A 105,713-nucleotide genomic window follows, 5' to 3' on the forward strand; every position below is an offset into this window, starting at 1 on the left:
GGCTGTTCTTATGTTCTTAGGGACGGGCCTTCACTGCTGCCCTGAGGCTCTGGAATGCATTCCTTGTTGAAATAAGAGCCTCCCCATCTCTGACAGCTTTTTAAAAGTCAGTCAAGATGCATTTTTTCACCCAGGCTCTTAATTAGATACTATTTTGATAGTTTTCAACATATTTTAAATTGTGATTTTATCCTTTTTATTTTGTTGTAATTTGTATTTGATTGTGAGCCACATAGACACATACGTTTTGGGCGGGATATAAATATGTTACATAAATAAATGATCATGTACGGCAGACCTTTGTTATCTGTGGTTTCGTGGATTGTGGTTTCATGTATCTGCGGATGGTCTTAGAGGCTCAGTTTTTTTAATCCACAGCAGGATTTATTTATCTATCATATTTCTATACCGCCCAATATGTCTAGCAGTGAAATATAGGCAATTTTCACCTATCCACAGTTCCTGAGTGACTCCTGATGTCATTTTTGGCTGCCATTTTGAAACAAAGAACCATTTTTGTGGTTCTTTTTTGTTTTAAAAAAATGAAAATGAAAATAAGAGGACTTTGGGAGCATTCCAGGAGAACAAGGTGCCATGGTTTTCTACCCTTATTTCTGCTCCCTTCCTGATTTTTTTTTTTTTTTTAGAACCCAACCCCTGGATTCCCTTAGGTTTCCTTATTCGCAGTTTCCATATTCGTGCTAATTGGCAGGAACAGAACCCACAAGAATGAAGAGCGCCTCCTGTATGTAAAAAGTTACTTTCATTACCAAAGAGACTATTACAATTGATACAAAATAATTTCCAGTTACTTCTTATCTTTTCAGAAAGTCACACCCAGAGCCCTATTTATACCTTTAAAAAGTATCACTTGTTCCAATTGCTCACAGAAATTAAAGATGTATTCACCATGTATAGAGCCTGATCCTGAAGCTAGCTAGCTATCAACCATGCCAGAACCCTTTACAGAAATGATTAAAATCCTATTTTTCATTGTCCATTCGGTGTGACAGATTTTCAAATCTCAAAATCCAAAACACTTCTCTGTGAAGTAACATTATTAAAGGAGTACTCCCTTTCTTAATCGAGATATGTGATTTCTCTACAGGAAAAACTTTAGGTCATCGGGTGAATGGTTCCAAAACGTGTTTTCTCAATGGTGCCTCCAAACTGCCAGTCCTGATTTTACTTTTGTATTCTGTTATCTGAATTTGTAATGGCCTACTTGTCTGACAGACATAATATAGAAAACACAGACAAACCATGGCATAGATCACATAAGATGACTGTTAGACCAATGACAGAATCAGAAAGAGTTATAACAATATCAGTTGTGCCTATCATAATAGTATATTAAATATGTTCGGAGTGTGTTGGGATCCCCTTAGGAATTCATCACTGTTTAAAATGTCAGAACCTCATCAGTGTCGTCCTGATGCGAGGTTTTCTTCATCTCCTCCAGTCAAAGCTACAAGGTATGGGTCATGAATGGCACATCACGAAAACATCAGGAGATTTATTTGTTATTTATACAACACCAGCTACATGTGTGATCCAGGGAACAAGATGACAGTTCCCTGCCCCAAGGGGCTTACAGGCTAGATATCAAAATAAGGGAGACTGCAGGGAAAGGGGTAAACATCGGACAAACATACATCTATTTTTGTTGCACATAACTTGCCTTCTTTATGGTGAGGAGATGGGGGTGAGGGAATTGTGCTTCACGGAAGAGAGGACATTTGAAGGAAGGAGACAAAGTGGAATTATTCTAGGAAAGCGCTCCAGGCATAAGAGGCAGAAAGCGACAAAGGGCAGATTCATCTAAGGGTGCAGGATCTGTGAGGCTCTGGTGGGGACTCCAGACACAAGGGGCAGCAGGGGACAGAGTCATTTAAGGTAGCTGATCTACGAAGCTCTGAGAACATGTTCCAGGCATAGGAAGCAGCAAGGGAACATAGGAAGCTGCCTTATTGATCAATCGAGCTCAGTATTGTCTACACCAGGGATTCTCAACGTTGGGTCCCCATATATTATTGGACTTCAACTCCCATAATCCCCAACTGAAGGCCACTGGGGCTGGAGATTATGGGAACTGAAGTCCAATAACATCTGGGGACCCAATGTTGAGATTCCCTCGTCTACACAGACTGGCAGCGGCTTCTCCAAGGTTGCAGGCAGGACTTTCTCTCAGCCCTATCTTGGAGATGCTGCCAGGGAAGGAACTTGGGACCTTCTGCATGCAAGCAAGCAGGTACTCTTCCCAGAGCAGCCCCATCCCCTAAAGCAGGGATTCTTAACATTGGGTCTCCAGAAGTTATTGGACTTCAACTCCCATAATCCCCAACCAAAGGCCACTGGGGCTGGGGATTATGGGTGTTGAAGCCCAATAACATCTAAGGACCCAACGTTGAGAATCCCTGCCCTAAAGGGAATATCTTCCAGTACTCACACACAAGTAGTCTCCCATTCAAATACAAACCGGGATGGACCTTGCTTAACAAAGGGAGCAATTCATGCTCGCTACAAGACCCGCACTCCTGAAGAAAGGGCAGAGTCACTGAAGGGAGCACAAGATCTATGAGGCTCGGGGGAGGGGGGGGCTCCGGAAATAAGGGGCAGCAGGGGCATATAATGGAGCAGATCCATGAAGCTCTGTTGCAGGCACAGGGAGCAACAAGGGAGAATGGGCAAAGTCACTGAAGGGAGAACAAGATCTATGGCGCTGTGGATGGGGCTCCGGTCATAAGGGGAAGCAAGGGAGAAAAGGGCAGTGAGGCTCTGTGATCTGTGAGGTTCATTTGCTTGTGGGATCAGTACACCTTCAGATGGCTGCAGGCGGTGGAGCTGGAGGAGTCAAGGCCAAAAGGAAGGATACAATAGCAAATGGGTCAGGCAAAGGGGCAAGGCCATGGGGCAGGGGACCCCGGAAGACAAGGACAGGTTTAACTAGACATTACATAGGGAAGCCTGTAATGGTCTCTGGGTTTCGGTGGTAGCCTGTTTGCTTTACAGCTCCAAAAGACGCCACCGGACCCCACCAAGGCATGGTCTCACCCCGCAGCAGAGAGAGGAAGGGGGATTCACAAATGGCTGTGTGGCCTGGACCATTGCAGGTGGCAAGCAGAGGGGTGCCATGCTTGGGGAGGGACCACAGCTCCATTACCCATCAGAGTAGACAATACAGAGCTGGATATACTGATCGTCTGGCTCCGTGGAAGGCAGCTTCCGAGGGTCATCAGGAGCATCCATAGCTCCGTGGCAGAGCACCTCCTTTACCTGCAGGAGGTCCCAGGTTCAATCCCTGGCAGCATCTCCAACTACGACCGGGGAAGTCCCCAAAGTGGAAACCGTGGGAAGCTGCTGCAAGTCCGTGCAGACAATACCAAGCGAGATGGACCAAGGGCCTGACTCAATCGAAAGCACCTGCCTATGCAACCCCATGTGAGAAACTCCCTGAAAGCAAAAGCACAGGAGCAAGCGAACTAGCACCCAGAAAGAAAGTTTCCAGCCTGGTCTGGTCCCTGTAGTGCAAGTAATCGTCATTATTTTTCCGGGGGGGGGGAGAGGGGAAAAGAATGCGAGAGCCGTTTCCCACTGTGCTGACCTCCACACAGTACTGCACGGGATGGCCCTTTAAGAGAGATGGGCGTGGGGACGGGGTCTCTTAAGAGCTCTTCCAGGAAAGTGCTGGGAAGGGCTACAGTGTGCAGAGAACTCTGCTTTGGCCCAAGCTTCACACAGCTCCAACAAACCGTTAATCAGGGGGTTGATGTGGGGGGGGGGCTACCCCTGGTCCCCGGGCCTTACACTGAAGAGCACTGTTGTAGCGCTCAGCATATTTATCCAAATCCAAGACATGTGTTTTCCAAGTTCTTTCATGTTAGAAATCGGGGGGGGGGGTTCATCTTAAATCCAGAGCCCTCTTCCTTTCACATAAGTGAGGGTATAACCTGTACTTAACCTCACTTCTAAGGAGCTCGTGTTAAAGTTAGAGGGCCCAACCTTGCAGCTGCCGGCACATCCCCGAGTCCCCAAGACTTGCGGCTCAGGCGGGGAGTGTAGGAGGTGAAGTGGGCGGTGAAATTTGGGTCACACTGTCAGTGTTGGGCCAGGACCCAGGCTCAGAACCACCACCCCAAACCAGAAACCGTCCCGGCCTGAAAAACTCATTCCTGGCTAGTATTTTTAAAGGGATCATCCTTTCTTCCAGAACATGACATCTCCAGAATTACATAATAGACATCTGGTACATCTGTTGGTGACCTCCAGACTTGACTTCTGTAATGTGCTCTACATGGGGCTCCCTTTGTACATAGTCCAGAAACTTCAGTTGGTTCAGAACGTGGCAGCCAGGTTGGTCTCTGGGTCATCTCGGAGAGACAATGTTATGCCTTTAGTGATGGCTGCCAATAGGTTTCCGGAGAAAATACAAAGTGCTAGTTATAACTTTCAAAGCCCTAAACGGCTTAGGCCTTGGGTATCTAAGAGAGCATCTTCTTCGTTATGAGCCCCACCGGCCGCTGAGGTCACTTGAGGAGGTCTGTCTCCAGTTGCCCCCAACTCTGCCCTGTTGGTTGTGGAATGCGCTCCCTGCTGAGATACGATCCTCCCCATCTCTGGCAATTTTCAAAAAACATCTGAAAACCCATCTTTTCACCCAAGCTTTCTCACCTTCCTAAATTTGGGGGTTTTAATATCTGGTTTATTTTAAAATTCAAAACCCGATTTCGGGATTTTAATCACTGTAATTGTTTAATTGTTGTTTTAAAATGTTTTTAAATTGTTAATTATTATATGGTTTTTTAATTTGTTTTAGCTCTTTACTGTTTTAGTGGTTTGTTTTAATTGTAAACCACCCTGAGCCATTTTGGAAGGGCGGTATATAAATCAAATAAATAAAATAATACTAATAATAATAGAGACCTTTCATCTCGGGATATAGGAGGGTGGGGTGAGTATGCGGACATCTCATCTAATTCAATTAACATAGCAGGAACAGCCTCAAGGGACCACTGCTCTCCAAACTCAACTGGTCAGGTTACATCATCTTGTATTTGAGGAAATGTGGTATTTTCTCCTTGCAGGGAGGGGTTTTTCCTTTGAATGCAGGGAAGCATCCAAAACCTCCACCTAGAGTCTGGAGGGAGACTGTCCACACAACCACCCCAGGATTCAGTCGCCTCATTGCGCTGAATATATAGGCCAAGGCTCAGCATGCTTCTTTCTCTCTCTCTCTCTCTCTCTCATTACCAAATTAGATTTACCTTAATTTGTCATGAAAGGTGGCGAAGTTGTCTGGAAAAACTCTTCTTCCCTGCTCCAGCTGTTTGGCAGGCCTGACTGCAGTTGCCAGAGAAATACGGGTGGGGGGTGGGATTTGCACTCTGTGCATGCCTGGCTGAGCTGACACCCAATCTGATCCTCACAAGGTGCTCTGTTGAAATAACAACTCCAGATGGTGATGCCCTCCGATTGCAAGGCTCTTTCGCTGGACCGGAGGGCTGGCGTCGTCTTACTGCACTCAGGCACTGGTGTAATTATAAAACTTGCGTATGACCCAGTCCCTCTGGTATGGAAACCAGTCTCGAATCTGGCACAGCCACCAAGTGCTCCAGGGGTAGAAGATCTCCATGGCCCGGGTGGCTCCCCCTTTCACAATGGCCAAGGCAGCTTCCGATGCCGGGGCTGCTGTCATGGTCGTCACGCCCCTGGAAGGGAACAAGTCTTCTCATTATCACCTGCTTGATGGAGTCAGATAGCTAAGCCCCTGCCCCAAGGAGGTTACAGTCCACAAACCAACCATGCAAGAAGGCAGAAAGTGTGCTTCGTGCCTACAACTTCTATCTCCTTATAAGACGAGGCTACACCATCTGGGGCTTTTTAGTTTAGAGAAGAGAAGGTTTATAAAATTATGCAAGGTATGGAAAGAGTGGAGAGAGAGAGAGAGAAATGTTTCTTCTTTTCCCAGAACACTACAACTAGGGGTCATCCCATGAAACTGAATTTTAATTTATTTATTTTATTTAACGTATTTTTATATGGCCCAAAACCTACGTCTCTGGGCGGTTTACAACAAAACAAAAACAAAAAAAGTAAGAGATTAGTTAAAACAAAGAAACAAAATGTTTAAAACATTACAACAATTTAAAAATTTTAAAGTAATATTTTAAAACAGCGTTAAAACCATATTAATTAAAAGCCTGGGTGAACAGATGTGTCTTTAAAGGCTTTTTAAAAGCTGTCACAGATGGAAAGGCTCTTATTTCAGTAGACTGCCAAGCAATTTAGGACCAACAAAAGGAAGTGGTTTTTTCCCCCACTCAGCGCATAATTAAATTGATGGAATTCTCTGCCATGGGATGTGATAGCATTAGCCACTAGTCTGCATGGGTTTAAAAGGGGCTTAGACAAAAACATGGAGGATGAGTCCATCCATGGCTGCTAGTGTGGTGGCTATATACCACCAGGTTCAGAGGCAAGATGCCTCTAAATACCAGTTGCAAGGGAGCAGAAACAAGGGATGGGGGGGAGTGCATAGGCCTTCATCTCTTGCCCAGAGAGTGGCTCCATCCCCTGAGGGGGATATCTTACAGTGCAGATACTTCTAGTCTCCCATCCCCATGCAACCAGGATGGACCCTGCTTAGCTAAGGGGAAAAGTCATGCTTGCTACCACAAGACCAGTGTTCCAGGGTTTTTCTCCACCCTTCTACAAGAGCTGGTCTTGTAACCCAAAAATTAAGAGGGGGGCACACCAGCAACAAAGGCTTATTATTAGCTTAAAAGAGAAAGGTGTGCAATAAGAACAACTGTCTCTTCATAAAGCAGATTGCAAGAGAGAGGTGTTTCTCACTAACCAGGCAACTCAGATTCAAGGCATAAAGTAAAGGAAAATAACTTCCCTCACGCGTCTAACTGAGTCCCTATCTCATTACTCACAGGCAGGGATTTTGGCCTCCCATTTCCCCCCCGGCAGCTTCTCGGCCAGCTGCTTCCTCAGGACACTCCTGGGACAGAACTAAAAAAAGAAGCTCTCTCTTCTCCTGCTGGTGGCTGTGCATGTAGTTCCTGCCCAGTCCTCTGGACTGGTCCTTCTGTCTTGATTTTCCCAGGCCTTCTCGCTTATTAGGAAAGGCCCACCCTCCCAGCTCATCACTACAGGGATGCTATCTATCTATCTATCTATCTATTACATTTATATACCGCCCAAAACGCAAGTTCTCTGGGCAGTTTACAGGACAATAAAAACAGCCAATAAAAGATTAAAACATTTCAACAATTAAAATTAAAAGTTAAAATGATTCAAACACAATTAAAACAGTATCTAATTAAAAGCCTGGATAAACCAATGCGTCTTGACTGCCCTTTTAAAAATTGTAAGAGATGAGGAGGCTCTTATTTCAGCAGGGAGTGTGTTCCAAAGCCTCGGGGCAGCAATGGAGAAGGCCCATTGCACTGAGCGGGGGGGAGGGGGGGAGTTAGACTAGATGGCCTCTGGGTACACCGATTGTAGGATTCTTTAAAATGAACGGAAACTAACTGGAATGGGTTCAGAAGATGGTGAGGGGTCTTTTAAAAATTGTAAGAGATGAGGAGGCTCTTATTTCAGCAGGGAGTGTGTTCCAAAGCCTCGGGGCAGCAATGGAGAAGGCCCATTGCACTGAGCGGGGGGGGGGAGTTAGACTAGATGGCCTCTGGGTACACCGATTGTAGGATTCTTTAAAATGAACGGAAACGAATTGGAATGGGTTCAGAAGATGGTGAGGGGTCTGAAAAATAAGCCCTATGATGAAAGGTTGGAAGGAAGTGGGTTTGGTTAACCTGAAGAAGAGAAGACCGAGGCAGACAGGATAGCATCTTCAGATCTCTGAAGAGCTGTCATATAGAGGGCAGGGACTAGGAAAGACATGCTCTCTGCTGCCCTGGACCTTAAGGCTTAAGTTCCAGGAGGAACTTATTCTGGTTGACCATTAAGTGAAACATCTTAGCAGTAAATGCAGTTCGATGATGGAACTGATGATCTAGATGGGTGGTGGGCTCTCCCTCACTGAAGGTCTTCAAGCCACAGCCATCCACTGGGCATGCTCTAGAGCAGGGATTCTGAACATTGGGACCCCAGACATTATTGGACTTCAACTCCCATAATCCTCAGCTAAAGGCCACTGGGGCTAGGGATTATGGGAGTTGAAGTCCAATAACATCTGGGGACCCAACGTTGAGAATCCCTGCTCTAGATCATCACAGAACGTTAGAGTTGGAAGGACCCTGGAGTTCATGTAGTGCAACCCCCCGCATTCAGCGCAGGAAACTGCTACAGCATCCTGGACAAAGTACAGCTCAGTCTCTGCTTGAAAACGTCCAGCGAAGAAGAGCCTGCCACTGCAAGAGGTCTGGATTTCCTCCAAGGAGCAGAGGGGTGGATTAGGTGGCCTTCAAGACCCCTCTATGATTTTTTGAATTAACGGCAGCCACACCAAAGCACAACTACCCACCACTGGGCACAAGTGGGCTTGAATCAGGGGTCTCATTTATGATGGAGATCCTGAAGTCATGCTAAGTTAGGGCTACCCATGCTGCTCCCTAAGATGAGGACAGAAGTTTGGATCTCCCAGACCTTTAAACGGGTTATGGGTCATCTCAGCCACACCCACCTTACTTTCGTCAAAGCCGACTCTGTGTCAATGAGGCCGAGGACACAGAGGGTAACGCTTACGTCTTTCTTCTGCATGTTGAGCTCTTGCCGCAAGGATCCGAAGAAGCCCTCCAGGGCAAACTTGGTTGCGGAGTAAGAGGTCGTGAAGGGGGTCGCTAGTCTCCCTGAAATGAGATTTCTTTACTTCTCTTAAAAAGCAAGCCATCCATTTAGTACAGGACTGCACAACCTCAACCCTCCAGCTGCTCTTGGACTACAATTCCCATCATCCCTGACTACTGGCCACTGTGGCTGAGGATAATGGGAGTTGTAGTCTGAGAACAGCTGGCGGGCCAAAGTTGTGTAGCTGGGGTGGTTGTGATCTTTGACAAGGTCTGCACCCCTGGGGATGGAAAAGTGTTGATAGCATTGGAAGGCTTTCAGCTTTCAGGGTGTTATCATACATCTTTAAGGGGGCAGTCGTTGTCAAAAATCACTATGAGCATTTGTCCACCAAGATTGCACCATCGATGGCCAAAATTTGCAGGGCTGGCTCATGGACCAGTTGAGGTTAGTCCTTTTCCTCCTGCGGGGCTTGAGAAGCAGCCACTCACATGGTCGCCTTTGGCGAGTTAAGAGTGGGCTCCAGGTGACCAAAATGGATCATTTTTACCACGTTGTTTAAATTCCAGCAGGAATTCCGCATTTTTGGATTGTCAGAACGGATTTGGCACATACACCCTAAACTGAGGAGGCGGCTGGGCAGAAATAAGGAAACATGAAAAATAAACCTACCATTGCAATGCTTTTAAAAACAGAAAAGAAAAGAAAAATATTTGTCTTGATTTTTAAAAAGTGATTGCACAGTCACAGAAAGTGGTGTTTTTTAAATTAGGTTGCCTTTGGGAATGAGGGGGAAATAGTTCATTTTTCAACATACTTGTTAAGGTTTGGGTTTTTTGATGTTGCTATTTTAACTGCAAAGACATAGAAAAGGGAGCAGGGAAACCTCCCTACCTGCTTTTCAAAATGTGGAAATATCCACACGAAACAATGTTTTTGCACGTTTGGGGTGAAACCTATCTCGGAGAGCGGAACCTCAACGTCCTGGTTGAAATTCACCAGAGGCAGATTCCGTCAGCATTCCCAGTTGAAAATATGTGGTGAAAGCTCAGCAGTTTACAAGCTACCTTCTCAGGACGAGGACCCATCTTTTACTTGCTAATGTGTGAAGTCCCATATATACTGATCTTGTCTACAGATACATAACCATCAGAATCAAGACATGTCAACTGCATCTTTTTCTTAATTGGGAAGAGTGTATCTCTTGCTCAGACAACGGCTTCTAAAAGGTCCAACCAAGATAAGCCAGGGGAACTGCATTTCTACTGCGTTCCTTTTGAGACAGAAACTCCCTTGCCCAGAGAGCCCGGGCCACAATCGGGGAAAGAGGGTGGGCAGTCACACTGCATGCTGGGAAATGTAGTCTTCACACACGCCCCAAAAGGAACATGCCACTCACCTGCAAGGGAAGAGACCACAATGATAGCCCCTTTCCTCTCAATCAGTGTAGGGAGAGCTGCTGAGGCAATGGCCACATAACTAAGGAAATTCACCTGGAAGCAGGGAATAACAAGAGATAGGGAAGTTTTTGGAGGAAGCAAGAAAAAGCATATTTACACTGTAATTACATATGTCATAAACTCTTGCAGCGGATTCCTGGAGCAAGCAGTGGGGCGGACTAGAAGACCCTCCATAGTCCCTTCCATTTTTAAATTCTATAATTTGTCAATATCAGTTCAGGTGCAAGAGGGGTGTGTGTGTGTGTGTGTGTGTGTGTGTGTGTGTGTGTGTGTGTGTGTGTGTTTCGAACCAGGGTCTCCAAATCATAGATACACAGGAAGCTGCTTTATCCTGGGTCCGAATCTCAATCCATCTAGCTCAGAACTGTCAACACTGACTGGCAGCAGCATTCCAGGGTTTCAGGCAAGGGTCTTTTCCCAGGCCTACCTAGAGGTGCTGCCAAGAACTGACCCTGGGACCTTCTGCGTGCAATACAGATGCTCCACCATGGAGCTACAGCGCCATCCCTTCTGCCACCCGAGCTCTGCTCTCCGCAAGCCAGGCAGATTCGGCTATGTGGATCAAGGGCGCCCTCTAGGCTGCAGTACCCAGCTAAATACTGTCAGCTGACACACCCCACCTGAGTAGGGTCAGCTGACCCGGCAAGCCAATGAGGACGCAGCAAGCCCTATAAAAACGTCTGCTTCCAAGCCAGACATCCAGTCCAAGCTTACTCCCCCTTTCTGCCTCCATCCTCAACCATGTGCTCCGTCTCTGGCCTGCTGCTGCTTGACTGGCACCAGACCCCAGCCACCTTACTGCTGTGTCTTCTCCTTCTGGCCCTCTGCCCCACACCTGCCTGCCAAGCCCCTAACCCAGCCCCACATACCTCCATCAGCCAGCGTGTGTGGTTCACGTCTCCACCCCACATTTCGAAAGGGGACCAGCCAATGTGGTTGAGAACCACATAATCCAGACCCCCTAGATACAGAAGAGACAGATGAAGGTTATTCATACGTGCAGTTCTCAAGCCACTCACCACCTACAGAGACCTTCAAGTTGGCCTACGTAAAAAGCCCACAGTATAAAACTCCCTGCCACCAAGTCACCAGTTCATAAGGGCCACGACGGCCTACTCTGACCGGCAGCAGCTCTACAGGGCTTCATATAGGCGTCTTTCCTAGCCCAGCCTGGACATGCTGCCAGGAACTGAACCTATGGCCTTCTGCATGCAAAGCAGATGCTCTTCCACTCAGCTATATAAAGGGTATATAGCTGCTGAGTCAAACCCTTTATCTATCTCGCTCAGTGTTGTCTACCCGGACTGGCAGCAGCTCTCCAGGGTCTCAGACAGGCATTTCTCCTACCCTTTACATGTAGAAGATCCCAAGCTCAATCGCTGGCATTCCTAGGTAGGGCTGGGAACGACCTCCACTTCAAAGCCCTGGAGAGATGCTGCCAGTCAGAGTAGGCCACAGTGGGCCAGAGGGTTCTGCCTCAGCATGCATTTGTCAGGATCATCCATAGCTCAATGGCAGAACATCTGCTCTGCATGTACAAGGCCCTGGCATCTCCAGGTAGGGATGGGAAAGACTGTCTGAAATTTTATTTATTTTTTCATTCATTCATTCATTTCAACTGTTTTGTTATATTTGTGAACCGCCCTGAGCTATTCTGTAAAGTCGGTCTAGAAATCGAACAAATAAATAAAATAACATAAAATAAAATAAAATATGTTTATAATGCCTGATATGTAAATCTCTAGGCGGTGTACAAAACTTAAAATATTTAAGAGTCCCAAAATTAAAATACATGACAATAAAAACAGTAGAATAAAATTATTATTTTTTTAAAAGTATCTAATATTATTAAAATTAATTCTAATTAAAAGCCTGAGAAAACACGAGAATCTTGAGGTTCTTCCTGAAAACAAACAGAAAAGAAGCAGGGAGCATATTCTAACTAAAGCCCTGGGGCAGTCACAGAGAAAGCCCGGTCTTGGGTCGCCACCAAACGGGCCAGTGGCCACCATAACCAGACCTCTTCAGAACATCGTAACAGGCAGCAGGGATTATGACAAAGGAGGCGCTCTCTTAAATAGCCTGGGCCCAAGCCGCTAAGGGCTTTATAGGTAATAACCAGAACTTTGTATTTCACCCAGAAACATATCAGCAGCCAGTGCAGTTCTTTTAAAACCGGTGTTATGTGGTCCCCTCACGCTGTCCCGGAGACCAATCTGGCTGGCGCATTCTGTACTAATTGTAGTTTCCGGATCATGTACAAAGGCAGCCCCACATAGAGAGCATTACAGTAGTCAAGCCTGGAGGTTACCAGCATATGTACCACTGTTTTTAGGTCATTCACCTCTAGAAATGGACATAGTAGCTGATGTATCAGCCAAAGCTCATTAAAAGCGCTCCTGGCCACCACCTCTCTCTGAATCCCAGAGTGTTGCTGGAAAGCACCATCTTACAACCTCTCCAGGTCTAGAACAGGCAACACTACCAAGTTGCACCTGGAACACAATGGTTCCTTGGCATATCCCCACCTCCATGACACCCAAGGGGGCAGGGCAACCGAACAGAGGACAGCCATCTTTATTTCAAAGCGATTGCCATGGGGCATATGCAAAACACTCGTTCTACTCACCAAGTTCCCCATTCTGTCCCCTTTCCACTGACAAAACTCAACTGTATGCTCCCCGGGGCAGGGAACCTCCTTTCTTTTTCTTTGCTTATTACTACTCTAAAATGACACGATCCGTTCCCATCAGCAGCGCTGGGACAGACAGGAAGGACGACAACTAACCCAGGCTCTGCAGTGCAAACTGGACCAGTTTTTCAGGCTCCTGGGGGGAAGCCATATCTGCGGGGAAATAAACGGCTTTCTTGGCACCCAGCTTCAGACATTTCTCCGTCACCTTGGGGAAAACAAAAAGACAAGTTATTTCTAGGATGATTTTGGCTTTGAAAAAAGCCTCCTAGTGGCTTCCTTCTTTCCACCCCCATCAGGCTTACTTTCTGCAGCACAGCCTCCCTCCGGGCCGTCAGGACAAGCTCGGCCCCGAATCGTGCATAATGATAAGCCATCTGCTCCCCGATCCCATCGCTGGCACCGGTCACAAGAACACGGGCACCGGAGAGACTCTCTGGGTGGAGGAGAAAGAGAGAAAAAGAAATGGCCAGCCAGTAGGAAACCTTGGGAGGGCATAACAGATTGAGGCGGCTGAATTTTAAACCATTGCATGGTAGTAAATGTCTTTGCAGGCTTCTTTTTGCTCTACTATCCCTTGAGGTCCCTGCCTGAGGTAGATTCTTTCTGCAACTACCACTCCAAAGCATCCTGCATCTCTTAAACATGCTCTCTCCCCTCGTTGCCCCTTAGGCCTAGCATTCCATATTTGTCTTGCCTCCTTAAAGAACTCCGCCCCTTCTCCCTTGCTCTCCATTATGCCTGGAACCCCTTCCCAGAGCCCCACCGATCTTCAGCTCCCTTAACTATCATTTCTCTCATGTGGCCAGAGCTACAATGACAACAGATCCACAGCAGTATGTTTGGGGTTCCGTCTAAAATAATTATCTCATCCTCCCTCCTTTGGTCTTGCTGAATGTTTTAGTTTTCACAAGTTGTATTCTCATCCCCGGAATCTGTGGAGAGTTTTTGTTTTGGTCTGTTCAGACTGGCTGGGATTTTTCTCTTCTCTTGGAGAAGGAAGTTTTATTGGAATTTTACTGAAGTGGTTTATTTATTTAGTTATTCATTCATTCGATTTCTATACCGCCCTTCCAAAAATGGCTCAGGGCAGTTTACACAGAGAAATAATAAATAAATAGATGGAACACTGTCCCCAAAGGGCTCACAATCTAAAAAAATCTGGTTTGCAGCCAATCTCCCTCTATCAGCATTATACCAGGCTGGAGTTTGGAATAATTAAAGCAGTCAGCGACAAGCTTCCAAAATGGGTAAGAAATGCCCAAGATCACCTCCCAGGTTACAGAAAATGCAACAATCAGAGAAACAGACTAGAATTGACAGTTTGCTATGCCTAAAGGAGAAGGTTTGCAATTTAATTACCCTTGCTTCACCAAACAAATTTGATGTATTGGAGATGGAGACCGCAAAGGTTTCCACTCAGCCAACTTTAACATCCCAGGCAGAGGAAGAGGGGGCGAGGTGTGAAGGGGTTTGAAATTTTAAGACTGGTACACCTCAGATGGAGAACCCCCAGCTGAAGATGGTGGAACAGGGTATACAGAACTGCTCTCCGGTTAGAGGAGCACACTCGTCTGACGGCAAGAACAGTTTGGTCAAATTGTGAACAATTATCATTAGTGTCATCTAAATTAGAGTATATTAAGATGGCCTTTGAACAGTTTATAAAGAAGCGTTTATAAAGGAGCTTATAAAGGAACCATTTATAAAGGAGAGCTGGTCTTATGGTAGCAAGCATGACTTGTCCCCTTTGCTAAGCAGAGCCCATCCTTGTTGCTTATGAATGGGAGACTACATGTGTGAGCATTGTAAGATATTTCCCCTTAAAGCGTGGAGCCACTCTGGGAAAAGCATCAAGGTTCCAAGTTCCTTCCCTGGCAGCATCTCCAAGATAGGGCTGAGAGAGATTCCTGCCTGCAACCTTGGAGAAGCCGCTGCCAGTCTGTGAAGACAATACTGAGCTAGATGGACCAAGGGTCTGACTTAGTAGATGGTAGCTTCTGATGTTCCTATCCAGAGTACTATTCTGTGCCTGCTGCAAGTAGCCTGTAATTTAGTAAATCAAAATTATTCACCCCCACTCAAGGCTCCTGTTGTATGACACCTACAAAGAAATCCGCTCCTCCTTTTCTGAGGTTAACAGAAGCAGATGGCATTGTAGAAAAGATATTTGTCACTCAAGTCAGTTCCTAAGGACAGACTTTGGGCACATTGATCTGAAAGACTGGGAAAGATTTTTATTTGTTTTACAAGACACGTGGGCTACAGATAAAGTGTAGCTGGATGGTTTCTGTGCTGTCTGCTCAAATGCATCCCCTAGCATTCAATAAGGTAGACCCAAAGTGGATGTGTGTACACTAATAGCTACTGGGATGCAAGTTAGCTGGTTGCTGCTTCACACGTCTGGAAGCTGGCTGGTTTACTCCTTGTTGCATTTTAGGGAGGTTAAAATTTTGTTAATTAATCTCTAATTCCCCCCCGCCCACCACCCCCACTATGCACTTATCAGTTAATTAGGCCACGGTCGATTAGGCTGAGAAGTTCTGTCAGGAACTGTTTGGAACACCATCCCAAAGTTTATATACTGATCAGAGGGGACCCTTTGGGAGTGTGAGCCCTCTGGGGACAGGGAGCCATCTTTATCTATCTATCTCTCATAAGAACATAAGAACAGCCCTGCTGGATCAGGCCCAAGGAGGCCCATCTAGTCCAGCATCCTGTTTCACATAGTGGCCCACCAGATGCCGCTGGAAGCCACAGGCAGGAGTTGAGGGCATGCCCTCTCTCCTACTGTTACTTCCCTGCAACTGGTACTCAGAGGCATCCTGCAACCTTGTCTTCACAGACTGGCAGCAGCTTCTCCAAGGTTGCAGGCAGGAATCTCTCTTAGCCCTATCTTGGAGAAGTCAGGGAGGGAACTTGAAACCTTCTGCTCTTCCCAGAGTGGCTTCATTCCCTGAGGGGAATATCTTGCAGTGCTCACACATCAAGCCTCCCATTAATATGCAACCAGGGAAGACCCTGCTTAGCTATGGGGACAAGTCATGCTTGCTACCACAAGACCAGCTCTCCTCTCCTTACCATGGGATGGCCTCTGATTCTGGTGTGATGTGAGAGGGAAAAGAATTTCTCTCTATCCACTTGCTCCACACCATGCATGATTTTATGGACCTCTATCATGTCTCCCCGCAGTCATCTTTTTTCTAAGCTAAATAGCCCCAGGTGTTGTAGCCTTGCCTCATAAGGAAGGTGCTCCAGCCCCCTGATCATCTGGGTTGCCCTCTTCTGCACCTTTCCCAGTTCTACAATGTCCTTTTTTAGATGTGGTGACCAGAATTGTACGCAGTACTCCAGGTGTGGACGCACCATCGATTTGTATAAGGGCATTATAATATTAGCAGTTTTATTTTCAATCCCCTTCCTAATGATCCCTAGCATGGAATTGGCCTTTTTCACAGCTGCCACACATTGAGTCAACACTTTCAACCAGCTGTCCACCACGACCCCAAGATCCCTCTCCTGGTCAGTCACTGACAGCATGTACTTGAAGTTGATGTTCTTCGTCCCAATGTGCATCACTTTACAAAGGTTTTGACCCTTTGACCAGCTGGCACAGGCTCCTGTCTGCTCTTCATGTGGTTCTGCTTTGTCCCCTTCTGTTTTATCTTAATCCTTTGCACCCTCACACTTTGAAGGATGGCATTTGCCAAACTGGATACTGTCCAGCTCCCGCCGGCTATTCCCCAGGCATCATTTTAAAAGCTGCTCTGCAACCTTTTTCATTTTAAGCGCCAGCAGTCTGGTTCCATCTTGGTTCAAGTACAGCCTGTCCCTTTTGTACAGGCCTTGCTTGCCCCGAAATGTATCCCAGTGCCTAACAAATCTAAACCCCTCCTCCCTTATCCCATGACTGATCAGTTTTCCCAAGAGTCTTGGACAAGGCACTTTGTCAACAGCTTTTCGCAAGTCAACGCAGCATTAAAACAGGCTCAGACTGGCCCACAGGGCGTATTCTCGGTGCGCCCCACCCGCCTAGCGCCCCATCTCCCACCTCAATTACGTGTTCTGCTCAAAACACGGCACCCTCCCCACATACATTCCACCGCCCTCTCAGTGTCCCCAGTCCGGCCCTCCATTAAAACATGAAGTAAAACACATGAAATCACAACACACCAATAAATAAATAAATAAATAACCAATTTGAAAAGTTTTTTAAAGTCAGTTTTAAAAATCAAAAGACCTTTTAAGTTCAATTTTTAAAACTGGATTTAAAAGAAACACCTTTGAATTGTTACCTAACATCTAAAATAACCAAGTGATGAAGCCAGGCGAACCTCACTGGGGAGGTTATTCCATAAATATTTAGGCAGTTCTAATGAACTGCTATACTAAGACAACAGTGCACGTTTGCTTGCCCCAAAGAAAACAACCTGTCAACACTCTGCAATAAATTAATTTTCTAAGCATCAGTTTGTCAGTTGCTTTAAGAGGGGTTTGGATGACTTCATAGAGAAGAGGTCTATCAATGGCTACTAGTCGGAGGGCTGTGGGCCACCTCCAGCCTCAAGGGCAGGGTGCCTCTGAGTACCAGTTGCAGGGGAGTCACAGCAGGAGAGTGGGCATGCCCCTTTCAACTCCTGCCTGTGGCTTCCAGCGGCATCTGGTTGGCCACTTTGTGAAACAGGATGCTGGACTAGATGGGCCTTGGGCCTGATCCAGCAAGGCTGTTCTTATGTTCTTAGTGTCTCTGTATCGTTTTTGTTTTCCCCCCCACCTCCTTCCCTCCTGGCACTGCTTCCCTCACCTACCTGGCTCAAAAGTGTCTCTCCAGAAGAATGCCACCAAAGCAGCTCCGAGAGCAAGGATGAAAAGAAACGGACCCACAATCTTCATCTTTGCCCCCTCAGAAAAGCGCAGCACCAAGCAGAAGGCTGCTGAAGGTGCAAGCCCGTAACTAGAAGAGCGAGGAGCTAGCTGGAGACCTCAGCGCACAGTGGTGGTGGTTTCACACCCTCTCCACGTCCTGCAGAGAAACAGAGCAAAGTTCCTCTTAGTTTAGATTTTTTTAATCAGCACTGCCTTGCAAAGCATTGTGGGGGAACTGATCTTGGCAGCCTGCCATGAGGACTAGCAACTTGGCCTTTTAAAAAAAAAGCTAGAAAGCAGAGATTTTCGGCAGGCTGACTTTCCTGGCCAAAGAAAAAAATATCAACATTAACCTGCACAGTTTCAGATCTGTCTCTCCAACACTTGCTTAGCTTTCTTCTCCCTTTCTCAGAGCTGTTATTTACATAACCACCCAATCCATCAGATGACCACACACACACACTGCCAGCCACCACACCCCAAAGCTCACGGAACCTGATCTGTCGATTTCCAAGTTTGCAAAATAAATACAAGCAAGAGATTAAAGCAAGCTTGCGCGCGGGGGGGGGGGGGGGTCAAAATGAGAGCTTACTACAATAAGGCAGGAAAGTTCAAAAGTCACTACGTGAGCTAGAAGAAGTTGGATATAGATATTCGTTTGTTTGTTTGTTTGTTTGTTTGTTTGTTTGTTTGTTTTATATCGCCTGATATGTACATCCCTAGATATAGAGATACAGGATTTTTTTTTAAAAAGAAAGAAAAATATATTTGCAATATCAAGATGTGATCGAACGGTTTCTAAAGTGTGGGCGAGATCCAGAGTAAAAATACTTTTTGCGTCGCATTGATTTTAACAGACGCGTGCTCGACCCTCTCGCATTGGGAACGACGGTGCCAATAGAAATAAAGCACACTTGTCAAATGAAAGCAAAGCAAATACCCCACTTCCAAAACAAAAAGCATGCACGCACACCTAGCAAGCTCCTTCGTGCACCCTCCCCGTCCCCGTACCAGGCACGAGAGCGCTGAGCGCTCTTGCGAATGAGAGCTTAAAGACCGTCGCCGAAACCAGGAGGTACAGCCATAGAGTTAGACGGGTAGAGCAGGTATTCGTGGGAAGGCATGTGATCAGACTGGCGCATGCTCAGAGCGCTTCAACAAGTCCTTACAGGACGCCATGACAGCTACCGTGGCAAAACGTTCCTCAGTTTATAGCTGGGAGAAGAAGAAGAAGTAACTCTGGGGACGGTGTGGAGCTTTTCTTGAATTATACGTACTCGCTTCCCTCGGGGGCCTGCCTCCCTTTTGGCTGCAATTTCGGTTTTCACGTCACGGCGGGGGGAGGAAAACAGGTGCCTCGGTAACTATGGCGGCCGCGTCAGCAGGTTGCTGTAGAGACAGTTACCGAAAGTTATCGCGAGAAGCGTCCGCCTGGTTGAAAGCCGTGCGGCCGGGCGCCGAGCTGCCCTTGGGCCGGTGCACAGAGATCGCTCAGTCATGGCTTCCGGGCTCTTTCCGTTAATTAGGTAAGTCGGGCGGGCGGCCTGTTAATGTGTTTTAATTTTGTAAATAAGGGGAAGGAATTTGGTGCACCCTCCCCAGCCAAGCTTTTAAGCTTTAAATAGTTTGCTGACATCTGCCCCCCCCACATTTCTCTCCCCACATTGTTGCTCCCATATCTCTCGCTCTCTGCCCCGCACCATGCTACAGAATTTGCATGTTTGCAGAGAAAGGAGCTCCTCCAAAATCTAGACCACTACCCATTCATTTGGCTGTGCAAATACAGGGTTTAGAAGAGGTGGGAAATACACTCCCTCCTCCTCAAGTTAGGATTAGCGCTGCTCCCTGCTAGAAAACTCATATTTAATATAACAAAAACTTACCACCACCCTCTATTGGTAAAATGGGGAGGATGGTTTTAAAACTTGCAAGCTGTGGAAATGATTGCCAAGAAAGTTAGGACCAACAAAAAGGAAGTACTTTTTCACACAATGTGTAATTAAACTATGGAATTCTCTGCCACAAGATGTGGAGACAGCCAACTGCCTGGATGGCTTTAAAAGGTACTTAGACAAATGCATGGAGAACAGGCCTATCAGTGGCTACTAGTCTGAAGCAGTGTTCCTTGTAGCAGGGATTCCCAGATGTTGTTGACTGAAACTCCCAGCATGCTCAGCTGCAGTGGCCTTTGGCTGGAGAATATGGGAGTTGTAGTCCACAACATCTGGGAATCCCTGTTAGAGGGAACACTGGTCTGAGGGCTATAGGCCACCTCCAGCCTCGGAGGCAAGATACCTCTAAATCCCAGTGTCAGGAGAGCAAGAGAGAGGGCATGCTGGATGCTGGACAGGATAGGCCTTGGGCGCAGTGTTCCCTCTAACAGGGATTCCCAGATGTTGTTGACTACAACTCCCAGAATCCCTAGCCAAAGGCCACTTTAGCTGGGGATTCTGGGAGTTGTAGTCAACATCTGGGAATCCCTGTTAGAGGGAACAGTACTTGGGCCTGATCCAGCAGGGATGTTCTTGTATTCCCTTTGCAAAACTCGCAGCCTTTTTCTGAACGTTGTGCTCTGCCTCCAAGTGTTTTCCTTCGTTAATATGATGCTATTCCAAATTAGTATTTTAATGCACTGTACAATGCCAGGAGTTGAAAAGATGCCTTGCTTTCTGGGCTTCACTCCGTGTGGTGGTGGTCTTACTGATAGGGCTTTCCTGCTGCATTAATGTACATCCCAGGTTAAAAACCCATCTCATGTCAGCTGCAAACTGGAGAAAAGATTTCTCTGTTGAATGTCTGCCTGCCTTGTTGCTGTAAAAAGCACAGGAGCCCTTCCAGGCAAATAAGAAGTTTGGCTGTTCAAGTGCTTAGTGATTTTGATGGCATTGCCTTGTTTTTTAGAAAAGCTTGACACGGTGACACTCTGAGCATATACAGAGTTCATGCCCTCCACCTGGAGGAAAGTTGTTGAAGCGATGAAGGAGGAATCCTTAATCCAGAAGATGCTTAGTTACAAAGCAAGAATTCTCTTTCTCCTTTTAAAACCAACACATTATGTAGAAGTCCTCAAACAACACCTTCCATCATTCCTGGCCACAATTACCTTTGGTGGGGGATTATGGGAGTTGTTGCCCAACAACTTCTGGGGACAAATGTTGAGAACCTCTGTTCTGGATTATACTCCTGCACTGAGCAGGAGCTTGGATTAAAAGACCCCCAATATCTCTCACAACTCTACTCTTCTTTGAAATTACAAAGAAGTGATTCTATTAATTTATAATTCATAGAATATATATATTCAGGCTAAGCATTTGGAGCAATTTCCCAACTTGGGGGGGGGCGGGACCCCGAACTCCCCCCCCCGCCCAAGTATGACTTTGTTTGCTTTTATTGCTCTCCTAATTTCTGTCTTTACTTTGCAACTGTAAAAACAGACCCTGCTGTTTCAAGAGAATGAACAAACAATTCAGGCAGCCGTTCATGCTTCTTAAAGCCAGGCCTCTTTTGGAAAAGTGGACTCTTATTTTTTTATTCTTTTTAATTTTTTCAATTTGTTTAAGGATCCACCCTGTTGATGAAAACGTCCTTTTGGTGCTCTAATAAAGGGAATGCTTTTAAAACAAACAAAAAACCTCTGAGCAACAATTCGGCCAGTCAGCTGCCCAGATGTAAAACCCTGCCCAATAAGAATCCCCAGAAATCCCTCAATAAGAACAATCCCAGGACACACACACACACACACACACACAAAAAGAAGATGAATCAAGCCAGACTCTTCACTTTGCTGTTCAGGTTCCTGGCCAAAGGCGGCTTAGCGGGGGGTGCCGTCTACGTCGCTTACAGCCAAGGGCTGCTGAGTGGTGGCGAGCGGGGGGCCGAAGCCCTTCAGAAAGCCCAGCAAGCCATCCCCCCAGCTGTGGAAGAATGGACAAAATATTTTGGCTGGCAGGTGAGCTCCCAAGAGTGGCTGGTTTGCCTTGGCGTTCTGGTACATCAGTTATTATTATTCCCATAATGCAGAGGGGCAGGGGCGTCATTAGGGGGTGGCCAGTGGGGCTCGGGCCCCCAGTGAATGGCTCAGAGCTGTGCTCCCTCTAATAAAGTTTCCCAGATGTTCTTGACTGCAACTCCCAGAATCCCCAGCTGCAGTGGCTTTTGTTTGGGCATCGTGGGAGTTGTAGTCAACAACATCTGGCAATCCCTGTTAGAAGGAACACTGATTCAGAGCCCTAAATCATATCAACCACCTCCCTCTCGAGTGGGGTGTGGGGGGAAAGACAGTCACTTTGCTGCAGCAAAGATGGCTTCTTAGAGACAAGAAGTCTCTTCCCTAAAAAGTGCTGTGGACAAAAACATGCTTTATCCCTCAGTACCTTTTTCTTTTACTCCCCCGCCCCACCCCCACTTTTCTCTTTGGAGAGAAGTCTGATGTAATTATTCGGGGGTGGGGGGGGAATGGCTGAGAGTTTGATTTATTATTTATTTTATTTATTTTTTATACTGCCTTTCATTAAAATCTCAGGATGGCTTACAATTTAAACCAAATGACTAAAACCTAAAAATCACATAAGCAGATTAAAATTACCATCCATAAAACTTTAAAACATCACAAATGAAAAGCCTGATAAAGCAGGTGTGTTTTCAAATGTTGCTTAGAAACAGCCAGAGATGGGGAGGTTCTGATTTCATTGGGGAGTGTGTTCCAGACCCCAGAGAAGGCCACATTATAGGTCGCCACCAAAGAAGCCACTGGTAACCACAAATGGACCTCCTCTGATGATTTTAATAGGTGATGGGGTTCATGAAGAAAGTGGCACTCTCTTAAATATTATCAAAAGATGTGGCTGTTGGTCTGGGCCCCAGATGTTTTGAGCACCTAGCAACAGCCCTGTAGATGGGGTTAGAGAAGTTGGAGCAGGAAAACGGTGTCCAGTATCAGAAGCAACATTTGATCCTGGGACTCTAGCTCCTGGTGAAGTCTTAGAATTTAGATTCCAGTTCCAGAATTTAAGTTCCAGTTCAGAGGTCTAAGAATTTAGGTGCTAGTTTGGTTTATTTTATAACGACACCACAAAATGGATTATCAGGTATTGAAAACTTGCACAAGGAATTAAAATGTCATTACAAAATGGTGTAAGATGTATAGAAAACTTTCTGTACATTGCAACATGGACTGAAATGTATAGAAAGCTTAAAATGAAACCACATGGATCGTTTTTCAAAATGGGTTAATTTATAGAGAACTTTCTGTAAATTGCAAAATGGATTGAAATGCATAGAAAACAAAATGACAAATGGATTGAAATTTTACAAGATGAGATAATCTATAGAAAACTTGAAATGGGACGTTACAGAATAGATTAAAATGTGTAGAAAACTGAAAATAGCATTTTAAAAAAACACACACATACAAACAGGATTAAGATCTATAATATCAGTTGTGTCTGCTTAGGAAAAACTGGTGGCATATTTAGGTAGAATAATTTAATTTAATAATTTAGGTAGAAGAATTTAGGTAGTCTCCTGCAGTCTTCATGAGCCAGTATACCCAGCACTCTTTTCTTGAAGAGGACTAGCATTTTATGATCTGCGTGTCTGTGTTTTTAATTTCTCCAGCTTCCAGCAGTTCCAAAAACTGAATTCTCTCTCTGCAATTCCTGGAATTCAGGTAAGCAGAGGTGTTTGGGTTTTCTTTCCTTCTCTGCTCCGTTTTTGGGTGGTTTTCAAACCGTGGGCTGCGTACTTCATCCAGGTGGTCCACAGAAAGGTTACAATATAGTTGATAATGAGGTCATTCACACAATCAAAAACTGTGTTCTACCCAGGTTTGGGAGCTGTGTGTGCTCCCAATTTTCAGTTGTGTGGAAGCAAGCTAAGAGGAAGACCTGGGTAGAAGTGATGGTATGGAAGCAAGGCAGGAGGGAAAGCTACCCAGGTTTTCCTCCTACCTTGCTTCCACACAATGACTTCTACCCAGGTTTTCCTTTTACCAGGTTTTCCACACAACCAAAAATTGGGAGCACACGCAGCTCCCAAACCCAGGAAGAACAGTTTTTGATTGTGTGAATGACCTCAAAATCTGTAACTTGCCAAGCACTTTATCCTGTAATTTTTTTTAATTTAATGAGCTGTGTGCTTTGTTTTCTAGAACAAAACCCAGTTTATTAAGTGGCCTGTTGGGACTCCGAGTAATTTTCAAGAGGTCCGTGGCAAAAGAGTTTGAGAGTCTCTGTTGTACGGAAACCGATGGGGGGCCTCAGAAGCTTCTTGGGGTTCTTTCAATGAGAAGAGGGGTGCACACAGCCTAGTTTGCTAACCAGTCTTCCCTTGGAAGACTGGTTAGGTGTAGGCGTGTGTGTGTGTATCTCGATCTCACACACACGTTCAGGTTGCATCCCAACAGGTTTGACCAGTGTCTTGCATATATGTCCACAAATAATCTCCAAACCTCATGACACAGATGCAAATATGAAATGATGGTGCTACCTACTGAGTTGAGTCTCTTGGTTTGTTTGGCCCAGTTCTGTCTCAACTGACTGGCAGCAGCCTTCCAAGATATTTGGAAGTTTGGGCCCTGGATATTTAAGAGAACGCCTTCTTCGCTATGAACCACAATGCCCATTGGGCTCATCTGGTGGCTACTAAGGGATGGGCCTTCTCCGTTGCTGCCCCGAGGCTTTGGAACACGCCTCCTGCTGAAATAAGAGCCTCCCCATCTCTTACAACTTTTTAAAAGGCAGTCAAAATGCATTTGTTCACCCACACTTTTAATTAGATATTGTTTTAATTATGTTCTTAATAGTTTTAAGGTTTTAAATTGTTGTAATGTTTTAATCTTTTTATCCATTGTTTTTATTGTTCATTGTAAACCGCCCAGAGATTTGCGTTTTGGGCAGTATACAAATGTGTAGAAAAAAGATGACTGCAGGGAGACATGATAGAGGTCTATAAAATCATGCCATGGGGTGGAGAAAGTGGCTAGAGAGAAATTCTTGTCCCTCTCACATCACACTAGAACCAGGGGTCATCCCATGAAATTGAGTGCCAGGAAATCTAGGACCAAGAAACAGAGGTCCTTTTTCACACAAAGCATAATCAACTTGTGGAATTCTCTGCCACAAGATGTGACAGCCAACAACCTGGATGGCTTTAAGAGGGGTTTGGATCACTTCATGGAGGAGAGGTCCATCAACAGATACTAGTCGGAGAGCTATAGGCCACCTCCAGTCTCAGAGGCAGGATGCCTCAGAGTACCAGTTGCAGGGGAGTAACAGCAGGAGAGAAGGAATGCCCTCAACTCCTGCCTGTGGCTTCCAGCGGCATCTGGTGGGCCGCTGTGTGAAACAGGATGCTGGACTAGATGGGCTTTCTTGGGCCTGATCCAGCAGGGCTGTTCTTATGTTCTTAAAAATATTTCTCAATATATTTTTAGCTAAAGATGCCAGATCTGAAGCCTGGGAAATTCTGCATGCAGGACATGTACTCAGCCCTGTATTATGCACTCTGAGCTGCTGAATACCGAGTTATACCACGGGTCCAGCTAGGCCAGAATTCTAGCACCTGCTCAAGGTCTTAAATAGAGGGAGGCTTTTCCCAGCCTCAGATCTTACTGAATCCAGGACCATCTGAATGTAAAGCATAACCAGGTGTTACTGGCGTGACGAAGGGTACCATGGATGGTCAGATGCTCTTCTGTTGAAAAGATTTCTGCACATAGGAGACTAGCCTGTCAGGAAGAAAGGTTAGCTGAGCCTCTTCCTTAAGATGCTTATTTTTTAGGTGGAGTGGAAGTGGTACTCCCAGGCATGGGTTTAGCAGAAGGAAGGAGAGCTGGCCTGGTGGTAGCAGGCATGTCTTGTCCCCTTTGCTAAGCAGGGTCTGCCCTGGTTTGCATTTGAGTGGGAGACTACATGTGTGAGCACTGGAAGATATTCCCCTCAGGGGATGAAGCCACTCTGGGAAGAGCAGAAGGTTCCAAGTTCCCTCTCTGGCATCTCCAAGATAGGGCTGGAGAGATTCCTGCCTGCAACCTTGGAAAAGCCACTGCCAGTCTGTGTAGACCAGGGATGTCAAACTGTGGTCCTTCTGCAGATGTTGGCCTACAACTCCCATCATCCCTGGCTATTGGCCACTGTGGCTGGGGATTATGGGTATTGTAGTCCAAAAACAGCTGGAGGGCCACAGTTTGACATCCCTGGTGTAGACAATCCTGAGCTAGGTGGACCAAGGGTCTGACTCGGTAGAAGGCAGCTTCCTGTGTTCCTTTTTTATGGAAATTGTTTTAATTTGCAAACCAACTTGCAGCGCCTTTGAGCTGAAGAGATCGCTATACATTCAGAACAAATAAACCAAAGCAAACAGCATCTGCTTTATTCTGGACTTTTTTCTTTTTCTTCCCAGGGGTTCGGACGGTCATCAGTGCCCTTTCCGTGGCCCCCACAAGAACCTGTGAGTACACCCAACATGGGTGGAAGTACATGAAGGATCTCCTCAAATGAAACCTTCTGAGAAGACCTCCCCCCCGCCACACACACACACACACTCTTTTCCTGTTGCTGAAGGGCTACAATAAAGACTTTGGAACATCCCTGGGAGGTGTTTGACTCTGCCCTCTCAGTTCAGATTAGTCAACAAACAGAAACTCTAAACATGGCAGATGCAAGCTGCAGGCTTTGAAACCTCCCTAGCAGTGGTCTGTAAAGTTAAAAGGGACTCTCCCTAGCCATTAACCCAGCTGTTGAAGCGTTACAGAATGCTTACTAATACTCCAATAGTTCAGAAGCTTGGGGAAAGTGTCGGTAGGTACAGCTTGGGAACAGATGGGGCTATGCCTAGCGGAGAAGGGAAGTAGGCTGCACTGTTAAATGGTTTGTATGTAAATGGGAGAGAGAGGGAGGGAGAGAAATAAAAAATGAAGAAGCAACACTCAGAGGTACACATCTGTAAATTTATTGTTGGGGGGGAGTCTCCATATAATAAAAGATTTGGGAAATAAAGTGCATAGCACACGTCCACCACCATTCTACATAAGAATTCAGCAGCTGAGTAGATTTTGTTGGCCACAATGGAGCAGATGTTTAACCCTTGACTGCAAAGCTCAGTTTTTGTCAGGAGGTGGCAAAACTCTTGATTCTAGAGGCCAACCCCTGTAACACTGTCTGCTAGTGGAAATGAGACTCTCTATTGCTGGGGTGGGCAAAATTGGCAGAGGGAATGTTTTGCCCTCCCTGTGATGTTGCCACAAGTATAGACCTTGCTTTTTCCCATAGGAATGAATACTGGCCATTCCCCTCTACAGGAGGAAGCCAAGGTGATAGGGTCCCTGGTGCTACTTCTGGTGTGAAAGCTAAATCAGTGGTGCAGCAGCTAAAAAGGCTAACATAATTGTAGGTTGTGTTAACCAAAGTATAGTGTCCTATCACGAGGAGTTATCATTCCCCTTGGGCGGGTCAGAACTCACTTGGGATCCTGTGTTCAGGGCCTGCATTTTAAGAAGGATGTTGATAAACTCAAAGGGGTTCAGAGGAGAGCCACCAAGATGGAGAGAGATCTGGTAACCAAGACCTATAAGGAATGGTTGACGGAGCAGAGTATGTTTAGCCTGGAGAAGGGAAGACTCAGGGTGGGATAGGAGAGCCATCTTCAAATATCTAAAGGGCTGTCCTGGAGGAGGAGCGGGCTTGTTCTCTGTCACACCTGTGGACTAGAATTGGTGGCTGAAACCCCAAGGAAGCAGATTCAGGCAAGGCATTAGGAAGAATTTCCTCACTGGAACAGTTTCCTCACATAGCAGATGACTCCTCTTGAGGTTTTCAAACAGAGGCTGGGCAGCCATCTGTTAAGGATAGGAACATAGGATGTTGCCATATACTGAGTCAGACTATTGGTCTATCTAGCTCAGTATTGTCTTCACAGACTGGCAGCAGCTTCTTCAAGGTTGCAGGCAGGAATCTCTCTCGGCCCTATCTTGGAGATGCTGCCAGGGAGGGAACTTGGAACCTAGATGCTCTTCCCAGAGCGGCTCCATCCCCTGAGGGGAATATCTTATGGTACTCACACGTAGTCTCCCATTCATATGCAACCAGGGCAGACCCTGCTTAGCTGGGGGACAAGTCATGTTTGCTACCACAAGACCAGCTCTCCTCTCGCTCTAGCTGAGCAGGGGGTTGGACTAGATGACCTCCAAGGTCCCTCTGGCACCAACATTCTAGGCTCTCCACCCTGGAGACACCAGACACTGAGACTCAAACCAGCCCCTTTATTTGCATAGCTCTGCACTGCGGTTGTGTTTTTCGGTCGTGCTAGAATCCCTGCAGTGTGTAAATGGAAAGGGAAGATTCGAACGCTAGATCTGCAGCCTGAGTGGCCTACTGGATGAACTGGATTCTAGATGATGGTCTCATACTCCAGGTGCATTGTCTCGATATAGGTCTCCTCATGTTCCCAGTAGAAGAACGTCTGTCTCTTCTCGGAGGACTGGGGGACAGCAACCTTCTTTTCGGAACCCCTTACAGCTCTGTCATCTGCAAGAAACACAGTTTCAGCCTCTCCACGAATTTGCCTCTCTCTCTCACGAACATAGGAAGCTGCCATATACTGAGTTAGACCATTGGCCTATCTAGCTCAGTATTGTCTTCACACAGACTGGCAGAGGCTTTTCCAGGGTTTCAGGCAGGAGTCTCTCTCAGCCCTATTTGGAGGTGCCAGGGAGCAAACTTGGAACCTAGATGCCCTCCCCAGAGCGGCTCCATCGCCTGAGGGGAATATCTTCCACTGCTCACACTTCTAGTCTCCCTTTCATATGCAACCAGGGCAGACCCTGCTTAGCTAAGGGGACAAGTCATGCTTGCGACCACAAGACCAAGAAGAGATCTGCACTTGTGTTTTGCCTGGATTCTTCAGAACTTCAAGGTTCTGATCCAAAGAGAGTTAACCCTATGTAAGCCTTTCTTGAATTAATGGTCACAAACAAGTTGTGATTTCAGCAGGACTTTAGCAAAACTCACTCTTATTTTGAATGGGAGTCTGAGTCCCTAATTATATACGAAATTGAAATCGTGAAGTTTCTAGTCCTCCAGACAAATTTGCAAAGGAAGCCACAGAAGTTGCAACCTCATAAAAAGTTACAGTGTTCTCCCACCTGTCCACACATACTTATTAGTCAGGTATGGTTTGTCAAATCTGAAAGTGGGAAGAACAGAGAATCAGCCTTCTTGCAATTATCAGTGGTTTCTTGTAGGGTCACTTGGAGTGATTCTCACTAAATGGAGACGAATGGGTGAATGGCTTTTTGCAAGGCTGCTTCCCAGTTATGCTGACATTTCAGATGAGAAATAGGTGTGAAGGATGCAATTTTAGAATTTCACCTAGTTTTCAATTGGACAAACTTTAAGAGAATGTCATCTCAACATCCTGGAAAAGGGCAGAACTACAGACACAAATCCAAAACATCTTTCCATCTGCTAAAGGAAGTAGGATCATTTGTTACAACTTTAAGCTGGTTTTCTCTGTCATGGTTATTTCCCTCCAAGAACTCTAATCTCTTAATCTTTTTTTTTTTTTTTTAGTTTACTATTGGGAATGGTAGTATCATTAGGGGCTGTGAGTTTGTTTATTTTCCCCCTGGGAATGGTAGTTCCATGAGAGGCCCTGATTATTATTTTTTTAAGATAAAATATTTTAAGAGATTAGCTCATTCCTGTCATTCTCAAAGAACCTGGATTGAGGCTGTACTCCCCAATACTTTGTGCAAAAAAATAAAACTTGCACCCAGCCATCCAAATTTTGGCCCAGGTCAAGCTGCGCTCCGTGACCTGTGGAAATTAACCAAACTGAGCAACTGGGTTGTGTTGCATATTTCTACAATTAAAAACAAAAAAACCTGGCAGGTCACTGGAAATTTTCCAGCAGGTCTCGCAGGCTTTCAAGCACTTCTTTGCAAGCTTGAGGACCAGAATGAAAAGTTGAGGTCCTGAAGTAGCTAAGTTCCACACCCATTCTTCAGAATCTTTACAGCCACAGACCTGTTCATCATAATCATAACCCCCCTACCAAACTATCGTTCCCAAAGGTTCTCAGTGGGGAGCCTTTGATAACTAGTTCCTCAGTGAGATATTTGAAATGCTTAAATTTGTAATGTAGATGTGCACTAGCAATTGGGAAGGGAAGTTGACGAGGTCTGTCCTTCTGAAAAGTACCTGTTTCTGTTTCTGTGTCCACTGTCCTTCCAAAAAGAAAGACGGTCCCAGCCATCATGGCAGCCAGAGTCAAGACCACGAGAAGGACTGCCCACCAGCGGGTCTGCAAAAGAGAAAGTGTCAGACTACGTCAAGCCATTGAGCAGGGTCTGTACTCTAATCCAGACCCCGAGGGTACATTCTGCGGCCCAGAGTCCTTACAAATCAGAATTTGAGGCCAGAAATGTTGCAGACCAGAAGTCTAGCTCAGTTCACCCGGTAAATGCAGAGGGATATTAATCTCCAGCATTTTTATTTATTTATATATGCATACCCTGCTGCTCATCTCCAATATCTGGTGTTCAGAGACTGACTGCTCCTGAATGTGGAGGCTCCATTCTGGGCATTATGGTTCATAGCTAGCCCTAGACCAGTCCACCAGTTATTGTCTAGAACCACCAAACTTCACTGGGAGGAAGAGCCTTCAAATAAATCCTTTTCCCCATGCCTCCACCTTTTATGATGATCGTGGTGTGCTCTTACCCCATGTGATGCCAGCTGCTCTTGTAATAATGCCTAACAAATAAAATAAGATCTATGTTTTTTAATTAAAATTGCCCATTTTAGACCAGCAGCCTCTGCCTGTGGGTAGACTGCTCCTGAACATGGAGGCTCCGTTGAGGCTGGGGTTCAACTCTTTATTCTGCCCGCTGAAGCTGAATCTCAATCTCTTTATTCTGCCCTCTGAAATGACCTTGGACACTGCCCAAACTATGCCATAACCCTAACCAGCCATGACTTGGTGCGTAGGGGCTGTCAATTTTCGGCACATTAAACATTACATTGAAATAAATTTATCATTCAAAATATTAATGAAAGCAGTTCTGCTTTATCCCTCCCCCAACTAGGGGACCCATAATTTTTAACCAAGGAAAATGGCCAGAAATAGGCCTCATTCCTGTAGAGTCGGTGGGCACCTGGAGTGTATTCCGGACTGAAATAAATGCTCTCTCCCCTCCCCAAATTGCTGTGACTTTCAGGATGCCATCCTAGGCATGCTCACAGGGTACACTCTATTTCCAAGTAAACATGCAGAGGATGGTGCTGCAAGGCACTTTCCAGCTCCTATTGATGGGAATTCGGTTCGTCCCTGGGTCCGCCTTTAGCCAATCAAACAGACTCAGTGGGAATCTCTCTTGAGGCGTTTATTGCTACTGCAGTTTAGCAAGGTATTCAATGGGCTACGGCTCAGCATTGAATACAAATAAGTTACAGGTGCATCTTACATTTATACAGACAATCTAAATGATGCTGACACCCTAGACATAGTATGCGTGGCAATAAAATGGTGGACTAAGTACCTAGTACGCATGCGAATGATTCATTGTTCATCTGGTGATTACTCCTTATTTGGTTACATCCTGTTTTCTAAACTGTCAGCAAAGAACAGTGAGAATCCTGTGAGAACCAAGTTTCTTAGATACAATTTAGTAGAAAGAGATAACGACGTTGATCATGAGAGGCAGTAATGTCCCTGAGCTGGGCTGGGGTCACTTTGAGTTAGAATGTGGTATTCTGGGTAAACATGGAGTTTCTTTGGTTTTCTAAACATGCTGCAGGATACCTGGGGGCCAGTAAAAAAACATCCCTGCAGGCCAAATCCGCCCCCTGGGCCTTACGCTGTGCAGACCTACGGCGTAAACATACACGGCCCTTGCAGCTCCTCACCTTCATCCAGGTGGCGATATCCTCCATCTCAATGAAATTCAAGATGAAGTTCTTCACCCTCGCTATCGGCCCGTCTTCATCGACGAAACGGCAGGTGTGAAACTGGTCACAGTAGCCCGTCTGGCCTCCACACGAGGAGCCTGGAATCAGGAGGATTTCTGAGCCGTTGAAGAAACGGTCCCAAGCAGGGGAACTGGTGCTGGCGCAGGATTCGGCCCACCCTAGGAACACAGGAAGTGACCCTCGATCAAGTCCAACCCTTGGTCCCTCCAGCTCAGCACTGTCTGCTCTGGCATGACTCTCCAGCAATGTTCCCTGTAACAGGGATTTCCAGATGTTGTTGACTACATCTCCCAGAATTCCCAGCTGCAGTGGCCTTTGGCTGAGGATTCTGGGAACGGTAGCCAACAACATCTGGGAATCCGGGCCGGTGCTACCATTACGACAACTAGGCAGCCGCCTAGGGCGCAGACCTCAGAGGGGCGTAGAGTGTCAATGTGTTAAGAGTGTGAGAAACCAGAATAATGAGTAGAAATATGAGGGGGGAAACCCGTTCATTGTTTTCAACACTAGCAATACTGTTAAACTTAATTTATAAATTGAAAAGAAAAAAATCTACTGAAGATGTACTTAAGGCCTGCAAGAATTTGGAAAAATCATTGATGTATAATGGAAACAAAAGATATTGATGCTGAAGATCCGTGTTGTGAACTTAGAGCAATAGCTCGAAGACTTCCAAAGTCTCTGTCGCCACAAGGGGTACTTCTCTTCATACTACAACGAAAACTCCTGGATAATGTGCCTGATGTTTCTGTTGCTCTAAGGATCCATCTCACACTCCCAGTATCGGAAATGTAAGATAAACTTTAAGAGAAAGATACCTGGCAGCTGGCAACAGAGACGACACCTCTCTCTCAGGGAGCTGGAGACGCAGTCGCATTGTTCCAGACCATGCTGAATGCAGAGGGATCCCACACAGAGCTGACAGTTGAGAGATGCAGAGAGGATTTAATGCTTGGAGAAAGAGAGAGGCTTTAAGAAGCAGGGATAGGGGGCCCTGGCGCTTTCCCTGTTTCCATTTGGGAAAAGAATCTGGCTCTTTTGTGGCATTGGCATTAAGATGCAGAGGGTCCCAGGTTCAAGCCCTGGTAGCAGCATCTCCAGTTAGGGTTGGGAAGGACCCCTGCCTGAAACCCTGGAGAGCTGCTGCCAGTCAGAGTTGACAACACTGAGCTAGATGGACCAAGGGTCAGACTCAGTATAAGCCAGCTTCCTATCTACCCATGGAATGCTCCCTCTGAACATGCAGGTTCCATCAGAACCCATCGCCTCTGAGATGCCTGTCCTCCCTTTCCACAGACGTCTCCTAGATTTTGCATGATTGTATTTGATGCCCAGTGTGTTTCCACTGAGGTTGGGCCAGCCCTCTCCCTCCCTCCCCCCTCTCCGACTCTCCCTTTCTTTTAACATCAGAATCTGGAATGCAGATGTAGACTGCCTCTGACCATGGAGGCTCCATTCTGGCCATAACTTGTGATAAACCTCCCCTCCACAGAACTCACCCCATTCAAACACACACGTGACTTCTTGCTGCAAAGAGTCAAGTTGGCTTTTGGGAGGGGCGCTGGGCATTTGGCCGTGGATCCGGAGCAGACGCTTTCGGAAGCACACTCCGTCTCCTTCTGGCACCGTTCCCCTTGGAGCTTGTGGACACATTCGCGGCTGCAGCAGAGTCCCTGGCTGGGACTAGAAAGGTGAAGAAAGACCCCAAAACACTCTCTATCAGGGCCGGGCAAACTTGGCCCTCCAGCTGTTGTTGAACTACAACTCCCATCATCCCCAGCGGCAGGGGATGATGGGAGTTGTAGTTCAACAACATAGGAACCTAGGATACTGACAGACTGGCAGCGGCTTCTCGAAGGTTGCAGGCGTCTCTCTCAGCCCTATCTTGGAGATGCTGCCAGGGAAGGAACTTGGAACGTAGATGAACTTGGAACCTCCAGCCCCTAAGGGGAATCTCTTCCAGTGCTCACACATCAAGTCTCCCTTTCATATGCAACCAGGGTGGACCCTGCTTAGCTAAGGGCACAAGTCATGCTGGCTACCACCAGAGCAGCTCTCTTCCTGTGGAGGGCCAACTAAGGTTGCCCAGCCCTGCTCTACATTAAGGCCGGCATTCAGAGATGGGCTTAAAACGCCTCCTAACTGGGCAAAGAGGTACCTTTCCCATTGGGGGGGCTCCCTTCAGTTTAGCAGTGGGAGAGCAACTGTCCCTGTCCAACCCCAGCACAGCATTCCTCCCAGTGGCTGTCGTTGCTGGTGCCTCCACTGTGAGTTTCTTTTTAGACTGTACGTCCTTCGGGGGCAGAGAATCATCTTCAAGCCCTCTTGAAGCACACAGTTTGGGAATCATCCTGCAAACTGGGCAAAGAGGCACCTTTCCCATTGGGGCTCTCTTCTATTTAGCAGGGGGAGAGTAACTGTCCCTATTCAGCCCAGCACAGCAGAGCTGTAAACTCTCTGGGGCAGGGAACTATCTTCAGGCCCTCTTGTATTCGGGAATCATCCCTCCTGACTGGGCCAAGAGGCACCTTTTCAACTGGAGGCTCTCTTCTATATAGCAGCATGGGGAGCAACTGTCCCTATTCAGCACAGCACAGCATCCATCTCAGTGGCTGTTTCTGGTTTCTCCCTTGTGTCTGTTTTTAAATTGCAAGCCCTTTGGGGCAAGGAACCACCAGCCACTCTTGGGTTTGGGAATGAGCCCTTCTAACTGGGTCAGAATCCCTTTTTCAAGTGGGGGCTTTCTCCTATTCAGCAGGGGGGGAGCAACTGTGCCTCTTCAGCCTAGCATCCCTCCCACTGGCTGTTGCTGGTGTCTCCCTACTGTCTCTTTTTAGATTGCAAACTCTTGGGGGCAAGGAACCATCTTTAGGCCCTCTTGCATTTGGTAATCCCTAACTGGGCAAAGAGGCACCTTCATCAAGTGGTGTTTCTCTTCTATTTTTCAGAGGGAGAACAACTGTCCCTCTGTCCCTAAACTGTCCCTATTCAGCCGAAGAAAGCATCCTCCCAGGGGCTGCTGCTGCTGCCTCCCTTCTATATCTTTTTAGATATGGGTGTTTTCTAGACACAAAAGCAAGGTTCCCTTCAGGATGCTGAATTCAGCTCCTAGAAACCAATGTCTCTCTCACACAGCATAAACACAGCACCAAGTCATGGATTTATATATCTATATGGCCCCCTGCTAACTGAACAAAGAGGCACCTCTTTAAAGTGGTGATTCTCTTTATTTAGGAGAGCAACTGGCCTTATGCATAAGCTGGTGCCTATCTTGTGTTTCTTTTTTTAGATTGTAAACCCTTTGGGGACACAAAGAGGAGATTATTGGATACACATACACATATGTGTGTGTGTGTATGTGTGTGCGTGCGCGTGTGTGTGTGCATGTATATATGTATATAGAGAGAGAGAGAGTTAATGAAATTAATATCAATAATCTATATTATATAGAGATATATAAAACTATTATATATATATGATTGTTAATTATATAAATATCAATGATTTTATACATCTATATCAAGTATATATATATGATAATGATATTAATATCAATAATCTTTATCTATATCAAACTATTATATATAATTGTTAATGATATTAATATCAATAATCTCAATATCAATAATAATCATAATTTAATACGGAGGAACACGATGCTGGGCATATACTCCCCCCAAATCAGGACTGCTCTCCAATTCTTCATATTTTATTTCCTCCTGCTCCTCTTGGGATTCTGCTTGCTGGTTTTATAGGATGCCCTTTCCAGTTCCCCTTCCAGAAAACATGCCACAAGTGCGATTCATTACCTGCACAGAGCTCCTGGTTTCAGCCGACACCGGATCCCCCTGGGCTCACCAGCGCCGTAGCAACAAGGATCTGTGTCCTCGCTACCGACGTCGCACTCCTCTCCAGGATCCACAATCTGGTTCCCACAAATGGGCCGGTCTGTTTCTGGAGGAAGCAGCCAAAGAAGAGGTTGCAGAGGTGAAGAGAGTGACGTCCACTCCAGAGACCGGGGCGGCCCTTTCATGGGGCAAGGTGAGGAGGTCACCTCAGGCGGCAGGTTTTTGGAGCGTCAGCAAGGCAGCAAAATGGCCACAATCAAAGCAGCCCTTGTGGCCTGATCTGAGCCTTGCACATTTTGCAAAAGAGCGCGTCTTCTCACATTCCTTGCAAAGCCTGCAAGAAGCGCGAGGACAAAAGAGGTAGCTTCCACAACCTGCCCTCCTCCACATGCCCTTTGCCACGTTCAAGCTTCCAAGGGCTGGTTTTGAAAGGGGGCTCCCCTATCCAAAGAGGCCATCAGAGCTTCATAGCAACACAGGCAGCTGTGTTAACCCAAAATGCCACATGGTCCCATTGTTTTTGCTTCAGAAACAAGTGGTGGCTCATCTCAGGATTGCCTGGGTAGAGTTGGGATCAATTTTAGCCCTCTTCAGACATTATGATGTGCCTGTGTTTAGGCTCCTGAACACATATACATGGGTTTTGTGTGTGTGTGAATGACTGTCCCTCCATTCATCCTAAAAGTGAGCTTGGATGGAGGCCCCGTGAAATGCAGGATACAGATAGGAAGTGGACTGCTGAACCACAATTCAATGTGTACACATGCATGCAGACCAGTTTACTGTACACAGATTATCCGAGTGTTGGACAGCATTCTCTCTAACAGGGTTTCCCAGATGTTGACTACAACTCCCATAATCCCAGCCAGAGGCCATTGCAGCTGGGGATGCTAGGAGTTGTAGTGAACAACATCAGAGAATCCCAGTTAGAGGGAACACTGGTGTTGGACATAATTTGCGAATAGGGCTTTTATTGTTCTGCAAAATGCCATAAAGAGGAAGAACAGAAGAAGAATACAGTTGGGAAATACACTTTCTTCATAAGCTTCTGGTCACAGAAACAAATAAAGATTGCCTAGGAGTCATGCACAGAGCAATGGCTGATCCTAACTGGGATTTTGCTTGATTCCTGTTTAGAATCATAGACTTTTAGAGTGGGAAGGGACCTGGGAGGTCTTCGTCCAACCCCCTGCTCAGCGCAGGGATCCCTGACAGATGGCTGCCCCTCCTCGAAAACCTCTAGTGAAGGAGAACCCACCACTGCAAGAGGCAGGCTGGCCCATTGGCGAATAGCTCTTACAGTCTGGAAATTCTTCCAAATGACTACTCTAAATCTCCTTCCTTGCCATTTCAACCCATGGGCTCCATCATTTGTTGTTCTGCCTTTTTAAAATGGCTGGGTTGAGTCGTTTCCGCCTGGGACAGTGTGGTCCTCTGCTTTTCAGTCTTGACTGTTGTTAGTCACTCGGCGAGGACATAGGAACATCAGAAGCTGCCATATACTGAGTCAGACCATTGGTCCATTTAGCTCAGTACTGTCTTCACAGACTGGCAGCGGCTTCTCCAAGGTTGCAGGCAGGAATCTCTCTCAGCCCTCTCTTGGAGAAGCCAGGGAGGGGACTTGGAACCTTCTGCCCGCAAGCAGGCAGGTATTCATCCCAGAGCGGACTCATCCCCTAAGGGAAAGATCTCACAGTGCTCACACATGTAGTCTCCCATTCAAATGAAAGCCAGGGCAGACCCTGCTTAGCAAAAGGGACAATTCATGTTTGCTACCACAAGACCAGCTCTGTAGTATAACAACTCCCATCGTTCCCAGGTACAATAAATTGCCTCTGGGGAAGATGGGAGTTGTACTTCATCAACATCTGGAGCACTATCCCTGGCTATTGGCCGTTGTGGCTGGGGATTATGGGAGTTGTAGTCCAAAAACAGCTGGGGGCCCAAAGTGGATCAGGCCTGCCCTAAGGGTGCTTAGCAAAGGTGCTTAGCAAATCAGGGTGCTTAGCAAAGGGGGCAATTCATGCTAGCTATCACCAGACCAGCTCTCCACCTGCGTTCAGTCACTGGGTCTTTAAATCTTACCTAAATTTATAATTAACACTGAGACAGCCACAATTCTTTTTTCTTTTAATATGTATCTTTAAATATTATTAACTCTATTATAATTAGATGATTTTTTTTTCTTTCCCTGTTTTTAATTCAAGTTTACTATTGAAATAGCTTTGAAATGTTGTCTCTAGGTACCCTTTTTCTCTCTTTGGTCCTTGTTCTTTTTCTTTTCTTTGTATGAGGGTCTTTCCCCTTAAACTTTATAGACACACTTTTATTAGTCTGTTATTCGTGCATTTTGAGATATGACGGCTAAGTATTGGCATTTGGTAATACCATTTGTCATTTGGAAAGTCTGGACTTAACTATGTTTTTATCTCAACTTTCTATTCAAATAAATAAATAAATAAATAAAATTAAATATTTTAGATGACATGATAAACAAGTCCATCAGCCGGCAAATAAATAAATAAATCTGTTTTGAATGCATAAAGAAAACCAGCCCTGAAGTTATTCTATATGTAGCTGCCTTTTACTGAGTCAGACCCTTGGTCCATCTAGTTCACTGCTGTCTACTCTGACTGGCAGCAGCTCTCCAGGGCTTCAGACATACCTTTCCCAGCACTGCCTGGAGATGCCACCAGGGACTGAACCCAAGACCTCCGTACAAGGCAGGTGTTCTACCACTAAGCTATGGATGTGCCTGCTTAATATAGGAAACTGTTTTCTATGGAGTCAGATCCCGGTCCACCCAGCTGAGCATTATCTACTCTGATGGGCAGTAGATCTCAGTGGTTTCAGACAGGCATCTTTCCCATCACCACCTAGAGATATCAGGGATTTGTGTGCTCTGCGGTGAGGCCCTTACCTTTGACACTACAAAACTAAAATGTCTCTTTGTTAATGTGCTGGTAAAAAGTTGAAAGGTGCATTCTGGAACAGTTGACAACAAGAAAGCAAGGGCGACTCACCCACGAAGCACAGATCTTTCTTCATTCTCAGGATTTTAGAAATAAAGGCTATGCTGCAGGGGGAGAATTTGTCATTGTTGAATTCCCACGTCTCCGAGGCATAGCCGAACATCAGGTACTTCCCGTAGGTGGTGTCAATGTGGACTTGGGAACACTCTTTGCTCTCGTCGTGCTGAAAAGGAAATGGTCCCGATAACATGAGAACCACTAGCCTGGGGAAGGAGGGGTTTAGTTGCTTTTGATGGAGAGTTTTCTCTCCACTGCAGCCACATTCAGAGGCTGCTGATGGAACTTAAACTGGAGGGAACAGTTCTGTTTTAGACTGGAAATACCCAGAAAGGCTGCCATTGTGTGTGAATAATTGTAGCCTTTTCTTGGCTGCATGCTCTGGATCCTATTGGAGCAACATCTGCCTTTCCTCTGAGCTCTCCAAGGTCCTGAAGAACCCAGAGATGTTGCTTCTCTGAAAACTGCCTTCTGGGCCTGTTGTCTGGTTCATGTAACCCTACCTTGCTGTCCACTCTGGAGCAACTCCTGCTGAAATTTAGTAGTGACTGAGCCTGTCTTAGCACCCATATTTGCATAAGTGAAGAAAATATGAATTTTAGATTGTTGGATGTGGGGTGGAGATCCTTTCCCCGTCACCAGCACAGTGGAACAAAGGAAGCTGCCTTATGCTGAGTCAGACCCTTGGTTTACCTAACTTATCAGTGTTGTCTACACTGACTGGCAGCAGCTCCTCAAGTTTCCAGGCAGGAGCTTTTCCCAGCCCTTCCTGGAGATGCTACCAAGAATTGGACCTTCTGCATGCAAAGCAGATGCTCCACCGCTGCTCTATGGCCCACTTCCCAAAAGGTCACACACTCACATAAGCACCCAGGCTGTGTCCAAGTTCATGGGCGAGCGTGAAGTGGATCATCCTAGGAGGTAGGAGCTGGCCATACTTCTGCAGCGTGATCAGACCCGTGTTCAGCGAGACCTCCTGGTTCCGGAAGACCTGGTGCTTGGAGCAAATTCCTCCTGTGTCACCTGTGACAAAAATGAAATGATGTCAACAAAGAAACTTTGAGAGCTGAACCCCACCCCCTTGGTATGTCTCTTAGTCAGAGAGGAGCAGTCTCTCCTCTCCTGCAGGGGTTGTATAATACATCACAAACCCAGTGGGACTCTGGAGGTGACATTGAGTGAGGAGGAAGAAAATCTCTAGGAACACAGGAAGCTGCCAAATACTGAGTCAGACCATTGGTCTATCTAGCTCAGTATTGTCTATACACAGACTGGCAGCAGCTTCTACAAGGTTGCAGGCAGGAATCTCTCTCAGCCCTATCTTGGAGATGCTGCCAGGGAGGGAACTTGGAACCTTCTGCTCTTCCCAGAGCGGCTCCATCCCCTGAGGGGAAGATCTTCCAGTGCTCACACTTCTAGTCTCCCATTCATATGCAACCAGGGCAGACCCTGCTTAGCTAAGGGGACAAGTCATGCTTGCTGCCACAAGACTAGCTCTCCTCTCCTAAACCATCACTAACCCGTAGTTCAGCTTGGAAGCACCCTTGTCAGGAACCTCAGAGATCAGCTGCTGATCAGATGAGGCAGTAGAGCCCTAGATGGACCAATGGTCTGACTCAGAACATATATGGGAGGAGGGCTGGTTTGGTGGCAGCAGGCATGGATTTTGCTAAGCAGGTTCCCCCTGCTTTGCATTTGAATGGGAGACTAGATGTGTGAGCTCTGTAAGATATTCCCCTTAGGGCAGGCCTGCTCAACTTTGGCCCCCCAGCTGTTTTTGGACTACATAGGAACATAGGAAGCTGCCGTATACTGAGTCAGACCATTGGTCCATCTCGCTCAGTATTGTCTTCACAGACTGGCAGCGGCTTCTCCAAGGTTGCAGGCAGGAATCTCTCTCAGCCCTATCTTGGAGATGCTGCCAGGAAGGGAACTTGAAACCTTCTGCTCTTCCTAGAGTGGCTCCATCCCCTAAGGGGAAGATCTTACAGTGCTCACACATCTAGTCTCCTATTCAAATACAAACCAGAGTGGACCCTGCTTAGCTAGGGGGACAAGTCATGCTTGCTACCACAAGACCAGCTCTCCCATAATCCCCAGGCATAGTGGCCGATAGCCAGGGATTATGGGAGTTGTAGGCCAACAGCTGCAGAAGGGCCGAAGTTGAGCAGGCCTGCCTTAGGGGAAGGGCCCGCTCTAGGAAGAGCATCTGCATGCTTGCATACAGAACATCTCAGGTTCTTTTCCTGGCAGTGTTACCCAGATAGCCTGTTTGGGGGCTCCCAGGAGCACCCTTACACTAGGTCCTATCCAAGATAGGGCTCAGAGAAAATTCTGCCTGCAACTTTGGAGAAGCCGCTGCCAGTCTGTGTAGACCAGGGTTTCTTACCCTTGGGCCCCAGATGTTGTTGTACTACAACTCCCATCATCCCCAGACATGGCCTTTGTGGCTGAGGAAGATGGGAGTTGTGGTCCTACAACATCTGGGGGCCTAAAGTTAAGAAACTCTGGTGTAGACAATACTGAGCTAGATGGACCGAAAGAAGGCACTTTCCTATGTCCCTATTATATTAATAGTTGTTATGGATTTTATACCTCACTTTCAACAACAACAGGAAAATTCTCAAAGTAGTTTACGGAACAAAAGGCATAAGAAGAGGATTCCATGTTTCACAATCTAAAAAGAGACAGAAGGGAGACAGCAGCAAGGGCCACTGCGAGGAACGCTGCGTTGGGCTGGAGAGGGACAGTTGCTCTCCCCACTTCTAAAGAGAAGAGAGTCCCCTCTAGAAAAGGTGCCTCTTGGCCCAGTTGCCAGGGGTGATTCTCAAACACAAGAGAGCCTCAAGATGGTTTCCTGCCCCAAGGTGCTTGCAGTCTAAGAAGAGACACAAGAGAGACCCCAGCCACAACCATTGGGAGGCAGGGGCATAACTATAATAAGGCAAGGGGAGACAGTTGTCTGGGGGCCCACTGCCTTGGGGGCCCCTCTAGAGGCAAGTCACATGACTGACTCCCCCAGCCGCGCACCTGCCCGGGCTTCCTTCACTTGTATTCATCCTCCAAAATTGATGACCTGGAGCTACCAAAACAGCATGTCTTTCTCTAGTACCATTAAATGACGTCCACAATTTACAAAACCTTTAAAAAATAATTTAGGATGATGTTCTATTGTGGCACATAGGAGATAGATATATATATAAATTTTACTATGCTTTTTGTTACCACTATTCCGCCTCATTTAAGATTTCTTTACTTTATGAGCTGAGCTTCAGTGTGGGGGGGGTGCATTTTAAAATCTTGTCTCTGGGCCCACTCCAACCTTGCTACGCCCCTGTTGGGAGGCGTACTTAGTTGGTCTGAATAGGGACAGTTGCTCTCCCTCTGCTAAACAGAAGAGAGCCCCCATTTGTAAAGATACCTCAATAGTAGGGGTGATTTTCCAACTAATACCCAAAGAGGGTCGGGAGATGGCTCCCTTTCCCAAAAAAGAACTTCCAGTGTGAAAAGAAACACAATGGGAGACTCTAGAAAAAGAGCCACTAGGGGGAGGCTGAAGAGGGACAGTTGCTCTCCCCCTAATGGAGACTTTGATGAAGCTTTTGACAAAGTTCCCCATTAAGGCTCTTGAGTAAGCTTAGCAGTCAAGGGATAAGGGGACAGGTTCGTGTGTGGATTGGTAATGGGTTGAAGAACAGGAAACAGAGGGTAGGATTAAATGGACAGTTTTCACAATGGAGGGAAGTAGGGAATGGGGTCCCCCAGGGATCGGTCCTAGGACCGGTGCTTTTTCACTTGTTCATAAATGATCTAGAAATTGGGGTAGGCAGCCAAGTGGCCAGATGTGGAGATGGCATCAAACTATTCAGGGTTGTGAAATCCAAAACAGATTGTGAGGAGCTCCAAAAGGATCTCTCCAGAGTCCAAATTGAGTGAGTAGGCAACATAATGTCAAATGCGGTTCAACGTAAGTGAGTGTAAAGCAATGCGTATTGGGGCAAAAAAAAACACCCCAAATTCTCATGATGGGGCAAAAAAAACCCCAACTTCATCATGACACTGATGGGGTCTGAATTGTCAGGGACTGACCAGGAGAGGGATCTTGAGGTCGTGGTGGACAGCTCGTTGAAAGTGTCGACTCAATGTGCGGCAGCTGTGAAAAAGGCCAATTCCATGCTAGGGATCATTAGGAAGGGGATTGAAAATAAAACGGCTAATATTCTAATGCCCTTATACAAAACTACGGTGCGACCACATTTGGAGACACAACTGCAAGCCCTTTGAAAGGATTATCATGTGACATTGAGTAGGGTTTCCTCCACCCCACGCTGCTAAATATTAGAGAGACACCCTCTTTGCCCATGGACGGAGAGAAGGTAGCCACACATCTGTGGATCTTTACAGGCCTCTGTTTACAAATTAATTCCTCACCAGGTAGCCCGTTGAAAGCAATCCCCAGGATGCCACTGTAATCCCTGTCAGTCAAGAGGAAAGCCAGGCAATAGCTGTTCCAGTTGGTTTTGGAGTGAAGCCAGAGAAGCATCTCCGGACTGATGAAAGACGACTCCATGGAGTCTGAGCGGCTCTCCTCTTCGATGATCTGCAAAACACGGATAGCGCAAAACTGGCTGATTAACGTCAACCCCCCTCAAAGGGCCTCAGGATGAGAAAGGCCATGTGAGCTAAGGGGAGAAGAGAGCTTAACAAAAGGAAGTTCAGCATTGCACTGACAACAGAAGGTCAGGCACTGAAGCATCCGAGGCATGATACGCCACCGGCTCATTTGGACGCCACCGGCTTGTTTGGTGGCGACTCAGGACCGGGCTTTCTCTGTGGCTGCCCTGGGGCTTTGGAATATGCTCCCTACTGAAATAAAAGCACCTCCTTCTCTGTTTGTTTTCAGGAAGAACCTCAAGATTCTCCTCTTTTCGCAGGCTTTTAATTAGAATTAATTTTAATAATTTTAAAAACTTCGTTTTAATAACTATTTTATTCTCTTGTTTTCATTGTCATGTATTTTCATCTGTAACTTTTAAATGTTTTAAATTTTGTACAACGCTTAGAGAGGTACATATCAGGCAGTATAGAAATATGATAAATAAATGAATGAATGAAATATAGATGCAACAGAACTTGGTGGAGGAGTCCCTCTGCTAGACAGAAGAGAACCCCTATTTGAAAATAGTAGGGGTGATTTTCCAACCAATACCCAAAGAGGGTTGGGAAATGGCTCCCTTTCCCTGAAAAGAGCTTCCAGCTCACCTGAGTTTACAGCACTTGGGATGCCTTGTGAAAGGTGGTATAAAAACTGAACAATAAAATAAATAAATTATAAATACAGGTGGAGGAATCACAGTTATGAATATTCCATGTTGTTTTTTAAACCCACCTTGCAAGTAGAACACTAGCACAACAGGAAGTGGTGTCCTAGAACCTGATATACTAAATGTTTGACATGCAGGGACTTTAAAAATACTTGGCACAGGGAAACATTCAAAAATGATATCCCCCACCTGACGACTGAAGTGGCACAGCTGAGGATGGGGCCGGTCTTGCGGTAGCGAGCATGAATTTCCCCCGTCGCTAAGCAGGGTTTTTCATGGTTTGCATTTGGATGGGTGACAGTGTCCCCTCTAAGGCGTGCGCACGTGCTCGTGTGCCACAAGTTTTTTTTTATGTCTGCTCAGTTAATTTTAGATCCCGCTCAGGTTGAATCAGGAAGGCCCCATTCTGAATGCATGTACACACACACTGCCTTGATACTGCCACCCAGAACAAAATTCATTCTGCACACAGATGAAAAAAATTGGAGAGAAGTCACAGGTCCAGTCCCTGAAGCATTTCCAGGTAGGGCTTGGGGAGAAAACCCTGCCGGAAGCCTTAGTGTCACTGCCAGTCAATGCAGACTCAACTTAAACCCTCCAGCTGTTTTTGGACTCCCATAATACCCAGCCACAGTGGCCAGGGATTATGGGAGTTGTAGGCCCACTTCTGCAAGAGGGCCAAAGTTGAGCAGCCCTGGTGTAAGCAATACTGAGCTAGATGGACCAACGGTCTGATTGGGTCTAAGCCAGCTTGCTGTGTTCCTAGGTGGGCCATAGAGCATCTGCTTAGCATGCATCTCCGGGTAAGGCTGAGAAACATTCCTGCCTTAACCCCTGGAGAGTGGCTGCCAGCCAGTGCAGACCATACTGGACTCGTTGGACCAAGGGTCTGACTCCACAGATGGCAGCTTTTTATGTTCCGTTTGACCACCTCAGGTCTTGACCACCTCATCATTCTACTGCATGCATAAGCCTTATGAAGAAGAAGGGAGGGACAGGCCTTTACCCAATCAGAAAGCTCCAGGGAGTCATCCCACCCCCAGGAGGTACTTCTCGGAGCGTACTGATTGGGTGGAGGTCCTTGGTGTCCGATTGGCTCCTGGCGCTATGAATGCAGGAGATGCAGCTCACCCAGCCCATGGCAAAGTCCTGTAGGGGCTATCCTGAGACCTCTTGATCCTCAAGGCCTTAGTGAGTGCAGCCAAAGCGGGAATGAAAAGGCCCACCATGGTGATTGGGACGGCTTGGCACTCCGGGATGCGGCAGCAGTCAAGCAGGGGGTTGGACTAGAGGACCTCCAAGGCCCCTCATAAGAACATAAGAACAGCCCTGCTGGATCAGGCACAAGGAAGCCCATCTAGTCCAGCATCCTGTTTCGCACAGTGGCCCAGCACATGCCACTGGAAGCCTACAGGCAGGAGTTGAGTGCATGCCCTCTCTCCTGCCGTTACTCCCCTGCAACTGGTACTCAGAGGCATCCTGCCTTTGAGGCTGGAGGTGGCCTATAACCCTCCGACTAGTAGCCGATGATAGACCTCTCCTCCATGAAGTAATCTAAAGCCCTCTTCAAGCCATCCAGGTTGTTGGCTGTCACCACATCTCGTGGCAGAGGATTCCACAAGTTGATTATGCATTGTGTGAAAAAATACTTCCGTTTGCTGGTCCTAAATTTCCCGGCAATCAATTTCATGTGACGTTAAGCTAACCGGCATGTAATTTCCCGGATTGCCTCTGGATCCCTTTTTGAAAATTGGTGTTACATTTGCCCTCCCCACTCTAACATTCTCGGGTTCTCCTACTTACGTTGATGGTCTTCACTTTGAAGTCGATATTCCTGATTCCATCAAATTCTGCCTGTTCATAAACGGCATTTACTGCTCTGACATAGCTGGCAATCTGGGGGTGGGGGGAGAGAACTCTGCTATCGTAAGCATTCTTTGACTTCAAATTGCATCAGTTACTTGGGCCCTCGGTCCTTTTGCAATCCCGTTCAGGGATGGGGCTTAGCTCAGTGGCAGAGCATCTGCTTGCATGCAGAAGGTTCCAGGTTCAGTCGCTGGCAGCATCTCCCAGTACATAAGAAGAGCCCTGCTGGATCAGGCCTCTCTAGTCCAGCATCCCATTTCCCACAGTGGCCCACCAGATGCCTCTGGGGAGCCCACAGCCAAGAGGTATGTGCATGCCCTCTCTCCTGCTGTTGCTCCCCTGCAACTGGGATTGGGAGGCATCTTGCCTCTGGGGCTGGAGGTGGCCTATAGCCACCAGACTAGTAGCCACTGATAGACCTGTCCACTGTGAATTTGTCTAAACCGCTTTTAAGCTAGTGGCCATCACGACATCCTGTGGCAGTGAATTCCATAGGTTAATTATGTGTTGTGTGAAATAGTACCTCCGTTTGCTAGTCCTAAATTTCCTGGCCAACAATTTCATGGGATGACCCCTGGTTCTAGTGTTATGTGAGATGAGAGGGAGAAGAATTTCTCTCTCTCCACTTTCTCCACACCATGCATGGTTTTATAGACCTCTATCATGTCTCCCCGCAGTCATCTTTTTTCTAAACTAAATGGCCCCAGGTGTTGTCGCCTTGCCTCATAAGGTGCTCTAGGCCCCTGATCATCTTGGTTGCCCTCTTCTGCACCTTTCCCAGTTCTACAATGTCCTTCTTAAGATACGGTGACCAGAACTGTACACGGTACTCCAAATATGGCTGCACCATAGATTTGTATAAGGGCATGATAATATGAGCATTTTTATTTTCAACCCACTTCCAAGTCGGACTGGTAAAGACCCTTGTCCGAAACCCCTGAGAGATGCCGCAAGTCAGTGCTGACAAACCTAAGCTAGATGGACTCAGCAGAAGTCCGGGACCGATGTACCTCTCTCCCTCAAGCACTTTTTAAGGTCTCCTCAACTGATCATTAATTGTTGAGGAAAACCAATAGCAGTCTGTTTTAACCGCCAGAGTTTTAAAGCATAACACACATAGCAAGGGCGGAACCACCATTGTGCAAACGGGTTCAAAGAACCCGGGTCACCAATGGGAAAGCCCGCAGGGGTGTGTGACTCAAGCTCCAGAGAGTCCTGAGCCAGTTTTCCCTCACCAGGGTTCTGAAGAAACCCAAGCGAACCCTCTCCAGTCCATTTAAGGCAGTGTTTGTTACCTGACAGCCTTTATTTCCCTTTCTCTCCCTCCAGTGAGTCACTAGAGTGGCTGCCGGGCGCCACCAGACACAGGCTGCTGTTTGGCTGGCTCCACGCCTGACACTAAGGAATAAGCCAGGATTAAGGCACTAGTCCTCAAGGTTGCAGTTTGCAAGCAAAAAGGGGTGCATTCAAATATATGATCCACTATATTATCATTCCCACCTGCAAATTAAAGGGGCACAGACCAGAAAGGACTTTATTACCGACAATTGTTTTTTAAGTGAGGCCCCAACTCCCCAACCACTCTGGATTCTTTGGATAGGTTCCCTTACCTGGGCGATCACAGCTTCTATGGAGCCAAACCTTTTGAAGAAAAGATAATCTGCTTCAAGGTGGAGGAGGCAAGAGGTCTTTGAATAATCCAAGCTTCTCTTCTGCCTTCGCAAGTTGTTACTCTTTGGAGAACGGAGGAACAGGAGAGAGAAGGGGAGTGGGGATGTGCAAACCAGTTTGATGTTGAACCGGTTCAACAGTTTGGGGTCGAGCCGAACCACCCCTGGTTTGGCTCAACCCCGGACCGAAGCACACACACCTGGCCATTTGAGGGGTTCATGAGTGGTTTTTTTTAATTTTAAAAAATTTGTTTAAGTACTTACCCCCTCCGGGGTGGGGGGGCTTCTCTGAGGCCATGGGGCAGGTCCGCAGAGGTTCCTCCCCACCAACGGCCTCCATTTTACCAGAAACCACGCAGTTCAGGTGTTCTTCGGCCCATTCCAGCCCTTTCCCCTGTCACGGTGGCCATTTTTGAGGCCGCTGAGCATGTGCTATGGGCCCCTGCGTGGGCCCCACACTTTCTCTGTTTTTTCAGTGCTGCTTTCAGCATGACTGCCTTGATCTGGATCCTGCCCAGAGCTAAGAAACATGGGTGTTGGTCCTCTATCGCAGGGGTGGCTAACCAGAGGCTCCCCAGCTGTTGGACTACAACTCCCATCACCCCCTGCTACAACTTACTGTAGTTGCATAGGTGATGGGAGTTGTAGTCAGACAGCAGTGGAAGAGCAAACAGAAGCCTGCTGGCTGGGCCGCTCCTCCCCACACCAACAGGCCACAAACCTCAGCATTCCCACTGCTACACTGTCTCAGGTGACCCGCTTACCCGAGCAGTGATACCACCCCAAAGTTTGCAACGCCCTCTGGATTCTGCTTTCCTTGGAAGGGGAGTCCCTGCAGACTGGCAGTGTCTCTGCAATAAATTGCACAGCCTCATAGGAACAGAGGCAGCTGCCATATACTGAGTCAGACCCTTGGTCTATCTAGCTCAGTATTGTCTTCACAGACTGGCAGCGGCTTCTCCAAGGCTGCAGGCAGGAATTGCTCTTAGTCCTATCTTGGAGAAGCTGCCAGGGAAGGAACCTGGAACCTTCTCATGTTCCCAGAGCAGCTCCATCCCCTGAGGGGGATATCTGACAGTGCTCACACTTGTAGTCTCCCATTCATATTGCAACCAGGGTGGACCTTGCTTAGCTAAGGGGACAAGTCATGCTTGCTACCACAAGACCAGCTGTCATTCAGACCTCCAGGTGGGCTTTCTAGTGTCACCTGGAGGCTGACACCGACTCCGGGGTTCTCCAGGCCAATCGTGGTGGGTTGGCAACCCTCAAAGTGACTCCTCACCTCCACTGCGAGTTCCCGCTGGGCATCCTGCAGGCGTCGGTGCATTCCCGCAGCCAGAGACGCCGATTCGGGATTTCCCCAAAGCTCATAGTCTGCAATCACAAACAGAAATTAGCCATGGTACTGCAGTATCGATGGGGAAATGGCCATGCTATATCAGGGCATACCTTTATGCAGGGACGCTCTTACCCCTGGACTTTGAGGCCGAAGTCCAGGGCCTCCACACCCCCTGGGGGTCCCCAAATCGTCTTTAGTCTGTCCTGGGTGGTGTGGTTTGTGCCCTCAAGAACCTACGTGTTGAAAAATGATGCTTAACTTGCAGCGGGGGGAGGGTTGCCATCATCTGGCTTTCAAAACCCAGGTGCCTAATTTGCATATTATGTAAATTGGCTTGACAATGATTTTTGAGCAGAATAGTGACCGCACGTTTTGCTCCCTAACTCCGCTTCTACAAGGGCTAGAGCTTAGCTTAGCTTTCCCCCGCTTTTTAAATGAAAGTTGAGATCCGGGCAAATCAGGGTGAGATGCTTAAAAATTGGGTGAAACCCAGAATTTGGGGGGGCATGGCAACCCTAATTGTGGGGTGGAGGGCTCCAGGGCCTTTAAGTCCAGGCTCCAAAATTACCTAGGCACACCTCTGCCTTTGTGGGGTTCTTTTGGGAATGGGACAGGATTCATGCCGCTAACTGGGCAAAGGGGCATCTTTTAAAGTGATGGGTCTCTTGAATTTGGCAGCAAGAGAGCCACTGTCCCTGTTCAGCCCAGCAGAGGATGTCCCCCAGTGGCTGTTGCTGATGATGCCTCCCTCCTGGATTTCTTTTTGGATTCCGAGTCCTTTTGGGACAGGGAACCCTCTTCGGGTCCTCTTGTGACACGCAGTTTGGAAACCAGCCCTGCGTAACTGGGCCAAGAGACACTTTTTCCAAAGGACGGTGTCACAAGAACATAAGAAGAGCCCAGCTGGATCAGGCACAAGGCCTGTCTAGTCCAGCATCCTGTTTCACACAGTGGCCCACCGGATGCCTCTGGGAAGCCCACAGGCAGGAGTTGAAAGGGGCATGCCATCTCTCCTGCTGTTGCTCCCCTGCAACGGGTACTCAGAGGCATCTTGCCTCTGAGGCTGGAGGTGGCCATAAAGACTAGTCACCATTGATACTGTTTCTATTCCACCCAGCACAGCATCCTTCTCAGTGGCGGCTGTTGGGATCTTCTCCTCTCTCTCTCTCTCTCCTCTCTCTCTCTCCCCCTCCCTCCCTCTCCACCCCCCACACCTACTTCACAAAGGGACACCCCTCAATGGAGGCGATCTTCTCCTTCATCACCTAAGTCACTTTCGTGGTGGATGAGCAATTGGTCTGGCGAACTCTGGTTCCCGAGCGGCGTCCCAGCGGATTCAATGTAGTAGGTGCCGTTCCGTGTCTGGATGAAGCCCTCAAAAAGGCCGTCGATGATGGACCCATGGCAGGAAGAACCAGCCTCTCCTGTTTCAGGACCACACAGATAATAGTGTCTGTGAGAGACAGCGTGGTGGAGTGGTTAGAGTGCTGGACTAGGAGCGGGGAGACCCGAGTTCAAATCCCCATTCAGCCATGAGACTAGCTGGGTGACTCTGGGCCAGTCACTTCTCTCTCAGCCTAACCTACTTCACAGGGTTGTTGGGTGGAGAAACTTAAGTATGTAGTACACCACTCTGGGCTCCTTGGAGGAAGAGTGGGATATAAATGTAATAATAATAATAGTGTCGGAAGCCAGCGTACTAGAAAGGTCAGCATCCAGTCTCATGGCACGTTGCAGTCTGCAAGCTGCATATATTAGCAACTTACCTATGTCCATATATTTGGCATAGGGACATAGGAAGCTTCCTTCTACCGAGTCAGACCCTTGGTCCATCTAGCTCAGTATTGTCTACACAGACTGGCAGCAGCTGCTCCAAGCTTGCAGGGCAGGAGTCTCTCCCAGTCCTATCTTGGAGATGCCAGGGAGGGAATCTAGGGCCTTCTGGATGCAAGCATGCAGGTGCTCTTAACGGAGCGGCCTTATCCCCCAAGGGGAATATCTGATCATGATCACACATGTAGTCCCCCATTCAATTGCAAACCAGGGCAGACCCTGCTTAGCAAAGGGGCAATTCATGCTTACTACCACAAAACTGTACCACCTTAAGTGGCACAGCGGGGAAATGCTTGACTAACAAGCAGAAGGTTGCCAGTTCGAATCCCCGCTGGTATGTTCCCCAGACTATTGGAAACACCTATAATGGGCAGCAGCAATATAGGAAGATGCTGAAAGGCACAATCTCATACTGTGCGGGAGGAGGCAATAGTAAACCCCTCCTGTATTCTACCAGAGACAACCACAGTGCTCTGTGGTTGCCAGGAGTCAAAATTGACTTGACAGCACACTTTACTTACCACAAGCCCAGCTCTCCTCCCATATAATTTATTCTGCTCCCACTAATCACAAATTCCACTTCACCCAGACCTTGCACACTGAATTAAGGACTAGAAACTATGCTTTGTTTTTTCAAAAAGAAAGCTTTCAGAATACAAAGCCATGAGCCATTTTTTAGATGGGCGGTATAGAAATTGAATGAATGAAATGAATGAAAGTTCTGAATTCTGAATTTCCAGAATACCAGGTACTGAATTCCATGCTGGGAGACAGAAAAGGAGAAGCTTATCTTGTGCTAGCCCAACCGAGACTGTTCCCTGTTCTTGTGCATGCGCAAAGATTGAGCACTGTGGTCTCACTGGCTTATTTCTGGCGCTATCGCAGTTGTGCTAATGCAAACACTGCTCAACAGTGCAATCTCCCGGAGTGGCAGAATGTTCTCGTGCATGAATGCTGCGCGACCACAACGTCCTTTCACAACTGTGACATTGTGAAACATGCCAGCCATTATTAATAACAAAATTAATAATAATATTTATTAATATAATTAATGTTAATATTTATTAATATAGTCAATAATATTTGCAACGCTATTAATAGCAATAGTAATAGCCCTGCTTTGACAATGTTGACATCTGCCTCTTCCCTCTTTGGGAAGCTAGTTTCTCTCCAAACCCATTTTACAGTTTGTTTCACCTTCCAGGTCTCCGGAGTAAACGAAAGAGACATCCGTGGGCCCCAAGGCCCCCTTTCTGGTGATCTCAAAGCCCCTTGCAAAAACTGTCGGGTCCCTCCGTAGTCTCAGCCTGAAGGTCCTGAAAGATGGTGACATTGCCAAGTTAACTTATGGAACTCCTTGCCACAAGGTGTGCCAATGTCTGCTAGTGCAACTGATATCTTTAGTTTTAAAGGACAGAACTTTCTAACCGTGGTGATTAGGAACAAAAGCCAAAAATCGAGACTCCTTGTACAGAGGCAGTGTACCTCTGCATACCAAGGTGCAGGGACAGACAGCAAGAGATGGCTGCCTCCGTTCTGGAGGCTCAGGAGCTTCTCAGAAGCACCTGTCTGGCTAAGAGACCACTGAACTGGGTCTGCTGGTGAGACCCCTGTGTGCTGCAAAGGATTCTAAGCGGAGGGGTACATATTCAGATCACATGGAGTTGTAACCTCTGTGTGAACAGAGGGTGTGCCTTGGAACTCTGGTGGTCTATCACAGGGAAAGATCAGCAGGGATGGGCCAAGAATCTTTCAGGAAAGCATTTACAGAATACCCTCCCCAGCGAGGATTGCCTGGCTTCATCACCTTGTTCTTTTAGATGCCAGGTAAAGACCTTTTTGTTCACCCAGACCTTTTAAATCCTGGTTTTCAGATTTGATCTGATTTCTAACGAATTTGAAAATAAGTTTTTACGCTGCTTTGTATTGTATTTTGTATTTTCTTGTCACTTTCTTGTCTGCTATGATGTAATGTGTGATGTGTTTTTATTGTATGTTTTAATCCTTTGTTATGAGCCGCCCAGAGAACAATTTGTTATGGGGTGGCTAACAAAGTTTATTATTTATGTATTTATTTATTTGTTTGTTTGTTTGTTTGTTTATTATTAGCCACCTAATGGTGCAACGGGGAAATGACTTGATTAGCAAGCCAGAGGTTGCTGGTTCGAATCCCCACTGGTATCTTTCCCAGACTATGGGAAACACCTATATCGGGCAGCAGCGATATAGGAAGATGCTGAAAGGCACCATCTTCTACTGCGTGGGAGGAGGCAATGGTCAACCTCTCCTGTATACAACCAAAATAAAACCACAGGGCTCTGTGGTCGCTAGGAGTCGACACTGACTTGACGGCACATTTTACCTTTAATTATTAATTATTAATTATTATTAGTCTACCGCTATTGATCTTCCCAAATGAGGAACCCCAGGGAGAGTCTCTGAAAACCCCTCCTTCAGAGAAAATGAGGGACAACGCCCAGGATAATGCACAATACCACATGGGATTTATACAGACACTCTACCTGTCCCTATTAACCAGGGACATCTGCCGTTTTCGGACTACCTCATACAGAGTCAGGCCCTTGGCCCAACAAGTTCAGCAGTGTCTACTCTGACTGGCAGCAGCTCTCTATCCAGACTGAGTGTTAGACTGGGGTCTTCCCCCAGCTCTACCTGGAGAAGCCGGCGACCGAATGTGTGACCTTCTGCATGCAAAGCAGATATTCTACCACTGGGCTATGACCCCCATCTCCAAGGAAGCTGGCTGCCTTATACGGAGTCAGACCCTTAATCCATCTAGCCAGGCACTATCTACTCTGACTGGCAGTATTTCTCCAGGGTTTCAGACAGAGGTCTTTCCCATTCCCACATGGAGAAGCCAGGAATTCAACCTGGGACTTCTTCACCACTGAGCCACACTCCCTCCTCAGCAGATTTCAAGATCTTTCTATTGCAGGGAGGAAATGACCTAAGAGTAGAGCCTTTATTTTATTTTAATTCCATTTATATCCCGCTCTTCCCGAAAGGCTCAGAGTGGCTTACAGCACTCTCTGGAATTAATAATCCTGTCCCAAATTAGATAAGTGGGATGTGAGGAACAAACACGTCCTTATTTTCGTCTCTGAAATATTGGCACATATTGGTGCAAAGAAGGAGGACACTCCTTACAGCTGTGGGTAAGACTGTGTTCCCTTCTCTTTATTTCCAGATGTGGGGGTCTGTAGAATCCAGAGGAAGGAGTGGTGGTGTGCAAGGACAAGACAGTGGAGTGGGATCAGGAATATTAGTAGTTTAATGAAATTGATATTACTGGCTGGGCCGGGCGCAGAACATCTGTGCCTCTGGCCGGCCGGCCCACCCACCGCCGCTGCTCCCTGCCAGCATGCCCAGCTTTCTTGCTGGCTGACTGGCCAGCCGGCCGCCCCGCCCCCAGCTTCTCATCTCCCCCCCCCCACTTTCTGGCGAGCTGGCTGACTTCCTCTCCCCCACACCCCCAGAAAGCCGGCCCGCCACCTCCTCCTCCCAGCGGGCAGCCAGGCCAGCCCGGCCCACCACCGCCTCCTCCAGCCAACCGGCAGCCAGCCCAGCCCACCGACTCCATCATTGTCTCCCATCCCCATGGCTATCCCCTAGGCAGCTGCTTTCGCAAGAGCTGCCACACATGAGATTCGTGACAGGTATGTTTAGGAGAATTAAATATAGAAATGTACAGAGTGGCAAGTACAGTCTGCCTTCAGGGCTCTTGCTGCTGGTGTTTGTTAGCCCTGCCTCTACTCCAGGACTGGAATAGGAACATAGGAAGCTGCCATATACTGAGTCAGACCATTGGCCTATCTAGCTCAGTACTGTCTTCACAGACTGGCAGCGACTTCTCCAAGGTTGCAGGCAGGAGTCTCTCTCAGCCCTGTGTTTGAGAAGATACTAGGGAGGGAACTTGGAACCTTCTGCTCTTCCCAGAGCGGCTCCATCCCCTGAGGGGAATCTCTTCCAGTGCTCACACTTCTAGTCTCCCAACCAGCAACCAGGGTGGACCCTGCTTAGCTAATGCTTGCGACCACAAGCCCAGCTCTCCTACAAGTAACTAAAGCCCCATTCAAAAGCTGGCCTGGATCAAAGAATAGATTAACCCAAAACACCACAGGGTCCAGAACTAGAAGCATCACCCTACCTCTGGTATGCCTGGAACTCAAGTAGAACCAGCTTTCCTTCTTCCTTTGCCTCCTGGTGCATCCTGTCCAAAGCTGCTCTGTCGTACGAAAGTCTCTCATAGTGCTTTATAAAAGCTCTTTGGTGCCTGGCCCCGTCCACTTAAAAGGAGAAGAAGAGGAAATGCACACGCTGACTTAACAGGAGAACCTGCAGATGAAATTTCCACTGGACCATTCTCACTTCAATATGCAAACTTCCACCATGCCCCAATCAGCCCGACCCAGAGCTTTTAAAAAAGATATTTCAAAAAGAACCCAAAACAATGTTATCCAACTGGAAAACACCTATATTTAATTTAATTTGTTTGTTTGTTTTATCATATTTCTATGCTGCCTGGTATAGAAATCTCCATGTAGTGTACAAGTTAAAACACAGGATAAAAACAATATAAAAAATTAAAAATGCATAAAACAGATAAACTCAATCTCAGTACGTCAAAAACATATTACAATTTATATGAAATATATAGATTATCTATATATTTAATTTTCCTAGAAATACCCTTCCCATGTGTGGCAGCTCTCGTGAGAGTTTGCAAGCAGCTGCAGATAGGATAGCAACGGGTACAGGGGAGAAAATAGGGATGCTGGCTGGTAGCCTCAGGAGGCAGTGGCAGTCTGGCAAGAGGCGGTGGCGGCCCGCCCTGTCCACTGGGAGGAGGAGGAGGAGGCAGCGGCGGCAGGCCGCCCCGGCCACTGGGAGGAGGAAGTTGCTGCCGAGAGTTGGTGGGCGGATGGGAGGAGGTGGCGGGGGGTGGGGGGAAAGCGGGCCTGCTGGCCGGCCAGAAAGCCAGGCGGGCCAACGGGAGGTGGGGGAGGCAGCGATGGTGAGTAGGCCGGCCGGAGGCATAGATGCTTTGCACCCGGCCCAGCTAGTATATATAATTCTCTAAGGCATACCCATGGCTAATCCCGTGTGTGGCACAGCTCTCGCGAGAGTTCGCGAGTAGAGCACCTGATTGAGCAGTGGTTATTCCATATGCAGATAGGGAGGAGGAGCCTGTGAGAGCAGAAGCACAATGGTGATTGGGTAGTGGGGATTTCATATGCAAATAGGGAGGAGAAGCCTGAGGCACCGTGGTGATTGGGCAGTAGGGATTCCATATGCAGATAGTCTGGAGGGACCTGTGATGGTTAAGGTGTTGGGATGCAACTGTTACTGGTCAGAAGATGTTCTTGATTGTAAAGGAGAGGAATCTATATATCTAAAAGGATAGTGGGCAGGGGTCTGCCAAGAGAGGGGGCATGAGGGAGGAAAGAGCCCCTTCAGGAGAAGGAATTGGAAATGTGAATTAGATGAGAAAACAAGATGAACAAGATCTGTTAAGTCAGGAAAGGAGAGACAGAGAGAAAGAAAGAAAAAGAAGAAGAAAGGGGAAGAAAGACAGAGGGGTTGAGCGAGTGGAGGAGAAAAAGAGCAAAAGAAGGAAGAGAGAAAGAAGGAAGGGTGAGGGACAGGGCTGAGCCTGTTGGTGGCCTGAGGGGAATAAGTAGCCATGGCAACAAGGAAGGGCCCAGTCAACCACTGCTGCTGTTTGGGGCTACTGAGGCCACTGGCGGAGGCAGGCAAGCAAGCAAGGGACGGGCCCAGGCCTGTCATCGGCCTGAGGGGAACGAGCGGCCATGGTGGTGGCAGTACAGAGGAATGGTCCGGCCAACCACTGCTGTTGCTGCTCCTGTGTGGAGGAGCAAGAATGGGGCTCGGGTGAGGGTGGGGAGGTCTCTGGGGGATAGGGGGCTGCAGCTTGGCCAAGAGGTGCCAGCAACGCTCCGTTAACCTCATTTAAGGTGAGGGTGTTTTTGGTGGGCTAGCCGCCTTGGGAGCCCAGTGATTCCCACGCTCCACAGAAAGTGAACTGAGCTCCCTTAGCCTGCTTTCCATTGATCGTGGGAATAGCTTCTGAATATTAACGTGATTTGGGTTCTTTTTGAAGTATCTGTTATATTGGTGGAACCATTTTAAGTCCTTTTAAGTATTGTGGCCAGAGGTTTTTAAAAAAATATATGCATGCTTTTAAGAAAAATCTGAAAACACACCTGTTTAATCAGGCTGTTAATTTGTAGTTTTAAATTTCAGAGTTTTTATCTATATTTTCAATTGTTTTGATTGAGTTAATGTTTAATTATTGTTGTTTTAAATTGTAAACCACCCAAGAGATTTGTATATGGGACGGTATAGAAATGTGCCAAAATAAAATAAAAATAAAAATAAAAAGGCATGTGACCAGACACAAAACATGCAATCCCCCCACAAAAAAAAATGCAATTCCAAAAGAACATTTGTGCACAGTTCAAACATTAGAGTCATATATACGTTGTATTGTTAACACCGAGACTCTGATCAAATGTCCCCCTTTCTCCTTCCTCTGCCAGAGAGATGCTTCCCACATCCACAGCTACTCACCACAGAGTCTTCTCCAGGGAATATAATACTCTTCTGCAATTGATTGATTGCCAGGAAATTTAGGACCAACAAACGGAAGTACTTTTTCACACAATGCATAATTGACTTGTGCAATTCTCTGCCACAAGATGTGGTGACAGCCAACAACCTGGATGGCTTGAAGCGGGGGTTGGAGAATTTCATGGAGGAGAGGTCTATCATCGGCTACTAGTCAGAGGGCTGTGGGCCACCTCCAGCCTCAGAGGCAAGATGCCTCTGAGTACCAGTTGCAGGGGAGTAACAGCAGGAGAGAAGGCATGCCCTCAACTCCTGCCTGTGGCTTCCAGTGGCATCTGGTGGGCTACTGTGTGAAACAGGATGCTGGACTAGATGGGCCTCTTTGGGCCTGATCCAGCAGGGCTGTACCTATGTAATCGGGCTGTCAAATTCCCAGTGTTGAGGATTTTCTCCCACTCTATGTAGGCTTCTAAATGTCTAGGCAACAAAGTATGTGTGCACAAATGCACAGGTGTGTGTGGCAGCGGCACATGCTATGTGCACAAATTCCATTTACATACCATTGTGTTGTTCTGAATTTTAATTAGAAAAAAGCCATGTTCTGAACCACTGATCCCCTGCCTATGCCATATTCCACTGTATTTTTGACTTTGTTCCACTTACATTAACACACACCACTTCCAGCCACCGCCACCACCACCGCCCCCCCACCGTTAGCTCCCCTTATTTAGTATTCCAGAATCCAGCTTTTCCTTTTCCTAGGACCTGCAGAAATGAATTGTATCTTTCCTTCACAGAAGATGCAAGGTTCATCAGGAGGATTTGATTGCATACACCTTCACCAAGAGCAATTGGAGTGCTTATGAACATTCCATGGCACCTCAGCAGTATGCCAAGGTAAGATTTAAAGGAGTGATCTTTAACCTTTTTGCAAGTACAGTATGGATCCTGCCCCCCCTCCCCAGATCTTCCAGTATTACCCCTGGACCCTCACTCCATTTATTCAATATATTTTCATAAGGCTCCAGTAAATATTCGAGAGAGAGAAATAAGCACTCAAGATCGTTATTCTCAATAACTTTCTCAAGAAGGAAGCAAATGTGTTCTGGGCAATTTTCACAGAGCCTCACCCCATTTATAATTTAATACTTAACGTTTTAGAAAAATAAAGGATGCACTATATTTGATTATAAATAATGTTATTCAGGAGCTACCTTTAATATAAGCCACCTAATGGTGCAGCGGGAAATGACTTGACTAGCAAGCCAAAGGATGCCGGTTCGAATCCCTGTTGGTATGGGAAACACCTATATTGGGCAGCAGCGATATAGCAAGTTGCTGAAAGGCATCATCTCATACTGCGCTGGAGATGGCAATGGTAAACCCCTCCTGTATTCTACCAAAGACAACCACAGGGCTCTGTGGGCGCCAGGAGTCGACACTGACTTGACGGCACCCTTTACCTTTACCTTTAATGTATATTCAGTTTTCCACAGACAGTTTTCACCTATCCCATGGACCCAAGTTTCAGGATGCCTGAATTAGAGGCAGAGATTTATCAGAGGGTTTTTAAAAAGCCAATTAAATTTAATATTATTATTATTTATTAATTTTTTTTTATTATTATTATTATTATTATTATTATTAAATTTGATTTCTATACCACCTATGGTGTATAGGTGGTATAATGAACATATAGAACATATAATATATGTAGAACATATAGAACATATAATGTATGTTCTATAATGTATATAACTTTACCCATGCACAGTGCCAGATTCAAAAGTTTGTGGCGTTTGAAACAAGCAAAAAATTGACAGCGAGCATATTTGGAAGCATCGTTAAATAAAAACTGAATACGAATGCTATCGGAATGTTTTCAAAGAAAGTTGATTTTTGAGATTTTTCATCCCCACATCCGAGCTGACTCAGGATGCAGCCTCCTTGATCCTGATTGCTAATCAGTAGAAAAGTGGATTTGGAAGGGACCTTAGAGGTCTTCTAGTCCAACCCCCCGCTCAGTGCAGGAATCAGTTGCAGCATCCCTGACAGGTGGCCACCCAGCCTCTGTGGGAAAATCAGAGGTGATGGCAGGCTGTCCCACTGTTGAATGAGCTCCTACCACTAGGAAATCTCCTTTAATGTCTAGTCTGAATTTGCTTCCTTGTTATCTCAGGCCAGCGTTCTAGTCCTGCCCTGAGGAGCAAAAGAGGACAAGTGTCTTGGGGGACAAGGGTTTGGATCACTTCATGGAGGAGAGGTCTATCAACGGCTACTAGTTGGAGGGCTGTGGGCCACTTCCAGCCTCAAAGGCAAGATGCCTCTGAGTACCAGTTGCAGGGGAGTCACAGCAAGAGAGTGGGCATGCCCTCAGCTCCTGCCTGTGGCTTCCAGCGGCATCTGGTGGGCTACTGTGCGAAACAGGATGCTGGACTAGATGGGCCTCCTTGGGCCTGATCCAGCAGGGCTGTTCCTATGTTCTTAAGTCCAATCCTCCTTCTGCGTGACAGTCCTATTTGACAATCCCATTGTATCTCTCCATCCTTAGTCTTCTCTTCCCCAGGCTAAATATACCTGGCCCACGCCTGCATGAGGCAGGCAGTTCCACAGTCCAACAGCCCTTCATAAGAAAGCTGCAACAGCCCAACTCCTCTACAGTTAAAACACACGCAGATAAACATTACACAGTTCTGTCTGAACATGCATAGCAGTGCCTGCCTACACATCCATAGCATACTGATTTTTCCCCCTCTTGCTTTACTAAAGAAGCAACATGGAAGACCTTAGCTTGAGCTATCAGGAGCACAGACCGATTGCAGATTTCGTAAATCAAAAGGAGAGCAGCAACAAAGGGTGCAAAGCTTACCTGATCCAGTAATTTGGGAAAGAACCACGTTAAAGAAAGGAAAACTGAAGGACCAGAGAAATACCATGGCTCGCGGGAAAGCAAAAGTCTTTTCCGCCTTCTTTTTAAGGGTGTGTCTGATTTGACGATGATTTGTCACTTGACAAAGGCAGTGTAGCTCATGAAGGATCCTGTAGAGGCTTGTTCCCCTGGGTGGGAAGTTATGCTGAATTGGATCCTCTTTTTACCCTTTTCTCGACCTCTCTATTTCCCCCTTATTGGAAGAATAAAGTCAGTTTTGCGGCAGCCAGCTTGCGTCTTGCTTAGGCTTCCAATGGCAGATGGGAGAAAGGTTCACAGAACTGGCGCACTCTTCTCCTTGGAAAATTCCTTGCACATTAAAAAATCTAGCAGCCCAGCCTTTTTTTCCTGACCTGCTAGTTCTCTGCATGCAAGATTTAATTTGTTTTGAAGGGAGACGGATCCAAATCAGGTGACGTCTTCCCTGCCATCTGATGTGGCACAGCTCAGCCACAGATTCAGTGAAATTTGCAGGTTATGCAAGCATGAATTGTCCCCTTTGCTAAGCAGGGTCCTCTCTAGTTTGCATTTGAATGGAAGACTACATACCGTATATCAGCACTGTTAGATATTCCAGGATGGGGCCACACTGAGACAAAGCTTTCCTCCTTCTGCTGATGGATGTTAGGGATGTGCAAACGGGTTCATCGAACCGGTTCAGTTCAATAGTTTGGGGTCAGACTGAACCATCTCCGGTTCGGTTTGACCCTGGGCCAAACACACACACCCCACCCATTTTGGAGGTTCACGAGTCAATTTTTATTTTATTTTAAAAAAATTCTTTTAGTACTTACTCCCTCCAGGGGGCATCTCTGAGGCCATGGGGGGGGGGGAGTTTCCCTCCCAACCCCCACTGGCCTTCCTTGTGGCAAAAAATGCCCAGTTCGGGCAATCTTCGGCCCTTTCCAGGCTTTTCCCGCCATGGTGGCCATTTTGGAAGCTACTGCGCATGCGCATTGGGCCCGTGTGGCCAGGTACATGACCCAGGCCACGTAGATGCGCATGCGTGATGGAACCAAAATGGCTGCCGTGGGGGGGGGAGGCCCAGAATGGGCCAAAGAATGCCTGAACCAGACAATTTTTGCCAGAAGGAAGGCCAGCGGGGGGAGGGGTTGGGTTCGATGGGGGGGCAAAAACCGAATGGCCAGTTCTGTTCGGATTCAAACTAAACTGGGCCAGCCGGTTTTGTGCACACCCCTAATGGCTTTATGTAATCTCCGCCCAGTCCTCTGAACTGATCCTTCTGTTATGGTTTTCCTGGGCTTTCTGCCTACTTTCCAGTAGGTTGAGATCACCTGGCATTCCATTGTGTGTTCGTCTGTGTGTCCCCTCATCAACTTTGCAATGTCTGGACCAATATGAACCAAATTGGGTAGTTGTAGTGAAACAGAGGGACATCTCAACAGCATAGTTTGTGATGACATCATCCACCGATTCAAAAAGGTAGGCGCATAAACATTTGAGGCACAAGTGGGCTAAGTTGTGAACTGTCTAACCAATTTGAACCAAATTTGGTACGATTGTAGTGAGTGACATGTAGGGACACATCAGTGGTGTAGTTTGTAATGATGTCATCTACCCAATCCAAGATGGCAGAAGCATGAATGTTTGAGGCCCAAGAGGGCTTAGTGGACCGCCCACCCGATCTGAATCAAATTTGGTACAGTTGTAGTGAGTGACACACAGGGACACCTCAAAGGCATCATTTGTGATTATATCATCCACCCCAATTCAAGATGGTGGACATGTGAACATTTAAGGCACAATTGGACTAACTTGTTGGACTAACCGATTTGGACCAAATCTGGTAGTTGTAGGGCCACTTCAAACACAGTGTGTGATGATGTCATACACTTCAGTTCAAGATGGTGGACACATGAACGTTTGAGGCACAAGTGGGCTTAACTTGTGATCTGCCTAATCTATCTGAACCAAATTTAGTCCAGTTGTAGGGACAGTGAAAGGAAAGTATGCAGATTCATTATGACTAGAATGACCTTTTTCCTTATTAGGAAAGACCCACCCTCCCAGCAGTTGAGTTCCATGAAGTCAGAAACACAAGATATAAAATATTACGCACAATTCCTGGCACCAAGCCAATGCATTCAGCCATTTTTCAATGGCACCTTAATTCAAAGCCATTGTTATGAGAATCCTCCTGGAGACAGTTTGTAGACTCATACAGAGAAGCTGTGCTCATTCCTAGTGGGTACCAAATCAGAAGCTGCTGCCAGTCTGTGCAGACAGTACTGCGCTAGATAGACCAATGGTCTGACTCAGTATATGGCAGCTTCCTAGGTTCCATTTATTAGGGATGACAGTTTTCTCCAATATCCACAAAACAAGTATCAGGGCCATAGCTCTAACTGAAGGTGACAAGTCCCTAGGCCCCTAAAGGACAGGTCCCCCTGCTGGCTGGGAGACAGGTCACTCTTTGCTCTCCCCCAACTCATTGGCACGCTGTTGGGCAATTGGAAGATTAATCTCAACTCAGCTTAAGCAAGACATTCTCTTCAAGAGGGAGGGGGAAGGAGTGTCAGGCAGCACCCCCCACCCCTTCTTGTCCTGACTGCCTTGGTATGCTCGGATTCAGCCCACCCCAGCCTGCCTGACATGCTCAAGAGTGAGGAAAGCCTGAGGAGTTGCTGAGCATCATCTAGTCAGTCACAAGAAAAGAGATGCCGCCTGACACTCTCCTCTCCCCTTCCTTTCCTCCTGACACAAGAGCTGAAAAGATCAAGGAACTCAAGAGGCCTTTTTGAATCCTGCTCTTGTTCAGGGTGAAACCATAATACTCCTTTTCTCTGCACACGCACACGCACACATTCCTTTGCAATTGGGCTGTTTACCTCATATCCTGGGGCAAAATCTAGGACTGAGTTTCCTGTGGAAAACTTTGAATGTGGAGGTGGGTGGGTGTGAAAGAGCATTAGACAGACATATTATTTGCACAAATGAAAGGGCATGCAGAGAAAGTTTGGTTTTTTCACCATGGCCTTATAGTTCTTCTGCAGCAAAGACACAGATTACAGGGAAGAAGGCAGCGGGGGCCCATCTTCATTCTTTCTCCTGGGGCCCTCTCCAACCTTTCCACACACCCCGACAAGAATCATTCTAAAAATTAGCCCTGTTCAATCATTACATGTATGTGTTTGTGTGTGAACAGTGACGGTCCAGTTTAAGTCCTGGGTATTGAAAGAGAATGTCTTCTTCGTCATGAGCCCCACAGCTGTCTGCAGTTGCCACCGGCTCATCTGGTGGCCTTCTCTGTTGCCACCCTGAAGCTTTGGAATGTGCTTCCTGCCAAAATAACAGCCTCCCCATCAGTGTTCCCTCTAAGGCGTGCGCATGTGCACTCACAAGTTTTTGGATGTCCACTCAGTTCATTTTAGATCCTGCTCAGGTTGAATCAGGAAGGCCCCACTCTGAATGCACGTGCGCACACACACTGCCTTGATACTGCTGCTCAGAACAAAACTCAATCCGCACACAGATGGAAAAAATGAGAGAGAACACTGCTCCCAATTCCATCTCCGACACATTTATTCACCCACTTTTTACTAGATTTGTAGAATTGTGGTTTGTTTTTAAGCTGCTTCTGTTCTAAATTCCTGTTTTAATTTATGCTATATTTCTTGTAAACTGCCCAGAGACTAAGTTGGGAGCGATATACTAAATAAATTAAAGTGAACCTGGGTCCAGGCACCCTGCAATATAGGGTACAGATAAATGTGCTGCTGTGTGTGCACTGAACATAACATAAAGAACTACGTGAGACCACTGTATAAAATGTAAATAAATAAGTGTACATATGTTGAACATGTGGATGGTTATTCTATGCATTGTGTTAACTGCTTTTTCTGAAAGAAGTCCAACTCCCTCCCCCAGCAGCCCTGCAAAAAGCTCTGAAAACAGCAACTAGGTTAATAGTAAACTGGAGCTTTTATTATTATTTATAGAAAATGGAATGCCTCATAAAAGAAATTGATTTTCTTTTAAAGGGGGAGCGGTGAGTGTGGGGGTGGCACACACTGAAAACACATTACAAAAAACTGAACAGTTTCACATGTCGGATCTATGAATTAAAACGATGAAGGTTAACTTAAGAGTCACAGTCAGTGGTACACTGAGTAATAATGTTTGTTTCCGTCTCTCTTGCCTTCACACAGTTAAAAAAACTGATAAAACATTCAGTAGCGGCGGCTGAAGCGGGGGTAGTTGGGCCGGTTCCCACGGTCTTGTCCCGAGAAGCCCTCCTCTTGGCTGTCTCCCCCATGCGATGCCTGGCCTTGGGTGCCGCTTTGCATGAATCCTCCCCGCCTGGAAAGAGACCACACAACGTCAGGTTTCGCAGTTCACCGTGTGCGCTTTGCATCTCAGGACCCGAAAGCTGCAATGGATCCTGCACCTGGGGGCTTCCCGGAAAAGGACTAAACCTGCACGCCATCACACCAAGGGATGTCCAGGGGGTCGGGTGCAAGGGCAGAGCACCTGCCTTGCATGCAGAAGGTCCCGGGTTCAATCCCTGGCATCTCCAAGTAGGGTGGAGGAGATTCCTGCCTGGAGCCCTGGTTCAGTAGATGGCAGCCTCCTATGTTCCAACAGGGCCAAAGTGGGTCAGGTGATGTTCCCAAGAACAGTTTCTGTGTCTGACTCACTCACTGATCTGGAAAACTAAGAAACTTTCCTCTTGCTGCCTGTGTGTCTTGTTTTGGCCTCTACTGATGCAATTCTGAAGTGCTCATGCTGGCACAATGGGAGAGAACCTCCCTCATTACAGTGGTCCCTCGACTTATGAACTACTCGACATCCGAAGTTTTCAACTAACGAACGACAAAAATGACCGGAAGTCGTTGCCGATTTAGATGCGGCTTCCTCGACTTATGAATTTTTAGATGCGGTTTCCTCGACTTACGAATGTTTCCAGACCTCCGTGGTGCGCTTTTCGACTTACGAAAATTTCGACCTACGAACGTGCGTTCGGAACGGATTAACTTCATAAGTCGAGGGACCACTGTACTTGCAACACATATCTGCCCTTGGAAGAGCAGGAAGACCAGCAGACGTTTTTGGGAGGGGGGCAGTAAGCAGTACTTTTTACAAGCTCACACTTCTATTAATTGGATAACACCAAGCTTTTTTGGTGGGGAGGGCACAATGCTGATGTCATAGATGCCTTCTCAACCAAAGTGGCTTTTCCCAGCTTCACAATGAACTAACTATGTGGAGAACTTTAGTTAGGTTTCTAGATTGTTTTTTGCTGGATTATTAGTTCTTCTTTTGCTCATCCTACATGCAAGGTCCCAGTTTTGGGACTGAAAGGTGGGATACACAACACTTAACAAAGAGGTCATATGTCACAAAAGTAATCATCATATTAGCAGAGGTGGAGACAGATTTGGAAAGCATGTTGTGTTAGCGGGGGAGAAGGCTAGAATTCTTCTGGGATTACAACTGCATCAAATGCAGAAAGAGAGAAGCCTAAGGTAATTCTGAATGTAGAAAGTAAGGGTGAAGAATCTTACCCAGACATTCTGCCTCGCATTACATGGCCACGTCTCCCTCTTCCCCCACCTGGAAAGAACGTGAGAATGTTAAGAGCACCTCCACATTATGCTCTGAAACAACTCTTATTGTGTTTGGTTGGGTGTACGAAACCCTTTATTAGAGCCACCTCTCCTTTACCGAGATATCACAAGGCCTGCAGTGCAAGAACTAAGTCGGGGGTTCTCAACTTGGGTCCCCAGATGTTGCTGAACTACAACTCCCATCATCCTCAGCCACAATGACCTTGGGTCTTTGTTGTCAGTCTGCACTATTCCTTTAGTCTCTAGAATCACCATTCGTTTCCCTAATGCCCTGGGGAACGCTTTCAAGTCCACAACCTGCCCCACACTGCATGTCCCTGCATGAGGTTTTGCTCCCAGCCAAACTGATAGCTTGTCCTTCCATCATGGAAGCTAGAGAGCAAACATTCTGACAGTTTTCTTCCTTGAGCAGCTGGAAAGATTGTAATTGAAGGTTCCACACCATTCACAGCTGTTCAGTAAATCAAGATCAGAAGCTACACCACAATACGACAGTTCCCCGGTTGAACACATTTCAACTGCTCAGGGAGAGTGTCAGCAAGAAAATGTTGATTGTTTGCGCAGTTTGACAAGTTGAGAATTCAGTCTGGATAGGAGAAAGTCATTCAACACCAAGGAGAGATGGAAAGGCTGCATACTACTGGGAGCTAACAGGCAAAGGAGATTTGGAAGCCGAGGCATTTGGGGCCAGCAAGCTAAGGGGGCAAATGGTGCTACGAGGTAACATTCTTGTAAAATGAATCAGTCACATTTGGGCTTAGGCACAACATCTTCCTTCAGTTGTACTCTTCTACTTTCCTCCTCCCCTCTTGTATCTAAACAGGGTCTTGTAGAATGTACGGCTGAGGGCAGGGCCAGAGCCTCTCTTTTCTACAGCGCCAGTCTACGGAGAGGCCTGGAAGATAAACTGTGGGCACGGAAAGGGTTACCTTGCCATCGGTCGTGATCCCGCCCCAGTGCTCCGTCTGCGTTGCTCTGCCAGGAGCGATCTTGATGGCCTTCGAATTTCCTACCGTGATCCCCCCAGTCACGTCCATCTCTTTATATAATAAAAAGGGGGGGAAAGGAGAGCAAGTTCACAGACACAACTCTTTTTCAACCACAGAGAGGCAGTTTAATCCCTGGCTATACGCCCAAATCTTACAGACAAGCTCAATTTTTGTAATGCACAAACCTATATTGAATGCATGGTTGTTGCTCCAGGCAGCTACCCCATTTCCAGGCGTCCCAGCAGAAAAGGCCCTGTGTCTACACTCACCGAGATTGTGGGGGTATCCCCCGCCCCTCGCTCATGCGCCTGTCAGACCCGTAGCTGCTCCAACCGTCCCGCGAGTGGCGATCTGGTCCTCCATGGCGTTCATCTGTGTAGTGCTGGCAGAGCGGAGACACAGGAAAGGCATCAGCTGACTGCTGGTTAAGTTCTATGTAGAGTTCTCCAGCAGTCTGGGAGTACCAAAGAACACAGGCCTGCTCTGGCTTTCCTCTTTGGGAGCAGAGGGGGCAGGAAGAGAAAGCCCCCCTCCCGCTAGATCCCAACGGCAACTGGAGTGCAGCCGGGAGGAAGAGGACAGGAAGGGCCCGAAGGAAGTGGGATCCTGCCAGAGGGCCTAGTAGGCCCTTCCACTTGGCTGCTGTTCAGGCGTTTGCTCACTCCTGTTGGCAGGGCTGGACACACACAGAGAGCAACTGGAAAATTTTAAGTGAAATCTCAAGGCTATTTAATGCTTCCTGCACAAGCCATCTGTTTGAAAATGGGGCATCCGACAAACCATGGAACAGGACTATCAAGGCAAGGCTCCAGTTAACCCCTTTGGGTTTTCTACTAATGTCTGCAGGACTCCAATGCACTCCACACAAATTTCCAGTCCTGAGAAACCTCAGATGGCAGGCTGGGAGGTTCCGCACAAGCCAACCACTGCTGAAGAGGCTTCCGCTTGCAACTGTACTTCATACGGGGAAGGGGCCACTAGTCAGAGGGCTATAGGCCACCTCCAACCTCAAAGGCAGGATGACTCTGAGTACCAGCTGCAGGGGAGTAACAGCAGGAGAGAGGGCATGCCCCTTTCAACTCCTGCCTGTGGGCTTCCAGTGGCATCTGGTGGGCCACTGTGTGAAACAGGAAGCTGGACTAGATGGGCCTCCTTGGGCCTGATCCAGCAGGGCTGCTCTTATGGGAGCAAGGCAGGTATTTAGAAGTGCAATTTAATGAGATCTGAAAGAGGAGCCACTTTGTCCCGTTCTGGAGTTTTGCTTCCGAGAGCAAAATCTTTGCAGAGCACGCCTGTGGGGTGTGGGTGCACCAGGAAGAAGAGCCTTTTAGAAAGAAAAACTGGTAGTACTTACCGTGAACGTTATTTCTCACCAGTGTATGGAGGGTATCCATTCAAACGGGTTGTGACGCCCACTTGCTCCCAAAAGACAGGACCATACGCTAATTCTGAGGAGTCCCATGGTGCCCAGGGGGCAAAACCCTCCCAGTTCCGGGACTGACTGTCGAAAGCTGATAAAGGAAGGCTCCAGAGGCACAGGCAGTAACACCAATAAAGAGCAATTAACAGCTTATGAAAAGGAAGGGCATTGTAACATTGAAAAAGGAACTAACCGGCAGACAGCAGACATTCCCCTAGAAAAAGGTGGCAGCCAATAAAACCCGGTTAGTGAAGTATACCTCACCCATAAACTGAGGGTGGGTCGGATACCCTCCGTACACCGGGGAGAAAGAACCTTCACGGTAAGTACTTCCAATGTTACTTTCTCCCCCAGTGTAGGAGGGTGTCCATTCAAACAGTATGTACCAAAATGGTAGGCACAGTGGGGGTAAAGGTTTATGCTGATCAAGGACTCAAGCTTGAGTACAGTACGTCCAAATGCTGCTTGTGCTGACTGAGGTATGTTCAGCTTGCAATGTTTGACAAATGGCAATACAGAGAGCCACATCGCAGCTCTGCAGATTTCCGAGATGGGCGTATTTGCTGAAAAAGCGGCTGAAGTGGCTGCAATTCTTGTAGAATGTGCCGTGACTTTAACTGGTGGGCGCTGTGAGAGGGACTAATAAGCAATGCATATACAAGCTTTAATCCAGCACGCTAGCCTCGCTTTTTATGCTTTGGAACCCGTGGTGGCGGGGTAAAAGGAAATGAATAAAGTGTCGGTTTGATGGAGATCCTTAGTGAGTTTAATATAGATTTTTAGTGTTCAATCTTGACATCAGGAGTATGCCAGACTTTTTCTTTGGGATGTTTAGGTGAAGGACAAAACAATGGAAGGATTGTGTCTTGATTCCTGTGAAAGGCAGTATTCACTTTTGGGCAGAGGTGCATGAGTGCTAGCCCCTTTGAGGAATCTTTTGATATCAGGGTGAGGGGGTAGAGAAATCTTGGATGAGGAACTAAGCACCGAAAGAGAGGGCTGAGGCTTGTCCCTTACGAGTGTTGGGCCTCAACCCTTTGTCTAGGCCAGATTGGAGGAAAACCAGGTTCTGAGACACTGGGGCCTTGGGAGGTTGCACCTGATTGAATCTGGACCACTTGAGGACGGTTGCCCAAGTGGCTTGGGCAAACACATAGTGTGGATTGGCACTGAGAAACAAGGACAGTATCTTGCATGCTCTTGGAGAAGCCCTTGGATGCTAACCGTGCACGCTCAGTCCCCACACGTGACGTTGAAGCCATGGCAGTTCTGGGTGTCGAAGTCCCCTTTGTGAGGTCTGGTCTGACTGGGAGTGGCCAAGGAGGAACCACTATTAGGTCCATGAGATCTGAAAACCACAGCTGCCTGGGCCAGAAAGGGGCTACTAGGACCAGCTCTACTTGTTCTTCTCTGCACTTCTGGATGATTTGGGGAATCAAGGTGAACAGGGGAAACGCATAAAGCAGCCCCAGAGAACAAGGGGAGGGGAGTGCATCTACCCCTTCCACCTGTGGACAATGTTATCTTGTGAAGAATCTCGGAGTCTGTTCAGAAGGGACGTGCAGAGTCAAGGACTGGGTGCCCAAAGTGGAGTGATGTCAAGTTGAAGACTATGGGGTGTAGTTTCCACTCTGATTGGATAACGTTGTGTCTGCTCAACAAGTCCGCTTCGACGTTTTCTACTCCTCTGAGGTGTTCCACTGTGATGGACGCTAGATGTTTCCCCACCCAGAGAAAATGTTTGTTGGCTTCTTCCATCAGTGACTGAGAAGACGTGAGGAATGAGAGCTTTGATGGTCACGTACGTCGACCTCTCACCATATCCACCAACTGAAGCAGTGCTAAGTAGACAGCCCTGAGCTAGGGATCTGCACAGAACCGGCGACTGCCGGTTCGAAGGTGTGTGTGTGTGTGGTGGTGGCGGGCACGACGGGAGAACTTTAAGGTGGGAAGGGTGCTCTTACCCCACACCCCGCCGCATTTCCCCTGCTGGCGCTGTTCTCAAAAACAGTCCCACCGGAGTGGCAGTGTACCTCCTTGCCGCCCCGGTAGGACTGGAAGTGGATGCTTTGCGTGCGCACACTGCCCAAAGTGCTCCAATGGAATTGTTTGGAAATCAAGAGAGCATCTTGTCTTTGATAGTGGAAATGTCCCATTGGTTCTGAGTTGACTGTTGCCATCTTATCAGAAACTGGGTGAGTCTTCCTCCTACAGAAGGTTTGGATAGTAAGTGTTGTGACTGTCTTTTGTTGATGTTCACGGGGAACTGAGGAGTCCCATAGGACCGGTTGGACTGTGCTGGTCTGAAAGGCTATCTAGCTCTGGAGTTCCAAGTAGGGCACCAAGCTGCTCTACTGGGTCTGGATCAAACATAGGCATTTCTGTTCGGATGAAAATTGCACTGGTTAGGCCAGTAAGGTTCCCTACTATCTCTTCTAGTGGCGGGTAGGGATGTGCACAGAACTGTTGGCGAGGGGTACCTTTAAGGGCGGGGGAGGGCGCCCTTACCCCTCCTGCCGTGTTTCCCCCACCAGCACTCCATTTAAAAAGTGTACATCAGGATGGCAGTGTACCTCCCTCCCACCCAGGTGTCCTCTCAGCTGGAAGTACGCAAATACGATGTGCGTGCACATGTGACAGGTACTTCTGGCTGGGGTACGCTGCCGCCCCGATGGACACTATTTAAATGGAGCATCGGCCCCGGGGGGGGGGATGCGGCAGGAGGAGTAAGGGCACCCTCCCCCGCCCTTAAAGGTATGCCCCCCCCCACCTTCGAACCAGCCGAACCACCAGTCATTTGAACCAGTTCGGAGTCCCGTAAGGGGCCTCTGAACCGGTTCCATGCACATCCCTAGTGGCGGGCATAGCTTTTTTCTTATCTCTTGTTTTTATAATGAATAATGAATTTCCTCATTCATTCATTTCATGATATAATGATTATATCATTATATGATATAAATGATATAAATTCATTTCATGATATAATGAATTTCCGAACAGTTTAGATCCTTTAAAGGCTGAGGAGACTAAATTAATTTTTGATTAATTGATTAAGTCCATGTTCCAAGATTTCAGCCAAAGATGACTCCTCTCTGCCAGATCTGAAGCCAGTGTCCTGGCAGAAAATTGCTAATTATCCAAGCTGGCATCAGCCATAAAACGCTACAGCCCTGGACAATTTATTAATGCCCTGTTTAATTTTCATTTGACCTTTGGGTAGGTCCTTCAGCAACTCTTTAGCTCACAAGATGGAAGCTCTCGCAAAGATGGAAGTGGCTGATGATTTTCTAATGGAGAGGACCGAGGCTCCATGTGATTTTTGTAAGAGAAAATCACTCTCTGTCCTCTGAAAACCTTAGGCCCTCTTCCCCATCCTTGGCTAAGACAGTGCCAGAGATCATGGAAGCCACAGGTGCATCAACCTGGGAAAATTAGAGCTTGGCTGTCATGTCTGCGGGTACAGAATAAACGTTTCGGTAATGAACCCAGTCCCTTTGCGGAGGCTGGGGAAATCCATTCATTTTGAAGAACTCCTCCAAAGAGAGAAGGAAAAGACTGAGACGGATTTACACTGAGTTGATGAGGGGAGAACTAGCGAGGCAACTGATTCAATGACACGGGGTAAAGATTAGTGAATCAGGGTTAGTTTGTAAGGTCTTAAAGTCTTTGAATAAGAGAGTCTCAAAGTCTTCATGTTTAAATAACTTGGGTGTAGGTTCAGCTGAACCAGCCTCTGTCAGTCAACCATTCTCCTCCCTCCTTATTAGATTGTGCATCGTGGGATTCAGAATCAGAGTGGACTGTGCATGGTCTGAGGGGAGAATGGTGAATTTCCAAATCTGAATAGGCTGAACGTGGCCTGGTAGGTTCCTGATTGGTGTTAGGAGGCCCTGAATTATTGTGTGCTGGGCTGTTAGGATTACATCTCTTAGCCCAGCTTGCAACTGAGAACTCAGAAAGTGAAGTGAGAGGACTGAGATAGGCCTAGGAGAAACCACAGGTCCCACAGGGGTATGACTAGAGTTTGCAGATCTGTCCTGCCTGACTGGAACAGGATGAGAATGACTAGGCCTAGATGATCTGTTCACAACAGGAGATCTATTCTGATGTCTAATTGGGGATCTGCTCCTGTCTTGGCCCCTAAAACCTCTGGATTGATCTTGCAGGGCGGGGGAATGCTGGCAATCAGTTTCAGATTATCTGTCCCCAACTCTACATCTGCCTCTTTCACATTCTGGAATAGGATGATCTGTGTGGCTTGATAAAATGGAGGATTGGGAACTTTTCCACCCAAATTCGGAGCGCCCCCTAGGAGTAACAGGTCTGGGGAGCAAACGGGCCTGTTTGTATTGGAGCTGGTGGTTTTCACCTCCTCAATTCCTCTGCCACTAGGTCCCTAATCCACTGGGAAACATCTGGGTGTAGTCTTTCCCCATGAAGGGAAGTGCAGGGGGAGATCAATTAACAAAGTGCAGGTAGCCCATGTGGAGTTGACAACTGAGGCCGTGGGGGCAGGCACTATTACTCACAAGAAATGAGTAGAGGAGCAGAGAGGAGTATAGTGCAGAAGTGGTGAGAACCGCTGTGGCTATGTCTGCTGGAGGTGTGGCTGGGTGGTCGCCAGAAGAGGAGGGTTCCTGAGAATCACTGGCCAGCAATCCAAGCTCCTCTGGGTCTGAGGAGGATGTCTGGGAGTGCTGGGCCTCGTCGGAGGAACTCTCAGGTGACATGTGTGGGAGGGGAGCGCATGGGTTGGCAGGATTTCCCTCAGAGGCTGCGGCAGAGGAAGGCCCTGGATGGGTTGCAGCTGCAGCCGTTACAAGAGCATTCGAGGGGCCTGGCTGAGGTGAGGCCACAGGTTCCACACAAGTTGATGAGGCTCCATCGATCTCCAATCCAGATAGACTGCATCCTGCCGGGTCTCACATGGCCCAAGCACCTTGTGACGGGCCTGATTGCGCCATTTACAGCCAGGGTTCTCCTCAGAGGGTGGGCTGCGTAGTCTTTTTCAGGTGGTTTGGTTGTGGTCTGCTTTTTTAACACATTCTCTGCCCCTTTCAGTGGCCACTCTCGAGCCAGGCTCCTGATCCTCAGATATAGAGAGGGAAGGCTCTGAGCACAGCATGGTGCGAAAGAGTAGGAAAAGGCAGATATAGAACTGGGATTTTTTGTTCCCCCACCCACCCCCAGCGGCGGGGGAGGGGGGGAGAACAAGAAGAAGAATTAATTAAGGGGAGAAAACCCGGAGAACAAAGGAGTAGATTGAGGAATAAGGTATCAGACTGGAGCTCTTCCAAGGTCATGTGCACGGGAGCAAGACAGGGTGGGAACTGGAAGCGCTTTGCCCCTGGGGCACCATAGGACTCCTCAGAATTTGAATATGGTCCTGTCTTCTGGGAGCAAACGGGCATGGCAACCCGTTTGAATTGATACCTTCCTATACTGGTGGAAAATTCTTTTCAATGTTTTGTCTTACAGAACTGCAAGCAGCAGTAGCCACATTTTCAGCCTTACCATGAAGTCCACAATGCATGCAGCTCACCTGTCCATCCCGGTCTCCCATCATCCCACGTGACCCTTCTCTCCTAGAAAGAATATAATTCTGTCAGACTCTTGCACTCAACATTTCAGGGTGAATTTTCATGAGCGTCCACAGCCCCATTTTTGTGAGCTTCCATGGAGGGAACAGAGGAGGGGAGCCAGCCTTCACTCGCTAACTCACACAACTGCAGAACTGACTTAAGGATGGGCATAGATTTAAACCCTGATTTTCAGCCAAGACTGGCTCCTGAAGACTTTTACAATTAAAACCGATACCAAATATATCCCATAAATATGGATATGTTGGGATAGGTGCAGCACCTTTCCTGGCAGTTGTTGACCTTGTCCAGGTTCCAGGATCTTCCATTCAAAGGGAGCGGGCAGGAGCTGTAGGGGGACTGTGGCTCAGTGGAAGGGCACCTGATTTGCATGCAGAAGGCCCCAGGTTCAATCCCTGGCAGCATCTCCAGATAGGCCTGAGAAAGAGCCTTATGGAGTGCTGCTGCCAGTCAGAGCACACAGTACTGAACTAGATGGACCAGACTGAGTATAAGACAGTTTCCTGGGTTCCTGTGCCTTGGTGATTGGCTGATGGAGCTGACCAAGACACAGAATGCTGCTCTTCTGGATTTTAGATTACATGCCCTTTGGGGACAGGTAGCCATCTTATTCATTTTTCTAAGCAAGCTGCTTTGAGAACTTTTTTTGTTGAAAAGTGGTATAAAAAAATAAGTATCTATTAACAATGTACCTAAATAACCTTGCAAGAACAGTTCAGGGTGCAAAGTAGATTATCTTTGCTCATCCCATGTCATCATGCAATTTGTTGTAAACCACCCAGAGACCTAAGTTTTGGGCAGTATAAAAATATGTTAAATAAAATGTAAAAAATCAAAAGAATTGCTTAGTCTCATGACAGAGACTCCAGAATGGATAGCGGGGGACCTTTCCCCAATTTCTGATTTTTATTTTTTTTTTAAGAGCTATGGCTGAAAAGGGGAGGCAATTCCTTAAGTGGTGGTGACACACAATCAGGCGTACCTGTCTAAGGAATGGTCTTGATACCGACCACGATCCCGGTGATCAAAGTCGCGGAACCGATCCTGGCGGTTCAAATCTGAGCGGTGACGGTCCTCCAGTGCCATCCGCTTCGACTCTGGCCAGTAGGAGTCATCCCTCCTGCAAGGAACATCGGACAAACATTAAGTGGGAGCATTTACTTTTCCCACACTCGTCTTGCCTGATAAACTCAAATAAATAAATACAAGGGATGACAAAGTGCTTTGATTAGAAACAAGAGGCAGAAGAGTCTGGAAAAGCAGAACAAATCCAAAAGAGAACTCTGAGACATCACGAGAATTGTCCTGCTGCTTCAGACCAAAGTCCACTTAGTACAGTGTTGCAGTGGTAAGCCAGGACTCCTGGGTTGTAATTCCCTGTTTGTAATTCAAAGATATAAAGCCCTGTTGGTAAAGCCCTGTTTATAATTCAAAGATATACTGCACTTGACTGCAGAGGTTCCTTTTGCTGTCACTGCTAATAGTCACTGATAGACTTTCCCATGCAACACACAAAACCACAGCTTTTGTCTGCCTATTATTTACAGCCTCACAAAGGGCTTCCCTACACAGATAATTTCTGGCAAGTTCCTCCTTGGTGCACAAAGCATGTGCAAATGGCACAGAAACGCTTGTAGGCACATGGATTCCTAACGTGTGAACACAGCCGCAAGGACACCCTACCTCCCCTCCACATCGTACGGCCTCCGCAGCACCACACGCCGCTCTTGCTCGTAGCGCAGCTGCTCGTGCTGGCGCCGGAGCTCTTCCCGCTCCCGCTGGATGCGCTCCTGCTCACGCCGCCTCTCGTGCTCTATGTGCATGCGCTCCCGCTCCAGCCGCTCCCGCTCCATCCGCTCCCGCTCCAGGCGCGCCCGCTCGATCTCCAGCCTCTCCCGGGCAATCTCCAGCTGCTCCCTCTCCTCTTGCTCCCAGATGGCTTGCAGGCGCTGCTGCCTCTCCCGACGTTCACGGTTGCTACTGCAAAAAGGCAGATTAAAATATATCACATGTAAATTTAACCATCTACATGATATCCCAAGTGATGGTCTGCTCTTCTAGCTGACCTGGAGTATGTCTGAGGCATCTTGAGGTTGTGTTTCTTTGGAACCTCCTGCAAGGAGTTTCCATACTAAAAACAAGATGCATCTTATTAAATATAATCATTTTTAAAAGCCTGAAAAGTCTCAAGTCTCCAGCTGGCCTCACCCAACTTCTCCCCCTCTCTCTTCCCCCTGCTGGTAGTTCCAGAGGAGGTTTGGGAGAAGAATGTGTCCAGTCACTTCCTCAGGGAAGATTCTAATTTTTGTTAGATGGACAAGGCTAAGATTAGGGTAAAGAAAGGAAGGATTTGTAAGCAACACTTAATGACTCATCTTTTAAAAGAGAGGCTTCTCTGTTTTTCATCCTTTGTCTCTATTGGGTTTTTAATATGTAACTCGGGTTTTAACTGGGCCTAGTTTTAAACTGAATGTTATTAATTTTACAGTGCTTTGGTTGTCTTTGTGAGCTGTCCCAGGTGGTATTACATTAATGGGGTGGTGGTGGTGGTGGTGGTGGTTACTAACAAACAGATGAGGCCCCTTGGGACAAATCCATCCCCATGGCAGATGATCCCCTGCCTGCTCCAATTGCCAGCCCAGTGAAAAAAGGAGATGGGGGGCCAATGCAATATGGTTTCAAGGCGGAGCATTTGGGGTCTCGGTCCCCAAAGCAATACTAGTTGCTGAGTGGGGCTGGTAGGGGTGTCCATCAGTTCCTGAAGTGCTGATCAGAACACCAAGCAACAGGACCCTTGCCCCACAGGCACATTATTTAGGAAAGCAAGATAGCCCAGGCTGAAGAGAGAAGATAAGGCTTGATCAAGTGGGAACTCCAAACTGCTTTGGAGTGAAGGTCTTACCGGTGCTGTTCAGCTTCTCTCAGCCGCCTCTGCTCTTTGATTTTGTCAAAGGGCACGATCCCTTGCCTCTCCTTACTCTTTTCCCTGCTCTCCGATTTGCGATCCTGGCTCTTGACGATCTGCATTTAACATCCAAAGTGGAAAAGGTTCATTATAAAAGGATGCCTTCAAAAGAACCTTATTTTTAAAAAGAAGACAACCCCCTCCCCTTTACCTTCCTTCCCCCATTTGTGAAGAGAACAAAGTAGCAAAGACTCAACCTATATTTATGAACACTGCTTCATAAGAAATTTCAGAAAGTCAGTGGTTCTGCTTGGATTACATCCCCAAGTGGTCTTTCAAAGGCAAAACTTTGGACTGTGGGTTTTCTCTACACCTGAGGCCGGAGTTTCAGAGAGAATGTTGGTCAACATGTCTCTTCCATTCACAGTCACAAAACTGAGATTCCTGAAATCCAAGGTCATTAACCCCATGTCATCTTGCAGCTATCAACCTAGCTGAACAGATATTTAAATCTGCCTTGTCATCTTAGAGCCACCTGCAATTTTTAGGCTGGTGTAGAGGGTGAACAGAGAGCTGCACCACAATGCTTTATATACAAGAGTTGAGCTTCAAGAAGTTTGTTGTGCACCTTCGGGATTTTTTGCACAGACTGAAATATCATAGCAATCGCTTTAATTTGGTTGCCGTTTCATCTGAACTGACTTAATGTTGTGATTTTATTTACAAGATGTTTATATCACCTTTTAATACAAATTCTCAAAGTCCAGATAGGTCAAATAAGGTCTGCTATTTCCCCTCAGCTATGTACAGGGGTAAGACAGTTTAGAAACCAGTTTTAAGTCCCTGGACAAGATCCAGGGCCTACTGAACAGAGGAGCTACCCAGTCTGAACTGTGATCCTTCATGCTGCCTGAGGCAAACATGAAAGCTGACGACAGCAGAACTGAATGTTCTACGGTGCGGAAGTGGGATATTTGACACACCTTCAGTATAATAAACTCCAAATGATCAGAACATCAAGAAACATCAGACACGACTCCATTTCACTTACCCTTTCTTTTGATGCAGTAGTAGTTTTCACACTAATGACAGGTTCACCCTTAGATTTATCCATTATCACCGTCCGTTCTGTTGCTTTGCCTCCTATGTGAAATGAAGGGGCAGGGCAATCAGATGTTTGACACAGAATGCAGTTTTTAGACATTTTAAAAACCTAAAACCAGTGGGGGTGGAGGCGGGGGAGGAGAGGAGATGCCTAGCTTAGGACAGGGCTGTAGCGCAGCAGAGAAGCATGTGAACTGCATGCAGAAGGTCCCAGGTTCAATCCCCAGCACCTTCAGCTGCGGCTGAGAAAACTTCCAGTCTGAAATCGTGAACTACTGACTGTCAGTGTAGACAAACTGAGCTAGAAGGGTCGATGGGATGACTCGGTTTAACAGTTTTTTTTAATGTTCCTATGAGGAACAAGATTAACAGAATTTAAAAGATAGCGATTTGTCTGGGGTGGGCTTGCACATGCACGCTATGGGTCTCCATTTGTTTTATTCAGACACTGGGTCATTTGTTAACATCACACTATATTTTTTCCCTCCTCTTTTACCCCTACTTTCAACAGCAGGGTCTCCTTACAGCGTATAGTTCACAAATAATGCACAGCGAGAAGGGATGGGGCTGTAGCTCAGTGGCAGATCATCTGCATTGCACACAGAAGGTCCCAGGTTCCCTCCCTGGCAGCATCTCCAGGTAGGGCTGGGGGAGATTCCTGCCTGAATCCTTGAAGAGCTGATGCCAGTCAGTGTAGACTATACTGAAGTAGACAGATGAAGGGTCTGAATGAGTATAAGGCAGATTCCTATGTTTCTTTGAGGTAAGTGGAACTGAGGACTTGCCAGCTCACACAGCTTACAGAAACCTGACAGCAGCTATACATTTACAGTCTATTGGATTACCTGATTTGGGAGCTTTGGATGGATCTGCCGATCCAGATCTTGGCTCCTCTTTCCCCTTTTCATCTTTTTCTTCTGCTTTCTTAGCATCCTCTTTCTGGTCCACCTTCTCATTCTTTTTTACACTGGCTGACCTGAAAAATTGTTGAGTTCAGAACAGGGAGGGAGAGGAGAAGGGGAAGGAAAGCACAAGTTCCCTTCCAGCCACTGGTGCTGCTGCAGTGATGTCATGGAATGTTCATGAGGATTTTTACTGTCCAGGGCATAATATCTAACTAGCAGGCCAGAAGCTTCTACAGGGCTAGAAGGAGGTCAGTTTGGTAGGGGAAAAGAACTCATAATATGAGAGTTCTGGGATGTGTGCTATGGCACAGAACAGGAGGGGACGACCAAACGAAGTTGGAAGACTATGGGGAAGGGAGCCAATGGGGCAGAAAGGTCAAGAAGATGAGGATAAACACTGACACATTGATTTGAAGCAGCTTAATCTCTGGCTGCAGGTTTCTAGCATTAAATGCCACACTAATATTAAATGCTATATTTCAGCTGGAGCCTGAAATGAGGAGCTCCCCATGTTTCAGCTGAGGGGACTGCTTCATACCCAACTGCCAGCAAAGAGCTACACAAGGACCACTCTGTTCTGAGGAGTGGAGAGAAAAGACCATCACAGCCTGGCAAATGACCTGATTTAAGGGTGCAACATAGAAAGAGCCAGCTCTTGCAAAGCTTTTTGGCTGTTTTTTGCTGCTTCAGTACATAGCTTTTAAAGGATACTTATTATGGTTTTAATGCTTTTATGCAAACTATTTAGAAATAGCACTCCCCCCCGCAAAAAAAAACCCTGCCCAATAAATCATATATACAGAGACCTCTTCCCCTGTTGATCACAGTAGCTCTCCAGATTAACTGGGAGCATCTTCAGAAAAAGTAGCCCAAAGCACATTCAGAGCACACACACACATTCCTCAAACTGCACCATTTCAGAACAGAAATGGATTGCATGTCTTCATTATTCCCACTCATCAACTACTCTTTGCACATAAAAAACTATATTCCAACTTAAGAGCACCTATTTTCCTTTTGCTCCTGGCTCTTTAGTATCCAGCACACTAAAAAAAGAAGCCTGAAGATTATTACCTGTCACTAGCTGAAGCTTCATTCTTCACTTCGCCTTCCTTCTTGTCCAAAGGCTTCTTAGCAGCAGGTTCATTTTTTGCCTGAAATTAGGGTGCTCATTAGGAAAAGAAAACCCAGAAGACCCACGTGTCTTCCCCCCAGTCTTTACAGAATAGCCACCTACTCTTTCAACAGATATAATTTTCCCATGCAACTCTGTTTTGTGGCAATTGATAATGCATTTCGTGGCTTCTTCAGCTGTGGACATGGTCACAAAGCCATAACACCGAGCACCCGGACTGCGAGCGTTGGTCACCACTTTAGCGCCAACCACCTTGAACGGAAAAAACACAAGTATATTTTAAATAAAGTATCTTTTTAAAATAACGCTAACATAGGAGTTTTCTGCTAGATCCAAACATGGAAGCAGCAACCCCATGGCCTATTGGGGTGATAATGACCCATGGGAGGGTCTGTTCAGTAATCATAGCTTTTTAATTACGGATGGAGCCAAGGGCCAAATTGATCTCTCCGCTGCTCTATCTGCCCTGCCTACCTACCTAAACCCCAGATGGGAAGAAGGAAGGCAGGAGACAGAACAGAGTAATGGGGCTCCCCAGCCTTCCTGGAGCAAGAGGGGGCTGAAACTGGGGGCATGAGGAAGGCTTCTTCCATATCTCAGCAAGCCCCCCAAAAACCTGTCTGGCTCTGCCTCTGAAAGAGTGGGAGGAGCAACCCTGTCTTCCAGATGCACTTCTCCACTGCAGGAGGACTCAGTCCCCCAAAGTTCCAGCCTTGTGGGTTTATACATAAAAGCATGCAACATGAGCAAGGGAAGGAAAGCGGGCGATAGCCAAGACCTTTCTTTTCATATAGTGAGACAAAAAGAGAGGCAATGACTGCTTTATTTAAATGCAGCCTCTAAGAGCCTATTCAAGTTATATGAAGAAGCCCAAAAGCCCAAAATCTGCTAGAACAGTGGTTCTTAATGTGGGGTCTGCCAGATGTTGCTGAACTATAACTCCCAGCATCCCCACTGTTCTAGATGGTAGATGAAGGTAGCTCTAGGTAGATGAAGAAGCCCAGTATCCAGAAAGTTTTTGAAGGCAGCCAGTGTGAGGGAGCAAAGGTGCAACCCTGCCTTTAATTTTCAAGTGTCACACACCAGTAAGGACCATATTCCATGCATGTCCTGAATGTTTAAACCTAGTCAGTTTTGTGGCAGCCAGCAAGTGCATTTCAAAGAGGCTCAAGCAACGTTATTTCCCACATAGGAAAGGAAAGACTGTGCCGTCGAGTTGGTGTCAACTCCTGGCGACCACAGAGCCATATGAGGAATGGTTTACCATTGTATTCTCCCATGCAGTATGAGATGATGCCTTTCAGCACCTTCCTATATCGCTGCTGCCCGATATAGGAGTTTCCCATATTCTGGGAAACACACCAGTGGGGATTCAAACCAACAGCCTTCTGCTCTCTAGGCAAGTTGCTTCCCCACTGCGCCATTAGGTGGCCCCTATTTCCCACATACTAAAGAAAAATAAAGGCATAAGTACACAGCCAAAGATTCACCAGCCCACAGCCCTTGTTAAGAGGACAATACACCTCCTTCATCCTGTGTCACTTAGCAATATAATTTGCAGGCGCTGCTGTTCAGCTCAGTTCTAGGCAGCAATCCTCAGGAGGATCTCTCGACTGACAACACACACAATAAATAAGCAGGAGCGCCTTACTTTTCCATATTTGCTAAACAGATTCTTCAAGTCAGTCGCTCGGGTGGTGGAAGCCAGGCCGCTCACCCAGAAGTTTCGACCGGAACTGGTAGTGCTGCGAGCTAGTTGGAAAAAGGACAACAAAAGACAGGGTGACCATCCACCCCACCACACCTTGGAGAATAAGGCTCTAGACTAGAATTGTGTCACAGCCCAATTCTGGCTTGTATAACAGAGACCTGGTTGTGGGAGGCTAGCCATCCTCTGTGGGCCCAACTTCTTCCCCCAGGGTACTCTGTTGCCGAGCAGGTATGGGGAAGTAAGTGGGTGGGTAGGGGTAGTGTAGCTTTGGTCCATAAGAATAACATTTCCCTTCTCAGGATCCCTGTGAGAGAGTTGACTTTTATTGAGTGTGTGTACCTTAGGCTGGGGAATCTGGATAGATTGGTGATTCTGCTGGTGTGCTGTTCATCCCATTGCTTAATGGACTCCCTAATTGAGCCGACAGAGCTGGTCGCTGTGCCTGGACCTTTGATGCTGGGTGATTACAACATCCACTTTGGGACTGGCTTGTCCAGTGCTGCTCAGTTCATAGCAGCCATGACAACTATGGGCCTATCCCAGTTAATCCTAGGACCTTCACATGTTGCTGGTCACAAACTGGATTTGATCAGGATGGGGGGGGGGTGTCTGCTGTAGTTTACCCATTGTCATGGATGCATCACTTCCTGGTTAAGGTTGGTCTCACATTAGAACGGCTCACCTGAAAAGGCTGTTCGATCCAGTACAATTCCAAAAGGGCCTTGGAGGGCTTTTGCCAGTGATTCTGTTGATGCCCCCTAGAGGATAGCTGGAACAGGGAACTTACCAGGGCAGTAGACACGATAGCTCCTATGTGTCCTCTCAGACTGGCCACAAAATAAGCTCCATGGTATACAGAAAAGTTACAGGAGCTGAAGCAGCAAGGTAGACAACTGGAGCACAAATGGAGGACTCATCTTGAATTGGATAAGACAGCATAGAACCCATCTAAAGGCCAATGCTATGGCAATACGTGCAGCAAGGAAGTGATTTTATTCTGTGCTTTTGTGTCTGCAAGTTCTTGTCCAGCAGAGCTGTTCCGGATTGTCAGAGGTTTAATTCAAGCCCCTTCCGTTTCAAATCTGCTTCCGGAAACAATTATGACGCATTCAGTGGAATTCTTTGCAGATAAAATCTCTTGCATTCGGACTGATCTGGACTCCAATATTTCTGTAGGGCGATTTAGGGAAGTGTCCAGCACAGTGGCTAGACCCCTTTTTAAGACCCCTGGTGATGGATAATTATAGGCCATGGTTGGGCAAGATGATTGAGAGGGTGATAGCTGACCAGCTCCAAGCGGTCTTGGAAGAAACTGATTATCTAGACCCATTTCAAACTGACTTTAGGGCAGGCTATGGGGTTGAGATGGCCTTGGTCAGCCTGATAGATAACCTTCACCAGGGAATTAACAGGGAGTGCGACTCTGTTGGTCCTTTTGGATCGCTCAGAAGCTTTCAATATCATCGACAATGGTATCTTTCTGGGTTGCATGAGGGATTTGGGGATAGGAGGCACTGTTGTACAGTGGCTCCACTCCTATGTCTTGAGTAGATTTCTGGTGGCGGTGCTTGGTGATAGTAGTTCTTCTAAATGGGAGCTACCATATGGAGTCCCTCAGGGCTCCATGCTGTCACCAATGCTTTTTAAAATCTACATGAAACAGCTGGGTGAGGTCATCAGGGGATTTGGTGCTGAGTGTTATCAATATGCTGATGACACCCAAATCTATTTCTCCTTGTCATCAATATCAGGAAATGGTGTTAGCCCCTTAAATGCCTGCCTACAGGTAGTAATGGGCTGGATGAGGGATAATAAACTGAAGCTGAATCCAAGCAAGACGGAGGTGCTCATTGTTGCAGGTCATAATCTGCAAGACAGAATAGAACTTCCTGTTCTGAGCAAGGCTACACTCCTCCAGAAAGACCAGGTTCATAGCCTAGTACTCTTGGAGTACTTTTTACCAGCTGCTATTGATTCAACAACTGTCCATTCCTTGAGAATGACCTGAAAACAGTGGTACACCAGCTGGTAACCTCCAGGTTGGACTACTGCAATGTGCTCTATGTAGGGCTGCCTTTGTATGTAGTTCAGAAACTTCAGTTAGTTCAAAATGCAGCAGCCAGATTGGTCTCTGGGGTATCCTGGAGAGACCACATTATGCCTATTCTTAAACAGTTGCACTGGCTGCCAATATGTTTCTGGGCAAAGTGCTGGTTATTAACTTTAAAGCCCTGAATGGCTTAGGCCTGGGTTAGTTGAGAGTGCCTTTCTCCACCTTCGGGTGCCACCGGTTCATTTGGCAGCGACCTAGGACTGGGCCTTCTCAGTTGCCACCCCTAGGTTGTGGAATGTGCTCCCCATGGACATAAGGATTATCTTCCTTGGAGGTCTTCAGGAGAGCCTTTAAGACTCATCTTTTTAGCCAGCTTTTAATGATATCTAGTTTTAATTTGATTTAGATTGTTTTATTATGTGGGTTTTGGTTTTTTTTAAAAAGTAAACTGCCCTGAGCCACTTTACAAAGAGCGGTATATAAATTGAATAAATGAATACATAAATAAATTCCATAAGTCTGGAGGGTGATGAGAATCCCAGAAGGTTTCTGTGAATGTCAGCTTTTGTGCACAGTCCTGCTTGTTGGCCATTCACCGGCAAGCATATAGAGACAACAGGAATGCCGACAAACCTACATTTCTGGACATCTGCAAAATCCACATGCGAATACCAACATCTGTTGCATTTTGAATCCTCACTGTAGCACATATACATCCTTTATTTAGTGGGAAGGACCCGTTTCCCACATTATGACTGGCAGAGCTTTTTGTGTCTGTAGAATTGTGTCCTGCTTCATGGAAGCGCCTGTCACATTTCGCTCAGGTGGCAGTATAGCAGTGAAAGGAAATGTAGAGGTGTGAACAGAAATTTTGGAGGAAGACTGGGTTTTCTGGATCACAGGGTGTCCAAGTTAGGCACCTCACATAGGAGAGAAGTGTGGCTCCTTTATGTCTCTGCACTGGGCAGAGTCCAACTGTTTGATGCTCACCAGAATTCGTCCTAGGTGGGCTGGGTGGCACTCCTCCTAGAGTCCTTGGGCTTGCTGAGGAGAGCCTACCACTGTATGAGGCAGATTGTTATACTTTCTAAATGTTAGGGAGATCTTTCTACTATCTATCCTAAATTTGCTTCTTTGTCATTTCAACTCATTGGTTCTAGTCCTGCCTCTAGGAGCAACAGAGAACTTGTCTACTCCTCCTTCTATGGAAGAGACCTTCAGATATTTAAGAACACAGGAAGCTGACTTAGACCAAGTCAGGCCCTTGGTGCTCCTAGCTCAGTATTGTCTAGGTCCATTAGAGGGGCTCTCCAAGGTTTCAGACAGGGGTCTTTCCCAGTCCTATGTGGAGATGCTAGAAACTGGGCCCAAGACTGTCTGCATGCAAAGCAGATGTTCTACAAATGAACTACAGCCCCATTGCCTGAAGAACGTAATGTATCCCACTTCCAGTCTCCTCTTCACCAGGTTAAACACAGCCCAACTCCTTCAACCATTCCTCAGAGGTTTTGGTTTCTAGACCCCTCACCATCTTTGCTGCCCTCTTCTGAACCTCCTTGCAGATCATCCTGGTCTCAACAATGTCTTGAGACTGCACCGCTGTCAGCCTGTGCTGGAAGGAGCCTAACAAAAGGACTGCTGGATCCCTGAATTGTGGGTAAGGCTGAGGCAGTTAGTGAATATCTACCCAGTTGTGGACATTACCTCCCAGATATGCAAAGATGAGAAACCCTAGCTGGGTGAAGTCTCAAGGATCATATTGAGATGGTTGAGATTGCAAATATTTCAAAAATACATACCTTTCTCATCTTTTGAAGCCAGCTTTGCATCTTTGTTCTCCCCAGAGCTAAGGATAGTAAAATGAAGAGGAAAGCCGATTAGGAAAGAAAAGAAACAAATTGATATCAAATATATAAAATAAGCTGGAATACCTACCAGAATCGGTTGCTACACATTTTTTAAATAAGAAAAGCCAACAACAAAAAATGTCTTATCGAGATATGCAACAAGCATCAGAAGTCAACCTTAAGCATCTTGCAGACAATTAAAAGAGTAAAGATTTAAGCAAATCAACCTCTGAAAGGTTGTGGAAAAGAAATCAAACCATTCTGCTTTTAAAAAATGTACAAAGAAGAAAAGATGGTTTTTAGAATAAAGTAAATTTCATCAGTCTTGCAGGCCAATTTGGAGGAAAACACTGACTGATCTCTTAGAGACCACTGAGATTATTTTTAAAAAAGAGAGCATCTGGTCTAAAACGGAGAAAAAACAAACCTCATGTTCTGATCACCACCCTCTTTGGCAGAGGCCTCTCTAGTGGCAGAGGAGTCTTCCTCAACATTAGCCTTCTCTTCTGTCTTCGCGGCATCTTGGCTAACAACCTGGGGACCTGCGTCCGTCTCCGCAGTTGCCTCACTACCGGCCTCCAGAGTTTGGGCCGCTCTGCTACTCTCACCACCTCCACCACTCCTGCTCTCTACCGCTAAAGAGTCACAGTCCGGTTTGGCTTCCTCTACTGTCTCCTCGCTCGTCTCCCCTTTCGCTACCACTAAGTGCTTCTCTTCCTCTTCCTCCTCCTCCTCTTCCTGCTTCCTGGCCACAGCCTGGCCTGACTGGCTGTTCGTATCTAAAAGGTCTTCTTCCGACTGAGCGGTGGCAAGCACGTCTTCCTCTTCTTCGTCTGCCTTTTTGCCCGGCAATGGGTCATTCGCTTCCTGTACCTGCTCCGCTTCAGAAGTGTCTTCTTTAAGGGGCTCAGATTTACAAGTGTCACCCAAAATGTCGAGCACTTTCTCATTTTCTATGGATTTAACAGGAATAGAATGGCACAAGGTTTAATCACCAGGGAAACACAGCAAAGACAAGTGCGGAATGGCATGGCTGCCAGACTAACACCGAGAGAATGGCTAATGCTACACAGAGACTGGAAAACCCTCGCGCCTATCACATTCACATGCCTAAGCTAGGTAAACATGGCTTATTATATTAAGATCAACATGTACGAAGAAGAACATGACCCTATAAGTTTAATGAAAACCTTCTGGCCCGTTCTTGACAAGTCTTCAAGAGGTATGTCTGCTCTAGTTCTTCCAATTCCAAGAGGCTTAAACAGAATGAATCGAAGAACTCAAATTTCCATTTCATATTCTGGTTTTTTTTTTCCTCTCTCTCTTTTTTAAAGCAGGGCAGTCCAACATGAGAACTGGAACATCTTCTGACGGTGGGTGACAAAGTGAGAGTCCAAGGAAGTAAACTGTATCTTTATGGAATTTCCATGTAGAACCTCTTGTCTTCCTTCTTCTGTTATGCCGTAACTCACTTAAAACTTTGCATTTCCCTATGATAACTTTTAAATGGTGTTTGCTACTCTACTAGATCGCTCAATCAAGGCATCATATATCACAATCTGTTCTACAGGTTGAAGTATTTTGCTTTCAAACGCTAAGTTAACATTTCTAGTGCATTTGCAAAGCTAAGTACAGATCTTTGCTTTAAAAAAATTCAGATCCAGAAAAGAAGTCTAACACATTTAAGACCTGCGCCTTTCCCCCACCTTCTTTCTCAAGTTAGCCAGAAGGAATAATGGAAAAGTACCTGGCTCTGAATGTTGTTCTTCCAAGTCCTGCAGTGAAAGTGGAGAGGAAAAAGTGTTATATGGTGCCAAGGGAGTCTAAGGTACAAAATAATAATTTTAGAAGCAGATAATTCTGCGTTAACACTGCTATACTGAGGAAACAAGTTTAGTACCAAAGGCTACCAGGGCTGGAAGATAACTTCCCACTTCTATAAACCAGCACCTAGTGTTCAGAATACCTCAAAGGCTAGCTATCATGACCTACTGGCCATTCAGGGCTGTGAGAATGTTTCTAGCCGTTATGCTTCAACATACGTGGGCAACAGCCACTACAAATAAGACTTCTATAGATGACATTAGGAAGATTTTCCTGTCCGTAAGGGCTGTTTCACAGTACAAGAGCTTGCCTCTTGCACTGTGAAAAACAGTGGCAGGCTCTTTTTCAACTGAAGTTTTCATGCAGAGGCTGGATGGCCACCTGCCAGGGACACTGTAGCAGATTCCTGCACAGAGCCGGGGGTTGGACTAGAAGACCTCTAAGGTCTGCTCCTGCAGGTTTCTGCCCGCTTGATAAGATCAGAGGGGGCTCTGCTCCAGGTGCCGACATTGAAAGAAGTGCGATTGTCATGCACGTGGGACAGGGCCTTCTCAGTAATTGCTCCCAGGTTTTGGAATGCTCTCCCAGGGAACATCTGCTTTTCCACCTCCACTGCTACATTTAGGAGGCAAATAAAAACCTGGCTGCTTAATCAGGCCTTTGTCCTCTAGAGGGTGCTATTTTTATTAATGGTGCTGCATTGTAATGTTTATGTTATGGTTTAACTATTGTGTGTTTGAGTGCTTTGATATTTTTACTGTAAACCACCTTGAGAGATTCTATGAAAGGTGGTATATATATGTAACAATAAATATTAATAAATAAATAAAAATAAGGTCACTTCCAGCTCTAATATTCTATGATTCCAGTGGTAAAGAAGCAGGGCACGAGTGACCTGTAGAGGTTTTTGCCCTTCTTTATGGCTCTCTCACACAGAGTTATAAGTTATGCGAATCAGGAAAAAGACTATGCAAATCTGCATGATTTGGCATTTCTTGATACAAAATTTGAATTTTGTTTTGTTTTTAAGTAGTGCACAGGGAAGACAACCCTAGCCATGACTAATCTGATTACAGAAATGCAGGCTTCAGTCCGAGAACCTACACAAGATACTTGGAAGTGCAGTGGGAACAGTGAATCATTGGTTGATCTGCAGTGATGTCACAGGATGTTTGCGAACATTCTAACTGCTGAAGAGACTGCTAACAGAATGCCGACACAGAGGACTGAAAAGAATATGTACACTAGAGGCAGCAAAGGAGGTGCAGCAGCTCCTGTGTTGTGGACCACAGCACTCAGAAAAGCCATTGCTTTAATATATTCATACCCCACTCTTGAGGCCAAGTCCTCCCAGGGTGGCTAACAGACATAAACACAAACAGCAATATAAGATGGGGAAAACAGAAAGACAGCAGTCAATTAGCACACCAACTGAGCACACCACATCACAGGCAGGCCAGCGATTAGGGCTTGAGAGGCTCATATGGGGGAAGGCAAGCCTGAAAGTAACCAGGTGCCAGAGGTTTAAAGGGCAAGACATACATTTCCAACCAGACCTAAAGACAAATTGGCAACCAACAGAGCTGGCACAAGATTGTGCATGGTTTGAACAGCAAGAGAGCAGCTTGTTAACGGTAGCATGAGTTACCCCATGGTAGCAAACCCGAACCTCCTCCAAGCCTAGCGGTTGACATTTCCAGAGCTATGACCAGCAGCTTTGGAAAAGCTACTCAGCTCAGAGCTGAATGGGGAGGTAGATTAGAAGCTTTATTGTGCAACAGTGAGACTATATGGCACTAAACAGGGAGTGGAAACTAGAAGCCCAGGAGTCAAATCCCTCTCCTCCAAGGGATTCCTGACTGACCCATGGTATGGTCCCAATCCCAAGGATGTGTTCGCCCCAAATGTGATGCACTTGGGTCACTTCCTCACCAGCCCACACAGTCACAAAGGGCTCTTCAATCCTTCACTACTTCAATGCAAGATGCCAAGGAGTCTTTGCCACAGTCCTCTCCTTACTACACAGAGAGCCTTTTGCTTGTACCACTGTCCAGGTGGGAATGAGTCAGTAGATAGGACCGGACCAATGTCGAAAATATGGCCCATTAAAAACAAGTTGCTGACTCGGGGCACTAAAATCCTACTCAAGCCCGTGAGATGAAAGCAGTATATTACCTTCACTGCAGCTAAACCAGGTGAAGCAGCATCTGGCAGGTTATCAAGTTCCTCACCGTTCTCCTGAAAGGATGAATACACAATATGTATTCCTCACAGAAAGTGGTTGATTTGACTCAAGCAACACACAAAGAGGAAATCACTGCCTAAAATATGAATCCATGCTAGAATCCAGAACCCGTTTTAGAGTGGGATGGGAATCTGGAAGTCTACTAGTCTACTCCCGTGCTCAGTACAGGACTGATCATAGGACAACACAGTCTTTATGTTCTTATAGATGGCTTTAAAAGGGGATTAGACAAGTTCATGGAAGACAAGTCTATCAATGGCTACATATACTTGCAGGTTCAAAGCGTGCCTCTGAATATCTGTTTTAGTGGAACTGGGGGAGGAAGAGGGAAAGGGCAAACGCCTTCTGCTCCTGGCCTTCGGAGGGACACTGTAGGAAATGGAATCGTTGGCACTTACCTGAATGGTCATTCTGCTCAGTGATAAGAAGTGTATCCAAGCCTGGGTTGCTCCTCCCACCTGCTCCAAGACAGGACCAATCCTGAAAAGGCTTATGAAGGCCATGTGGGAGGGGCAGCCCCCTCGACCTCCAGCCCATTACAAAGCCCCGGTGCCAACTAAATCAAACAATACCAACAAGAAACAGTACGACGAGTACAAGAAAACCAACATAACTGCGGAAGAAAAAACCCCACGGAATATATCTTATCACTAACGCAATACCCTAGGGAGACAGAAAGGAAACTGCCCAACAGAACAGGAGATAAGTCAGGCAGGACCGGACGAATCTGAGGTGGAGTGGATACACTTCATACCACTGAGGAGAATGACCATTCAGCTAAGTGCCAACGATTCATTCTCCCCCAGTGGGGAAGTGTATCCAAAGCTGGGACCTCCCAAAGCCCATGAGAGTTTACAGGGTGGGAAACAGGCCTGTCCTCTTTGTGGTCCCCCAAATGAAGTGCCTGCAGAGATGCTGAATCTTCTAATGCTTAACAAAGGAAGTCCAAGCCCTAAAGATATCTGTCAGTGACACGAGGGTAGAAACTGTGGCCAAAGTGGCTGCATTTCTAGGGGAATGAGCTGTAACCTGTCTGCGTGAAGCTAACCACTTGCTGGTGTATGCCAGCTCAATACACGAACATATCCATCTGGAAATAGTGGAATTGGACTTTGTGACCCAGGGAACACTCCCAAAAGGAAATTACCGAGGACTCCAAGACCCTGAAGCTTTTGGTATGCTTTAAATAGATTTTGATGGCTCTATGCACATCCAACTTGTGCTGCTCTTTCTCCTTGGGAGAAGTTGGGTTGGGGCAAAATAAGGATAGAATGAGCTCCTGGGCTGTGAAACAAGGTATTTTCTTAGGTACGGATGTAGGACCAGTCCTTAGAACACAGTCCTGATAAACTAGAGAGGATTTCTTACGTATGGAAAGGTCCGCAGCTCTGACACTCTGCGCGCTGAGGTAATGGCCACCAAAAAGAGAACCTTGAAGGTAAGGAGTCTCAAGGAAACTGATTTGAGAGGCTCAATATGAGCCTTGGTTAAGGCTGAGGGGACAACATTTAAATTCCACTTGGGAAATCTGTGAACAGTGGGTGGCTTAAGCAAGGAGGCACACCTTTTCATGTGTGAGTGTGTAGAGAGACCCACATTGCCAGCCAGGATCAGGACAGTGGCTATAGTAGCCACTTGCCTCCTGAGGGTATTAGGCCTTAAACGCCTATATAGACCCTTCTGAAGGAAACTTAACAGGTGAGACAGAGACGCAGACAAGGGATGCACCTCTTGGGCCTTGCACCAGACCAAAAACCTCTTCCAAGCAGCTTGGTATATCCTGCCGGTAGAGGGCCTGCAGAAAGCCAAAATAGTGGTCAGAACTCCCTGGGAATAACCACAAGGCCCTAATGAGCTCCACTCAGCCTCCAGGAGAATAGATTCATCTACTCCAGATCCAGGTGGAACACCGGACCCTGATGGAGTACACAAGGATCTGATCCTAGATCCAGCAGGGCTTCCGTGGAAAAGTTCCAGTAGATCCAAGAACTACGGGCAGCATGGCCAGTGGGGGGCGCTAAATTATCTCCACCTGTAGTTGCTGGACCTGAGAATGGCCTGATTATGGCTACTGGTGGAAAGGCATACACCAGACCTGGGGGCCATGGTGCCGACAAATTGATTGGTACTTGGAGATGAATCAAGGGAGCTTGGCATTGGATGCGGGAGAGATTAGGCCCATTATGGGGGTCCCGAACCTCTTGGTTATGTGTAGGAACACATGAAAACTGAGACCACTCTGCCTGGTTGATCTGGGACCAGCTCAGCCAGTCTGCTATGGTGTTCTGATCTCCCTTAAATGCTTTTAGGGACAGGAGCGAACTTCCACCTCCAGCATTAGTGACCAGGACCCAGTGCCCCGTTGATGGTTTATATGGACCTGGGCAGTGGCGTTGTCTGTTCGGAGCAGCATGTGCTTGTGTTGGATGACTGGTAGGAAACTGCGCAGAGCTAGACATGCTGCCCAAAGTTCCAACCAATTTATGCAGTGTTGTTTCTCTGCTTCTGACCGCAAGCTATGTGATGGAGACAATGAGCCCCACATCCCCACAGACTGGCGCCCATGGTTATGTGGATGCAAGAGGCCAGGAGAACAGGATCCCTTTCGGGGTGGCAGATGATACCCACCATGTTAGTGAGGATACCACTCTCTCTGGTAGGGAAACGTTCTGGCGGAATCAAATAAAGATATAGTCCTGCTGCAGAAGCAGCAACCACTGGAGGAAAAGAGTGGAACCTAGCCCATGAAATCAAGCCTATGGTGGCAATCATGGACCCCCAAAGCTGGCTTGGTGAGATCTAACCTCGGCTGGCATTGCAGTGCCTGGCAGCATAAATTGTCTGTCTGCAGCAAGGAGGAAAGGAGACCATGCCCCAACAGTGTCTATGATGGCCCCGAGGTGGTGAGTTCTGGTCTGTGGTTGTAGGGAGCTCTGGTCACCATGAAACTGTGATTCTGTAAGCAAGGAAGGGTTGCCTGGACATCCCAGAGGCTCTTCTGATGAGATGGGGACTTGATCAATAGATCATCCAAAAATGGATAGATGGAACCCCTTGTCTTCAAGTGCATCACAAATGCCACCATGAGTTTGGTGAATACCTGTGGCGCAGTCGATAGACCAAAGGGAGAGCCCAATACTGAAAATGGAGACCATTGCAGGCACACTGGAGAAATGCCTCTTAAGTCTATAAATGTAAGGAGGTCCCCTTTTCGAATTGCCAAAAGCATGGAATGCAGGGTCTCCATGCGTAAACCCCTTTCCCCAAACAAACCAATTTACATACTGTTGGGATTTGTGTGTATATACACTGTCTTTGTTCTTGCCATTGATATATTGTATGTATATCTGTGTCTAGGTTTGTGGTAGAGTTTAGAATGTTTATGTCAATCATCAGTTCTGTAGACTGATTGTATTACTTTACTGGATGTATTACTATAATACATCCATATTACTGGATGTATTAGTTTGTATTACTTTACTGGATGCTTGAGACTTATTTTAGGATGATGTTTCACTAAGAGTAGGACTATTTATGATTTGTAATGGTTGAGTAATAAACATTAGTAACTTTGTTCAATAAAAAAGCCTCAGTTTCTGCTCTGTTACACATACTTCAGGTCCAAAATCGCCCTCCAGTCTCTGTTCTTCTTTGGTACTATAAAGAGGATAGAGTACACCCACGGTCAATGTTCCGCTACTGGAACTGGTATGATGGCCCAAATCTGAAACAGATACTGAATCACCTGAAGCATTAGTTTGAGTCTGGCCTGTTTTCAGGACCTCAGGGATGGGAGGAACCTGTCTGGGGGTTTGAGGGTGTCATTTAGAGAAGACTCCTGGGAAATGGTCTCCTGGACCCAAGCATCCCAAGATGTTGGGTGCCAGGCCTGGGCAAAGGCCTGAAGCTGCTGCCCCGCCCCTTGGGGATTATTGCTCTTGAACCCTGGGTTGTTGGGGTGGCCAGCCTGAGCATTCCTTTGAACAGGAATTATCTCAAAAGGCGATTCGAGGCTTGGACCAGGCAGGTCAGTCCTTCTTGGCTTGGCAAAAGCTTCTGGTCCACCTTCCAGTTCCTAAGCCATAGCATGCAGCCAACAGTAATGTCAGAAACCAGAGCTCTGGCTGATAACGGCGTAGCCTCCAGGGAAGAATTAGCCATGAAGGCAGTGGCTATGCCTAATTTATTCATGCCTTGCCTAAGTTTAGAGCCCCTGTGAAACATGGAGCAGGAACAATTTCACCCATAGGACAGAGGCCCATGCAAATATGGAATTTGCTATGGAAGCCCACAAGGACAGCGCCATGGCTTCATGAGATCTACGAAGAGCCGCCTTGCACTTTTTGTCATCCTGATCCTTCAGCATGTCATCCCCAACTTTAGGCAGAATTGCCCCACTGATGAGGGCAGCAACTGCAGTGTTGACAAGGGACACTCGAACCTTGTCCATTACCGGCATAGGGCTATATGAAGCCTCCTCACTGGCAGGGGAGGGCCCCTGTCACCAGTAGGAATTATCCCACTCAGACTGGATAGTATTGAGAAATAACTGTGGACAAGGCACAGTAGTCTCAGGGTGCTGAGAACCTCCTAGTCACCCTCAGAGGAACTGGTGGGTGAGGTAATAGTACCCTCCAGTTTGAGGGTTCTTTGGGCCTTGCAAAGCAAGACTGGAAAATCCAACTGAGAAAACAGGCACTGAGCCTATCTCATCCCCCAAGAGTTCTCTGTCTGAAACCAATGCCTCAGTCATTGCCTTTATCAGAAGCAATCTGAATATCGGGCAGAAGAGGAGCCCTGGGTGTAGGGGACCCGTGAGGAGACAGTGCTTGAGGTCCAACTGGAATCCTGGGCCGTTTATTGCAGTCCTGGGGGTTGGGGGAGCCACATTCTGAGCCGCTGGCGGAATGGTCGGAATGCTGCCTGGGCCTCTTGTTCTTAGAGCACCGCCTATGGGAGGGATTCTTGGCCAGCATGTCAGGAATTGGGTTTCCACACCCCAGAGCGGGACTGATGGGAAACTAGGCCTGAAGCCCTTTTCAATCTTATCCACTACAAATTTCATGAGCCAGACCTGGACATGGATGGGCATTTCCTCCCCAGGAGAGAGACCACCATCATTATTGGGGTGCTTGGGCTCCTCATTAATCACCCTGTCGCACAAAAATTGCATCAAGCTCAAGCCGCTTTCTTGGAGGCCTGTGCACAGTCCCCAGAAGCCCAGATCCACATCCTTGGCCCTGCAGAATGTCCCAGGTGTTGTCGACCAGCTCAGCAGGGTTCTCCTCAACATGCGTGGCAGGGTTGGAGGTCTGTACCCATGGGGACATACGGGCTTGGGAAGCTGATCAGTAAGATCTAGTCTCCCTTGGTTTCCTTGGCCATGCTTTGGAAGTAGCAGCCATGGCTGCACACCATGCTTCCTGGCAGGCAGAGGCAGCAGAGTCTTGGGGGGGGGGCCTCCCTCTTGCTGCTCAGGGCGCGAGTGGCTATGTCGGAGGAGCCGCAACACACAGCAGCAAACAACTGGGCTGCTAGGCCGTGTTCCGTCTCCCTTTCCAACTGACTCCACTAATCCACAGAGGGAAGGCTGATAGTCATGGAGGGAAGATGAGAACAGAGAAATCAACAGCACCAGAGCACAAAAGAGGCACATGCTCTGGAGAGAGACAGGGCAAGTCACCATTCTGGTCACCATACCTCAGAAAGGACATTATAGAACTGGAGAAGGTGCAGAAGAGGGCAACCAAGATGATCAGGGGCCTAAAGCATCCTCCTTACAAGGTAAGGCTACAACACCTGGGGTTTTTTGGTCTAGAAACTGAGGGAAAACACGATAGAGGTCTATAAAATCATGCATGGTATGGAGAGGGAGAGAGAGAGAGAGGTTTTTCTCTCCCTCTCATAACAACAGAACCAGGGGTCATGCCACGAAATTGCCAAGAAATTTAGGACCAAGAAAAGTAAGTACTTTTTCATACAACACATATTCAACTAGTTGAATTCTCTGTCACAGGAGGTGGTGACTGCCAGCAGCCTGGATGTCTTTAAGATGGGTTAAGATCAATTAATGGAGGACAGGTCTATCTATGGCTATTAGTCTGAGGGCTGTAGGCCACCTCCAGCCTCAGAGGCAGGATACCTTTAAATACCAGTTGCAGGGGAGCAACAGCAAGAGAGAGGGCATGCCCTCAGCTCTTGCCCGTGGGCTTCCCAGAGGCATTTGGTGGACCATTGTTTGAAACAGGATGCTGGTCTAGTTGGCTTTGAGCCTGATCCAGGTGGTTGAGGGGGCTGCCCCTCCCACATAGCCTTCATAAGTCTTTTCAGGATTGGCCCTGTATCAGAGCAGGTGGGAGGAGCAACCCAACCTTGGATATACTTCCCCACTGAGGGTGAAAGGCTTTGGTCTGATCCAGCACCAGTCTTGGTTCTTAGTTACTATTACAATATTTACATATATCGCTTTGCAATAGAAAAAAAAAATCTCAACACTCTCATTCTGTTGACTGATGAAAAACTGGTTCCCTGTTCCAAAGGTCTCACGGTCTCACAGTTTCTCTCTATGCTACTGTAGGCTGAATAGAGAGAGAGGCTTGCTCTCCCCAACCCCCCTGCCTATGAATGCTGCATATTAAGCAGTCAGGCCATTTTTTGGCTGCAGATCTCTGGCACGTAATAAATAATTAAAAACAGCAGTACACACACCAATCACCTACCTCGTTTTCCATCAGCTGATCTGGAAGTTCTTTCATTTCTGCATCATCAATAGTGTCTTTATTGTCTGAGTCAAGAACATTCTCGGTGCTGTAGTCGTCTCCACAATCAATGGCACTGGTGTTATCTATTTCGGCTTCGTCTAACACACTTATGTCCATCATGTCAATATCCTGCAAGTTATCCGAACTTGCTTCAATATCCTCCTGTTGCAAGGATAGGGTGAACAATGAGAAGTTACCATCATTACGATGGCTTGAAAACAGGGTCTTTAAGGCACTCTAAATCATGCTTCCCTTCCCCCCGTACCTGTCCGTCTCTCGAGTTCTCCTCCAACCCAATATCTTCACCCCCTTCTTCTTCAGGCTTGCGCCCTAAAAACCAACACATAGGTTCAAGATTAAAAACCACCAGCTTGTTTCATATTTTCCTCCTAATTAGAACTCCATTTAAGAAACCTCTACATTAAAAGCAATTTCACAAGTATCTAGAGCAGGGTGACCAACTGATGACCCCCTGTGCATTTTCATCTGACGCCCTGGGGCCTTGCTAAACTGTAATTGCAATGTGGTAGGAAGTCTGCTTACAGTTTCACTTCTAAGGCAACAATAAAGTTTGCAAGTAAGGCGGGGCGGGGTGGGGGAAGAGAACATTCCACCCAAATCATGTACTTCTATGCACATATCACAACTGTGAAGCTCAAACAGCTAGGCAGTACAGCCTGACCACCTGTGAGGTGCTCCATCTGTGCTGCAAAATGGCTCCCAGACCAATATCTGGAGAACTGAGCAGCTCCTAAGAACACAGGTTGGACATCCCACCTTAAAGCAAAAATGTGAGCTCAGTGATCTCGTCAGGAAGACAAATGTGGTTATATCTTACAAATGTTCCTACTGCCTTACCAATGGTTAAGATAAAAGTAAAGTGAATGTCTTTTTGTATGGTCAACAGCCCCTCCCCAAATTCCAAACTTGGAATCACTGCATGCCTGGTGTACTGACTAAAAGGAGTTAAAATCGTACATAGCTGATTACTTGAAAGCACTCAGGGTAACAGCTTCGCAAAGACCTTTGTATGACTAAACCAGGTGTCTGATACTAGTTTGAAATGAGCACCTGCATTTATATTCAAGAAGTACTCTGGATAGAAAAGAAAATAGTTGCCAACAACAAACACAAATTCAATCCCATAGCACAAGTGTGTCTACGTCACTTTATACCTTTCACAGTTCTTTTGGGGGTTCTCTTGTTAGTGATCTCTGGAGCCACTGGAATTTCATCAGGATTTCCACCTTCTTCCTCAAGGGCCTGCCAGGAACAAGCAAATTATGGATCGTTAGGAACAAGCAAGCATCTTACTCTTACAGTTTCCACACACTTTGTAAGAAGTCATCGCTGCAAGGAAACTCATGTGCAGGGAAACCAATTGAGAATACTTCAAGAGATCTTTTCTGCTCCATAATTAATCATTCATTCTCATTCTCTCTCTCTCCCTCCCCACCCCTCCCCATGGTGGCCAAAGGGGATAAGAAAGGGTGGGCAAGGCCTGACTCTGCTGACATCCACTGGAACAAACAGCTCAGAAGTAAGGTTCAACTTTTTCAAAGAGGAAAACGAAACTGAAGTCAAAGACGAGACTAGCTAAAATGAAGTTAACTGATTGCACAGTCTGACTTGTAAGCTTTACAGATGAGGTAGAGAAACAGAAGATGTACCTTGGGGTCTGCTTATACTATCTGGACTAGAGGCTATCTGCCTGGTCAACAGATTTCCAGGGTGTCTCAGCCACATGCCTTACAGCTGCTGTTGTCTATCAACACATAAAGCTACCTTCTACTGAATAATTAGTCCTATTTCAGTACTGCCTACTCCAAACGGCAACAGGTCTCCAAGATTGCAAGGTGAAGTTTCCCTCAACCTCGATATCTAACATTCTTTTGTTGGAGAGATGTCCAGTGGTTAAAAGCAAGAGCTATGAGCCCAGGGTGGCTCTCATCCAAATCTCATCAGGGGTGGTCTCAGACATGCCATGATCTCTCAAGCCCTCCATCCCAATTGACAATATGAGGATAGTTTTGTCAGGTACCTCATAGATTTGCTGCAAGGATTGCCGAGAGTGTGAGAATGCTTTTAGCAAAGTGATGTGGAAGTATAGAATCTTCACCATCCTGAGTCATTCACAAGTTGCTATGGTTTTCTATGGATGACAATGACATTCTGTGGATGTCTTTGGATCTAGGAGTCAGCCCAAATATTTAGGAGCAAGACAATGGGCTCTTGATAAAATTACCAAACTCAAGTGATGGACACTGAGGAGAGGGAGGGTAAATGGTAGATTCTATTATTTAATTCTATTAATAATTCTATCACTGTGTATCTTAGTCTAGACATCATGGTTAAATTTCTAGGAGCCATGTCTCCCCGGCGCCTGGGACTTGTCAGGTCCTGGCCTACTGACCAGAGATGATAACCCTGCTCCTGTTTGTTAGGAACCGTTAGCTCAGGTGGCAACTCATTCATAACACCGGCAGACAATTTCCCCTCCAAGACAGGTTACCAACGAGCATCATTACAAGCACCACCGTCTTTCTCTGACTGCACAGCTGCAGAGTAGCACCAGGTGCATTCCAAGCAGAGCAATAAGAAAAATCTAACAAGTCTTGCTCATGCCCCATGAAAATGAGAAACTGTACTTTAGAACACGTCCTAGAAATCCTCCACAACACACAGAGGTTCTTGAGCAAATGTGTTGGTGCTCTTTGGCCGCCATACTGGAGGGGCTTGAGGTGGATTGCTCTAGCACACTGATTGCCTGAAATAGTGTCCAGTAGAGCACAATGAGGCCTGTTCTTTGTGGCAAAACCTATGTGAACCCAAATTGTCCTTCCTAGTTTTCCTCCTTTGCAGAAGCAACAAAACCCTTTATAATCACTGTTTCCCAAAGAACTATCTGGCGAACCTTGCAGAACTTCATAACTAAACTGATGCCTTTATTCTTATACTTCATACTTGTAAAAGGCATACTCCAGGTGTGAAAAAATATATCTCAAAATTCCTTATTGCCAGTATCAAAGTTCTAGACATCAGGGATCAGTTCTAGTCACAGACACCCCCTAATTTCAAACTCACAATGCCCCTTTTACATACATTTTTAAAATTTGCTCCTGCAAGCCAAATCAATAGACCCACCAAAAGACAACCAATACTGCACAGTACACAGGCATTTCAAGGCCTGGCTCTCTGAATCAAAAATGGGGCTTAGTTTTCTCTGCCTCATGAGTTTGCAGAGTGGGTCCCTCTGTTTTTTAATCTCTGGGGCAGGCACAAAGGTTGACACATTATCTAATCATTGGTTTCATTCTGCAGCCCTTCCCTCTTTCCACTCCATCCCCTGCTCATGCAGACCTCTTTCCCACCCCAGACCTCAATTCAGTGGTTCCTATTTATTCCCCTCCCTATATTAACAGGGACATCAATCACCGTAACTGTTACTTCATTGTAATATGAATTTATACTACTGAAATTATGCTTTTGCAATATCGATTATTGCTTTTAAGATGGAATTACATATTATATAATTGCTTCACAAAGAGAGAGCATATGTATATAAGCCTCAGAGAGAGAGTTAGTAACTGACAGGATGTGAACGAAGTTAGTCATGACTAACCTGTCTCACCAGTTTCAGGGATACTCATTCATTACCAACTAGACAGGATTCTGCCCAAGGCACTTTTCTCAACAAAAATGTTCCCGTGTATATGTGTGCACAATAATATTTTTTTTAAAATAGTAGGATAGGTCCTATCTCCAAGGAGTTCAACAGAAGGGAGACACCAGCAACAGCCACACACGCTGTGCTGGTGTTGGGACAGTGACATTTGCTCTCCCCCTGCTAAATATTGTATTTATTTTATTTTTACATTTATACTCTGCTCTTTCTCCAAGGCAACCAGAAAATGTATATAGTTAGGCTTATCCTCTGGTCCAGAGTCACCCTGTCAGTTTCATGGCTGAATGAGGGTGTTAGTCCAACACTCCGATCACTATACTATGCTGGCTTTACAAGTAACATATGTAGAACAGAAATAAGACTTCCTGAGACAAATAAAAGTTTTATTAAATAACTCTACCTCTCCCTATCCTAGTCTAGGCACCATGGTTAAATACCACAGCCCCCTAGCACCTGGGATTTGTGAAGCCATGGAGTGGGAGTGTGTTTGTGTGCATGTACATACACACTGAGCAGGGTCCAGACTAGTTAGTCATGGAAATGGAAATTGCTCTATTAGGCGGTATATAAATTCAATTAATTAATCAATCAATCAATCCATGTGTATGGGCCTATGTATCTAAAAATAGACACAGATACATCCACACACCCCTTTCTATACTTATGTATAGAAAATTTTAAAACAGCAAACAGAACTCCACAGGAGTATTATCTCAATCCCAGAAGGATGCAAGTGATCAAAAATAATAAAATAATAAAATAATAATTTATTCTTTATTAATACTAGGCTTGTGCCTGAAACGTTTCGGAGGCCATTATGAAGGCCTCCGAAACATTTCGGCGCTGGGGGCAGTTTTGGCGCCGAAACACCGACAGGGGCAGCACTTTAAGGGCGGGGGAGGGTGTACTCACCCCTCCCGCCGCATTTCCCCCGCCGGCGCGCTGTTGTTTTTAAGCTCCTTGGGGCGGCAGCGCTCCTCCCTGATGCCCCATTTCCCCTGTCAGACAGAAGTGGCCAGAAGTCGCAAGCACGCGCACGCACGACCACTTCCGGGGGAAACGGGGCGGCAGGGAGGAACGCTGCCGCCCCGAGGGGCTTAAAAACAACAGCGCGCCAGCGGGAGAAATGCGGCGGGAGGGGTGAGTACACCCTCCCCCGCCCTTAAAGTGCTACCCCCGTCGGCACCGAAGATTTTCATGCACATCCCTAATTAATACATTTTGGTTTCTGCCCTCTTCAACTGTTCTATTTATATACATATACAAACACATGGTGGGTGCACATAGGAACATAGAGAGCTGCTTTATAAAGTCAGAATCTTGGTCCATCCAGCTCAGTATGGTCTACACCAGAGTAGGCAACCTTTGGCACTCCAGCTGTTGTTGAACTATAATTAACATACCCAGCCATAATTTATTACGGCTGGGGATAATGGGAGTTGTAGTTCAACAACAGCTGGAGTGTCAAAGGTTGCCTACCCCTGGGCAGCTCTCCAGGGTTTCAGACAGAGATCTTTCCCAGCCCTACTTAGAGAGGCTGCCAGGGACTGAAGGTGGGACCTTTTGCATGCAAGCAGATGCTCTACTGCTGAGCTACACTCCATTATGCAGGTTATATCCATGCCCACAAATCCCAAACTGTGTGCACTTTAATTATTTAAAACTTGTATCCATGCCTCCAGAGAGATCAAAGCACCTAGTCCACTGCCTTCTACCATGTCAGAATCTTGGTTCATCTAGCTTAGTCTTGTCTATGCTGACTGTTGGCAGCTCTCCCGTGTCTCGGGGAGGAGTCTCTCCCCACCCGACCCGGAGATGCTGCCAGGCAGGGGTCAAGAAACACTGGTTCAGTTCACCAGCCAGACAAAATATTTTACTTGTCAAGATGGTTGGTACACTATTCGTCAGGACTTTTTTCACTCTTCAGGCATCATTCTTCACTCGTCACACACTAGTAAACGAGTGGGTTTCCTGAGCCCTGCTGCCAGGGATTGAACCTGGGACCTTCTGCAAGCAACACAGAGGCTCTTCCACTGAGCTACGGCCCCACCTCCTAAGGCAGGGGCCCGCAAACTTGGGTCCCTCCCCAGGTGTAGTTGGACTACAACTCCTATCATCCCAGCCCCATTTCAGAGAGACCACATTACTCCTCTGCTGATGGAGCTTCACTGGCTGCCAATAGGTTTCCGGGCAAAATACAAAGTGCTAGTTATAACGTCTAAAGCCATAAATGGCTTAGGCCCTGGGTATTTAAGAGAGCGTCTTCTTCACTATGAGCCACACCATGCGTTGAGGTCATCAGAGGAGGTCCATCTCCAGCCACCACCAACTCATTTGATGGCTACACAGAGACAGGCCTTCCTGGACGCTGCCCCGAGATTGTGGAATGCACTCCCTGCTGATACACGATCCTCCCCATTTCTGGCAATTTTTAAAAAACACCTGAAAAACCATCTTTTCACCCAAGCGTTCCCATCTATTTAAAGTTCTTTGTTTTTAATTTTATGGCTGTTTTTAAAATTGTTGCATTGTTTTAACTTTTATATGTGTTTTAATTGTTTTTATGTTAACCGCCCAGAGATGAAAGTTTGGGCGGTATAGAAGCTTAATAAATAAATAAATAATCATTGGGGCTGGGTATGATGGGAGTTGTAGCCCAACATCTAGGAACCCCCAAGTTCGAGAACCCTAGTTCTAAGAGGAATATCTCCCCAGCAGACAGCACTAACATACAGCCACCCATCCAAATACAAACCTGGGCAAAGGGACAATTCATGCTCACTAGCATAAAAACATCTCCAGGCAGGGGTAAAAATGACCCCGTCTGAGATCCTAGGGAGCTGCTACCAGTCAGAGTAGACAATACTGACCTGGGGCAAGGGAGGAAAGCTGGTCTTGTGATAGCAAGCATGGCTTGTCCCCTAAGCTAAGCAGGGTCTGCCCTGGATGCATGCAATGGGAGATTTGATGTGTGAGCACTGTAAGATATTCCCCTTAAGGGATGGAGCCACTCTGGGAAGAGCAGAAGGTTCCAAGTTCCCTCCCTGGCAACATCTCCAAGATAGGGCCGAGAGAGACTCCTGCCTACAACCTTGGAGAAGCCACTGCCAGTCTGTGTAGACAATACTGAGCTAGATGGACCTATGGTCTGACTCAGTATATGGCAGCTCCCTATGTTCCTATATTAACATCTGGAGGAACCCTGGTGGGGAGCCACTGCCTTAGGAGATGGGGCTGCTCTGGGAAGAGCACCAGCAGAAGGTTCCAAGTTCCCTCCCTGGCATCTCCATGCAAACTTGGAGAAGCCACTGCCAGTCTGTGCAGACAATACTGAGCTCGATAGATCAGTGGTCTGAGTCGGTAGAGGGCAGCTTCCTATGTTCTCACAAGGGCCATAGCAATGCATGGAATTTCCAAATGGCTGTTGGACATTTGGAAATTCAGTGCATTCCATTGAATCTGGAAGGAACCTGGGCTTCTCAGTGGGCATTCCCTGTCATTCATTTTAGTACACTCCCTGAAGCATCTTCTTTGCATGCCAGAGGTCCCACGTTCCTGCCAAGACATCACTACATAGGGCCTGAGAGAGACTCCCACGAGCCAGCGGGGTGTGGTGGCTAGAGTGCTTGGCTAGGACCGGGGAGACCCGAGTTCAAATCCCCATTCAGCCATGAGACTTGCTGGGTGGCTCTGGGCCAGTCATTTCTCTCTCAGCCTAACCTACTTCACAGGTTTGTTGTGAAGAGAAACCTAAGTATGTTGTGCACCGCTCTGGGCTCCTTGGAGGAAGAGCAGGATATAAAATGTTAAAATAAAATAAAATAAATAATAAATAAATAAATCTTGAAGAAGCTGCTGCTTGTCTGTGTAGATAATACTGAGCAAGATAGACTAAGGGTCTGACTTGGTAGAAGGTGGCTCCCCATGTTCCAGCTTCTGTCGGAATAACAGAATAACTAGATTTTCCATGCAAGAAGGTAGCTCATCTTAGGGTAGCAACCATGTCCCCTTGGCTAAGCAGGCTCACCATGGTTTGCATTTGAAGGGGAGACTACGTGTGTGAGCACTGTTAAGACATCCCGCTTTGGGAAGAGCACCTGCCTGCTTGCATGCAGAAGGCCACGAGTTCCCTCCCTGGCATCACCAGGTTGGGCTGGGAGAGGCTCCTGCCTGTATCCCCTGCTGCCTGTCTGGGTAGACCATACTGGTGGACCATACTGAGCCTGGTGGACCAAAGGCCTGACTCCATACATGGCAGCTTCCTACCTAGAGGACTCGCGCTCGCTCCCACCAGGCCAGCCCAATCCCGTGTGCATGCGCTAGGCAGACACACCGGGGGTGTACAATGCAAGCCCACACATAAAATAAACTGAAAATAAAGCTGGGGGGGGGGTGAGAGAAAGGGAGAGAAAGGAGGACGCTTGTCTGCTTTCTAGCCTCTCACCCCCTCAAGAAGAGCGGGTTGATCTCCTGCCACCCCTCCCTCACCCCACCCTTCATGGCCCCCTCCACATAGGCCCCTCACGGCCTCCCCCCCAACCCCTCCCCTCACTGCCCCCCTCTCCCTCATTGCCCCCCTCCACCCCTTACGCCCCCCCACTGCCCCCTCCCCATAGGCCCCTCACGGGCCCCTTCTCCCCACTGCTCCCACCCTCGCCCCACCTCTCGCGGCCCCCTCCCCATAGACCCCTCACGGCCTCTTTTCCCTCCCCCTCACTGCTCCCTCCACCCCTTACGCTCCCCCCATTGCCACCTCCCCATGGGCCCTTCACGGCCCCCTCCCCCACTGCCCTCAGTCAGCGTCTCCCCCTAAGGCGCACCCCCCATCTCCGCCCTCGCCGCTCACTTTGCGGAGGCGATCGAGCAGGACACTCTTGTTGCCGCCGCTATCCAGGTTCCGGCGCTTCAGCTCGGCCCGCAGGTCGATCACCCGCAGCTCGCTTAGGCGACGCGTCGCTGACGCGCCGCTGAGGGGAGCCGCCGCTGCTGCTGCCGCCTCGTCGCCGCCAGGCCCGGCCGAGACTGGGCTCGCCTCGGCCGCCATCCAACGCAATCAGGGGGGAGGCCGCGCCGCTGTTCCCCTCACAGACGCGAGGCCGAGGCTCCCCTCAGACAAAATGGCGGGAAGGCCCAGGCCGCGGTCAGGCCTAGCGGAGGAATACACTGCGCAGGCGCGGGGACTGACGGAAAAGGGCCCACCACAGCCTTTCTGCGGCGTCACCCAACTCCTCGGGAAAGGCGAGCGCGGCCATAGAGACGGAAGGGAAGGGCTAGAGCAGTCTGTGGGTGGAACATCCGGTCAAGAAGCAAAAGAAAGAAAGAAAAGGGCGGTGCTGGCGCCCGTAGAAGAGAATCGGCGGGAAAGAAACGGGCTAGAGCGGCACTTATTTGAACTTCCTGGAAAGCTAGAGCGGACGGGAGAGGTTTCGTAACGTTGAATGAGAGACAAAAAGAGGACAGGCCTAAAGAGAAAAGAGAAGGGTGCACGCAGTTTAAACTTCTGGTAAAGATCGGATGTTGCCTGCATTGGTTTAGTGACCCAATAGTATGTTGTTGTTGTTGTTGTAATTAATTAATTAATAAACTTTACTTGTTAGCCGCTCCATAACAAATTGTTCTCTGAGCGGCTCACAACACAGCATTAAAACATCGGGTAAAAACCTTGGCATTCAAGATGGCTTTTAGTTCAAAATTTGCATTCACACCCAAAAAACTACATTAATTAAAAACTACATTAATTAAAAACAGAGTTGCC

At 47.1% G+C, this 105,713-nt stretch overlaps 4 protein-coding genes across 8 annotated transcripts; 1 reads left to right on the plus strand and 3 right to left on the minus strand.

Annotated features, from left to right (window-relative positions):
• Positions 1–1,501: 1,501 nt before the first annotated feature.
• On the minus strand, positions 1,502–18,885 carry HSD11B1L (hydroxysteroid 11-beta dehydrogenase 1 like). Of its 3 annotated transcripts, none has more exons than XM_053292607.1 (8): positions 18,784–18,885; positions 17,715–17,929; positions 13,212–13,342; positions 13,003–13,114; positions 11,084–11,175; positions 10,154–10,247; positions 8,651–8,816; positions 1,502–5,708 (listed from the first exon to the last, which is right to left on the minus strand). In XM_053292607.1, the coding sequence occupies exons 2-8, from the start codon at positions 17,797–17,799 to the stop codon at positions 5,522–5,524; spliced, it is 867 nt and encodes a 288-aa protein (XP_053148582.1). In that variant the 5' UTR covers positions 17,800–17,929; positions 18,784–18,885; the 3' UTR covers positions 1,502–5,521. The 3 variants fall into 3 exon arrangements, with proteins under 3 accessions (XP_053148582.1, XP_053148583.1, XP_053148584.1); XM_053292608.1 differs by having other exon boundaries at positions 18,746–18,831; XM_053292609.1 differs by lacking the exon at positions 18,784–18,885 and adding an exon at positions 18,126–18,208.
• A 147-nt stretch (positions 18,886–19,032) lies between these two features.
• Positions 19,033–26,359, plus strand: MICOS13 (mitochondrial contact site and cristae organizing system subunit 13). The gene is made up of 4 exons (XM_053292610.1): positions 19,033–19,298; positions 21,565–21,721; positions 23,389–23,440; positions 26,173–26,359. The coding sequence occupies exons 1-4, from the start codon at positions 19,270–19,272 to the stop codon at positions 26,268–26,270; spliced, it is 336 nt and encodes a 111-aa protein (XP_053148585.1). The 5' UTR covers positions 19,033–19,269; the 3' UTR covers positions 26,271–26,359.
• A 144-nt stretch (positions 26,360–26,503) lies between these two features.
• LOC128343475 (disintegrin and metalloproteinase domain-containing protein 10-like) lies at positions 26,504–57,267 on the minus strand. The gene is made up of 16 exons (XM_053292605.1): positions 57,261–57,267; positions 54,817–54,955; positions 51,846–51,964; positions 50,081–50,239; positions 48,759–48,850; positions 47,417–47,539; positions 45,744–45,836; positions 43,048–43,216; positions 39,479–39,639; positions 38,611–38,782; positions 35,549–35,693; positions 33,239–33,422; positions 32,558–32,657; positions 31,677–31,897; positions 29,970–30,072; positions 26,504–28,295 (listed from the first exon to the last, which is right to left on the minus strand). The coding sequence occupies exons 2-16, from the start codon at positions 54,876–54,878 to the stop codon at positions 28,159–28,161; spliced, it is 2,040 nt and encodes a 679-aa protein (XP_053148580.1). The 5' UTR covers positions 54,879–54,955; positions 57,261–57,267; the 3' UTR covers positions 26,504–28,158.
• A 6,838-nt stretch (positions 57,268–64,105) lies between these two features.
• Positions 64,106–105,202, minus strand: LOC128343474 (scaffold attachment factor B1-like). 3 transcript variants are annotated; one of them, XM_053292603.1, is made up of 21 exons: positions 104,805–105,197; positions 97,449–97,536; positions 96,539–96,603; positions 96,232–96,435; positions 89,443–89,505; positions 87,191–87,218; positions 85,871–86,396; positions 85,396–85,442; positions 81,484–81,584; positions 79,935–80,084; positions 79,772–79,851; positions 78,638–78,768; positions 77,740–77,831; positions 76,686–76,804; positions 75,467–75,763; positions 74,766–74,903; positions 73,726–73,768; positions 67,033–67,145; positions 66,704–66,813; positions 65,712–65,760; positions 64,106–64,506 (listed from the first exon to the last, which is right to left on the minus strand). In XM_053292603.1, exons 1-21 carry the CDS (start codon positions 105,000–105,002, stop codon positions 64,377–64,379), a joined length of 2,772 nt encoding a protein of 923 aa, XP_053148578.1. In that variant the 5' UTR covers positions 105,003–105,197; the 3' UTR covers positions 64,106–64,376. The 3 variants fall into 3 exon arrangements, 2 of the variants coding, with proteins under 2 accessions (XP_053148578.1, XP_053148579.1); XM_053292604.1 differs by lacking the exon at positions 104,805–105,197 and adding an exon at positions 98,315–98,410; XR_008315554.1 differs by lacking the exons at positions 64,106–64,506; positions 65,712–65,760 and having other exon boundaries at positions 66,949–67,145; positions 104,805–105,202.
• Between the last annotated feature and the right edge of the window lie 511 nt (positions 105,203–105,713).

Source organism: Hemicordylus capensis, chromosome 2 (genome assembly GCF_027244095.1).
Source record: "Hemicordylus capensis ecotype Gifberg chromosome 2, rHemCap1.1.pri, whole genome shotgun sequence".
In the NCBI taxonomy this organism is placed as follows: domain Eukaryota; kingdom Metazoa; phylum Chordata; class Lepidosauria; order Squamata; family Cordylidae; genus Hemicordylus; species Hemicordylus capensis.

What these genes read in the sequence shown, in the direction of transcription:
- HSD11B1L (XM_053292607.1), bottom strand. Translation starts at nt 17,799, where the DNA reads ATGAAGATTGTGGGTCCGTTTCTTTTCATCCTTGCTCTCGGAGCTGCT. An exon ending in GAGAGACACTTTTGAGCCAG is followed by an intron (nt 13,343 to 17,714) that starts GTAGGTGAGGGA and finishes TCCTCCACCCAG; the next exon opens with AGAGTCTCTCCGGTGCCCGT. An exon ending in TCGGCTTTGACGAAAGTAAG is followed by an intron (nt 5,709 to 8,650) that starts GTGGGTGTGGCT and finishes GTTCCCTTCCAG; the next exon opens with GGGCGTGACGACCATGACAG.
- MICOS13 (XM_053292610.1), top strand. Translation starts at nt 19,270, where the DNA reads ATGGCTTCCGGGCTCTTTCCGTTAATTAG. An exon ending in GGGCTCTTTCCGTTAATTAG is followed by an intron (nt 19,299 to 21,564) that starts GTAAGTCGGGCG and finishes TTTGCTGTTCAG; the next exon opens with GTTCCTGGCCAAAGGCGGCT. An exon ending in CAAAATATTTTGGCTGGCAG is followed by an intron (nt 21,722 to 23,388) that starts GTGAGCTCCCAA and finishes TAATTTCTCCAG; the next exon opens with CTTCCAGCAGTTCCAAAAAC.
- LOC128343475 (XM_053292605.1), bottom strand. Translation starts at nt 54,878, where the DNA reads ATGCACCAGGAGGCAAAGGAAGAAGGAAAGCTGGTTCTACTTGAGTTC. An exon ending in AAACCAGGAGCTCTGTGCAG is followed by an intron (nt 33,423 to 35,548) that starts GTAATGAATCGC and finishes TCACCTTTCTAG; the next exon opens with TCCCAGCCAGGGACTCTGCT. An exon ending in CACGTGTGTGTTTGAATGGG is followed by an intron (nt 32,658 to 33,238) that starts GTGAGTTCTGTG and finishes CTCAACTGTCAG; the next exon opens with CTCTGTGTGGGATCCCTCTG.
- LOC128343474 (XM_053292603.1), bottom strand. Translation starts at nt 105,002, where the DNA reads ATGGCGGCCGAGGCGAGCCCAGTCTCGGCCGGGCCTGGCGGCGACGAG. An exon ending in CCCCAAAAGAACTGTGAAAG is followed by an intron (nt 96,604 to 97,448) that starts GTATAAAGTGAC and finishes GTTGGTTTTTAG; the next exon opens with GGCGCAAGCCTGAAGAAGAA. An exon ending in AGAACAACATTCAGAGCCAG is followed by an intron (nt 86,397 to 87,190) that starts GTACTTTTCCAT and finishes TTAAATCCATAG; the next exon opens with AAAATGAGAAAGTGCTCGAC.